Here is a 144,179-nt window from a genome sequence, read left to right as displayed (position 1 = left end):
CTGGGTGGCTCAGTGGTGGAGCGTATGCCTTCGGCTCAGGAGGTGATCCCCGGGGTCCTGGGATCCAGGCCTGCACTGGGCTCACCTCAGGGAGCCTGCTTCTCCCTCTGCCTGTGTCTCTGCCTCTGTGTGTGTGTGTGTCTCTCATGAATAAATAAATAAAATCTTTAAAAAAAAGAGTGATTTACGAGTATGTAAGTGCTCAATAAACATTAGACTTGCTTTAGTTCACTTAGCTGTAGGCATGGGAGGCTTCTTTAGAATATGTTTCAGATCTTATACATCTTTTTGTAGTGTCACAGGTATGATATCCATGTATAATTTTCCTTTCATCATTTGTAGGTATGTAAAATATTTTTGTTATTGTACTTTTAGATCTTATATATGTTTTTATAGTGTACCGGTATGACCTCCATATATAGCTCCTCAACATATACATCCATGAATGAAGCAGAGATCTTATATCTTAAAAGAGGACAAGGACTTTGAAAATATGAAGAATTTCAATACATTCTTCAACAAGAAAATACTTAGATGCTCATTGTAGAATATTTGGGAATCATAGAACAATGCAAGTTAAAAAATGAAAATCTTTCCATATTCCAAAGATGTTGAATATATTGTCTTTTCAGCTTGTTTCTATACATATATTTGTATGTCTTTTTACAAAATTGTGATCATATTGTATTTGCTAAGATTTGATGCACATTTAGTAACATTGGTGGTTCCTCATGACTTAAATATTTTTATAAGCGTAATTTTTAATGACTGCAAAATATTCAATTGAATGATCTTACAATAGTTTATCAAAACATTTGCTATTTTTGAATGCTTAGATTGTTTTTAATTTAAGGGTCTTGTATAAATTTATTTAACATAAATAAGACTTTTTGTTGCTAGTGGATTTGTACTTTTTAAATGTCTGTTAGAATTTGAATTGCCTTCTTTGGTGAATCATCTTTTCTTATGCTTTTATCATTTATCTATTGGTGTGTTTACCTTTTTCTTATTGTCTTAAAAAAACTATTTACATATTAAAATGTAAATACTTTATCATTTTACATTTATTTTTGGCCTTTCAATATGATGTTTTAAAATGTATATAGTTTCACATGTTTACAGTGAAAAATCTTTTATTTATAATATTATACATTTTAATACTTTTATAAATATTGCTTTCAAATGTTCTACTTCAGAGAGGAGAAAAATTATTGCTTAAAATTAATTCTCTTTTTATAGTTTTATTTTTTAATTTTATACAAACCATCTGAAATTAATTTTTTGTATTTTATTGAGATAAGGTGTTAGTTTTATATTTTTCATAGAGGAGGCCACTTTTTTCCATTTCTTGTATTGGATAAGTGTAATGGATTTCTGGTGCTTTCTGACTGGCTTCTCCATTATCAATTAGATCTATTTAACTGCAGGTATTTCCCTGCTAATATTGTATTCTTTTATGCAATACAGATCTTAGTTATTTTACTACTGTTTTGGCAATAATCAAGTGATATTACAATAAGTGATAAAATGAAGAAGACAAGAATTATCAGTTCAGTTAAGTCAATTTGCTAGGTGAACTTGGTTAAGCTACCTACCTCCATTTGGGTTAAGTAAAGTGGGAAGGATTGTAAAACAAGGAGAATATTACCTGGTGAACATTGTGGTTGACTCCTCACTAGGCATTTTAGTCCAGCTCTTTAGTGGTCAATTATGGAGGTCTTATCATGGTTGACAGAGATTGGGTCTAAGCTAATTTGGGCCAATAAGACTTGAGAAAAGTCTTGCTTGGGGCATCTGGAAAGAAGTTTCCTGCATTTTAACAGATGGACAGGATAGTTTCTGTCTGTCTCTCTGACACACACATACATTTCTCTTAACAAGGAATTCCATTTTTTTGTCTACTACTGGCAGTCATCTTGAGATTATGGGGCAAGCCAAGTCTGAGGACTAAAGCTGACCCAAAGAGAAGGGAAAAGCTGAGTAAATAATGTGAAATAGATCTCAAAGCCCTAATATCCCTTAGTCTGAAGCCCACACTAGTTCTGACAGGTCACTGTTAATTGCACCTGCAAGCATCTGATTCATATGTATTACCTCTTCCAACTTTGGTGTGATAAGCAAATAAAAGCATGATCCCATAGTGCTTTAGACTATCACCAGAAGTAATATGTGGCTATCATCACCAAGATGTCATTAGATATGAAAATATTGCTGTCATTATGCACAAGTTAGTTGATTATACATCTCTACCAGCACAAAATGTTTGAGCATGCAGCTTTAATATATTTATTTATTAGATGCATTACTGTACACATATATGTGATAAAGAATGTACATTAGATACATCTAACATTGCATTTATTATATGTATTATAAAAATTCACAAAATAGGAAGGAACTAGAAAGATAAATATAACTAATTTAAAATCATTTATTTTATTTACTTATGTTACAGAAAACTGGTTTTCCTCACAGCATCATTATTAAATTTATTTTATTAAAGTATCTGCTGAAAACACCCCATTGCCAAATATTTACCATTTTAGAAAGGGTCAACAAGTCATGAGCAGTTGTTTTTTAAAAAATGTCACAACTCTCCTTTACATTCACCTCTCTTAAGCACTTTTTGAAGAAACTACCAGCAAATATCTATAATACACCAGGCTTTTCATGCTCACTCCTAATCTACTACAGATATTGTTAAGATTCTATTCTTTAAAGTAACATCTGTATGTTTATTTAGACTCACACAGAAACTGCAATATGCCAAAATATCTTGACAGTTTGTAGATAAATTAGGGCTTTCCTGTTGACCCTCTGCATTGCTAAAATTGCTATTTCCCTCCACCATACTGACAAGGCTTTTTTTTTTAAGATTTTATTTATTTATTCATGACAGACACAGAGTGACAGAGAGGCAGAGACACAGGCAGAGGGAGAAGCAGGCTCCATGCAGGGAGCCCAACGCAGGACTCGTTCCCGGGTCTCCAGGATCACACCCTGGCTGAAGGTGGCGCTAAACCGCTGAGCCACCCGGAGCTGCCCACCTTTTATGTTAGTTTTAGGTGTCAATGTCAAGTATATATTAAATACTATTAGGGTTTATTTTATTCCTTTTCAAGGTAAAGATAAATAAAAACTCATTATTTCTTCCCAAAGGTCAAGAGGTTATCTTATGTCCTCTTGGTCTATGAGCACCCGGCATTGGGATCCATTGGTTAGATATCAAGTATGAGCTGCTATTAAAGAAAAATTAACAAACCCATTATACAGATCTATTTTTTTTCCCAAAAGCATCAATCATGAGATAACATGTCAAAACAGTTGAAAAGCAGATCCGAAGCAATTAGACTATTCTAGTTGACACACTGTTATGGGTGCCATGTGGCTCTTGTTATTCTGGCCATAGTATTGATTACAAACCTTGTAATCACAGTTATAAGCACAAAATAAGAACAGTTGGTGCTAACATGGAAATGAGGAAACGCAATACTAAATCAATGAGATTACTCCTACTAGGTAAGAGACAGAACTAGGGATGTATCATCATGTAACAAAACCACATGGAATATTATCTTAAATGCCTTTCACAGTAATGGGGAGCCAATAATATCATTTACTTGTAAAATTTAGCCAACTTTAAAATAAGGTGAAAACATACTTACATCTGGGTACTCTAAGCTCTTGGCAAGTGAGTTACACTTGCCAAAGTATATTGCCTCCTAAGGGCTAAACACTCAACAGTCAACCCTTTTATTATATTTTAATATTTCTATTATGAGTTCCAATTATTTGTGCACTAACTAAGCGAACAATTCCAAGACTCTTCTCTAGATTGCTATAGAGGGCCCATTTGATGTGTGTGAGACCATTTGCCACATCCTTAAGTAACTCCATATAGCCATCCTTTTTGAATTCTTGCTTTGCTTTTTATGGTGTCTCTCTCTTTTCCTTTTATATTGTCACTTCTTGTTATTATACTAAAGTCTGCTTCTGCAGCCCTTCTCTCTTTCCTGACTTGCTGCTTTAAGTCATTTTTGGCCTTAAGACAAGTTAAAAATGTCCATTGAAGACTAAACTGGTTTTGATTACTGGCATAAAGTTCTCTCCAATGAGCAAACTAAATTTTACTACATGGGTATTATAACATATATTTTGGTTACTTAATATTCCTTTTTGTTTTTTTAGCTTTGGGATTGGTGAGGCTACACACCCATGTTTCACAATGGGTAAACTGTTATTTAAGCACATAGTGTTTTCTGCTTTTGACTGGGTGGTGGTGGATTACTTCAAACTTGATAGATCTGTTGATCATTAAGCTTTAATTATAACCTATTTCCTGTTATCCAACTTCTTAAGAAATTTTTCTCTCAGAATACGGAATTTGGAAAAACATAAACATCCTAAGGAATGTCAGGAAAGAATCCTGCCGTGAATACTAGTGACATTCTATTTAACTTTTGTCACTGCCTTAATCAAAGACCAAATTACAAAGTATTAATTGACCAAAGTTGTTTCTTTTTGACTTTGGGAAATTCAGTTATTGTCTAAATTTTAGGCTGAAATAAAGAAGTTTCAGCCAAAATGATCGAAATGATTGAAATAATAAATGAAATAAAAAATAGTAAATGATTGAAATAGTAAATGAAATAAAATAATATGTATTTATTGTTTGCCTTACAATAACTTTCAAATCATTTGATTACTTACCAAAACTAGCAAGAGTTGACGGTGTTCATTTGATATTTGGAGTGTATTTCATAATACATTTTTTTGCAATTATGAAATTATTTAAGACCTATTCTTTGAGAATTCACAGAAATTTTTTAATCACACAGAATACAGTCCAAAATACTGCTACTTTCTATCTACTCTTTATTTTACAATTTTCAAAGCATTATCTCCATAACTTAATTTTTTTAGTTCTCAGAACAATACCAAGAGGCAATTGGGGCAGGCATTAATTATTTTACAGATGAGAAAACCAAGCCACAGTAAAACTGCAACTGAGGAACTGGGGCACCTATGTGGCTCAGTGGTTGGGTGTCTACCTTTGGCTCAGGGTTGTGATCCTGGGATCCAGGGATTGGGGATTGAGTCCTACATCAGGCACCCTGCAGGGAGCTTGCTATTTCCTCTGCCTGTGTCTCTGCCTCTCTGTGTCTCTCATGAATAAATAAGTAAATCTTTTTAAAAAATTGCAACTAAGGGACTGATCAAGGTCATAGAGTCAACTTACAATTGGTAGAACTGGGATGAGAATGCTGAGAATGCTTTTTACCCTTTAGCATGCTGAGAGGACAGTGCACAGAACTCCTGATATAAAAATGAATGCTTAATAAAAATCCACTGATAAGGGGCACTCCGCTGGCTCAGTTGGTGGAGCATACAGTCTTGACCTTGGGGATGTGGGTTTGAACCCACACGTTGGGTATAGAGATTACTTAAAAATAAAATCTTCCAAAAAAACCCCCTGCTGATTGATCGATACAGAAGCAAATCATCTCTAACTGAGGTGAGAAGGGCCTGGGAAAGATCTCAGAATAGATTTGGAGAGGAACTGGCATGTGCCTGTGCATTTTCCTTCTCAGTGACTGCTAGATCCTGTTCCTATTGTCCATGAAATAAATGGCTGGGGTATTTCTTCCCTGGCAGTGGCTGTAGCTGCTCTACGTGGACCATCTCTCCATTTAACTAGGATTAAGGAGGGGTCATAGAAGAGAGACAGAAGGAGTCCTCTCTTTATAAGTAGGCTGAAAAAATGTTTAGAGTCATAACCATTTAGAGTTAGAACCAGCGATATTTGGCACCCTACCCATGTGGAAAAAGATGACTGGAAGTTCCAGTCCTTCAAAGTTCCAGAACTTCAGAGTTCTGTTACTTCTTTGAATCTTGGGAAAGGACTTTAGGATGATGTAGCACATATCAATACACACAATATTTTACAATAATCAGTCCTTTGTCCCCAGAAGTTAATTTTCCTTTTTATTTAGCATAGGACATATCCTAGGAACTTAGTAAAGGACATGCTACAATATTAAGAATTCTATAATTAATGTTGGCCAGGATTTGAATTTAAATCCTTTACTTTTCAGGGTCTAATTAAACTGAGACATTATTGTAAGTGGAATGAGACGTTTTTCTGACCAACCGTATATTAATGGTTTAATGTGTAAGGATTTTATGTTAAAATTTTAAAACATATTTGAAATAATGCGTTTTTCCTTTGAAGTTGAGAAGAGTGAAAAGTTATCTTGCCTTAACATAAAAGGAAATCACCTTTGATATAAGAGGCCTTATTAGGGCAAATATTATTTTATTTCTTTACAATTCTCAGTAGCTCTAAAATACACTATAAGATTGTAAATATAATTATAGACACTATAGCAAGATAGCCACTGTAGTTTAGTAGCTCTTGGTTCTAAATTACTAATTCATTTTAGCTGTTCAATTGAACTCTTTGGGGAATAATGTTAATATTGGCAGGTACCTTAACTGTAAAACTGTTGATACAACACAATTGTGCATTCAAGTGCTTAATTTCAGGTTTTACTTGGGCTGTAAAAGGTAGTTTAATATATGTTCTAGAAGGTAAACTGTAAGAAAATAATCATCTGTTGATGTTTATAGTGTAGTCTACAAAAGAAATACTGTTCATTTTCTGGCAATCATTTTTTTCTCCCAGAATGACAAAATATATACATTAACAGTATTCACACCTTAGATGTCAATAGCAACTTTTTCTCAAATAATTCAAATGCTTTTTACATCTATTATTTCATTGAATCTTAACATCATTATTCAAACTCACAAATCAATGTTCATTGAAAATGGTATTAGAAAACTTAAACTTGAGAGATACATAATCTGAAGGCTATCAACTATAAAAATTATAAAAAAGATGAATCTCTAAAAATGTTCCGTTCTATAAAAGAATATTCTTCAAATTTCACAAAGACCAAAATATTAGTTAGATTATTTAAAACTCAACTAATATTGAATAAAATCATCAGGCATAAATAAAGCAGCCAGTAATTCTATAAAAATAAGCCTTCAATTTTTGTGTAAAATAAAAGTGTGTTTTCATGCTCATACAAGCTTATAATCTTCTTCTGCCCTACTTCTCTGATCTCAGGAAGAAAGGATCAAATTCTCTTGCTTTTTTTCAGTTTTGTCGAAATAGAAATCATAGATCTTAGGAGAAGGGGACAAGGAGGCGCAACAAAGGTCACAGCTAAGGGCCAAGTGGACTGAAAAGAAAGCTGAATTCATTTTCCCCGAATCCGACTGCTCTCTGGAGTTGGCTTATCAACGTCTTGTGTTGTAGTAGTGGTATAACTGTCACTCAGATCTGTATTCTTCCTGCAATAGAAAAATAGCCTGTTAATTTTAGAAAGAGTATAATTGTCACACATCCCTCAGATTAAGGCCCAGCGCCCTGAAAGAAATGGAGGAACACTCAGAGGTGTTTACTTTAAGATTGAACTGGGATAATTTACTTTTTTTTCACCACCAGCAAATCCCAAAGTTGGATCTCTTGAAACTCACTGTGTTTGGTTTCAGTAGCACAGGGTGAGGTTTCCTTCCAGCTTGCCCTGGGCTCCCCTTCGCAGCTGGGAGAGCACTTTTACCAATTCCCAAGTAAGTTTATTGAAGACAGCATAGGAGAGCTCAAGATTTATCACTACTCAAACCCTTTAGATTTTAGGAAAGCTAAAGAAGGCTGCCAAAATGCTTTTCTGCTGCCCTCCCCCATCAAGAGTGAGATGAAAATGAAAGATTTACAGAGCGAACTGCAATGTGTGAAGTGCACACACACACACACACACACACACACATAAATTTTTAAAAACCCTACCACTTTGTCTTATTTGCATGAACACAAATCACTTTCAACTTAATGCCAGAGAAAAAGGCAACATTCCCTGTGATGACTTGCTGAAAAGCTCACTGTATTTGTTTGATAATGGATTTTAGTTCATTGTCATGTACTTCACTCTTCATCAGCAGGAGCACTTCAGGGTAAAGAAACAGGCTTTTACCACACTGGAACAAAAGATATATAAGAAAAAAAAATCCTGAGCAGATGGAATATTATTTGCATTTGCACAAATAGTGCTTTTTAGCACAATCCATATTTCTCCATTGTGAGCCAAAGTAAGCCAGATGTGTCTACAGCATGCTGCAGACGCAGAATCGGCTTTTTGTTTGTTAGACTCAAAGGTCCCAACCTTATGATATCTTTGTACTTGTATATCCATTAGTTTTATTTCAGTTACTTATCAGGAGGGAAAAGAAGAAAATGGCACTATGTATTTAAGAGGACCATTGCAGAGATGGCCAGATTAACTATTTTTTATTTTCATGAATAAGGATCAAATAGGTTTTAGTTATCTGAATGTCCATCTAGAGGTCTAGATGATGATGTAAAATTAAAAATCAGAATGTAAGTGTAATAAATTCAGTTCTCTATGATTACATTAAATAATCCTTGACATATTTTTTGTTAAGTATTTTGTGGAATGTAGGTCAACAAATTATTTGACATGATAGAATTAAAATAGAATTTTAGGTCTGAAAGGGATCTTTGACATTATTTTGTGCAATGTCCTCATTTTACAAATCAGGAAACTGAGGCTCTGGGACTGAAGTGATGTATAGGGAGTAGTACGAACAGGACTGGCACCTGGTCTCCTGACCTTGAATCCAGTCCTCCATCTCTGTATCAGCATTTAAAGTAATGGTTTATTTGGGCTCTAAGCTCAAACAGATTTGATAATTTAGGCTTTGGAAAGTTAAACTAACAAATTTTTCTCAGCTGTTAGTGTGTGCCATGTGTGTTGGACCTTTCTAAGAGTAGGAAATAATAAAAGCAGCCTTTCCTAAAATTATTTTGGACCCATTTTTTTCATAGTATGTACCAAGGGTCACTTATGTAGAATGTCCTTTTGGGGATTGCAGCAATGGAGAACCACGTCTCCTCTACAATGAAAAGACAATGAACTAATTTAAAGAAATCACAGAAAAAACAACGGATGACTTCAAATTCTGGTAAAGATAAAGATATTCAGTTGAATTAAAAATAATGAGTGATATACATATTTTTAAAAGTAGGCTCTATGTCAAACATGGGGCTTGAACTCAGAACCCCGGGATCAGGAGTCACATGCCCGACTGACTGAGGCAGCTGGGTGCTCAAAACAATGAGTGATATACTTTTTAAAGATTTTATTTATTTGAGAGTGAGAGAGACCAGGAGGGAAGAGAGAATCTGAAGAAGACTCTGAGCTGAGTGAGGAGCCTGACATGGGGCTTGATCCTGAGACCATGAGATCATGACCTGAACCAAAACCAAGAGTCAGAAGCTTAACCAACTGAGCCACCCAGGCTCCCCAATGAGCGATATTTTTAAAGATAGCTAGACACTGGTTTTTAAAAATCAGTTAAGGTTCGCTTATTTCATTTCTTAAACCTCTGATTTCCATGTTATTCACAATGTTTTATGTATAACAGGGTGCTCATCTATTCATGCTGATAGTAGAATCATGGCTGCTCTCCCCCTGTGTTAACCCAGGGTCTAGCGGGTAACCTGAGGGCCAGTTTTATTTGGCTCTGAAATGCTCTCATTCATTTGTCCATTTAATGATTCCATGATATGATGGAGTCCGCATAATATATCAGGCACCATGCTGGGATTTGAGATTATAAAAGTAAATAAGAGCACTTCTACTCAAGGAGCTTATAGTCTGGTTAGAGAAACCAAAAAACCAAGCAAACAAAGAAATCTAAACAAGTAAACAAACATATCTAGAAAATAATAGGTAGTAATGATAAAGTACATTATACTCTATTCCATATCAAATCTTATAGCATAATTTCTGATATACAAGAAGTGCTTATAATAAGATGCTATGGAAGCAAATGAAAGGGTGTATCATACAGACCCAAGAAGTCAGGGAAAGCCTTCTGCAGAAAGGCTGTCTTAGCTAAGACCTGGAGCAAAACCAGAGGTCAGCTATGGCTAGGCACGGTGGGAATGGGAGACTAGAGTGTACAGAAACCAAGAGGTGAGTGAAAACATGGCATGTTTTGTGGGCTCTGGTGCTAGTGTTTCCATGACAAGGAGGTTAAAAGATAAAGGGCTAGAGAAGTGAGTAGACATCAAAAGAGGAAGCTGTCATGAACTGTGTTAAGGAGTTGAGGCTTTATCCACTAAACAGTAAGTGTAAAAAGCCTCTGTTTACTTTGTCAGATTTACATCTTAGGATGATCACTCTGTTGTATAGACTGAAAGGGAGGGGGCGAGGTTGAAAGCACACAGAAGAGTTCTGAAACCATTCAGTAGAAAGATGGTGGAGAACTGAACACAGTAGTGGTGGTGACAAGAAGTGGGCAGTTGGAGAAATATCAGAAGGCAACATATGCACTTCTTAGTGATGGATGACTAGTGTGGACTGAGAAGACAAAGACTCTAGATGACTCATGTGGTTGAGGCAACTACTCATGTGGTTGAGGCTGCTTTATTTATTTGCATTTGGTTTAGGGTTTTTTTCTAACCATCTGACAGCAAAGGATAAAAAACTACTTTCCTGAGATCTGAACTGATACAGAGTCACAGGGATGCAGAAAAATATTTGTTTTTTTTCCTCCCTAAAAGCTAAATATAAAAGTAAAGAATTTTTCTCATTATAAAAATAGAAATATTTATATCTTACTAACTTTTTAACTATAAAGGAAGCACTTTAATTTAGGAAGTGTACATAATCTACAAAAGTAGAAGAAAATAATCTGTTATCTCTCACTCAAATTGTTACTATTTTAACAACCAGTTATTTCTGTCTGAATACTTATTATCTGAATTCAGGAACTGAGTTTTGATAGCATGAAATATTTGTATTTCCTTCTAATCTCTTTATGTATACATTTCACAAAATTGACTCTGTATTGTATTTGTAGTTGTGTCCTGATTTTTTTTTTATAAAGCGATCTGGTATGAAATGAGCTTTTTTGTTATATGATCAGTGGAGAATAAATTGGACAATACATGATCAAATGTTGAACTTACAAACTTCCACCAAGAAAAAAAGAAAGTTCTCTGTCTTTCTTTCCCTTCCCAGAGATGTTTCATCATCATTTAAGGAGATGATCCACTCCTTAAATGATTCCTTTTCCAAAATCTTGTGCAGATGGCTCTTTTCTGCTCTTCCTTCAATAGCACCCTTCCACTGCTAAATTATAATTCTCAAAGTGTTAAAAATATGAGGTTCATGCTCTCCTACAAATGACTCTCAAACAAATATAAAGTGAACACATGGCAAAAATTTTATTCAGCTCAGGGGAGCCTGGTGGCTCTGTTAGTTTGCGTTGCCTTCGGCTCAGGTCACAAACTCAGAGTCCAGGGATCCAGTCTTGCATTGGGCTCCCTGATCAGTGGGGAGTCTGCTTCTCCTTCTTCCTGCTATTTGCTTGTGCTCTCTTCCTCTCTGTCAAATAAGTAAATAAAATCTTTAAAAAATTTTTTTATTCAGCTCATTAATCAGGGAAGGACTGTCATTGAAATAATTATGATTGTATTGAAGTATTTGAAAAGCAGAGATATATACAAGTAGTTAGGAATGCAGAAATGAATATACCAGTAGATGGAAATTGGTTAATATTCTTTAGGGGAAAAATAGGTAAGTTTGAAGTTATCTTTTCTACAGGGCAAAAGTCAATTATATCGCTACTGGACAAAATTTATTTGTATTGCTATTAGCAAGAATAATTTGCATTACTATTCATTTTTTTAAACAAGTTAACTTCCACCACTACAGAGTTTTGAAATAGTTTAGTTAATAGAAAATCAATTGGAGGTACTATACATTGCTACAAAATCAGATAAATCCTGGAAGGTCCTAAGAGGACATTCAGTAATTGCGTATGCCCATTTCCAAGGCTTGGGTATTTTTCTCAACACAATCATGACCTCACTTTTGATTATATACATTTAAAATTTTTTTCCCTATTGTTAAAAAAACCCTATCCTTCTACTTGTCTCACTTTCAAGTTATCTCCATGTTTATTTCCCTTTATCAGTCAACTTCTTGCAAAAGTTGCCTAGATTTCTGCCTTCATATCCCCTCCATCTCATTTACACAACAATCACTGTAATCTCCTTTGAAACTCAACATTTCACTAAAATTGCTATTATAAAGATCATCCAAAGTCTTATCTGCCCAATCTCATGCCATAGTTTTCTAGAGCGTTTGGGACTGTTCACCACTCCATATTTTCTGAAATACTTTTCTCCCTTCTTTCGATGTCCCTGTTCTCTCCTGATTATTCTCTTACTTCTTTGACTTCTTATCTACTGATGCATAAATTCAGCACACATTTCCTGAGTGCCTGTCAGATGTCAGATACTTTGTCAGAAAACAGAGATACAGAGATGAGTAAGACACAGGAGAGGTCCGGTAAGGGAAAATAAATTTACAAAAAATTAATATCTACTGTTAGTCTAGTGTTTCCTATGTGCTAGTCACTGTACCAAAAAGCTTTATACACATACCCTGTATTCTCAAAATAACCTTTTAAGGAAGGGATTTTCCTCCTCTTCGCCCCTTTTTATTTTAATAGGAGAAAATCATGACTCAAAAGAAGTTAGATAATTTGCTGAAGGCCACACAACTATTGGATCATAGAGTGGAAATTCAACTCAGGTCTTTCTAAATCTGTAGTCTGGGTTCTTGCCTTTAGTGCTACAGAATAAAGGTATTATAAGAATTATAGTAAGAATATTATTGTACAAAGTCCCAGGGGCTTGGCACAAAGGTTGAAGCATTCAGTTCTATTAGAGGATGAAGAATGGAAGATCCAACAAAACCTTGAAGCAATATTATGATTGTGTCATGTCATTACAGATGAATATACATTCATAAGGTAGACAAAGGGAAAAGAGCTCTCCAGAGGGAGGGAGCATGAACAAAGGCCCACTCTTTAAATGCTGATGTTTTTACATCTAGCAGGTTCACCTTCTGCCATCTTTTATTTCTCACTTTATGGGCTGTCTATGAACAATTTCATCCACTTCAGAGGCTGTAAACACTGGTATGGATATATTAGTCTCAAGCCTATATATCTATTGTGATCTTCTTATGGATCACCAAAACTATATTGTTAACTTACTGGATGACACTATTTGGATGTTCAATAAGCACTTTAAAAGAAATATGATTTGTTCCCTTCCAGCCAGGTTTTCCTCCTACATATACTTAGATTAACTTGATTTCATAAACTTCTTAGATTTCTTATGTTTCTTCAACATTTAAAATTCTTTGAGAAAAGATCACTAAGAACTATTATTTCTCTTTCTTAAATGTCTCTTGGTTATGTCTTTTCCTCCTATCCTGGCTGCTATAGCCTTAGTTCAGACTTTTATTATTTCATTGAGAATATAGCTTTCTAATGGAACAGAAATAATGTAGCATAGATATAGTAAAGTGCAAAGGATACAGGCTTTGGAGTTGAACAAATCTTTAGAATATAATTTCCAACTGTTAATAAAGGTATGGAATTTACTTAACTTATTTGAGTCATGATTTTCTCCCTCTATAAAATGGGGAATCATAATGTCTACTTTTCAGGGTTATTGTGAAGATTTAATATGATAATGCCTATAAAGTACCCAGTACTGTGCCTGGTATGTAATAGGTGTTTAATAAATGGCAGGTATCTTTTGTATTCTGCTGTTGAATGAAATAAATGCAATTAAAAGACAAAGGAAGAATAGTATTGACACACGTAAATAGGATTTTCAAGACACTGTCATTCCAGGGCTGATGCAAGATCAATACAGTTCTCTTTTGTCTTTTACCTGTATTTTTCCAATGTATTGATATCTAGTTTACACAGACTCATTGTAATGGCTAGATGGCTGCTGAGAACTCTAAGCCTATATTCTTAGACTATATTGACTGAAAGGATCCATGGGTAAACCTCAATAAAGAACCCAGATTGGGGCAGCCCCAAGGGCCCAGCAATTTAGCACCCCTTTCTGCCTGGGGTGTTGTCCTGGAGACCAGGATCGAGTCTCACATTGGGCTCCCTGCATGGAGCCTGCTTCTCCCTCTGTCTGTGTCTCTGCCTCTTTCTCTCTCTGTGTCTGTCATAAATAAATAAAAAATCTTAAAGAAAAAATCTCAAGAACCCAGATTGGCTCTGAGTCACATGCTTACCCACAATCCAATAATATATCTCAAATATAGCATTGACATTGACCCAGTCTTATGGCTCTGTGAGACATGGTGATTAACAGTCCCACAAAGGCAAGTGGAGAGGAAGTTGTCACCAGGAAATGAATGCTTTCAGGCAAAACGTGTCCACCATACCTCTCCTACCCAATCTCCTTGTCTCCAGCATTTCTATCCAGTATATCCTCCATGATATAAGCAAATTATTTTTCATTTTGTATTATGTAGAATGTATTATGTGACTCTCAAAACCTTAAAAACTTGTACCTTACTAGTTGAACATAGCAACAACTTCTTTATAGGGCTTCAAATATGCAGACTATCTGACTCCAACCAACCTTCCATTCTTTCCCACTGTGTACCAACAGTACCATCCATTTCCTTAGCACACACTGAATTTTCCCTCTTCTCTGCCTCTTTCCGTTTTGGACTTTTGCTCAAACTGTTCTGCTTAAAATGACCCTTTTCTTCATGTTAGCTTGGATGTGGCCAGTCTATGTTAAAAGATTGCAATGGAATTCATTCTTTTGGTATACCCAGAACTTCTCTTCCTAAAAGAATCTCCTTCTCTGCCATTGCAATGATGTTTCTGAAAGCCATGCCAAACAGAGTAGCACTCCAATTTTGGCTACATGACCCGGGCCACACAAATCATGCTCATGATTGATCCAATGATGAGTAAGTAACTGAAGTTGGGCCATTTGGATTCCTTTTTAGAATGAAGGTTGGCAAGACAGATACACTTTTCTTGTGAGTCATTAATTTGGAATAATGTTTAGCCCAAAGCTGCCAGTGACTATGTCCCCTAATACAAAAAGAAACCACACATGCAGAAGGTGACCGTGAGGCCAATGTGTAAAGAAAAGCAGGTAAGAGGTGGAGAGACTAAAAGTCCCAGTGTTCCAGTCCTTGCTTTAGTAGTGCCAACCCATAATTGCTATATTCCCCCCTTTAAACTACTTTGAATTGAGTGTCCATTACTTGAAAGAAGTAGTTTTCTAGGTCCAGTTTAAGAATTTCTTCCTCTAGGAAGTCTGTCTAGACCATACCATGTTCTATTATACAATTACTGTCTGATTTTTAGGAGGTATAGTTAAGTATTTACCTATTCCACTATGGTCACTCAGTAACATTGGCCAAGTGCTACCATGTTTCTGACTGTGCTAGATCGAGAGCTTAACTCCTACCCCACTTAGCACAGGGCCTGGTACGTGGCAGAATTAAAAAAATGTTTATTAAATTGAATTGCCAAAGGTCGTTGAGAAAACTTCCCATTGTTCCTGATAACATGTAGTTCTGTCTCCATTCCAAACTCTGCACGGGTAATAGAATCACAATCTAAAATATTTCACTAAAAATGTAATTTTGAAAAAATATGTGAACTGGAGAACATGAGCTACATTAGAAGCAGAAAAAGGTTAAGTCTTCAAATAATGAACTCAAGCCATTTCAATGTCTTACCTCCAAATAGCAGGTACAAATTGGTTTATTTGCATTTTCTTGGTTAATTACACATTTTGGAATGATCTTTCCATGTGGAAGTCATTGATAACAGGATCTAATTCCAGAGACCAAAGTGCCATTAGTTTCATTGAATTGAAACATTTTCAGAGGTTGGAGTCAAAGCCTGGGAATTAGAAATCGTGGGTTTTAATTACATCTTGGTCACAGATTGGTTGTTTTCTTGGAAGCACACAACCTCAAAGAATTCGAGTGCATGTAAAATGAAGATGAGAATCTTTGGCTCCTTCAACATCAGACTTTTATGTGGTATAATGAAATATTACCTAAAAACACCTTTGAATTCCTAGGATGGTGTGCATTACTTGAATAGAATGCCTGGTTAGCATGATGAATGAATAGGAAAATTAAGGCCTTTAGTCCAATGGAAAGCAAAGTCTAGTTGCTGGTAAAGGAGGCACAGAAATAGAGAAGGGAAAAATGTCAGCCTGGATTCAGTGCCTACTGTACAGTACTATATACTAACTGGTATGGGGAAGGCTTTTTACTTATCTTTAATCTTTAGAAAATTTTTAGGAGGTAAGGAGAGAATACATTTTACCCATAATGAAATAGAACCTCAAATACCTTAAGTAATTTTCTTTAGGGTCACACAAACAATAAAACTATAAATAAACTATGAATAAAACAATAAAAACTATACATTTTAGGCATTTTTTCAAAAGTAGTATTATACATTTTTTTCTAATTGTCATCAATAAAGAGAACTTTTAAAAAAAGATTTTATTTGTTTATTCATGAGAGACACACATACAGAGAGAGAGAGAGAGAGGGAGAGGCAGAGACACAGGCAGAGGGAGAAGCAGGCTCCATGCAGGGAACCTGATGCGGGACTTGATCCCAGGACTCCAGGATCACCCCCTAAGTCAATGGCAGGTGCTAAACCGCTGAGCCACCCAGGGATCCCCAGTAAAGAGAACTTTGAACTTTAGAGTGTTTTTCTTCTATCAGAGTGACTCATAAATTTAAAAAGCCCTTGAGTTTGTTTCTAGATGGAGCTATAGGAATGCTGTGGGCAGTTGTTCTCAAACTCTAGATTAGATATTAGATTCACATGTGGAACATGTTGAAAAAACTAACACTGGATCCTTTTCCTGTGGACTCTGAAGAGAGAGAGAGAGAGAGAGAGAGAGAGAGAGACAGTATGTGCGCGCGTGTTTATACTCTCCTCTCTGAAATAGGAATATAGTGATCCAAGAACGACAGGTGTCCTTTGAGAAGACTAAAGCCAGTCCTGTGGAGATGCACGAGAGTGGGAAACACTATGAAATCTAGGTTCTCTTTAATATAACCTGGAGTCCCTAAATTCATTCCTCAGTTTTCAGACATTTCTAACTTGCCTTCAGAATTGACCTGCACTTCATATACCCATTTGGTAGAGACATTACTTTGTTCTGACAGGTTCTCTTCTCTCATCCCAGAGCAGTTTGAGTCAAAACAGCTAATGGAGGTGAAGAGATAGCATTCTGGGTGCATATGTGAAGCAGTTAAAGTGAGAATCCTTTGGCAACAAGCCAAAAACCATACCATTAAGGAGGCTGCACCCCTTTCAACCACCAGATAAGACAGGATAATACCTTCATGTTTCACTTGGCCAGTTCATAATGTGGCACTCGAAAAGAAGCAAGTCTGTCAGGCTTGTGTCTGCATTATCTGATTTTCCCCACACTGCCCCTGCCATCCCCCATTGTGTCAGAAGTGCATTACTTGTTGGAGCAGTGAGGCTCAACCAACGTGGAGAGAGTGGGGCTGGGAGGATTATGGTGAAGAGCAGTGAGGCTCAACTAATGTGGGGAGTGGAGAGAAGCAGGGAGACAGACAACACAAGCTCTGCTTTGACTCACACGACCAAATCCGGTTGAAAAGCCAGTTCAGATTTTGGTGTAACAACTCTATTGGCAAAAGACAGCAAGAATTTTCCCAAAGCTGTTTCTTTTGAATGCAGATAAAACAATGTTAGAAGAATGGAAATGCCACCCCCTTATTTTGTTTTATTGAAAAGAGGTTTAAGTGTGTGTGTATGTGTGTGTGTCTGTGCTATGTATATGCACATGTGTGTGCACTCATTCATTACTCTTTACTTGGATACGTGGAAGAAGTCTTTTTCGGAAATGGCCCCAGTGTGCTATGGGATAAAGGTATTTCACTGATATTTTTCTTTTCCATAAGACACAGAATTTAACCTAATATTCCTTTTCCATGGAAACCGGCAGTAGTCAAACAATACAGAATTGGTGTCAGATGAGGATTAGGGCACATGAGGGTCCACATTTTGATTCAAGCCTGTATCTATACGCAAAAGCAAACAGTCTGTGGCATAGTCCAAACAATCAGTATAGGCTGACTGTGGATTCTGAATAGTTAATAAAAATGGTTTGTTACTAACCAATATAGGTATAGTAATCACATTGATTATTAAAACTGGTCTTAGAAAACCACACAGAGTCATTTAAAATATGACAGTTTAATAAGTTTAAATATGTTTGATCATACATGATGTCCTGCTGTTTCATCTCCCTACTAAAGAAAAATTTAAATTCTTCAGGTGGGAATAACACTTAGAAAGTACTTGATAAATTTTAGTAGAGAACCTTAAATGTACTTTTAAAATGAACATTAAATAATACTAAACAATAATGATAAAAACTGTTACAATTTATTGTATAACTACTATGTACCTGATAGAGTGGTGTTTGACACATATTATCTCAATTAATTTTCCCAAAAGCCCTGTATTCTCAATACTATAGTATACCCATTTTGCTGCTGAGGAAAATAAAGCCTGGAGAGTGCAAAGTCACATAGTTAAAATAAGGGGTGGATTTAGGGGTGGAACCTGTAGAGGCCTGTTCCCTGGAACCTCTTAACCATTAATCAGTCCTAGAATCACAAACGCCTTCAGCATAATTGGGAAATGAAGCAAGAGGAGTTAAATGGCTGTCATGTTGAACAGGCTTTTCCAAATTAATAAATTAGGAGTTGTTCACTAAAACACATAAAAGCTTCATTAAAGCAAATCAAGTAATGCTTCTTGCTTACTAGCCTGATACCAATAAAGGATGGACTAGGGAGACTGGATTTACAGTTAAAATTTGCTCCAAGGATGGTTGTTCACGTAAACTTATACAATGTAAGCACCATCCTGCTGTCAACAAGACTCCAGAAATATTCTTTTAGATTCTTGTTAGGTTGCATTCATTCGTTTGTTTGTTTGTTTGTTTATTGAGAGAATGAGAAACAGCAAGCATGCAAATGAAAGCAGGGTTGGGGGTGGAGGAAGGACAGAGGGAGAAGGAGAGGGAATCTTAAGCAGGCCCCATGTCCAGCGGGGCTTGGAGCTTAGTGCAAGGCTTGATCGCATGACCCTGAGATCATGACCTGAAATCAAGAATTGAATGCTTAATCCACCGAACTACCCAGGTGCCCCCAGGTTGCTTTTAAATTAAGAATTGCTATTTAGAAAAGAAACATACTTTCATTGTAAAAAAAGAAAAAAAGAAAGAAAAATACAAATATTCAAGAGAAAAAAAACACCCATTCATAACAGAGACCACTGCTTTCATTTTTTTGTTATTATATTCTTCTATTTTTGGTGATGTATAAATTTTTATTTTTTAAAATAAAAATAGATCTACCATAATATGATCTTATTTACTGTCTTCTCTTATCAATATATTAATATATGATTCTGCAGCCACAGTCCAGCTTTATATCTTATAAATTGTGAAACTGTGGGAAAATTGCTTAATTTCTAAGTGCTCCAATTTGCTTTTCTGTAAAATAGATATTAGTACTTTATAGTGTTGGGATAGAGGTTCATTTTCAATATATGAAAGATGCTTAGAATAGTGACTGGCACAGAGTAGGTACCACATAAATGTTTGATAAATGAAAAAATAAATACTGGAGCAAAGGATACGCATTTTTCTTCAAGGATTCTGATACATATTACCAAATCACCTCCTAGAAATAGTCTACCAAAGTATAGTCCTTACATCAGGATATAAGTGGTGTTCCCCTTTTCCTGCCACCATGGCAAAGTGGTTAAAAGTATGGTAAGTCAGGCCACCTTATTTCAATTTCTGGTTTATCACCCAGTAGCCATGATATCTTGGGATATCTTGACCGTGCTAAGCTTCATTTTCCTTTTCTGTAAAATAGGAATGACAATAAATATCTACGTCACTGCAGTGTTGTGAGGCTACATGAGATGATATAAATGAAGTGCTTAGTGTAGTGTCTAGCATAGAGAAAGGCATCCATAACTGTGAACTAGTAATCCATGTTTGCAGTTTCTCCATTTTTAAAGATGAGAAAAATTAGGACCAGAAAGTATATCATCCATTCCTGAGGCACTAAGTTAATAGGTCAAAATGACACAGGAAATCCAGTGAGAAAGGAAATACCTGGTTCTAGGTGATACATTTTTTTGTGTGTAAGGCTGACCAATATAGACATCTTCTAAGACATATTTTCAAGATGCCTTCCTGTGGCTAGTGCTCAGCATATATTAATGACATGGACAGTGAGAGCAGAAATAATGCTCATAAAGCCTGCCAGTGTGAGGAAGTGAGTGAGTGAACTTTATCCTGTAAAAGTAAGAACCAAGGAAAACCAAGAAGACACGATTCTATAAGGAAAAGTGATAGATGGCTGTTTGAAAAGCAAAATCAGTTGCCCAAGTACCAAACGAGGAATGAGTGATTATGCTCAAACCAGGCTGCAGAAGTTGTATTAGCCAGTCTGTGCAAAAAGACTTACGATGAATATAATTCTACAGCTTAAATTAACCTGGGAGACTTGAGTAGATAAACTGAGAACAGACTGGTGCCTGCTCTTTTTGGGCACCACTGGTCAGCTTTCTATAAGTAACAAGGTGGACTAGGTTCCCTAAATAGAGATCGACTTAGTATAGAGTGTTATCAGAGGAGACCTATAGTACAAATGGCTGGAAAAATAAAAGCACCTAACATTATTCACCCTGAGGAATTTAAATCAGACAATTTTGTTATTCTTTCAAGCACAGGCAAGACTCTCTTAGCGAGGAAAGTGTAGTTAGTTGTTTATTGCCACTAAGAATAGAACTATAGGAAGTAAATTTCAAACTGCAGCACGAATGATTTAAGTTAGAATGATTGAAATAAATTTATTAGAAGTGTGAATTATAAAACATTGCAAGTGATTACCAACGAAAGCTGTGTAATCTCTTCAGAATTATTCAAAAGAGGACTTTTTTTGTATTGGTTTTAAATTATTTTAGTGGGTATTAACTAAAGGCAGGAGAATAGGCTGGGTAGACAGACTCTCAAGGTTCCTTTCTATGATTTGATGATAAAAAAGACTTGATCCTATAAAGATTGCTCTGGCTTCTTTTCTATTGCAGCTACCCAAGGAACAGCTGTTGCCTTGACAACAAGGGACATTCTTAGGTTCCTCATATGCTAATAGGAAAACGGCCAATTTTCTTGTTCATAAAAGAAAACTGTTGGTTAATGTGTGCATCTCTCTCTCTCTCTCTTACTCCTACCATTACTAGCCACCCTTATATGAACCTCAGTGAGAGGTAGAGTTAAAAGAAAAAGGGTAAAATAGTTTGTGTTTTCAGAAATACTCACTGAAACTTGAGAAACTCACTCAAGGAGTTTGGAGCAAGACAATGACATGGGAATAACAAGAAATCAGCATCCAATATGCAGAGAAGAAAAACAATGGATAGCATAAAATTCTGAACCCACAGTAGACTACAGGTGGACACTCGGAACTTCCAAGAGGAAAGACTCACTGTATCTTCACAGATGTCTCAACACTGATGACATCTGTCAGACAGTTTCAAACAACCACATCCAACATTCTAAGTACATGTATACACAGACATCATCAACTTTGGACTAAACTGAGTAGGTTGCATGTGAATAATAATATAGAACATAGTAGAAGAATAGTAATTACTTTCATGCACAATCCACCAAAGTAATAGGCAACAATTAGTTCTCCCAGGGCAAAAACCATGGAATAATCCCTGCTTTCTCCTTTGCTGCCTGGAACATAGCCAAATGCAGGCTGAGAAACAAATTGACAGCTGATAAAAAGTGCTTTGAGTAAACTTATATATTATGTGGAGAGCTATAGCTCATTGAATAAAAGAAGGCCACCTCTCAGCAGTGTCTCTTAAAGCCTTAACTATAATAAAGCCAAGTTTCTTAGCCTAGTAGGGTAGTACTTTTTCCAAGTAGCAGCATGGAAGGTGCAAGCTGCAGCCCCATACCAGCCTTATTTTTATGCTGTGCTCACACAGATGGTGTGTATGACATCATGACAAACACACATTTCTTTGTATCTTACTCTACATTTTTTATATAGTAGCTATATAGTGGGTATATTTTTTTGTTTACTGTTTCTACTACTCCCCTGTACCTCCAAGGATCTTGCGGCGGTGGGGTACCATTGTTCAAAATTATTTTTCCTGCTCATTGTAAAGATATTAAAAAGTTTAGTAAAGAACGAAGAAGTAAAAGAATCTTTGTATTATTTTGAAGAGCAATATAGAATGCAAAGAAACACATTACCAGTATTTCTTTTACTAACTGCTAGGACAGCATAAGACATGGGGTATATATGTCCTCTCTCTGTCTTTCTGTGTCCATCATGTTTTCGAGAATAAGAACACCCCCAATGATGTACACAAACATGCAAGTACCTGTAGCTGTTACTGTACTCTCTGATGACTTAAAAGAGTGGGATTGTCAAACACTTGGGAGAATATATAAGGCTTGGAAAGCTAGGCGAAAACACATTTACACTTTGACAGGATAATTTTAAGGAGGTTTTGAAAACTTTGCTATTTGTGGCACAGTGCTGCTGGCAGATGTTGGAGCTAGCTTTTCTCATCCCAAGTCCGCTGGTCCCTGATACTTCCCATTGGATGAGAAGAACATTTTCATGCTTAGTCTACCTCCAAATAGTCACAAAGCCTTACTGTCTGCTTCTTTTCTCTTCTCCTATTTCAGATCCTCATTACTGATCTCTTTTCCATTTATCTCTCCCAATCAAAATTATTTGATATATCCCTATTCACAAGAAAATATTTTTGTGGCCTTGCTCCTTTCAACTTTCCCTCCCTCATCTCATGTTACTGTCCTAGGCAAATGCTATGCTACAAAAGTCACTCCATTCCCCATTCAGCAGTGTTGAACTACTTGTAACTCTTCACCTCCTTTCACTTCCCAGGTTCAAGATTTTCCACTTTTTTCCCTCAACTTTTCACCAGGAACCTTTGTATCCCTATGTTTGAAGTTACAGGTAAGACTCTATTCCAGTGGGGTGACTCATCTGTCCCCAATCCCCTCCTGCATGGAGATGGATATGCTTTCCCTGAAGAGTCCTGATAGCTTTGCCAAACTGTGTATACTTGGTCTGCTTTAGTTAATTTAATAAATCTTCTGGAAGGCAGCATCCTACTCTGTTCTGTTCACTGATACATGTTCCTATCACTTACTAAAGGGAGCATGTCACACATTAGGTGCTCAAAGACTATACAATGAGTTAATGAATGAATGAGTGAGTGAGTCAATGGGTGTCTACTGTGTACCTAATGCTTGGAAGCCAGGGTTAAATAAGCTAGACACTCTCTGACTTATTTTGCTTACGGTATAATAGGGGACATGGAGAAACGTTTAAGTGTCATGATAGTGAAAACATGATGCCAGGGAAGCACAGATAGGTCAGGGAAGGTTGACATTAGCTGGATAAATTTGGGAAGAGTGCCTGGGCAGAAGAAATGAATGTGCCAAGGCTTAAAGTGGGAGAGACCTTAAGGAAAAGTAAACATATTCATTTGAGCTGGAATTCCTTGTGTAAGGTAAGGGAGAGGGAGAGATGAGACTGGACAGGAAGCAGGACCAGTTCACGAGGACCTTAGAAACCATGCTAGGGAGACCACTGAGAGTCAAGGAGAGGTTTTTATTGGGAGAGATGATTTACTGAGATTTGATGTTTAGAAAAATCATTTTGGCTGAGGTGTGAAGATGATTTTAGATCAATTATGAAGGCAGTCACCAGTTAGAAGGCAGCTTCTCTACTTAATGGTTGGTTTCTCTACTTTATGGTAAACTCTTTGAGAGGAAGATAACTACTTTTTCAGTTGGTTATTGTGATGTGTCTTTTATGAGTGAAGAACTCTATGTTCGTTATCATATCTCAGAAAGACAAAAGCAAGCCACTTCCTTTAAGAAGTTGTATCCCCTGTGGTTCATATAGTAATTGGTTCAATGTTACTGCCTCCAGGTAAGCTAGTTATGAAGGAGATTTAGTGGCACCCCATTGACCTTGTTCTCAGTAGGTATATAAGTTGACTTATATTACCTTACCTTATCTCTATTATAACTGACCATTTGAATTGTTTTTTCCCCCCATCTTTTTCATTAAGATGTCATTTATGGACAAAGACCATGGCTTTTTCATGTTGTGTAGCCTACCTAGGAATAACCAAATCAATTTTCCCTCCATGAATTTTTTTCAAGAATTGGTCAAAGAGTTAATGAAAACATGAAGAAAAGCATAAATGACAAAATAGTTATCTAAAAGGTTACTTCTGATTTCCCTGCATTTGTGTTAAAATCTAGTCCTTAAAGTGATATAATTCACTGAATAAAACCATTTTATTAAGTCTTTGGTCAGCAGATTATTAATACTTATATTATGTATAGAACTCCTCTAAAATTAGTGACTACAGCTCTCATTTTTCTTTTGATACAATGAAAAGAGTAAAAAAATTTAAAGAATGTAAAAGGACATTATGAAATCACATCACAGTTAACTAAATCACAATTTAATACAATAAACTAATACAGTACTGAAAATGTTCTAATTTTTATATTAGGAGCTGATGTCCCTTATCCTTGATTTATAATACAATGATTTCAAAGCATTTTGAATTTGTGACCTAATGGCATTACAATCTGCGTGATAAAAGGAGACAAAAAATACATATACCTTCTGATTCAGATTATATGTCAAGTTTAGTTCTTGTGTTTATAATACATAGGTCACATAAGTTAACTGTTCGTAGGTTGCTGGGTAATATGGATTATTTGTACTGACACCTAAATAGTCTCTATTTTTAAAAAAGGTTTTATTATTTGAGAGAGAGAGAGTGAGCTAGTGAGTGAGAGAGAGCTGCACAAGCTGGGGGAAGAAGCAGAGGGAGAGGGAGGAGCAGACTCCCCGCTGGGCAAGGACAATCCCTCCATCCCTCCCCCACCCCTTGCTCCCAGGCTGGGCTCCATCTCAGGTCCCTGGGATCATGACCTGAGCTGAAGTCAGACACTTAACGGACTGAGCCACCCAGGTGTCCCTACAGTATACTTTTATAAAGCTTTCAGTTTTTGATGATGCACAAAGAAACAATTTGTATCATTAAGCTTAATTGCTGATTTAACAACAAACTTCATCTTTACAAAAATTTAGATACCTAAGTTTTTTGCCATATGTTATCTTCTTAAATGGTAGATTTACATGTTGATCTACCCATTACAGTCCTAAATTGAAACTTTCATTATTAATTATTATCACTGTTATGGTTGCTTCATAATAATAACAACTAGCAATATTTAGAAGAATAAGAGGGATTCTGATTTTACATCTGGATGTTTTTAATGGACTGACATAGAGTTCTGTGTGATACTGAAGATTTTTGTCATTTTAGAGTGAGAACAAGCTGAGGGAAAAAATCTGTTAATAGATTGTTAGGTTGGTATTTGGTCCACAATTATTTTGGGGGTGGGGGTTCTCCTTTAGTACATCTTTAATGCTACACCCAGAGATTTGGCTCAGATGTCAGGAATAATGAGCTTCATTATAAGAGTAAATCTTGATGAGAGTTCTGGCTGAAAAAGAAAGAAAAGATTAAAAAAGAAAAGAAAAGAAAAAAAGGCATTTGTGGTACTTTACATATACAGACATGTAGCACCATCTACTGGATTAGAGTAAATGAATAAAATCTGTAAAATAATGTATTTCCACTAGCAAAGTATGAACCCATGAATATCAGAGCTTCTTATAATATTGGTTTAGTCAGTTCTTTGGTTTTGAGGTTTATTTTTCTGATGGATGAGAATACTTTGATATAAAGGACCTTCTTTTTCACTTTGTCCTTGCAGTTAAGAAACAGTCAACAGACAATTGTTAGCTGTTATTTAAAGTTACCCATCTATAGCAATTGATTTTACACCTGTACACACACAAACACAGACACACAAACACACAGACACACAGACATCTTCTGTGCCCAACTCAATTATGTAATATTTTTTTGCAAGGCAGTGGTTTCCATGGGCAAAATAAATTTTGTGAACATGTATTTCCTAGAAAAAGATATCAGAAAATCTGTAATTAGAGAGGTTTTTCCTCTACTGTTTCTCTGTAGTAGAAAACGTTTTATTTTGTAGTTATCGCCCCCTGTTACCAGGAGAAATAAGTCCTTAGGAATCATGTATTTGTTAATTAGTAAGTATTAGGTGATTACTATGTTTCAGAAACAATGATAAAAGTATTGGAAAGAGGAACAGTAATTTCAAAAATTTTGCATAACATTGGGCTGTGATGTAAATGTTCCTTCATGAAGACTTACATCCATCTTTTTCACTAACAGGGTCCAAAAGAGCAGCCAAATATCTGATACAACTTTGGGAAATGCACAAGTTTGCCAGATGTTATAGACACTGGTCAGTATATTCACCACCAAAGACATATTTTGTATAGGTAAGGAAATTGAGGAACAGGACACTTATGAGACTCCTCTGACAATTTCCCAGTAAGACTGTTATGTCATTATACAAGTCATTATCTATTTCATAATAAATGCATTTCCTAGGAGGGTGTGAGTACCTAAGCAGTAGTAGCATAAAAGCATCGCATGTTGCTGAAGTGCGTGTAGTAGCCATGGGCAATCATGGAAGTCTGTTCTGGGTTTATATAAGTGCTCTGAATCTGAATCACATGCAATGATTTAAAGATGAATTGCATAGAAGAAAATCTGAGAAAATGGAGACATTTACCATTTTTCTGGGTAGGAAGACAAGGAAGTAAAAGTTGTACCTTTCCTGAAATTATTACATATATTCAAAGAAATTTCAATGAAATTCCTAGGCTTCTGAGTCCTTCTCTTTTTTTGGAGGGAGATGGGGAAGTGTTTGAGTTTAGACAAGAATAGTTGTGATGGTGGTGATAGATGGTCTGTTTGGCCTAACCACATTAAGAAGCTGTGCTACCAAAACTATGGTACTTTTATAGAAGTAGATAAATACATCAGTAAAATACTACATATCCAGAAACATATCTTTGTATATAAGAAAATTTAGTATGTAAGAAGGACATATTTCAAACCCAAAAGCAAGATGGACTATTTAATAAACAGTGCTGGGAAAATTACTGCTTGTTCTGAAAAAGAACTATGACTTTAATTCCTCTCATACACAATCATAAATTTTAATATATAATTCTTTTTTAAAAATATTTTATTTATTTATTTGTTCATTCATTCGGTTAGTTAAAGAGTGTGAGCATTGGGGAAGGGCAGAGGGAGAGAGAGAGAGAAAGAATCCCAGACAAACTCCAAGCTGAGTGTGGAGCCAGATGCAGGGCTCAATCCCAGGACGGTGAGATCATGACCTGAGCTGAAATCAAGAGTCTGACACTCACCTGACTAAGCTATCCACATGCCCCTTAATGTATAATTCTAAAAGTACTAGAGAAACTTTTGGAGGCTCATTTTTATAGTCTTCTGGAAAAGGATTTCCTTAGGGTGGTGTAAAAAAAGTTATCGAGGAAGACTGACAGATTTAATTACATAAAAATTTAAAACTCCTCTTTTAATTCATGCATTTATTCTTTCAGCAGATTTTTATTGAGCACTACCATGTACAGATATAATTTCTGAATATAGGATGAACAAAATGCATATGGTTCCTATTGTCATGCATATTATAGTCTAATGGCAAAGATAAAAATATATAAGTAAACAAGCAAATAAAAACTTGTGGTGAGTTTTCTGAATGAAGTTACTAAATGAGAAAAATTTGCTTTAAGAAAGAATAACAAAGGCAGCTTTTTCTGCCCACAGATCCTGTCCCTGAGCTTTAATAAAATCACCCTTAAAAAAAAAAAAGAAAGAAAGATTAACAGGAAAAAGCTACATTGGATTAAATGGGCAAGAAAGATCTCTATAAAGAGGTTATATATAAGCTGAGAGGTTATATATAAACTGAAGACTATGAAGCCCTGAAGAATACTATAGAACCTAGTCATGGGAGGAAAATGTTCAAAATGTTCAGAAGGATCAACATAAATGAAGACCCTAAGTCTGGAAGACGCTTTAGTTTTTTGAGCTCTAATAAAACAATTTTAAAAGCCAGGGTGAAAAAAAAAAAAAAAAACCAGGGTAGCTGAAACATAGTGAATGAGAGGAAAGATGGTAAGAGATGAGGTTGGAAAAAATAGGGGATCAGATCACATAGAACTTTGTAGACAGGTTAAGGAGTTTGGATTTAATTCTAATTAAACTGAGAAGGTTGGGCATGTTTTTACAAAACTAAACATATACACCTTATTCCATAGTCAGCAATTATATCCCTTGGCATTTTTCTAGGAGACATAAAACATATCTCCTTAAAAAGCCTTGTAATGGGAGCATATGTTAATAATTATGGAACTAGTTTAAATGTTAAACTAGTGGGAGCAAGGTTTCTCCCTGTCAGAAGGGAAGTATCAAATAAAAAGGGCAGGTTAGAATGAACTCTGTGGCACTAGATCGGAGTCAGAGACATCAGTAGGTACTAATGTTTAGCTTATACAAGTAGATAGATACAAAGACAATTATAGATATGTATGAATTTTTGGGCTAATATACCTATGTATATTATCTAATTCTGTCTACTGAGAGGACCAGATGCAATGACAATCCTGTAGCTGTAAACCTACCCAGAGCCTAGCTCTTGTTTCTAAATACCAGTTTCCACTAAAAGGAACCAGGGCTTCTTCATGAACAGACATTTCTCCAAAGAAGACATAAAAATGGCCAAGAGACATATGAAAAAATGTTCAATATCATTTGGCATCAGGGAAATACAAATCAAAACCACAATGATATACACCAGTCAGAATGGCTAAAATTAACAAGTCAGGAAATGACAGATGTTAGGATGCAGAAGAAAGGGAACCCTTTTACACTGTTGGTGGGAGTGCAAGTGGGTGCAGCCACTCTGGAAAACAGTATAGAGGTTTCTCAAAAAGTTGAAAATAGAGCTACCCTATGACCCAGCAATTGCACTACTGGGTATTTACCCCAAAGATTCAAATGTAGTGATTTGAAGGGGAATCTTCACCCCAATATTTATAGCAGCAATGTCCACAATATATATTTTATATATATACATATATAATGGAATATTACTCAGCTATCAAAAGGAATGAAATCTTGCCATTTGCAATGATGTGGATAGAACTAGGGGGTATTATGCTAAGCAAAATAAGTCAATAAGAGAAAGACGATTATCATATGATTTTACTCATATGTGGAATTTAAGAAACAAACAGAGGAGCATAGGGGAAGGGGGAGAATAAAAATAAGACAAAATCAGAGAGGGATTCACAAACCATAAGAGGCTCTTAGTCATAGGAAACAAACTGAGGGTTGCTGGAGGGAAGAGGGTTGGGGGGGACAGGGTAACTGGGTGATGGACATTAAAGAGGGCACATTACATCATGAGCACTGAGTATAAATCAATGACTGATTAGTAGACTGATAAACAATGACCTCTCCTTCTGAAACTGATAATACAACTACATGTTAATTACTTGAATTTAAATAAAAAATAAAAAAGAATGAGGGATCCCTGGAGAAATGGCTAATTCTTAGGCTGTGTAAGGAAAAATACAGGATGGTCCTGGGGCATTTTGCAGTGCCAGAAAGTAAGGAGGTGCTCAAAAGGATGAAGGCATGTCAAAGAGATACAGGTGCCAATGACTAAAGCTTGAACAAAGTGAGCAACAGAATGGTGTAGTTTGGAATCCAAAATCCATAGTGCTATGAATTAATAATTGAATAAATAAGTGGAGAAGAGATAATCTTACCTATGGAAAAATTTCAAATAATTTATGCAGGTTCTCTCCTTTTAGGAGGTAAGGTGTAATCTTCCTCCTTGAGGGCAGGCTGAATATTGAATCAAAGTTTGGAAAGGAAAATAGTAGCTTTAAAATGGGGGTGAAATAGATAAAGGGGATCAAGAGTACACTTACCTTGATGAGCACTGAGTAGTATATAGAATTGTTGAATCATTATATACCTGAAACTAATATAACACTGTATGCTAATTATACTTCAATTAAAAAGAAAAGAAAAGAATGGAGAAACCTGGCAAATGCTCCTTTAACAAAATGATCCAAGATTAAAATCACCAGTGGTGTTGTGAGAAATCCATGTGCTCCCTGATATGATGTGATGAGAAGTGCACTGCACCTCTGTGAGTTTCTTTCCTAAAACACATAACTCTGGCCAAATCATGAGAAAACCATCAAATAAATCAAATCAATATCATTCTGCAAAACACTTGACCAGTACTTCTAGTTCTGTCCAGGTCATGAAAAACAAGAAAAAACTGAGATCTTGTCATGGACGGGGGGAGCCTAAGGAAACATGATAACAAAATGCAATGTGGTATGCTGGACTGGATGCTGGAATGGCGAAAGAACGTTAAAGAAAGGACTGGATATGTTAACTACCTAAAATTTAAATAAAAACTATAAACTATAAAAAAAAGAACTGGAAAACCTGGACTTTAGTTCATAGTAATATATCAATATTGGCTTCTTTGTTTTGTGAAATGTACTATAGTAATGTGTAGTAACATTGGAGAAAACAAACTGGATGAGGAATATACAGGAACTTGGCAACTTTTCTGTAAATCAAAAATTATTCCAAAATAAAAATAGTATTCATAAAAGGTTTGTGCAAGTATATTTATAATAGCTTTACTCATAATTACCCCCAACTGAAAAAAATCTAGGTGTTCATCATTAGGAGAATGGCTAAACAAAGTGTGTTACTTCTTAGCAGTGTAAAGAAATACGCCATTGATACTACAACATGGATCAAAAATATTATGCTGAGTGAATGTTCTACATCTTGAGAGTTTAAGTTAACCAGATGTGTGTGTATATAAAAACACAAGTTTTATTTATTTCCTTGTATATAGATTTTAGCTATGTAGGAAATAATGTAAAGTAAACATATGTGTGGTGAAGTATTTAGGGGGAGAGTGTATTGATTCTTTCAATTTACTTTGAAATGCATTGACATAGATTGATGAATGAATAGAATGAATAGACAAGTGATAACATAAGAACAGTAGAAACTTAATGGTACGGTCTAGGAAACATCTAGATGAAGGGGATATTGGTGCTCACTGTAAAATTATTTTAGCTTTTCTGCATGTGGGAAACATTTCAAGATGAGTTGTTGGAAATAAAAGATTACCTTAACCATTGAGAGACAATGGATTTTGGGAGAACAAGAGTGGAAGTGGGGAGATTGTTGAGGAAACAGCTGTGTTAGTGCAGTGAGAAATGATGATAATTGGAGTGGTGGCAGTGGGGATGGAGAGAAGTAGAATCAATATAGACTTGGGGATAGAAGTGAGAGACCGTAGTGATATACTGGAGGTGGAAGGTAAGGAAGAGGAAGGAATCAATAGAAGTGGAATTTGATTTCGTACAGCTGGATATATGGTTTGGTTCTACTGTGCTAGAGAAGACTGAGAAAGAGGTTTGGAATATGGGTGGGATGAAATTGAGAACTCTGCCCTGTACCTTGTATTAGATTTGAGGCATCTCATTTAAGAGACATCTCAGTGGGACTGCCAGGTAGGCAGTAGGGTATATGTTTGGAGTGTAGAAGAGAGATCTGGGATAGAGAAATACTGATGGGGATCCTTAAAGAGATCCTTGGTATTTAAAGCCATGAAAATGGATATGATCACCTGGGAAGCAAGTGTAAGAAGAGAAGAGAGGCAAGCTTTGGGTCTTGAGGAATACTAGCATTAAGCCAGACAGGACAAGATAAAGCAACAAATGAGATTGAGAAGGTTAATGGGAAAGTGACAGTCATAAAAGCCATGAGAAGAAATAGGGAAGGAAGAGCTTAACTGAATGCAGCCTATAGATCTGGTGAGTTGATGCTAAATGTACCTGTTGGACTATGAAGCATACTAATGACAACAAGAGCAGTTTCTCAGGTATGTATGGCAAAACATACCAAAAACAAAGTTTTAAAACCCCCAAAAAACAGATTGGGAGAAAAATACTGTTCATACATACATGTCACACACAAACATGCACAAAAAACACTGTCCATAAAATAGAAAGCATTGCTATAATTAAAAAAGAAGAGACAACCTAATAGGATGGATGGGCAAAGGATATGATACATTTTATTTATTTATTTTTATTTTAAAAATTCTGGTATAATTAACGTGCAGTGTTATATCAGTTTCAGGTGTACAATATAGTAATTCACCAATTCTGAACATTACTCTGTGTTCGTCATGGTAAGCACATTCTTCATTCTCTTGACCTGATTCATCCATTCTCCCACCCACTTCTCTGGTTACCATCTGTTAGTTCTCTATAGTTAAGAGTCTTTTTTTATTTGTCTCTTTTTTTCTTTGTTCATTTATTTCTTAAATTCCACATATGAATGAAATCATATGGTATTTGTCTTAGGATATGATAAATTGTTAGCAGAAGAAATGTGATGCTCATAATTATAAAATTGTCAATAAAGCAAGATACCATATATTTCTCTTTAGGTTGTAAAATATTACTTTATAATATACAGAGTATGCAAGGATACTTCCATATTCTGTTAGTTTTGAAAGAATTTAGTAGCATCTATCAAAATAAAATTGCTTAAATATGTTTTCCACTAATTTTACTTCTAAGAATAGGTCATGCAGAAACATATGTGGACAGGGTTACATTTTATTCACCAAAATGAAAACACCACTGATTGAAGAAGTACATATCCCGAGTTTAGAGATATTCAGATGTGAAAATAAGTATATCCCAGACTTGATGAAATATTGCATTATAAAGATGTTCATTGTAGCATTATTTAAAAAGTTAAAATTGATGTATAATACTGACTTCTCAGCAGCCATTAAAAGACTAAAGATCTAATGTACTGATATGGAAACATGGCCACTGTTGTTAAGTGATAAAAATAAATCTGCAAAAGAATATTTATAATGTGATTCTATTTCTCTCAGAAAAATTAATCTATCTCTCTAGCTAGCTTTAGTTAAAAAAATGCTGGTAGGGCACATGCCAAGCAGTGACAACCTCTTGGGAATGAGGCTGGTATGGAGGCAAAGGATATCTTTTTCTTTTCCTTTATACATATATGTATTTTTTCTTTTTTTATTTAAATAAAGGTCACATTATTTTTGCAAAACCATAAATCTCTGCATATTTTAGCCTGAACAACCTGATTTGGATGAAGTTATCTACTTGGGAATGAGGTAGTAAAAGGGTAGCATCTACCTTAGCATTTTAGGATTAAATTTAGTGTTTCATGGTCAGCAACAAAGCTTGTAGAACTTTGGGTTCTGTTTCCAAGTATAGATCTGAATAAATCCAAGTACAGTTATAATCTAGAAGTTGTGGAATTATAAAAATGGGAACTGGATGATACAGAAGGCTGTGGTGATGAGGTGGAGAAGCAGGAATATTTATTCAAGGCGGACATGTAGAATTAGGAGAATGCACAGACATTTTGGACAAAATTCAACATTGAATAATTGTCATCCTGAAATTCAGGATATAGAGTCCGTGAGATATGAGGAATGGGACTCTGCACGGATTTGGCTGCCAGACCTCTCATGTGCTTGGGGCCTACAGGAGTACAGAGCAAATACAGCTGCAGTCATACATTTGGTAGCACCTGCTAACACTGACACAGCTGGATCAACAGATTGGCACAGGCTGAGGCAGCTGCCGGATCAACAGATTGGCACAGGCTGAGGCAGCTGCCTCAGTTTTCACATTAGTAATGGGGATGACAAATTAGAAAGGAATGTTTAAAACACATGGACAGAACAACACTCATAATTTTAGGAAGCAGCATTGCCATAACAGATCTCCAGTATAAATAACTACATGCCATCTTAATACATACTGGATACTAACATTTTCATTAGTAGGATGACTAAACTATTATAAAAGATAGTCTTTTATAAGGTTATTTGAATTTCCATTATTCTATATTAGTTGAAATTCTCTCTACAAGCTTTCTTTCTCCTCCACCACCTTGGGAATTTAGGCTCACAGAAGTGAGGAGTAAAATGCTATGCTAATTCTACCAAGATAGAAGATAGTTCTAAGAATGCTGTATATGTGAGTAAGTACAATGTTATTTACAGTGAATGATGTTTCACTGCACTGTGCTGCATTTAATGTATTCCATAAAGGCACACACATAAAAATTCTTTCTAAAAATGGTAGTTATATATATAGTGAAATTCAGTATTTCAGTGAAGGAATGTGTTTATTATACTTTGATGCATGGAATACACTATATATAGTCAAACGTATAAAAGTTATTCCTGAGAATAAAATTTTATTGCCTCTGAGTAATGTCATTCAGCACACTAATATATGCCACATGTTGCCTTTAACACATCTGTAAAATATACCATGTATATGTTTCTATAGTGATAGAAGATAAAAGATAAAATGTTTTTAAGAATACAAAAAAGCTGGGGTTCCCTGGGTGGCTCAGTGTTTGGGAGTCTGACTTCAGCCCAGGGCCTGATCCTGGAGTCGCAGGATCGAGTCCCATGTCGGGCTTCCTGCATGGAGCCTGCTTTTCCCTCTGCCTGTGTCTCTGCCTCTCTCCCTGTGTCTCTCATGAATAAATAAATAAGTTCTTTAAAGAAAAAAAAATGCAAAAAGCTAGTCTTTGAGACTAGAGAAATAGTCCATAAGATTAACTATATGGAAAATCACATAAGCACAAAGAGACAAAGCTTGAAATTGCAAGATTTCAAAAGTAACAAAACAATGATAAAAAGACATTTTCAGGACAATTGAAGAAATATAAATACAAAATGGTTATTAAACGATATTCAAGAATTTTGAGGGATCCCTGGGTGGCGCAGTGGTTTGGCGCCTGCCTTTGGCCCAGGACACGATCCTGGAGACCCAGGATCGAATCCCACGTCGGGCTCCTGGTGCATGGAGCCTGCTTCTCCCTCTGCCTGTGTCTCTGCCTCTCTCTCTCTCTCTCTCTCTCTGTGACTATCATAAATAAATAAAAATTCAAAAAAAAAGAATTTTGATAGATGTGATAATTATATTGTATTTATGTTATAGAATATTGAACGTTAAACATTAGTGATGGATGCTCAGGTTAGTTGAGGTGAAATGTCATGATGTCTGCGATTTACTAATAAAATGCTTAAGCAAAAAATATAGATGAAGTGAAGGTGGCAAAATATAAATGTTAAATCAGGATAATGAGTACGTGGGTGCTCATCATATCCTGTTCTGTATTCTTTTTTCCCACCTCTTGCCCCCTCTATTCTTACAATTTTTTTATAATAAAAAATGTAACAAAATAATGGTAAAGTAAAATTCGAAATGGTAAAGTAAAATTCGAATAATGGTAAAATAAAATTCGAAAGCAAACAAGGCTACAGGCTTATTGGATAAGCAAAATTTATACTCATGTTGCTGTAATAGAGGGTATTTCAGCCAAGAACACCTCTCATTGCAGACAGCAGAGTTTGTAGTGGAGATCTGTATCCTGGTATAGGTCCTGGTGACTTTATTTTTTAATTTATTTTTAGAGATTATTTATTTCAGAGAGACAGAGAGAGAGAGAGCTCAGAGGCAGGGGGAGGGGCAAAGGGAGAGGGTGAAGCCCACTCCTCGCTCCGCAGGGAGCCCAGGAACGTGACCTGAGCTGAAGGCAGGTGCTTAACCCCCTGAACCACCCAGGCTCCCTAGGTCCTGTTGACTTTCATCGCTTCACCCCAGGAAGCCTCAAGTTTTTTTTTAAATCTGGAATATGAAAGTCTTAGATTGTTTTATTTTTTTTAATCTGGACTATTAAAGTATTGGATTGTTTTATTTTTTTTTAACCTGGACTATGAAAGTATTAGATTGTTTTATTTTATTTTTTTAATCTGGAAAATGAAAGTATTAGATTGTTTTATTCTTTCCAGTTCTCAGATGCTACAGAACAGGGGCTGTGAACTCCAGTGCCTATCACCTGCCAAGCGGGTGAGTCGCATTACTGACTCGGTGAAGTGCTTGCCGGACTAAAGGGGGCGCCTCTTCAGCCCAGCTCTGCCTTGGTGATAATGTGGGCTCGGCTTTTCCTTCTTCCGAGATTAGGAAGAAATACAGATTTTAATGTGAGAAAAGATTTGTGAACGCCAACAGATGGGAAGGTACCGAGAGATAAAGGTGCAGGCGCGGCGCGGGCGGGCGCAGCAAGGCGGGCCCCGCGCGGTCCCGGCGGGCGGTCGGGCTGCGCTGCGGCGGGCAGGTGAGCAGTGGGAGGAAGGCCGGGAGGGGAAGACGAAGATCAAAACACACAGGGATTCTAAGGGATGGACTCCGCTTCCAAATGCCGGTCTCCGTCGGCCTCTGAGATTCCATCCACGGATGAAACTCAGCCAACACCACTGGACAACAAAGTCGGGGTCGCCGTGTTGGTTCGCGCCCGCGTCTGCGTGCGAGGCGGCGGCTGCCTCGCCCCGCGGTCCCCGCGCCCCGCGGTCGCGGAGGCGGCAGGCGCCAGCGACTCTACACCCTCCGCAGCGCCCGCGGGGACCCGCCCGGGCCGGAAGTTAAGGGGGATTTCTGCGGGCGCCCGGCGACCCCAGCGCGCCTCTGCAGTCGAGCGCTCCGCTCCCCTGGGAGCTCCGGGTCGCGCCTCGAAGTTCTCAACCGGAAGTTTTGCCTCCCGGCCGGAGCACTTCCTGTTTGGTAACTAAGGGCGCGGGGCGGTTGCTAGGGCTGCGGTGGTCGGTCCTGCGGGGCTTTGCCGGCGCGGAGGGTCCCCTCGCGTGCAGCTCCCGGGCTCCCCGGACGCGCGGATCTTTCCTCCGCAGCCTGTCAGAGGTCCCCGATCCGTTTGCCGACATGAGTAGCGAGTTCCTGGAGGAGCTGCACTGGGACGATGGGTTTGCTATCCCGGTGGCAAATGAGGAGAACAAGATGCTGGAAGATCAGGTAAGGGTCAGGTGAAGAAGGCGAGGCAGAGAGGGGGAAGCTTTCTGCTTGGCGGGAATACCCTGACGCGTTTATCCCTCCCCTCTCCTTCCCCAGCTTCATCCCTTCGCCCTCACCCGCCTGCCCTTTTCGGTACCTGCTAAGCATCACAAAATATAAATTGAACCGATAATTAATATTCAGGACTAGAAAGCCCGAGGCGTTGCTCTCTCCGCCTCTCCGGCTCCGGGTTGCCTATTTCCAGCCTCCTGGGCAGGAGAGGAGGGGCTGCTTCCCGCGTCGGGTTGTTTCCTTCTTCAGAATTCCGCGCGGCTTGCAAAGTACATCTGAAAATGTGCTTTATTTAATCTCAGTTTATTCTTTCTCGTAGCAACAGTTGTTTGCGGTTGTTCATAAACCAACACGTTCTGGTTGACATTTCTTTTTTGAGTTTCTGCCTGGGACATTTAAAGTTGAAAGTGACCCGAAGAAATATATATGTTCAAGAGGAACGTTCTAGTAAGAATGTAAAATGTGCAGCGTGCAGCTTCTCAAAGTGAGAATGTTGTCACAGGGTGATAGAAAATATTTTTCGGAGTAAGGCATACTTCACATCAGCTTGCAACCAGTGCATAATGGTTGTTAAAAATAAAATTGCAACCGGCTTCAAAAACTCTTAAAAACCTTGAAGAGTCAGTGTAAAGTTCCATCACGTGGCAATGCGTTGTGTTAGAAGCGGGTGCAAGGGGGACCGATGTTTACATTACTTTACGGAATGGAAGAGAAGGTTTTTTCTCTGAAAAATGAAAATGAAAATCCTTCACTGTTTTTTGAAGATTTTTTTTCCCCAAAATACTCGGATGTATTTACTCATGTCTAAATTAGAGGGCTGCAGTTTTTTGTTTGTTTTAATGAAGGGCAACATTAGGGAATGTAAGAGATTTAGCACTGAGTACTGAGGAATAATAATATTAAGAAGTACCCAGCTCTGGGTTCAGAGCCTAATTACCAGCAGTGATCATGTTTCTTCTTCTATAAACTGGAAATAAATAAAATAACTATTTCACGGGATTGTTATATAGCTCTAAAGACATTAATGCAGGATAAACTTCCATTAAGATGTTAGTTTTTGGTATTCTTGCCATAACATTTGTATACTTTTCTATGCATATAAATTATATTAGCTATTTAAAAAATTACGGAGCAATAAAAATAAGAGTGAGGGTCATAATTACTTCACTTGAAGAAAAAATGGCGTTAAAAAAGCAATTCTGGTACGTTTAAGCTATTCAAACAGAACAGAAGGATAAAATAAAAAATAGAGTGTTCCCTCTTCAAAATACCTACTCTTGACTATACGAGTGTGACTATCATGGCATTAAATAAATATTCCAGACATCATGGTCAACAGATACAGAGATAGAAAAGACAAACAAGTATTATAAGAATGGAATCCTACTATCCGTGCTGTTTTTAACATAAAAATTTTTAATTAATAAAAATAATTTTACTTAAAAAGAAAGGGATTGTTGAATTTCAGGTACATATTACTCAATTACAACAGATAGTGATTGCTAAAATTATCTTAACATTAGGAAAAACTAAGAAAAAATGAAATGGTTAAATTGTTGTGTAAAAAAATGCCTTGTTTCATTTGTTGACGGTATGGATTGACTCCTTACTCTTTCGTTTTTCATTTTTAAGACAAACAAATTAGTTGTCACACTTCTTTCCACCATCTTTTACCCCATTAAAAATAGTGGTTTTATTATTTTTATATTATCAAGGTTTATTTTGTTTTCATTCTATTCAGTGTCCTTAATTTCCTACAAATGTTTAATCTTAGTTTTATATTTAAATTGATTTAATGGGGATGCCTGGGTGGTGCAGCGGTTGAGCATCTGCCTTTGGCTCAGGGAATGATCTCCGGGTTCAGGGATCAAGTCCCACGTCAGGCTCCCTGCATGGAACCTGCTTCTCCCTCTGCCTGTATCTCTGCCTCTCTCTCTCTGCGTCTCTCTCTTAAATTCGGCCTCTCGAATTAAAAAAAAAAAAGTGATTTATTCTTAAAAAAAATAAATTGATTTAATGGTCCTTAATGCAGCCACTTTTACTCAGTTTGCCTTTTCTTGGAGTTTTCACTTTAATGGGTTCTGTCCTTAAATATTGTTTCAGGAAAGATCTATAGTGCTGTGATTTTAATTCCTTGCATCCTTGGTTGCCAATTGATTTCTTGTATTGCCTGCTTTAAGTTTATATTCTTCAAATCATAGTATCAGATCCTCAAGATCCTTTCTTTCTTCCTCTACTCCTTCCTTTTATAGTCCTGTGTTTATTAATAGGGACTATTTTTTCAACAGGCTCATTTTCCAACTGTTAACTTGAGAATTCCTTTTATTCCTTTACCAAATTGATGCTCTGTTTCCTAGATCACATATCTTCTTTCTTGGGTTATTTCCTTATTTTGATGGAATACTTTTTTGTGTGTCCCTAAGAGGAGTGTGATAGGAAGTAAACTCCAAATCTGAAAATGTACTTTGTTTAATTTCACATTTGATGGTTTTGAATGGGTAGAATATTCTGGGTTAAAAATGTTTTTTCCCTACAGAATTTGGAAAGTACTATCTTCTAGTAGTGATGTTGGTGAGTAATCTGATATTAGAATGTTTTCCATTTCTTTGTAGGTTATAATTTTAATCTCTGGAAGCTTTTAGGATTTTGTGTAATTTTTATATTGTGGTTTTTATTTGGGCAACTCTATCAATCATATTTTAAAATTTTCAGATTATTTGCTTGTTTTTTTGTAGCACATGGTCTTGTTTTAGGAGTACAGTATTGTTTACAGTCTTGCTGAGTGTATATGCCTGCGTGTGTGTGTGTGTGTGTGTGTGTGTATTAGGTCTTCTTTGTGTCTTGAATTATGTTCCCTTTGGGATCTTTTTGTTTATCTTGATATCCTTCACATGATGTAAGTTTTCAATAAATATTCTAGTGGTCCTTGCATGACCTTTTATATTTAAAAGAGGCAAACAGTATTGTCTGGGAATTCTGTAGTGAAGGAATCATCAACTTGTGGAGGGTTAATCATTATGCTTTCATTAAAAAAAGCAGATGCTTTTGTTCTGGGTTCATTATGCAATCATAAAAGTTATAACTGATGAGGAAAATAAAAGTTATAAAACTGTATGCTCCAAACAACACAATAACTAAATACATAAAAGTAAAAACTACTATAAATACAAGTAGACTTTAACAAAAAAATACAGTTGTAATAGGATACTACCATATTGACCTCCTGAGAATTGGACAATCCTAATAGACAAAAGTAAGGATATTGAGCTATGAATAATGCAATAAAAATAAACACAAAGAGCATATATATCCCTTAAATAAACACTTTAAAGAATATGTCCATAAAACATTACAAAAGTGGATCATTTATTATACCAGAACAAAGTATCTTTATATGAAGTGGAAGAGCGATCAGAACTGTCTCTCCACCATTTGAATATGCAGCTAGAAGGCACTATCTGTAAGTCAGGAGGAGAGATTTCACCAGAACCAAATTGGCTAGCACCTCAGTCCTGGACTTCCCAACTCCCAGAACTCTGAGAAATAAATTCCTGGTCTTTAAGTCCCCCAGTCTATGATATTTTGTTATGGCAAACTGAGCTAAGACATCCATTTTAAATACTTAGGCCAATTTCTCAGATATATATTCCTGATAGCTCTTCTATCATGGAGAAATTGAAAGGGAAAAAAGTCAGCTTCTAGAAAACAATAAAAGAAGAGTGCTTCACACCTACATTAATTGGAAATATAAAAAATCTTACTTAGACAAAACTTATAGCCTTAAATGCCTTCATTTTTAGATCAGTGTCTTAGTTGGCTTGGGTTGCTGTAACAAAAGCCATAGACTGAGTGAATTAAAAAACAGACATTTATTTTTCAAGGTTCTAAAGGCTAGAAGTTGAGATCAGGGTGACAGCATGGTTGGGTTCTAGTGAGAGCCTTCTTCCTGGCCTGCCCATGGCTGCCTTCTCACTTTGTTTTCATGTGGCAGAGAGAAAAGAAGCTCTGGTCTCTCTTCTTATAAGGACACTAATTCCATCATGAGGGTCCTACCTTCAGGTCCTAATTTAAACCTACTTACCTCCCAAAGACTTACCTTCCAGATACCCTCACACTGTGAGTAAAGGCCTCAACATATGAATTTGAGGGTGACACAGACATTTAGCCCATAGCAATCAATGTGACAAAAGTAAAGAAATTAAGAACTGCTCTTAATAAATTTTAAAAGAACAGCAAAATAAACAAAAGAATATTAAAAGTAAAACTGAAATTAATGAAATAAAAAGCAAAAATACATATTTAATATTACTTTGTTTAATAAAATATAGGACATAACTTATTTATTTTCTTTCTTCCTTATTTAAAAATTCAAATGTTGTCTTTTGTACTTCATTGGATTTTGTTGTATACCTCCTGGGTTGTAGCCTCAACTTTGAGAACCACAGATCAAGAGCGTAAGAAAAGATATTTTTGTTTTCTTGAGCTTTCATATTACTTTGAGGGGTGACATATCTTAATTGTCCTGAGACTCCATCTTGTAATTTCCTAAAGTTTTTTTTGTTTGTTTGTTTTTTAATTGCATTGTTTTGTTTCTACTCAGGGTTCTAATTCAGTAACACACGAAATACATTAAGAAATAGGGTCTAAGCATGTGAGAGTTAGTTGTACTGTTCAGCTTGCCCTAAATCTGTTGGTTTTGCATAGGAGTTCAGGGAGGAGCTATTATACCTGGTGTGCCACTACTTTTCAGATTTATGGTTTATTTTCTGTGTTTTTGTTATATCTGTTACTATGGTTTTGTTTGCTCTAGAGATCTTGTGGTTTAATCATGCAATAAAATCTCATTTTTTCCCTTTAAGTACTACTGTATGAAAATTGCATTTTAGCAGTGGTCCCTGAGCGATTTCTGAGAAATCTGAGAGATTTCTATTGTCTTAATATAGTGCTAATTTTCCCACAGTAATCTCTAAATTGTCATATATATTAATTACAGTTGTCAAAGCTGCAGGAGGAAAGAGCAAGTTTGCAAGATCAGCTTCGTGACTATGAAGATCGAATTAATGCTATGACTTCTCACTTTAAAAATGTTAAGCAAGAATTTTCATTTACACAGGTACAGTAATATTGATATTCATGTTGATTATGTGTCGTCATGGAACATTTCATACTGCATTTATATCTGTGATTTTATTTTATTTTATTTATTTTTTGTGATTTTATTTTAGAGATACAACAGGAAACTTTAGCATAGCTAAACTATTATTAACATAACCTTGAACCTAAAAGTAGGTAAAAAAAAAAAAAAAGGCTTTGAGGAACTCACTACTGCCACCAAGTTCAGGAAAAACTAATTCATTTGAAAGAAGAAATCATTCAAACAGTCTAGTAATATTAAGCATCAGATTATATGAGAAGGGTTTAGTGATGGCAGTGAGAAATGATTTTAAGCCAAAATAGACCTAATATAACATATGATAGAATTTCTGCCTCTTTTTTACTTTTTCATTGCAACCCACTGGTTGGAGTGGAGGCAAATAGTTTATACACTTCAGAAGCCCTACGGGCTCCATGTTATTTTAGGATCCTGAGATAATGGAAAAGTTAGAGTATACTTAGGATATTATTTAAGATAACCGGGGAAAGGGCAGCCCGGTGGCCCAGTGGTTTAGCGCCGCCTTCAGCCCAGGGTGTGATCCTGGAGACCTGGGATAGAGTTCCACGTTGGGCTCCCTGCGTGGAGCCTGCTTCTCCCTCTGCCTCTCTATCTGTGTCTCTAATAATAAATAAATAAAGTCTTAAAAAAATAAATCAGATAATAGATACAAAAGACAATAAACTTCCTGTAGCACTAAGAGCTCTAATAGTTAGAAATAATACTGATGATAACTTTGAATCACTACAAACTCAACAGTCAACAAATACTATTTTATTAAGCAAAACTTAACACAAAGGCATGATGGTTTATTTTTTTATTTTTATTTTTAAAAATAATTTATTTATTTTTTCATGAGAAACACAGAGAGAGGAAGCAGAGACATAGGCAGAGGGAGAAGCAGGCTCCATACAGGGAGCCTAATGTAGGACTCAATCTCAGGACCCTGGGACCACGCCCCCAGCCAAAGGCAGATGCTCAACCGCTGAGCCACCCAGGCATGATGGTTTATTAATATATTCTGGGAAATATTTATAACCATCACTGTTTACATAATCATTTATAAATTATCTCTTAATTAGAATATGTAATCAGTTTATAGAAACATCCCATTTCCCCAAATATTTTTATTTTAATTAATTAATTTATTTATTAATTTATTAGATTTTTTATTTATTCATGAGAGACACAGAGAGAGAGGCAGAGACACAGAGAAGCAGGCTCCATGCAGGGAGCCCAATGGGGGACTTGATCCCGGTCTCCAGGATCACACCCTGGGCTAAAGGCAGTGCTAAACCGCTGAGCCACCCAGGCTGCCCCTCCCCAAGTATTTTTAAATAAATTTTATTTCTTATTTTTTAGATAGGTAATGAGTTATATCTTTTTAAGTCTTACTATTTTAAACTTTAGTTTTCTGCAGTTTCCCTGGACCAACATGATATCTGAAAACTGCTAACAACAATATTTTCTCCTAGGTCATTCCATAAACTGACTCTTAAAACTATTGAGCAAAACGAACTACACTGAATCACAAAGTCTAACATGGCTTAGGTTTCAGAGAAATGGAATTAATCTAAGTATTTTGTGGGAATTTTGGGGGGCTAATGGATTATTATAAATCTTTTATAATATTAAAAATTAAAAAGTCTATCTTGTAAATTATTCTGTAGTCTCTTTGTAAAGCCAGGGAGCATGAGATTGAAAGTGAAGAGCATTTTAAGATCATTGCTGAGAGAGAACTGGGACGAATAAAGGATGAAATCCAACGACTGGAAAATGAAATGACTTCAATACGGGAAAAGAAAAGTGATAAGGAAGTATGTATTGAAATGTTACTTAAAATTTTGTGCTATCGTTCTTTTTTCCCTCACCCCCAACACCCACTAATTTTTTTTTTCTATATGAGAAAGGCATTCATTAGTTTCCTGACATATACTTACATTGTTTTTTGGACAATGAAGTGCACACAGAATTGTTGTTTGAATGATGTAATAGAATATTACATTTTTTCCCCATTATTCATTTACCAAATAGTAATTGAGCCATACCATGTGCAGAGTACCATACTGGCTGTCTATTATGTGATATGAAGCATAATTTATTCATTAGTATCATAAGATAGTAGGTATAATTTATTCATATCTTTTTAAAAGGCCACATTTAAAAAATTACTTTTAATATTGAGTTTCATTTTTCATTCAAAATTTTTACCTTTCATATTAATATATCAGACTGTGACTCTAATATTAAGCTCCTGTAACCTCTTTTTCTCCTTTCCTTAGTTGCCTGATTTGGGAGCTCTTTCCTTTTTTTTTTTTTATTTTTTATTTTTTATTTTTTTTTTTTTTGGGAGCTCTTTCCAAATTTGATTCATCTCTTTACATATGCATATACATGTAGAAATGCATATATGTATATGTATACACACATACGTATTGTATTAATTTGTATTTGCATATTGATCTGTTTTCTTATAGGACTCTAGATTTGTTAAATGAATATATTTACAGAATTTTTTTATTAGTTTCAGAAGTAGAATTTAATGATTCATCAGTGGCATGTAACACCCAGTGCTCATTACAGCACGCCCTCCTTAATGCCCATCACCCAATTATCCCTCCCCACCACCCACCTCCCTTCCAGCAACTCTGTTTCCTAGAGCTTAGTGTCTCTTGTAGTTTGCCTCCATCTGAATTTTCATCTTATTTTATTTTTCCTTCCCTTCCCCTATGTTCATCTGTTTTATTTTCTTAAATTCCACATATGAGGGAAATCATATGGTATTTGTCTTTCTCCGAGTGGCTTATTCATTTACAGAAATATTTTTATCTCCTTAACAACTATATTTATTTCGATTAGAAATACTTCCAAAATTTCCGTCTAAGAGGTCTGCTAGAGGCAAGAATCGGATTGGAAACGGACCTGAAGGAGACATGGCTTGGGCTTGGGTTAGCATATCAAGCACATTATTTTCACTAAGGTTGTATATCCACTTGGGATGAATTTGGTGGAGTGTATTAAATATTGCTCTGAATGACTTTCCCTAAAACCTTTTTAAGCAACCTTTGACTCAACTACTATTCTCAACTTTATATAATTGTCTCCACTCTATTTTACAATTAAAGAATATAAGAATATTATAATTATAGTATAAATATAAGAATATAAGAATGTTAGTTAAATAATTAAATATGGTATATTATAGATATCTGGAAGTTGGGACAGGGACAGGATTTCTTCTTTCGTTTTTAATATGTCCTATAGTATGTTTATTTTTTATTTTAGTTTGTGTAATAAATAATATTTTATAATCTCTCCCTGCCCCCTTTCTTTGGAAATTAGAATAACATATTTAAAACTACTCAAAAATTGGATGGTTTGAAATGTCAAATAAACTGGGACCAGCAAGCACTGGAAGCCTGGCTAGAAGAATCAGCTCATAAAGATAGTGATGCCCTCACTCTTCAGAAGTATGCACAGCAAGATGATAATAAAATTAGGGTGAGAAATTATAAATTGTAATCTTAGGTTCTCTTTGAATGTGTAGTATGTGAACCTTTTTACTTAAATTATTAGGTTTGTAAATTGAAAGCCATAGTTCTTACAGTCTTTTGGATCAAAGACTCCTTTGACAATCTAATAAAGCTGAGGATTCTTTCTTTAGAAAAATGACTATACTCAAATACAAAATTTTGCTGAAAGTTTTATAGATCCTCTGAAACCCTCTGACCATTTAGGGATTCGCAGACTCCAGGTTAAAAATCCTGAATGAAAAGAGTTTTCAGAAGCATTTCAGAGAAGAAAGTTTTATACAGAATATAAGTATTTTAACTTCTTTTGTCTAAATGATAGTTTGAATGCAACATACAGTGTTTGTTGATTTGAGACTATAGTGCTGTTATTTTAACATATTGTTATAACCATTACTTAAAATCTACTTGAAAATAAATGTGTTAATACTTTAGTATTATGAAACATGCTATTTTCTAATAGATTTAATACCAAATGAATTATTTTAAATAATTATAAATGGTGAAGTATTATATAATTTTTTTGAACTTACTTTAAAATGTAAGTAAGTAAAAATTCTTTTTAGAAGCAATTGAGTTTTCATTGCAGCCCTTTGGGGTTAAAAAATAATGTACATATTATTTGGTAGTTGTTTTAGATAGCAAATAAGTATGTATCTATAATATAATACTTAGTGTGAGATATGCTATTAGTTTTTAAGTTAAATGATAACGATGCATATTTTTACATGCAACTTCATCATAGGCACTGACCCTGCAATTAGAAAGACTGACTTTGGAATGTAATCAGAGAAGAAAGGTACTTGACAATGAACTTACAGAGACTCTAAGTGCACAGGTTAGTTTAGTGAAGATTTTTATTTCTTAATTGTCAAAGGGATGTATGCAAAAGCACTTAAATTCACAAAAACATTATTTGTTCTCTATCTGACAGTTAGAATTGGATAAGGCAGCACAGGATTTTCGTAAGATTCATAATGAAAGACAAGAACTCATTAAACAGTGGGAGAACACAATAGAGCAGATGCGGAAGAGAGATCGAGACATCGATAACGGTGCCTTGGTAAAGTAGTTGTTTGGTCCTTGCAGTGTTCAACTGTGTTATTCTCTTTTGTTTTTAATTCATTCATTTCAAGTGTAACTCACATTGTTATTTGAAAATCATTTTTGTATAGTTTTGATAAATGTTTTTCAAAGCTGACTCTTTCCATTTAGATATGTGATTTTCTGAATATTATTTGCTTGTGGTATTATAATGCTGAAGACTAGATCCTGCCATCTCCAAATGGTAGAATAAGAGAAAGTCAGTAGATAATATCAGTGTGGTAAAACCAATGCTCTGACTTACACCTGGTTGTCCAAGGTGCTTTGGATTTAACAGATGTGCTATTCAATAGTAATTACTGGTGTAGGGAAATGAACCTCATGGATAGCCAAAACACAAAAAGGGAGAGTCAGGAAAGAAACCTAGACTATGATAAAGTTTCACTTTTGTAACCAAGGCACCCATAATAGGGTAGAAGCTTGGAAGGGAAGGATACCACACTGATTAAACATGGACCTTGTGTTATCTTTTGCTACTTTCAGAGGTAATTTAGGAGAAGTTTTTTTGAAAATCATTAAGGGGCAAAATGGTGGCGAGCAAAAATGGGAAGTTTAGGGAAAGTTGAGAAGGAAAAGGAATTGAGAAGGAAAGAAGGCAGGTGAGAAGATGTGTTCACTTCCATTCTGGGACTACTCCCTGGAAAGGCAAGCAGTGTAGGTCATTGGGAGTTTGGAATTCTCATATCTGTATGAGGTTTGCTTGCTATATGTGACTTATATGTAAGTATATTATTCTTTTATTGTAAATTTCTGTAAGCAACCAACATTTTATCAACAAAACTGCTTGTGCCTTCCTTGGAGGGACAAGGGAGAACCAGTCTTAAGTATGAGTTCCTCTTAATTCTTGATGCTGATCTCGGTTTCAGACATCAAGTCCTGGCTGCTTCCTCTGTCAGTCAAATGTGACAGATCCAAGACTGTGGATCCACAAGTGTATTCTCATACAACTCCACAGCTAAATGGACTCAGCCTGCTGACTTAGAAGAAAGTACAACTTGTAGCTCTCTGATCATATTCACGATGGTTCCTTATTGACATCTCCTGGTTGTTTTTATTGCAAGAGAATAGGGAGGGTGCTAAGAACTGGCTCCAGAGGTAGTGGTATGCTTCTACGTGTTTAGCAACTAGCTCCCAATTTGTAGCATTCTGATTTCTGTGATGAAACTACTTCTATACCAACATGACTACTCTCAACACAGAGTTGAGAGACGTTTCAGGCAGTTCTGGTGAGCCAGTGAGATCCAGTTCATGCCACTAGAGGATTTAATCTTTTGTTCCTTTTCCTCTAAAACAGTTCCTGCCTTCTTAATGTCTTCTTGGCAGGAGTCTGAGCATATGAACCTGAAATTGTCTTCCTAAAAGACACTTTTACATTATATAAAAAAGGAAAAAATCTTTTTCTATTATGCTTTTTTTCCAGTGTAGAAATTTTGGGATGTTACTGTACTTATCAGCATCACCTACAAAACCTAACTGTGAATAGATAACACTGTTAAAAAATATGAATCTTGAAGTAGGTATTCAGGTATTTGAGTAAGTGGTAGAAAAATTGATATAAGGCAGAAAATTCTAGAATGATCATTTGCATATATGTTTTGACTTGTCTTTGATTGAATTAACATAGTAGATATATAGAATACTACATTATAAAATGTTAATGTTATAGAGAACATATGGGAATACTAGATTAAGTAAATTTAAAATGCTTTTTTAAATGTAGTGCATTTCAGGGACACCTGGGTGGCTCAGTCAGTTAAGTGTCTGCCTTCAACCTGGATCATGATCCCAGGGTCCTAGGCTTGAGCCCCATGTTGGGCTCCCTGCTCAGTGGGTAGGCTGGTTGGCCTTCTCCCTCTGCCTCTCTACCCTTAGCACCCCCATTCTGCTCATGCTTTTTCTCTTTCAAATAAATAAATAAAATCTTAAAAAAATAAATGTAGTACGTTTCAGATATATATCCATTTAATATGCTAGTATGTATAAAAGTACATGCAGCATTTCCAAAACTTACTCATTTCAGAACACATACCTTCCCCTAACCCTATTTTCTAGGATTAGTTGTTTGGCAGACCCCATTTTGGAAATACATTTTAAGAGTAAATTTTCCTTTTCCCTCGAATTCCTCTAACATGTTGCCATCAACATCACTTGTAAAAACCACATTGACCTTTTATTCCTCATCTCTAAAATCTTCTTTGTTCCCCATTGCTTAAAAATTGAACCTCTTTAACATGGCAGTTGAAAAATTGAATTTCTTTACAATTGGGCCCTAATTTCTACCTTTCCACCCTCATTCCTTTCATTTGTACCCACCCTTTCTTAATATGTCGTCATTCCATCCCTACCCTCCTACCCTATACTTTAACCACACTGGAATATTTATACATCTCCATTTATCTTTTTAGGCCTAATTTTAAAAGCCTCTTAAGTAATGCCTTTTAATAATTCCTTTTGGGTAGACTTCATCATCTCTTTGTTCCCATGGTGCTTTGTCCATATCTCAGTTACTACTTTATATATTCTATTTATTTTTTGTCCCCAAGACTGGAAAAAGGTGTGAGTGAAGGCATTCCTATTGCAACCGATAACTAAAATGTTAATTCTACAAAGATGAAAAAAACCTGGTACTGTGAAATATTTGGAAAAAAATCAATCATTGATTTTCAATCTCTTTAGCATGCGGCTCCCCGTTAAAGTTAATAAGCAACTGTAAACTGAAAGGAATAGATCAAAGACAGACCAGTAATTAAACTGATCCCAAAATATTTGTGCCCCTGGTGAAGCAGGCATTTTCTGCCTCTTAGAGACACTAGATTTGTGGAGTAGTGAAGTCATCTTTATGGCAAGATCTTCTCTGGGTTGCAAAACATCTTTTTTTTTTTTTTTTTACTACTTAAAAGGGTGCCAATTTTGCTTATATCTTTTAATTCACTCCTGCATGTCTGTGACCTACAAAAGATAATATGATCATTAGAACAGTATCTTCAAACCTTTTTAATCATGCAGTCCATTGATAAAAAATTTTGAGCACTTATCCACCGGTGTACACCTTTCTCGGTTAATTACATACATATTTTATTATAACTAATATAGTATGTTCAAAATAAAGCATATATAGCACATTAAAAAACTTTAAGGCTAAAAAAACTAAATAAAAAATAAAAAACTTTAAGGCTGATACATAAATATCAAAAAAATCCAACTTTCTATGTAAAAATATTCAACAATTATATTTTTTAAGATATCACCTTTTATATATAAAAGCTTGACATTTTCCTCATTTCTTTAGCAAAGTACATAAGAAAGAAAATGAAATCTTTAAAAATGTGAGCTTATAGATACTGATGTATAGCATATTAATATTTTGTTTTTATTCATATAAAAGTAGACTTTTTTTTTTAAAGTAGGCTCTATGCCCAGTGTAGAACACAGTGCAGGGCTTTGAACTCATTACCCTGAGATCAAGATCTGAGCTGAGATCAAGAGTCAGAAGCTGAAATGACTGAGCCACCCATGTGCCCCCAAAGTAGACTCTCTTTAAAAAAATTGTAAGAAGTTTTGATAAAATACTGAATATAATAATAGAAAAATAAAAGCTAAATTTCTTTTTGTTTGTTTTGTTCATCGTATTAAACATACTTAACATATTTTTTAATTTCAGGCATTAGCAAGGATAAAGCAGGAATTAAGAGAAAAAGAAAATTTGGTTAAAGAAAAGATCAAGTTTTTGGAGAGTGAGATTGGGAATAACACAGAATATGAGAAAAGAATTTCTGTTGCTGATCGTAAACTTTTAAAATGTAGAACGGAATATCAGCATCATGAAACAAATAGGAATCAGCTGAAGGATGAGGTATGTCAACTCAAAAGACTAGTTTGTGCATTTATGATAAATTACTATAAAAATAAGCATAAGAGCTCTCCTTTGATTAAGGAACTACTTCTAGTTCTTTTTCTTATGCCCCTCCAGTTGTGGAACTTTTAAGGTACTGCACTTGAGCCCTGCTTGGTGAAAGCAACAGGGGTGCCAGTCATATCACAGGTAGTGTAAAGGGCTCCCCCTGGAGTCGTGCAGCACACACCTTGCCTGTCGTGTACAATGTTTTGCAAGTGACTTGAGGCAAAAGCCTCCTGAAAGCGTCTAGACTGAAAATCATGATTATAACTGGCAAATGGGCAGATGTGAAGGTGAATATTGACATTAGTGATAACCTGAAGTGTCTTTCCAGTGCACAGGTATATGGTGGTTTTGACTCAAATTCTAGCTGGAGCTGTTTACTTAGTTCAGTTTTGCACTTCAGGAAGGGATAATCTTTCAGTCTAGTAAAGGGACAGTGTTGTAGTGGTAAAATACCTTGAAACAGAGAATAAAAAGTCTACTGCTTTGCTCTTTTCTTCTTTTGCAGGCACACATGCCCAACTAGATTGTTCAATAGGGAGTGTTAGTGATCCCTTTAGTTAGCAATAAAGGGATCTTTATGTAATTTGTGCCTTGAGGCCGCATCATCTGAAGTTAGCTGTTCATGCAGGAAATTGGAATACTGTAGAGCATTTCATTCTATTAGTTGTTACACTTTTTATTTCTGATAAAGAAGGAAAGTTTTTTTTCTGTCCAAAAAATTACTTATGACCCTAAAAAAGTAAAAATAAGCAGATTTCCTGTCTAAGTTAAATGTCATTGATAATAGTTCATTCTTAAAAATCTTAAAGTTTAGGGCAGCCCAGGAGGCTCAGCGGTTTAGCGCTGCCTTTGGCCCAGGTCCTGATCCTGGAGACCCAGGATCAAGTCCTACGTCAGGTTCTCTGTGTGGAACCTGCTTCTCCCTTTGCCTGTGTCTCTGCCTCTCTCCCTCTCTCTCTCTCTCCTTCCCTTTCTGTGTCTCTCATGAATAAATAAATAAAATCTTAAAAAAAATCTTAAAGTTAAAATCAATTGCAGAAAAGAAGACGGATTCATACATTCATTTATAATTTGTTTATTGAGATATAATTCACATAGTAACTCAGCCTTTTAAAGTATATATCAGTAGTTTTTAAATATATCACAGAATATGCAACCATCACTGCTATCTAATTTTAGATTATCTTTGTCTTTCAAAAAGAAACCCCTTACTCAGTAGCAATCACTCTGCTTCCCTCCTATCTAGCCCTGGCAACTGCTAATCTACTTTCTGTTTCTATCGATTTGCTATTTGGTACATTTCATATCAATGAAATCATATAATATGGAGTACTTTATGTCTGGATTCTTTTACTTACATAATGTTTTCAAGGTTCATCCATGTTGTAGCATGCATCACTCCTTCATTCATTTTCTTCCTCCAAATTTTAAAATTGAGGCAAAGTACACATAACATGGTTTGCCATCTTACTCATTTTTAAGTATACAGTTCAGCGATATTAAACACATTCCTAATGTTATGCAACCATCACCACCATCCATCTCCATAACTCTTTTCTTATAAAACTGAAACCACATGCTAACAAAACAATAACTCCTCATTTGCCCCTCCTCCTAGCTTCTAGCAACTACCACTCTACTTCCTGTCTCTATGAGACCACTAAAAGTACTTCATATGCATGAAAGTATTTAGCTTTTTGTGACTGACTTATTTCATCTGTTTCACTAAGCATAATGTCCTCGCGGTTCATCTGTGTTGTAGCATATGTCAAAATTTCATTACTTTTTAAGGCTGAATACTATTCCATTGTCTGTACATATAACATTTTGCTTATCTATTTATCTGTCCATGGACACTTGGGTTGCTGTCATGGGTTAGCTGTTGTGAATAATGCTGCTGTGAGCATGGGTGTACAGTTACCTCAGAATTGCTGGGTGGTAATTATGTTTTTAATTTTTTGAGGGACCACCATACTGTTTTCTGTAGTGGCTGGACCATTTTATATTCCCACTAATAGGTTCCAGCTTTAGTTTCTCCACATTCTCATCCACACTTGTTCTTTTCTTTTTTCCCCTTTTTTCTTGTTTTAATAGTAGCTATCCTCATGGAATGGTATGAGGTGGTATTTCATTGTCGCTCTGATTTGCATTCCCTAATGATTGATGCTGTGAACATTTTTTTATGAGTTTACTGACCATTAGTATATCTTCTTTGGAGGAATGTCTGTTCAAGTCCTTTGCTCATTTTTGGATCAGCCTGGCTTTTTCTTTGGTGGTGGTGAATTTTGGAAGTTCTCTATGTATTCTGGTTATTAATCCCTTATCAGGTATATGATTTGCAGATATTTTCTCCATCTTGTGGACTGCTCTTTAACTCTGTTGATACTGTCTTTTGATGCACAAGTTTTTAATTTTGATGAAGTCCAGTTTATCTGTTTTTTCTTTTGTTGCCTGTCATATCCAAGAAACCATTGCCACATCCAATACTGTGAAGCTTTTGCTGTATACACCTTTAACGCATATATGTAGAACTCTATAATTTGCCAATATCATGCAATAGGTCATTTAAAATGTAATATCAGATCAAAAAGGAAAACTGGTTGGGATCCCTGGGTGGCGCAGAGGTTTGGCGCCTGCCTTTGGCCCAGGGCGCGATCCTGGAGACCCGGGATCGAGTCCCAAGTCGGGCTCCCGGTGCATGGAGCCTGCTTCTCCCTCTGCCTGTGTCTCTGCCTCTCTCTCTCTCTCTGTGACTATCATGAATAAATAAATAAAATCTTTAAAAAAAAAAAAAAGGAAAACTGGTTAATATGTATTACATGTGCAGAATAGAACTTTTCAAAAGTGAAATTAATTTATAAGATGTAGAGTAAATATATAATTTCTGTCTGTTAACTAATGAATAGCTGGATTCTTTAAAAGCCACTGTGAATAGAAGTTCCAGTGATTTAGAAGCTCTAAGGAAAAATATTTCCAAAATAAAGAAGGACATTCAGGAAGAAACCGCAAGGTAAGAAAAAAGATATTTAAAGATGTTTATTGTTTTTGACCACTTCTATTTTTAAAAAAGATTTTATTATTTATTTATTAGAGAGAGAGAGAACAAGATGTGGGGCTTGATCTCATGACCCTGAGATCATGCTCTGAGCTAAAATCAAGAGTTGGAACTTAACTGACTGATGCACCCAGGCACCCCAGTAATTGACTACTTGTAGAAAAATTATTAGATATTTAAGTTTTTGCTAGATAACTGTAAATGTATAGCTACTAAATTATTACACTTGAAAAAAGTTTTTCCTCAGTTTTTCATTGTAAAGGCTTAAGAACAATATTTTTATGGCTTATTAAATATATATTTAATACGTATATAAGGTTTACAGAAAGGTAACAAAAAGGTAATAAAAAAGTTGATGGCCAAAGAAACTTTCAGGTTATATGAAGAAATCTTAGGATAAACTATTCCTTGTTTGTTTGTATTACTTTTTAGACATGTTTTCTATTTTTTCCTCATAAATTCTCTCTAGGTTACAGAAAATTAAAAATCATAATCAGAGTGTAAAAAAGAAATTAAAGCAGATAACTGAGAAAACGATGTCTGTAGAAGAGAAAGCTACTAATTTGGAAGATATGCTGAGGGAGGAAGAAAAAAGTGTAAAGGTAAAGTTTTGTTTTAGCTTGTAAACAGTCACAGCAAATTTAGCAATAGTGAATTAGACTCTTGCAGTCAGGGAGACTGACTCAACAGACCTCCAAAAGGTCTGTTGAGAGGCTCTGCTTTCTGGTATGATCATATTTGTGATCAGAATTTTGAGTTGTTAGACTCCCTGTTTGTGTGTGGTCTTCTCTCTTAAAACTTCTACTTCCCCCTTTGCTTTGCTTTCAGCATTTGACTTTAATGTCTTCTTTCACAGGTAGCTCTCTACCTAGGATCTCATGCCTTCCCAATGCCTGGCATGTCTCTGCTTGTCATTCATATATATGCTGTTTTATGATAGACACATCTTGAAAAATGCCCATGTTTTATGTTTTACAATTGATTTCCACCCTTATAATTGATTATTTTTTGGGGGGGGGATAGTTTGTGATCAAATCCCCCCCCCCCCTCAGTGGTCTACATTCCTTCCTGTATTTCTTTATCATTTATTATCTCTGACAGTCTGGTACCATTTATAAGTAAATGGACTTTTAGGTGTTCTACTTTACAATTCTATTGGAATGTCTTTGGAATCTTGGTAGCATTTAGGCCAATTTTTGAGGAACTGAAAAAGGTTGATTCACCATCTCCTCTTTGAAAACTTCTAAGTGACTTCTGTGACCTGACACTATTTGCACTACTATTTGCTTTTACTCTTTTTTCTGAGGGGCAGCTGAAGATCATGACAAAATCCCCTATTTGCTAAATATCAAATATGGATGGTTTCACTTATTTTTGGATAGAATCCAGCTTCTTCAGTATGCTGTTGTGTGTTCAAAAATCCTGAATAATGAAGTCATGCAGCAATCTTGACTTGAGTGGTATTTGAGTCTAAATCACACATTATTAAAAAAAAGTTGTGTTTTTTTTTCTCCTAAGAGCATTATTTCCTCTAGCACGTAAAATGGGACAGTATTGGAACTTAGTAGAGATCTATAGAGACTGAAATCCGTATGAAGTAGAACTTTTGATGATGACATCAAAAACTGGTGACATTTTTGAAGAAATTAGCTTAATTAGAAAAAATAGGATTGGCAGCATGTGTGCTACTTGTGCTGTAGCAGTGTTTTATTCATAATCTTGGTTTTTGTAGCTGTTGGTTTTTTGTTTGGAAAAATCCTAACCCTATATGTTTTGGAGCTGTACCGTTATTCACCACCAAGCACTGACTTTAAAACTGCCAGGTAATCTTTGAGAAGGTCTTAGAACTAATAAAAATTGGCTATTATATAACAAAGAATTTTTTTTAAGATTTATTCATTTATTTATGATAGACATAGAGAGAGAGAGAGAGAGAGAGAGAGGCAGAGACAAGCAGGCTCCATGCCGGGAGCCTGATGTGGGACTCGATCCCGGGACTCCAGGATCACGCCCTGGCAGGCGCTAAACCGCTGATCCACCCAGGGATCCTGAATTTTTAAGATTATATTAGATTATATTTCTTAATTTGTCAAAATTTAAATGTGCCAGTCACGGATTTTTTTTTCCATATTGAGCTTCATTGGTTGGCAAAAGGAAATCTGGGTTTAAGAGCACAGAGGGAAATTATTTCAACATTTAAAATGATAACTTTCAACCGATCTTGTTTGGCATGGGAGATCTATTTGAAGCCTAGAACACTTGGTCATAAAGCATTCAGGTCAAGAGAGATCTGCCCCTTAAGAAATGAGCAGTGGGAATGGGGGCCTGGTTTCTCTTTACAAGAAGGCTGCACAGGTAGGAAAGCCATCTGGAGGCAAGGTGTGAATAAAGGGTAGTGCTAGTAGTGTGTTGGGGTCAGCCCTATCAGCCCATTAGAGTTGATAGTTAAATTTTCTGGAATTTTGCAAGTCAGCTGCTAAACATAGATACTATTAAAAATTAAATTATATTGACTTACAGTTAAATACATAATATTAAAAACAAAGTAAATAAGTACTCAGCATTCATCACTTCCAAATTATTTTACTATATTTTACTATTATCTATTTATGCCCTTAAGATTACTTAAGATTACTTACATTTATTATATCTATATAGTGGAAATGCTGTGTAATGGTCTGCTACTCCATATCTCTTCCCAACTCTGCCTTTATTGGAAGCATGATAGTAGCTTGAGATTGGCCATAATGGGAATATTTATACAATTAAAATCAGCTTTTTCCTTCTAACCTCCCATCCACTGGAAAGCTGGTAGTTAAACATTTACCTGCTCACAACTGGATAGTGCCCACAAGAAGGTGGGAGATTGAGCAATGTGACTTCTTCCCTGTAACACCTTCAAGACTTCAGAAAATTCTGCGAACCTATAAGTTGTGTGTCTCTGATATATTTTATTTCCTAGGGAAACCAGGGGAATGGCCAAATTCTAAGGTTAGGGTGACGTGGTGTAGAATTAAGATGACAGATCAAGGTACTGGAATAGAGTAGACTATAAGAAATGTTGGAGATTTGTTGAAATTGTGGGAAGGGCATTCTTATATTCTCAAGGGTTAAAATGTTGGAGGTTTAATTTATAACCCCCAAAATTATAGTGTTCATGTAACAAAATACTGCAAGGTATTAAAATGTCATTGATCACTATTATTCTTATCATCAGGAAGTGGAAGTTCAATTAAACATAGTGAAAGATGTGCTATTTAAGAAAGTTCAGGAATTACAGACTGAGGCAATGAAAGAAAAAGCTGTTGTATCAGAAATTGAAGGAACCCGTTCCTCTCTAAAGCACCTCAACCATCAGTTACATAAACTGGATTTTGAAACCTTGAAGCAGCAAGAAATTATGTACAGTCAGGTAGATATTAATCTTATGAATGTCTTCCGTATTGATTTGTTATAGTTGTGATGGTTAAGATACCACAATCTCCTGAAAAAAACAAAGATTTTTTTAAAGTCCTCTTGGAGGGATAGACAGATGCTGAAATGGGATATCATGTTTGGTCAGTAGTAGGGTAAGAAAAAATGTACCTTCAAAAGTCCATGTCCATGTAAATCCAGTGTGTTTACTGAGGTTCCATCCTAGTAGTATGATAAATACCCTCCTAGCTGACTTCTTATATTTCCAGTAGATTACTTATTTTCATATCACTGTCATGTGCCTTGATTGTTAAAGAATGGTTTGCTGTTTCTCAGAGTTAAGAAGGATTTTATACTATAAATTACTGAAGAATTAAAGTGACTTTAGTAAATGATGACACTTAAGACTAAATTTATAAGAAAGTGTTTATTGTGTTTTTATATTTATAGAAATGGTTTTAACTATTTGTTTCTCCTTACTATCTATTTAAAAAAATGTAACAGGATTTTTACATTCAGCAAGTGGAACGCCGAATGTCACGGTTAAAAGGAGAAATTAATTCAGAAGAAAAACAAGCCCTTGAAACAAAAATTGTTGAACTTAAAAAGATACTGGAGGAGAAAAAATCTACGTTTGACCTTTTGGAATCACAGATCAAGAAGCTTCATGTAACTTAGCCAAAATACTTTTGATGCTTCAAATATCCTAGTCATTAGTCATTCTGTTTTAAGTCAACATGTTCCTAAGACTTTACTTTGGATAGGATGATTGCCAAGCTACCTGCATATATAACAAATGTATGAACTATAATGTTCATGTTTCTATACTGACTATGAGAATATAACATTACTATTGATTATGCACTTACTATATACTAAGTATATTAAATGTCTTTAGTATTTTATTTCATTTAATCTTTATCAGTGTCTTGTGAGGGAGATATTATGACTTGTGTCACAGATCAAGTAACTTGTCCATGGTTACACAGCTAGTACAGAGAGCTAGGTTTTGATCCCTGGTCCATACGACTTCAAAATACTCTTAAATACTACATGATTTAACACATTGATAAATTCCATTTTTTATTATGTTTTTGCCAGAATAACTTGATTGCCCTTTATCTTTGAAATGACCTTTATGGGCCATCTATTACTGTTTTTTTTTTTTTTTTATTACTGTTATTCATATATTTACTTGGTTACAGTGTTTTGAATAGCTTAATTTTGTTAATACGGTGAAAATGTTCTCATCTTTCAGTGTTTTAATGCTTATAGTCATATAAAACCTATGTTAGGGGTACCTATGTAGTATAAAACCTGTGTTAAAGTTTAGCTGGAGAGTAAGAGTGAGGAACTGAGATCTTGGACCTGAAAGGGATGAGAATCCCAAAGGATTTAAGTGTCATTTACAGTTTGAAAGGCTTGTGATGAGTGTCCTCTAGTGGTTATAAGGATAATTGCCCTGAATTCCTTTAGGACTATAAAGGTTAAAGGGAGCTCTTACTTTTTAAAATTAATTTTTTTTAAATTTAAAGATGATAAAATTTGGGTTTGGAGTAGTCTGTAGCCTGATGAAATTTTTAAAAACTATTTCCTTAGCTTTGTGGAAAAGAACACATGTTTTGGAATCAGAAACAACTGGTTTTAAATATCAAGGTTGTATCAGTACTATTACTTTAACTTTTCTGAGCCCAAGTTAACTCGTCTGGTAAAGGAAAGAAAAGATTTGATGTTATTTCAGGATGTTTGAAAGAATTAGAAGCAATGTATATTTTAGTGCAGTGCTTTTAGGAGGTATTCAATAAATAGTATTATTTTAATTACATTGACTATGAGGAGAATATTAATGCTACAGAATGATCCGAGGATGATGTTTGTATCCAAGTGTGTTTCTTGACCCTGGCATGAATTGTGTGTCTGTTTTGCTGTGTGGGAATGGTTCTAGTGTTCTGCCTTCTAACTACTCTGGCGCTCTGTCCATTGTACAGTTGATTAGTACTAATGCCTATCCCAACTCTGGATTTAACAGAGAGATAAATGAATTAAAAGAAATGCATGTGAAGTTTTAAAGATATAAAAGCTACTTAATCTTCTAATGAAGGTTTTCTTTTCTCAATAGTAGCATGAGATTGTGAAGTCATTCTGAATTACTTCTCTCATACCATTTCATCTTCTGTTTTGCATAATAGAAGCTAATTCCTTCTGGTTGAAAATCACCTGAAATTAAAATTTTTTCATTCTAAAAGTTAATTTTGTGAAATCACATCTTCATACAAAAAAAATTCCTCTTCTTACTGTCTTGCTACTATCTTAGGTCTTGATACCTTAGAGAAATACAGGCAATGAGACAGAGATAGGAGGGAGGGAGAGAGAAAAAGAGGGTAAAAGCGAGAAAGGGACAGAACTAGGTCTTGGAACTAGAAAGTTTTTGCTTTTGGTACCCAGAGGGGACTATAAGCATAAACCTTGTCTTGGGTGAGCAGGAGACTGATATCTGGGTATGTGTAACACAAAAGCATTTGATGGAATTAGATCTTTTCTAGCATTTTTCTCTCTAGCAATATGTGATTATACATGTAATTAATAGTAAGAATACATGACACTTCTATGTGTCAAACACTGTTGTACATACTCTTTGACAGTAACATCTTTAATCCTCACAGCAGTCCAGGGAGGTAGGTATGTTATCTCCATTTTAGAAAAGAGGAAACTGAGGAATGGTAGGCTGCCCAGCAGGGTCAGATGACTGATGTGTAATGAAGGCCATCTGATTCTAGAGTTTGCACTGTTAACCAAGTCCCTACACTTTTTTAGAATGTGAGGGTTTTTTCTTTCTGTGGCTTGGGTTGAATCAAATCATGAACTTCAGAAGGTGAGCTGTGCACTGAACCAATGCTTGGCTTCTTCCTCATATTTCTCCCCATAAATGCCAATCACCCAATAATTCAGATCAAGCCATACATAATATTTCCTGGAATTATTGAACCCAAACCAAATCCAAAAAATCAGTAGGTGATAAAAATGAAAATGTTTCTATGTGATTATCCACATGTATTATATTAGAAACATTAGTGCATGAAGAGTGAGATTTAAAAACCAATTATTATAAATATTCAATGGAGCATATAATTTAATGTAAGATTTATTTAATGTTCTTTTAAAATGTGTATTTATGTACCTCTCTTCCCCTTTTATAGAATGATCTTTATTTTATTAAGAAGTCAAATAGTAAAAATTGTGATGAAAAACAGTTCCTCATGACCAAAGTAAATGAACTAAACCTTTTCAATGACAGATCAGAGAAAGAACTTAATAAAACCAAAGCTTTGAAACAGGTACCGTAAAATCATATGTGCATATGATATTAAAAATCACATAATTTAATGCTAATTATAGAAAATTATAAAAACATACTAATTATAAAGAAGAAAATAAAGTTACTAGAATCACCATATAGAAGATAATGTGTTAAAGTTATATTATTGCCTTCTAGTCTTTTGAAGAAAATTGGCTTTATATATATTATTTTCAAAAATTTAAAATCTATATCCATCTCCATGTATATCTCTAAACATTAAATACTCTTTATAAATTATTTTTAAAGGCTTCTTATAATTTATTACATGAAGTTACCATAATTTGTTTAACCATCTCCTGTTTTTTGGATATGTATTTATTTTCAATGTTTGATTATTCTAAATAGTACTATCAGGGACACCTGGCTGGCTCAGTCGGTGGAGCTTGTGACTCTTGTTCTCAAGGTTATGAATTTGAGCCCCACATTGGGTGTGGAGACCACTTAAAAAAAATAGTACCACCATATACCATGCATATGGCCAATTTTCTTATATCATTGTATAGTTATTTAATGAGTTAGGAAAAATTTCTAACTGTATAATTATGGCCCAAAAAGAATGAATATTTTCAGGTCTTGAACTATCCCCCCCCCCCTTTTTTTTTTTAATTTTACTTATTTGAGAGAGAGAGAGGAGCTGCTTGAGGGGAAAGCAGCTCTGTGCTAAGCAGGGAGCCCCATATCGGGCTTGATCTCATGACCCTGAAATCATGACCTGAGCCAAAATCAGGAGTCCAGGGCTAAGTTGACTGACCCACCCAGGTGACCCTATACTATTTTTAAGCCAAATTGTCTGCTGGAGGGTTCATTTGATACTCCCACCAGCAATGTGTGAGCATTCTATTTTACCACCTGGAAGGTTGGATATTATAATTTATAAAATTGTTGTCAATTTGATGGAATAGTTTTTAAGTTGGTGACACGTGAAAACATTTTACAGTTGAACATAAAATGTCAAATATTTATGTTTAAATAAAAATGTTTAGGGGTGCCTGGGTGGCTCTGTGGGTTAAGCGTCCAGCGTTTGGTTTTGGCTTAGGGTTGTGGGATCAAGCCCCACATGAGATTCTCTCTCTCCCTCTCCCTCTGCTCTCCCCTCCCTACTGCCACTCATGCATGCGCTCTCCCTCAAACCAGTGTTTAAAACATTTTTTTCTATTACGTTATATTCTGTAATCTTTCTCTTTTGGATTTCTGGTTTATTATCTTAGCCCATATTTCCATCAGGAGGTTTATGTTTTTTAATTGCAAAAGACCTTCATACATAAATATAACAAGTGTCATAAATATTGTCAATATTTTTCCATTTACATTTAAAATTTTTGTTCATTTTTTTGACATGAAAAAAAAATTTTAACATCAAATATTTTTTCCCTGCGTAATTTTTATGCTTAGAAACTCCTGTGTCATAGTAAAAATCAAACAAATGTTTACTATTTCGGTTACTGCATTGGTTTTATCTTACGTTAAGTTTTTCATTCATCTGGAATTTGTTTTTAGTACATTTGAGATGTAGGGATCTAATCTTTTCTCCAATTGAAAAGCTACATTTTGAAATAATAAAGTCTTATGTTCTGGAGTATTTGTTTCTGGGCTTTCTATTCTGAAAATTGATCTATTTGTGTACTCTTGTATCAGTACTCTATCCATGACTTAGAAAAAAATTATTTATATGTTATTTTGTGAGATTTAGTTTAGAATATAAAAAATATTCATCCATAGAACTTTATACATTTCCTGACTTTTAAGTTTCAATTTGGGGAATAAATTCTTCTTTCTTTCCTTCTTTTTAGTAAACCTTAAATTTCAAATTGAATTATAATAAAACTTGGAATAAAATCTTTTCTTAAAAAAAAAAAAATCTTTTCTTAAAAAGTAAAGGAACCGAAAGTCCTCATTCAGAGCAATCTAAATTTAATCCTACTTATCTTGGTCAGTGGTCAAATTAAGGATAGTTATATTTTCAAGTTTGACTTTTGTGGTAATAAAATGGGTGTAACAGTAATTATTTTAGCATCTGACAATTTTGTTACCTTGATAGGATTTGATGATAGAAGACAATCTTTTAAAACTTGAAGTTAAACGTACTCGAGAAATGCTTCACAGTAAGGCAGAAGAAGTACTTTCTCTGGAAAAAAGAAAACAGCAATTACACACAGCTATGGAAGAACGAATGGAAGAAATTAAGGTTCATAAAACAATGCTTGCATCACAAATAAGATATATTGATCAAGAACGACAGAACTTAAGGTAATAATTCGAGTTTTAATATACTGCTAAAAATTTTTGAAAATATAAGGGTGATGTCAGAAGAATTGACTGGAGGTTCATCTTTTTCTTAGTTGTTTGAAAAGGCTTCTAATATATAATATACATTTTAGTCATGAACCTATGCTTTTCCCTCCCTCTTTCCTTTGGCTAACTCTTAATCCTTTAGATTATCCCTTTAATAATGAGATCAGTAATTCCCTTGGAACTGATTTTTGTGTATGTTTTGTGGTAAGAGTTCAATAACATGGATACTTAATAGCTGCATTTATTAACACAATTTTTCCCTAGAAGTTTTGCATATCTTTTATAAAAAAGATTTATTCCTAGGTACATGCTACTTTTTATTTAATTAAATTAATTAATTATTTGAGAGAGAGAGAAAGTGTGACGGCGGGGAGGGAGAGAGAGGGAGAGGGAGAATCTCAAGCAGGCTCCAAGCTCAGTGCAGAGCCTGATGCTGGGCTTGATCCCAGGACCCTGAGATTGTGACTTGAGCTGAAATCAAGAGTCAGGTGCTCAACTGATTAAGCTACGCAGGCGCCCCTACATGCTACTTTTTAAAATGTTTTTGTCAATGTTATGTCCTTTCTTATTTATTTATTATTTATTTATTTATTTATTTATTTATTTATTTATTTAATTTATTTATGATAGACGTACAGAGAGAGAGGCAGAGACACAGGAGAAGAGAGAAGCAGGATCCATGCCGGGAGCTGATGTGGGACTCGATCCCGGGTCTCCAGGATCACGCCCTGGGCCAAAGGCAGGCGCTAAACCGCTGAGCTACCCAGGGATCCCTGTTATCTCCTTTTAAATCATTCCATCTTGGGGATGCCCAGGTGGCTCAGTGGTTTAGCGCCTGCCTTTGGCCCTGGACGTGATCCTGGAGACCTGGGATTGAGTCCCATGTCGGGCTCCCTGCATGGAGCCTGCTTCTCCCTCTGCTTTTGTCTCTGCCTCTCTCTCTCTCTCTCTCTCTCTCTCTCTCTCTCTCTGGGTGTGTGTGTCTCTCATGAATAAATAAATAACATCTTTAAAAAAACATAAATAATTCCATCTTTGGTTTGTTGCTGGCATTATAGAAATACAGTTGATTTCTATATATTAAGAATCCAACAACTTTGCTTCAACTCTTACTAATTCTGACAGTTATCTATAGATTCTAATTTCTAGGTATTTCATTCACATCATTTACAAATAACAGTTTTGTGCCTCCTTTTTTTTCAGCCTTTATAACTTTTCTTTCTATTGCTTCACTGTCCTTGTTATCTGACCTCCAGGTCAGTGCTGACTAGCAGTGATGATTGCAGGTCCCCTTGTCCTGTGCCTGATATTGAAGGGATTCATTTTATCGTTAAATATGAGTTGCAGATTTCTTTGAAATACCCTTTATAATATCAAAGGAGTGCCCATCTATTTTCATTCTTTCTAAGAGGTCATTTTAATTTGTCTCATCAGGAATGGACTTTTGTTGGATGCTTTTTCTGTGTTCGTTGATATGATGTAGATCCTTCTAGTCTGTTAATATAGTTAAATATATAGATTGATTTTTCAAAGTTAAAATAACATTACATTCCTAGAATAATCAAAACTTGTCTGTCACATATTACATTTTGTATATATCTACATTTTGTTTGATGATATTTGTATACAATTGTCCCATCTATGGTTATAAATTTCCTTTCTGTGTTACCCTTGTCAAATTATAGTTTACTAAGGTTATGTCAGCTTTCATAGAATGATTTTGTGTGTTTTTTAATTTTTCTATAGTCTGGATAAGTTTGCAAAAGAGTAGAACTGGATTTTTTTTTTTAAAAGATTTTTATTTATTTAGTCATGAGAGACACACAGAGAGAGACAGAGAGAGAGGTAGAGACAGGAGAAGCAGGCTCCCTGCAGGAGCCCGATGTGGGACTCGGTCAGGGACTCCAGGATCACACTCTAGCTGAAGGCAGATGCTCAACTGCTGAGCCATCCAGACATCCCTAGAATTACATCTTTCTTGAATTTTCAAAGATTTCACTCATAAAGCCCTTGAAGGCCTGGACTTTTTTTGAAGATTTTCAACTGTTGGTTCAATTTACTTATTAGTGATAGGACAATACAGAAATACAATTGTATTTCTTCTTTAATCAGTTTTAGTAAATTATATTTTTCCTAGGAAAAAATTTCCATTTCTAAATTTTCAAAGTTATTGCCATAAAGTTCTTCACAGTATCATTTGGTTATTTGTTTAATAGCTGTAGTATTTGTAGCTTTTCATTCCTGATATTGGTTATTTGTGACTTCTCTTTTTTTAGGTGGGTTAAATCTCACCAGTAGTTAATGAATTTTATTCCTCTTTGAAAAGAAGCAATGCTTGTTGATTTTTTTCCTATTGTGAATCCACTTTTCTATTTTATTATTTATTATTATTATTATTATTTATTTATTTTTTATTATTTTTAAATATTTTATTTATTTATTTGAGAGAGAACGCATGAGCTAGGGGAGAAGCAGAGGGAGAGGAAGGGGGAAGAATCTCAAGCAGATTCCCTGCCAAGCCCAGAGCCTGATGCGGGGCTTCACTCACAACCCTGAGATCATGACCTGAGTTGAAACCAAGAGTCTGATGCCTAACTGACTGAGCCACTCAGGTGCCTCAATTTTCTACTTTATTAATTCCTGCTCTCACATTTACTATTTTTTCCTTCTATTTTTGTGAGTTTATTTAGATGTTAGCTTCTTCTTTTTTTTTTTTTTTTTTTTTAGATTTTATTTATTTATTCATGAGAGACACAGAGAGAGAGAGAGACACACACACACACAGGTAGAGGGAGAAGCAGGCTCCTAATGGAGCCACCTGAGCCAGCCAGGTGCCCCGAATTTCATAGCATTTTCATTTTTCATGAAATGTAATGTTCCTCTTGACTTTTTAAAAATTGATTTTACATTTAAAAATGTAAATGGTGAAAAAAAATGTAAATGGTGGACACGTGGGTGGCTCAGTTGGTTAAGTGTCTGCCTTCAGCTCAGGTCATGATCCCAGGGTCCTAGGATTGAGTCCCACATCGGGCCCCCTGCTTGGCAGGGAGTCTGGTTCTCTCTACCTCTACCCCCTGCTTTTGCTCTCTCTCTTTCTCATGCTCTCTATCTCTCAAATAAATAATTAAAATCTTTAAAATAAGGTAAGCGGCATTCTTTGCTCATGGGACGTACGAAAACAGGTAGCAGGCAGGATGGTTTGTTGACCCCAGGTTTTCATCACTGAGTAATAATATTCCATTGCATATATCTATCCCAATTTATGCATATATTTACCTGTTGATGAACATTTTAATTGTTTTTGGTTTTTGGCTATGCAGATAAAGCTGTTATGAACATATGTGTTCTTGGTATGAACATATGCTTTCTTTTCTCTTGGATAAATACCTAGAAATGAATCATATTCTTTCTGTCTTTCCTGGCTTTCATTGGTTTTATTGAATTTGCTTTTCCCTTCTTTCCTCTTTTATTATTTGGAATATAAACTTCTAATTTTAATTATTTTTTTGTTGGTTATTCTTAAATTCAAAAGAAATTTTAATTTTCCTATTTTTCTGAGAATACTGAGGATTAATTAGCTCCTATGATTTTTTTCCTTATCTTATTAAAAGATAAGACTTTTAGCATCTTTTACTGCTACATTTTCTTTCTCCATCTTTCAAGTATTATTGAAACCACTAATTATAGTTTCAGGTTGTTATTTACTGTTTTTAATATTAGGTCTCTATTTTTTTTTAAGATTTTTTAAAAATGTATTTATTCATAGAGGCAGAGACACAGGCAGAGGGAGAAGCAGGCCCCATGCAGCGAGCCCGAGGGACTCGGGACTGGATCCCACCTAGCGCAGGTGGTGCTGAACGGCTGCGCCACCAGGGCTGCCCTATTAAGTCTCTGTTTTTAAAGAACTCCTTTCTCATAGCTTACATTAAACTATATAGTCAATTGCCAACAATAATTCAACTTAGCTGTATGTTTCCTTTGTTTTTGGTTTAATATTGTTTCATGTATACGGTGTCATCTTTTTTTCTTGGATTCCCATTTCATTTCTCTGGAGTAGGATCTGAATTTTTTTTTTTTCCAGAATTGATGGTTTCTGAAATTTCTGAGTCCTTGCATGTTTATTATTATTATTTTTAAAATATTTTATTTATTTATTCATAGAGACAGAGAGAGAGAGAGAGAGGCAGAGACACAGGCAGAGGGAGAAGCAGGCTCCATGCAGAGAGCCCGACGTGGGACTCGATCCAGGGTCTCCAGGATCACGCCCTGGGCTGCAGGTGGTGCCAAACCACTGCACCACCGGGGCTGCCCTTATTTTATTATTTTTATTTTTTAAAAAAAGATTTTATTTATTTGAGAGAGTATGTGCATGAGTGGTGGGGAGCGGCACTGGGAGAGGGAGAAGCAGGCTCTCCACTGAACAGGGAACCTAACTCAGGCTCCATCCCAGGAGCTAGGATCACAACCTGAGCCGAAGGCTGATGCTCACTGACTGAGCTAACCAGGTACCCTGAGTTTTTACATGTTTAACACATACTTACTCTGTTCATATTTGAATTAGAGTTGAACTTTGAAAGCATTGTTTCGTGTTGTTTTTTTTTTTTTAAGATTTTATTTATTTATTCATGAGAGACACAGAGAGGCAGAGGGAGCCCCACGCGGGCCTCGATCCTGAGACCTCAGGATCACAACTGGAGAAAAAGGCAGACTCTCAACTGCTGAGCCACCCAGGCGTTGCTCCTTGTTTCATATTCTTATACATGACAGAGTTATTTATGAAAGGTCTGATTCAGACTAATTCATTTTATTTTGTAGGGAACCTGGTTTTTGTTTATTGTTTGAAAAGCTTTGGGACACTCTTTATCCTTAGGGTTTCAGAATTTCTCTTTGTTCTGGGTGGTTTTTTTGGATTTTTGGTTTTTGGTTTTCATTTTTCTTGTTTGAAAGAAACAAGAGCTCTTGGTGAGCTCTGTTAATTATTTCAGTCAAGTTTTTCTTTAGGTTAGGGAAATTTTTTTCCTATTAGTTCTTTAATTTTTTTCTCTCACCGCCCTCTATTTTCTGCATTTGTTGCTCATTTTAGTGGATGTTGGTTTGTCTTCTGGATTTCTTCACTTCACTCTCATTTTAAAGTTTCTGTTCTATTTCACTTTTTAAGATATTCTCATTCTTTCCCTGTTCTCTTCCTTTCTGCCTCCTTTCCATTCTCTGCCCCCCTTTCTCTCTTTCTCTAGATCACTGATTCTTTCTTATTTACTACTATTAAATTAAAAAGGGGGAAACTGTAATGACTCTTGTTCCTTCATTGGTCTTTTCATAGCAGCCCATTCTTGTTTATGGATAGTTTGGGATCAATATCCTCTCATCTTTTAGAGATACTAAAATACTTTGGAAGTTCTCTTCTGTCCCTTGCATTATTTGTCTTAGTATGTCGTGTGGTTGCTCACTTTGTTCTTTTCATTCATGCTGTTAACTTTCCAGTATGTTTGATAGTCCTCGGCTTTCTGTTATTTAATAACAAATGTTTAAATAATAATCATGGTGATTGATATAGCAGCTGGTATGGTTTCTTCTGCAATTAGGTAGATCGTTTTTTCCAGCTGGTCTCTCCTAATTGGGAGGGCTGCCTGTGGGCACTGGGTTAATTTGTCCCTTAATGAGCATAAGGAGTTTATTTTGGATGATAAAGACTTTATTTTCTTCATGGATGGAACTTTTTTATTAACCCCACTTTTGGGGGGGGCCTGGAATCACCATGCTCTTTTTTACTTTTCTCTCTAGCTCCAACATAACAATACTAGGAATTCTGATAATGGGGGGCGGGGGGCGGGTATCACTGAAGCACAAATAATTCCTGCCAACATTTCCCTAAAATTTGAGGGATTGAGGAGAGTGGCCCAGATATTTAGACAGTCCATTCATTACTCACCTCAGATATCACTTTTGGTCTTTTTATTTCTTATTTCTGGATTTGAATTTTCTCTAGACTTTTTTTTTTTGTGAAACATGGCTCTTATTTCTGCATTAATAATCTTTGTCTGTATCTCCCTCCACCCCCCCATCAATCATATCCCATTTGTTTCCCATTTTTTCATGAATTCATGACAAAATTGTGACTGTCTTTTTCCCAGAGCTGTGCTTTTTTTTTCTTTTTATTCTTTTCAATTTTAGGAAGGAGGAGAGATATACTTGTAGTCAATCCACATTAAGCTGGAAGACCAACAGGCCTTGTCTTTTACAGTCATATAAAGGTTGACTAAATATTTTTTGATTATACAACATAATACTTAAAAATAAAGAAAACCATAACTTCTGTTAATATATTTTACCACCAATTTTTTTTAGGAGTGGGAATGCTGGTAGGTTAAAGATTTCTTTTCACCATGGTTGGACAGTATGCTTTCATAAGGTGGTAGTAGGCAAATGAGTCACTCTTCATGTTGCCATACATATATTAGCATAATTAGCATTATTATAAAATAAATTTTAAAGGGTTCATAAAATATGAATTTACCAAAATAAAAGGAAAAAATAATCAGCAGATTCGAAATTGTGGGACACAGTTCTTCATGTATTTCTCATATTTCTGTATGTCTTGCAAGGAAAGGCACTAACTATCCCATCCTGGAGTCCTTTTAAATTTTTTGGTAAAAAAACACATAATATAAAATTTACCATATTAATCATTTTAAGTGTACAGTTCAATAATGTTAAGTGTATTCACATTGTTGTGCAATAGATATCCAAAACTTTTTCATTTTCTGAAATTGAAACTCTATACCCTCTAAACACTAACCTTCCATTTTTTCCTTCCTCCAGCCCTTGGTAACACCATTCTTTCTGTCTGTATGAATTTGACTGCTTTAGATACTTGATGTAGGTGGAATCGTGTAGTATTTGTCTTTTGTGACTGGCTTATTCCACTTAGCACAGTGTCCTCCGGTTCACCTATGTAGCATGTGATTCAATTTCCTTTTAAAGCTGAATAATTTTCCATTGCATGTATATACCACATGTAGTGTATCCATTCATCTGTCCATGGATGTTGGGATTGCTTTATCTCTTGGCTATTATGAATAATGGTGCTATGAACATTGGGGTGCAGAGATTTCTTGAAGTACCTGCTTTCAGTTTTTTTTGGCTAACTGGGATTGCTTGATCATATGGTACTTTTATTTGTAATTTTTTGAGGAACTACCATACTGTTTTCCTTAGCGGTTGCATCATGTTACATTTCCACAAATAGTGCACAAGTGTTCCAGTTTCTCCACATTTTTTATTTTTATTTTTTTCATTTTTAAAAAAGATTTTATTTATTCATGACAGACACACAGAGAGAGAGAGAGAGAGGCAGAGACACAGCAGAGGGAGAAGCAGGATCCATGCAGGGAGCCCAACACGGGACTTGATCCTGGGTCTCCAGGATCACACCTTGGGCCAAAGGCAGCGCTAAACTGCTGGGCCACTGGGGCTGCCCAAGACTTATTTTAGAGAGAAAGAGTGAACTGGTGGGGGGAGGGACAGAGGGAAAAAGAATCTCGAGCAGACTCCCTTGCTGAACATGGAGCAGATCATGACTTGAATCAAGAACCAGCAGCCTTGCATCCCATTGTTTATAGCAGCAAGGTCCACAATAGCCAAACTGTGGAAGTATCCTCAATGTCCATCAACAGATGAATGGATAAAGATGTGATCTATATATACAATGGAATATTACTCAGCCATTAGAAATGACAAATACCCACCATTTGCTTCAACGTGGATGGAACTGGAGGGTATTATGCTGAGTGAAGTAAGTCAATCAGAGAAGGACAATTATTATATGGTTTCAGTCATACTGGGAATATAAAAAATAGTAAAGGGATTATAGGGGAAAGGAGAGAAAATGAGTGGGAAATATCAGAGAGGGAGCCAGAAAATGAGAGACTCCTAACTCTGGGAAACGAACAAGGGGTAGTGGAAGGGGAGGTGGGTGGGGGGTTGGGGTGACTGTGTGATGGGCACTGAGGGGGGCACTTGACGGGATGAGCACTGGGTGTTATACTATATGGTGGCAAATCAAACTCCAATAAAAAAATATACCATAAAAAAAGAAATGTACAATGAAAAAAAAGACCAGCAGCTTAACCGAGCCACCCAGGCACCCTGCCACTGCTTTGTTTTTCTTTTTTAGTAGTTACCCTAAGGCTGTGAGGTAATATATTGTGGTTTTAATTTCCATTAAACTATCTTTTAAAAGATGTTCGGATAGTATATAGCCTCAGAAGCTAGAGGTGGTATCCTCTAAGTATTGAATATATTTGCTTAGTTCCCAAATATTCTAGAAATATTTGAATTACCTAAACTTGAGGCTCCTCAGCTGTGATGTAAACCTAGGGTGTGTGTAACATCCATTTGAGCCCTTCTTCACTTGCATGGGACTTTGAGAGTTCTGCAAGCAGGAGGCTTATGCTACTTGGTGTGCCATGAATGGCAAAGTCCTTTTTCTCTGACGTAGGAATCATGTCTTCTGCCAATATCCATGAAACTATGGCAGCCTAACTTCTTAGTTTTCAAATAGGGAGAAACCTGAGACCCTTCCCACTAATTGTGAAATTTAAAAGTGAACATATTTAACCTGTTTGAATTCAGTAGTCATCAAAATGTCTTATATAAGAAAAGTATAGTTTAAAAAAAGCATGTTGTTTTTCAGTATTTTTTTTTCTCTATATTAGTGCTGAGTTCCATGAGAGGCTAAGTAAAATTGATAAGCTGAAGAATAGATATGAAATTCTTACTGTTGTTATGCTGCCTCCTGAAGGAGAAGAGGAGAAAACACAGGCCTATTATGTGATAAAGGTAATCTTAATTGATTCATAGTTGTGATAAAGTATCTTTTTGGTCTGCTCTTTAACAACCAAATGGCTTTTTTTTTTCCCCATGCAACCTTAAATTTCACAGCACTCTTGTAGCTACCATACTAGATTAGGTCCATAAAATATTAGTTGTCAGGTGGAGGTACTGAAGCTATTATTACTATTTCTAGAAGATTTATTTATTAGAGAGAATGAGTGGGTGCAACAGGACATGAGTGAGGCGAGGGGAAAAGGGTAAGGGAGAAAATCTCAGGGTGACTCCAGGCTGATCATGGAGCTGAATCTGGGCTCAATCTCACAACTCTGAGGTCATGACCTGAGCTGAAATTTAGGCACCTAACCGGTGGAATTACCCACCGGCTGAAGTACCCAGGCGCCCCCTGAAATTATTATTTTTATACATCTCAAGTCTGTGAGGTCAAAGAGAAGTCTGGATTGCTCTTTGATACTTTTTTTTTTTGCTATCATTTGTATCATATCACTTTCCCTCTTTATTCAAGGTTCAGAATAGATTTTACCCTAAGACCTGCTGTCACAATGTGTGCCTTTAGTGTCATGTTGACAGCCCGTTCAACATGTAAAGCTCAAGTCTTTACTTCACTATAGCCATCCTCCCATATGGCTACACCCTAGACCATACTAACCTACAGGAGAAAGGAGTCCCAGCTCTCAGACTGCTCTTGTAACTCATCAGTCTGTACTACCTCAGGCTTCTGCCTATTACTGATGAGACTTTTCTCCTCTCAGGTTTTGAAGGTCCCTGAGAGGTGATAGGCTCTAGGCTGATCAGTGTTGGGAAGGTAGATGTTGCAATTCCAGTTTCTCTTTGTCCATATCTTGGTTCTATCCCTGACCAAGTAGGTGACCATGAATGTTATTTAATCCTTTGGAGGACTTAGTTTTACTTGCAAAATGAAGATATTATTACTTTTGTTGTGAGAAGTGAAGAAATATATGTAAAATCCTCAAACACTGTCTAGAACAAAATGAGCCCTCAGTAAATGTTTGTTGTTACTGTTAATGCTGTGATGAAGATGATGCATCCACTTCTCAGGAGTACAGGCAAATTTTATAAGTAAGAGTATGCCTTCTGTTAATAGCGAAGTTGCTGGATAAATGTCAGCATAAGGGGGATGTAAGAGGAATAGAGGCGATCAGTTACCTTCCCAATTTCCTAATGCTACTCTTCATTTTCTATCCTCTTCAGGGTCCTCAGCTTGCCACGTTATTCCATTTTTCATTATATGGCATATTTAAATGTTTTACTCTCAATACTCCATTCACATGTGCCAGATGTGTAAAAATTAAACTTTGTAACTAGACTTAGTGTGTCTTATGTGGTCTTTATAAGGACACAGTCCAGTTCTGACCACAATTTAATGGAAGTATTAGAAAATGAGATTACTAGAAAATGCTTTAAAATGCTGACAGAAAGGTATAAATGAAAATTTGTTCCTTTCTAATCTAGGAGAGAAGGTATACATTCTATGATATCTGATTTGGAACCAAATAGGATCATAGCATTTTTAGAAGTTTAACATATACATAGAATTAGATCAGGAAATATATAAATGTACAAAGTCAACCCCTTTGTTTAACAATGAAATTGAACCTGGAGAAGGAAAGTGAATTAATGTTACTCACTTGTAGGAAATCCACAACTAAAACACAGCTGTTTTGATTCATTATAGCTCTCTTCCACTACAATATTTTTTTTAAATTTTTCTTTATTTATGATAGTCACACACAAAGAGAGAGAGAGAGAGAGAGAGAGAGGCAGAGACACAGGCAGACGGAGAAGCAGGCTCCATGCACTGGGAGGCCGACGTGGGATTCAATCCCGGGTCCCCAGGATCGCGCCCTGGAGCTTAGATCCAGCTAAACCGCTGCGCCACCCAGGGATCCCTCCACTACAATATTTTTCAAATGAAAATGTTGCCAATTCTAACCTCAACTTACAGGAATTACGTTATAATTTAAGAACTTTTTTTTTGCTATTTTTTATTACATACAATTTATTACAAAAAATGTGTACCATATTTTGAAGCATAATAAATACCAGTGAAAATGTTGAGATTAACAGTTACCAATAAAACATTTCAAATGGCCACATTTCTGGTTTAAATACACATACCTAGGGGTTGAATAAATTACCAAATGAAATTATTAGTTGATTTTGATAAAAAATGGATTTTGACACTTTTAAATATATATCCATACTATCCCTGTCAACATTTAATTGGAGTTCTTTCGAATTTTTTGTACTCCCAGGGATGGAGTTAAACTGTAAAAAATCAAAATATACACACTACTGAGAATTTTTGGGTTTCAGAAGTTTATAGATTGCATTTTTCCAGCCACATTTAACAATTCTAATTAAAAAATATTTTTAGGGATCCCTGGGTGGCGCAGTGGTTTGGCGCCTTTGGCCCAGGGCGCGATCCTGGAGACTCGGGATCGAATCCCACGTCGGGCTCCCGGTGCATGGAGCCTGCTTCTCCCTCTGCCTGTGTCTCTGCCTCTCTCTCTCTCTCTCTCTCTCTGTGACTATCATAAAAAAAAATAAAATAAAAATAAGAAATAAAAAATATTTTTAAATGTGGCACAATATACATAAAATTGGCCATTATAACAATTTTTTTTCATTATAACAATTTTTAATTGTGCAGTTCTGTGATATTAAGTACATTCCCACTGTTGTGCAACCAACACCAACATCCATCTCCACAACTTTTTCATCTTCCCAAACTGAAACTGTCTATGCATAAAACACTGAATCTTCATTTTTCCCTCTCCTCAACCCTGGGCAACCATCATGCTACTTTCCGTCTGAGAATTTCATTGTTATAGGCATCTCCAGCAAGTGAAATCATGTAGTGTTTCTCCTTTTAAAAATATGGAGTGTTTCACAAATTGGCATGTTATTCTTGTGCAGGTGCCACACTAATTTTTTCTATTTGTTCCAATTTTAGTATGTGCTATTGAAGTGAGTACCCTAGTTTTAATATTACTTAACTGTTCAAAGATATTGAAATCCTCGTTCTAATAATATAAGTGGCTCGGAAATAATATGCATTTACTTTCCTAGGTGTACCTTGCTCACCTCTTTTTTCCTTAAAGACTTAAAATGGGAAAGTGTTCCTAAGCTTCTTTCAGGCCAGAAACCTGCATTCTCCGTATTGAACAGATCTAATTTGAAACCACCTCCTAGTTAATCCTAACTTTTCCCATCAAGGTTTAGACCTGCTTAGCTTTCTGGTAATTTTTGTTGGAAAGTTAAAATAAGCTTTGGTTAGTTATTATACTTCCATCAGTTTGTATCCTACATACTAGATTTTGAAGGTCTCGGGGAGTAAGTCTTCTACTCTAAATCAAGTGCGAGAAATAAATGCCTAATGCTGCATGTGGGCCCCAAGGTAAATTGGTATTGTGAATAAACTATTTCCTGCCCTAGAAACAGACATTTTATTTTCTCCCATGATATTTCTGTGCAATCAGTTATATTCTGTTTCATAGGCTGCTCAAGAAAAAGAAGAACTTCAAAGGGAAGGTGACAGTTTGGATGCTAAGATCAACAAAGCTGAAAAAGAAATCTATGCTCTAGAAAATACATTGCAAGTGTTGAGAAGCTGCAACAACAATTACAAACAATCTTTTCAAAAAATCACTCCATCTAGTATGTAGGAGTTAAAATTTTTTAATGAATATATGCAATTAAAGTTGTACTTATTTTTAAGGAGGAACATTGTGAGACATGAAAACAAAAATATACCATGTTTAAGTCAGAAAATCACCTCCCTCCCTTTTTTTATCGTTTTTATTTTTTAAGTATCTCTGTGCCCCACGTGGGGCTCAAACTCACAACCCCAAGATCAAGAGATCAGGGTTCTACTGACTGAGCCAGCCAGGGGCCCCCTAACCTCCCTCCCTTTAAAATAAAGGCTAAGTTGTTTCCATTATTAGTTCTAGCAATATTGCATATCACTTCTCTGGGAATTAATTTCAAATGTAAAGAAAATTGCAGCACATTGGCTGCTCTATGTTGACAAAACAAGAATGGCTACTACATGCTCATACTGTTTCTCAACAAATAGATATAAGGAATTTAACCTTCTTCTATAACACAATATGTTAGAAGTTTAATATTTGTAAGGCTTTAAGCTTGCTTTCTACATAACATGTTAAAAATTTAAACTAAGAATTCTCTAATTCTAGGTGATGAGTATGAACTAAAAATCCAACTAGAAGAACAAAAAAGAGCTATTGATGAAAAATACAGATACAAACAAAGACAAATCAGGGAACTACAGGAAGATATCCAGGTATATTCTACATGCTTTAGTAATAAGCCCTTAGTAAAAGTTAACTGTCGTCATCATCATGTCTACTGTCTTCTTCTCTTGTACAGAGAAGATAATTTTTTAAAGTAGTAAAAGTCTCAATTAAGGGAAAAAATGACCAAAATATTAAATAAATTAAAATCACAGTACTAAGCACAGAATGGACTACTGATAATGACTTATTAATTAGTTGATGAATCATAGCTAATTGTGGTCTATCCAGTAACTTTTAATGAACTTTTATTTAATTCCTTAAAGATTGCTCCTTAAATAAAATTTGAAAGATAAAAATAACTTAGTAGAAAGTAGTTACTAAACCACATCATTGAAAGAGAAAACCATGTACTTGGTTAGGAAGCTCTATGTAAACATTTAGATCTTTTTTTTTTTTTTTTTTGGCTGTTTGAAGGAACCAATGGTATAAAATTTGAATCTTTGAAAATTACATGCTTTTAACAGCTATTGTTTGATTTATATCCCCCTGCCCCATAAAAATACTTTCCAGTGGAATTATATACAAAACTTAATCACTTGGATGGCTCAGTGGTTGAATGCCTGCCTTTGGCCCAGGGCGTGATCCTGGGGTCCCAGGATTGAGTTCCACATGCTCCCTGCAGGGAGCTGCTTCTCCCTCTGCCTATGTCTCTGCCTCTCTCTGTCTCTCATGAATGAATACAATCTTTAAAAAAAATTAAAACCATTGTACTTATTATCTACCAACATATACAAAAATAAATGAATTAAAATTAAATGAACACTTAAAAAAATGGCAAGCTTGTTAAGTTTCTGATTCTAACCAATAAGTATTTTAACACTTTTTCTGCAGAGCATGGAAAATACTTTAGAAGTTATAGAACATTTAACAAATAACGTCAAAGAAAAATTATCAGAGAAGCAGGCTTATTCATCTCAACTAAATAGAGAAACGGAAGAGCAAAGGCCAAAGTTAGAGAGAGTAACTAAACAGGTATTGCTGTCTTTTTAAAAACTGACCTGTCATATTTATATTTATGTATTTTGGAGTTCCAGATGGTAACTCCAAATCCTCCTTCATTCATTAAAAAATACTAAGTTCTGGTAAATAGGTATAAATAATGATTAACTACTGTTGACCAACAACAGTGTGCAAAACTCACCAAGGAGATCCGACTTTTGAAAGACACAAAAGATGAAACACTAGAAGAACAAGACATCAAACTTCGTGAAGTGAAACATTTCCACAAGATCATTGATGAGATGCTAGCTGAGGTCACAGAAGAAAATGCTGAGATCCATATTATCCTTCAAACATACTTTCAACAGGTACCTTCTAGCTAAAATATTTTAAAAACTTAATAAAGTTTATGGCATTTATCATAGAGTGAAGTCTAGTTAAAAATATTCTAAAATGCAGTGGTACTAATAATTGCTATTGAATATTCCTCCAGAATGGCTTAGAACTACCTACAGCTGGTACTAAAGGCAGTCGCCAGAGTTCTAGGTCTCCTTCACAGACTTCACTGTTATCAGCAAGGTTAGTGGAAGGTTAAAAATCATCTCGTTAACTCACTATCCTATGCAAATACCTCCACAGTGCTCTCCTTACCTTTACCCACCTTTCTATGTTAGTGTCATGTATACAGCAAACAGCCAGCAGAGCAAGACTCTTTCTGATTTGTCTGAGGTCAGTTTCTATTAGCGCATGGAGTATTTTGTGACTTCCAGCTATTTCAGTGGGATAAAGTGGGGTGAAGTTTTGGAAGTTACATCCTGCATGATTAACCCTCAGTACGGGGGTAAATTTAAACCATAAAAAGGCAACTTAAGTGTACAGACATATGGAGTATGGTTTTTATGATTAAAACCACATTATGAAGTTTTAAGTAGTCACAATTTTATTTCATTTTTGCTGCTTTATTTTGCTAACAAGACAATCATTTACTCCTGCAGTTTAGTTTTATATGCAGAATTCTATCAGGTAGATGTTTAATCACTCTTGTGCTTTGCTGACAAAAATTATTGATGATGATCCTAATTTTAAAATTCCCAATCTCCTACATCCAGTAGCCATCCATTCCATTCACTCATCCAGAGCATTCAGAAATAAAGGGACATCCTAAAATGTTTAAAACAAAACTGTTTCTACATAAACATGGTAAGCAGTCAGTACTGCTTGCTGTACTTTCATATTTTTAAAACCTTAGTATTTCAGAATTGTATAGCTAGTTATATGCTTTTCAAATAACCTCATCACTTTATCCTGTCAATAGGCCTCATTTTCTTTTCCTGAGCTTAGATTACATAACCTGTTATTGTAGTCATTCTTGCCAGCACCGATTCCCATGGTCCCCTTTTAAAAAATCTTTTATGCTTAATTTTTTGCAAAACCTTTTACATGCTTAAGGATTCCACTTCTAAATTATAGTTGAAAATATTTTTCTCATAAATATATTTGAACTAGTTTGAAACTGTATTACCTTTTTTCTCTGAACTAATTTTTTGACTTAATGGTTATGATTTACAAATTTAGTACTATTAATAGAATATACTTTTTGATCTCTTTAATTCCCTGTGGGTTTTGTTTGTTTTTTGTTTGTTTTTGCCATTAGCGAGGGGGTCTCTACTAATACAAATTTTGAGTTAAATTTAAAATAGTGTTTTTCCTTTTCCTGCAGGTCATCCAGGAGTACCACAAGTGTTGCCTCTCAGACTTCAATTAAAGTATTAGAGCTGAACTTTCCAGCCTCCTCTTCAGTGACTGGTAACATTTCCAGGCCAGCAAGTGCTACCACTATCCCCAGTAATGGTAAAAACAAGAAGGGCAGCAAATAAACATTTTAATCCCTTTTGTAGAAGTTGTAAATACAAGAACAAAAATCTTACTTTTAAAATAGTGAATTCCACCCTATGCTTGTGGGTGCTGTGTAGTGACATCAAAGAGACGCCCCTTGAAATTGTGTCAGAAATACGCAATAACTAGACAAAAGTTTTAACCTAGTGGAAAATGTGAAAACGGAGTTTAAAAAAGTCAAGCAATTTAGGTCCAAATAAGCCAAAGAAATGTTTAATTTTCTTAGCTTTTGCCATACTGTTTTCTTCAGAGAAGAAAAGCAGTAATAGATTCTTCAGATTCTATGTTCTACAAGCATAGAGAAAATGTTTTTCACTGTTATTTTGATGTTTGTTAGATTAGAAAATAGTTTGCTACAGCATCTCATGCTAGCCATGAAACCTCACTCAGTTCTAAGGTAACACAATCTTTCAGGAAATTTCTAAAGATTCATTGTCCTGTGAATAGTTTACAACACTAAAATTCTCATTTACCCTAGAAAATCCTAAAATTAGGTTTGCTTTAGTCAAAGAAACATGTCTCTTGGACTTCTGGGGGAGAAGTCTATTATTCTTTTGGTAGGATTCTAAAACTAACCCAAAAAATATTTAACCAAAAAATAGCATTTATTCTCCCCCACCCAAGAAAATAGGAAAGAGCACTGCAATCAATAAAATTGCAGCTTAAATTTCTAGGAATTACTCAATTCTGATCTTGAAAGAAGTCAAACACACTAAATATTTTGTTTTCAAGATACAACCAAGTATAAAGAATGTATTTTTAAGACTTCCCCCGCCCAAGATTTTCTGATTTAGTAAACAGCTAGGTGTGATTTGATTTGCAATAGGAATTCCATAAATTTATAGTGGAGGAAGACCACCAGATTTAAAAAGTTACTATCTTAAATACGTTATTATAGAACATATGCCCAACATTTTCAACTCTTGGAATACAGTGTGGAATATGATTATGTTATAAAACTTTTAAATAAATGTATCACAATCTATGTACTTAACTGTATATCTCCTTCAAACCTTGAAAGTAATTGTATCAACAGTTGTCATTGTGTAGAAGTGTCATTTACAGTTCCTTCTGAAATGTAGTAGTGGAGTAAACTTGTTTTTCCTGATCATAAATATTTATTGTTTTTTAAAATAGCCAGCAAATGTTATAGCCAAGTTCAGTAAGATACTTTTTTTGTAAAGCATAGCTTTAAATGCATGATAGAAAATCTAAAAAAATGATTAATTTTATGGTCACTTTGTATGTTCACTAAGGTTCTTATTCTCTGCCCTTTATTTGTAAATTACTTGGAACTTGCAATTCAATATTACACACGGTGTTCTATGGAGTCAGGGATTGTCTGACTAGCTCTATGACCTTGGGAAAGTTGCTTCTCTATGCTTTTCTCCTAATTTTATACTGAGACAGTACCTATACCAATAACCAAATATATACAAGGTATACAGAGCCTGACATAGGAGCTGCACAATAACGTCTACCTATTATTGAGTCACTACTCAAAGGCTAGCACAATATTTGTGGAATGGTTAGGTTCTAGGCCAGCATACAAGTCTGTATTTAACTCTATTAAATAAATAAACTGTTCCAATCTCAGATGTATAATAATGCTAAATGGAGACACAGGGCTCAACCCCATTATCTCCAAATGTGGAGAGTTATCTTAACATCCACGTATTATCTTAGAAACTTACGAAAGTCAAGACACAGTCTGGGTGTGTAAAAACTATAGACATAATAAGGAAAAAAGCCTGCTAAAGATAATTACTAACAATTCTTGGTAAGTAAATCCCCAATATTTTTTGGCTGTGATGGGTTTCCTGAATACCTCCTTAGAAACTGGTTTGTATACTCTGCTTAATATATGTCCCAGGCAAGAAACTTAGGGAAGACGGAATTCCTAAATTCAGGCCGAGCTGTATAAGGTACTATCCTAACTTTTTGGTACCTGAATGTAACATTAAGCCACAAAGAGAGGAAAAAAAAAAAAAAAACCCCACAAAGACACCTTGGAAAATGATAGTGCTGGTTGATAATGATGCTCAGAGATATATATATATATATTTTTTTGTGCTCAGAGATTTTAGTACATAAATTGGTATATGTAAAATACTGAAGATATACCAGCAATTCCTAAAGGTCAAAGACTATGTCAAGGGTACTTTTCACTGTTTACAAAAACCATGCTCTAGGACTATGTATGGATGATACAGGAACTACTAATACACAGAAAGAACCAAGGACTCTTTTAAGAGGAGTTTCTTGGTACAAAGATGAACGACTAAGTGACCTTTCTACTGCTATTACCCATGGTTTTTGACCAGTTTCTTTCTGTTCCATTGCAAAACAATCTTTAGTTTTTTCACTAGGCTCCCAACACTGAAGCCTGAAGGCCTTAAGCACAAACAGGACATACCCAGATAGAAGGATTTAGAGGCAGCATTAAAAGCCTGTTGTCATTTACAGTAAATGGAAATGGAAAGATTCTAAACTAAAGACCATTATAAATCAACACCTTCTGTTTTTAAATTTGGGAGGATTTTTATGATCTAAGTCACTGCTTCAGCTCTAGTTGCTGGAATTTATTGAGTAAAACCAGGCTTTGTTGGCCTTGTCATTTATTCAGGCCCTAAGAAAGGAGGCATCAAGGGAAGCATCAGGAGAGAATATTAAGAAAAGAAATGCAGGCCAGCTCTAGGTAGTTAAAAACATGCAAGCACCTCCCAACTGGACATATGTAATACTAGGACAGTTACCCAATTTTTTTCCCTTTAGGGGAAAACCATATTTACAGTGATCCTCCTGCCACTGGTGTTTTTGCTAAGAGGATTCTTTTTTATTCTGATCTTTTCTTGCCTGGAATATATAGTCTCTAAGGGTCTTGCCAATATTTAAAGTTAAGAAATTTCTTAGGGCTATACTGCTAACAATAGGTCTAAAAAAAGGGGAGAGAGAGAAATAAGCAAAATGGGCCCCTATTCAACTTTCATGGCTTTATTCCTAAGGTACTTGTTAAGCTGGAGCACGAACCATTTTTAATTAAATCAGGTTTTAGAGGTCAATTAGGAAAGACCGGTAACTATATAAATCTTATAAGTAACAAAAAAATTTGGTATTTAAATGAATAATCAATATAAAACAGTATGCAAGGAACAATCAACTACTGTATATCCCTTTCAAAAGCTGAGGGGAAAGACAATTTAACAGAAAAGACAATGAAATAATTTTTAAAGAAAACAATCCAAGTGTTCAATGAACAAATTTAATTTTCTCTCAAGCAGCACGATAAAGTGGACCCAAGGGATTCTCATACACTATAATACAGTGAGGAAGCAATACTTTGAGAATTATTTTTAGGTGAAGTTTAGATCATCACAGTAAGAAATACTATACAGAAACATACACATGAAAAGCCTAAAAAAAAAAAAAAAATCAAGCTGTTAGGAGACCCATGATTGAAACAAATATACTTTGAGAATAGCTAAAAAGCATCTGCTTTCTGCAATCTCTACAAATAATATAGCTTTAGGAGCAGAGATTCTGCACTGGACTAGAAGACCCAAACTTTCAGTTAATGGCCTTTTTTGTAATGGTGCGGATTCTCCAACGTATTAATTTTTTGGCTTATTTCCTTTTTCTTTCTCAAATGCAGCTATCTGATTAAATATATTGAGTAAATTTTGAGGTAAATTTTTTTTAACTCCACTTGCTGACTGCTCTTTGCTATTTAGTCCATCTGTTTCTGGAACCTCTGTTTTAATGTCCTCTTCATAATTAACCTCTGTTTCATATTCTCCTTGATTTTTATTTAACTGATATCTTTGCTCATGTCTACTGAAATCACGTGATCCAGAATAAGTGTATTTTTTAGATTTTTCAACTGACTTACAAGAGTAGTCTGAGCTTGCTGGTGAAGTGGAACGCCTCGCAGAACCTGGCTCCCACCTCCTATGGTGCTCTTTTTTTCCCTCTGTATTTTTTTCAAATCTTCTATAACCATAAATTTTTACTTTGTCCTCTGAATTCCTATAAAAGGAATCCGAGGAATCTCTTCTACTGGAGAAATGTTTTTCTGATTTATATGGTTTTTCTGTTTTGCTACTACTTGCCTGAGCGTAAAAATCTCTTGGATCTTCAGACCTACCTCCAAAATCATCCGGAATTTCAACTGAAGATGAAGAGAGAGAGCATCTATCTTTCTCTTTTACCTGTTTTTTTTGATATGGGAACCTGTCCTGCTTTTCCAATAGTTTTTCCACTTCTTGTTTTTGGTTAAGAAAAGATGCTAAAGTATTGGATGGAACTAGGAAGGACTCATCTTTCCTACTCTGATCTATCTGACTTGAGGAGGCCTTAGTTAAATGCCTTTTGGAACTTCGAGAAGACTCTGAACGGTTCTTCTTATGTTTCTTATGCTTTTTGTGACCAGAAGAGGAAGAAGTTGATGAAGAAGAATCAGATTCATCAGCAGAAGAAACACTTGAAGAGGAAGAAGTTGATTTTCTTCTTTTCTTCTTTAGCCTAAAAAATAGTTATTCCATCAAATATGTTAAGTACAAAAACATTTCTTGATTATCTATAAAGTTCTTAGTTCTATTTTGTTCTCTTGAAAGGTTTCATAAAACCTGTTTTTAGATAAGCAATTGCTATAATAATCTTAGTTAGCTACAATATTCAATTCTACCACCAGGCATGACTTTTGGGAAAAAATACTGTGTAGACAGTTGTCATTGAAAGCAAGTCCATCATTTCTGGAGACACAGTCACATTTCCAACACTAAAAAACTTAAGCCCATCTAAACACATAAAGGAGAAAAATGAAGTTTTATATCTGGCTACTTCTAATATATAGTTTCTCCTCATCAGCACTACTGACATTTTCACCTGAATAATTCTTTACAATAGGGGAGTATGACAATAGGGGAGTATCCTACAATATCACTGTAGGATATTCTGCAGCATCTCTGACCTCTACCCACTAGATGTTAGTACTACTCCATCAGTTATGATGACCAAAAATGTCCTTGGGGGAACAAAGCCACCCCCCAGTTGAGAACCACTGCTCCAATTCTAAAACACTTCTCTCTAAAATATAGATAATTAAAACAATTATATATTTTAATTCTAAGATCTTTGTTTTTGAATTCTATCTTTAGATTCCACTTAATTTCTTTTAAAGAAAAATTTGTAGTACACATACTTACAAAGTACCACTGATTATGATTATATAAATATATATATATATATATATATATATATATATATATTTTTTTTTTTTTTACTTACTTTACCTCCACATGGCACTTTGGTTCAACTCAGTAGTTGCTTTAAGTTAAAATATACTGAATATTATAGTTTACCTTTTCTCCTCTTTTAAGAGCTTACGCAACTTTTCTGCACTTGTTTCTATTTTCTTTGTTTTCTGCTTTTCTTCCTTTTCAGCTTGTTTTTCTCTTAATTCCAAAGATTTCTTTTAGAACCCAGATATCGGAAAAAACCACACGTTAAAAACAGCAGAATATATAAAACCCAGTTTTCAAAAGACCACCCCCCCAACCAGAAACCAAACAGGGTATACCCAAATCACCACATATCCAGCATTAAGTATTTTTAACATGTAAAAATTAATCATACAAGTGTTTGGCATTAATCATTGGAATAGCCAGAAGAGCATTGAGGACCATATTGCAGTTGGTATTCCATGAAAAAAGGGGAAGCCATTGCATTGGTACCCATGACCCAGAGTGCAGGAGAGGGGAAAAAATAAAATACATAACAAAATACATGAAAAATTATTTTTTAAAAAATTGAAAAATTTAGACAGGACACAAATTTTATAAATAAAATTCAAATAAATTCCATTAAGGTGAGTTGAGGGAGGAATCACCATGTTCAAATACAAACCATTTAAAAAATAGCACAGCCCAGTTGGATGCATGATTACGTAAGAAATCATTTTCCAGTTTGAGGATGGGGATGAGCAGCACCAGATGTCACAGACACAGCAGCAATGGTCCAATTCAGAAGAAAATGCATGAGAAAACATCATCATCAGTATTACAGGAAAAGGCAGTTTAAAATATTTCTCAGAGGTTTTTATAATTAGCTCAATTATACCAACACTGAATTTGTAACCACCAGGAAAGCTCACTATAAGGACATTTCTCAAAATCACATACCACATGTAGGCAGTAGGAATTTTCTCATAGAACTATTTTTACTTCTGAGTACCAACAAAAAAGAAAAGGCACTATGACGTGATGTCAAACCCAATTAGGAAAAGCTGTATCTAAAAACTGTCTAAAGACAGTTTTCATAATGCCTTGACTAAGTAATCTAGAATAGTATTCCCTATAAGAAAGTTAAGTTTTAGCATCAGTTTCAAACATCACTAAATTTCTAAGAGGAAATAAAGAATCACCTGCATATATTTATGAAGCTTCTGCAAAGCATCCTCTGCCTCTTTAAAAGTCTCATCCAAAGCCAAAGCTTTCTTGTAGTAACTTTCAGCATTTAAAAACTTTTCTTCTTCTTCCAACCTAAATTTGAAACATTTTTTGTTTTCATAAAAACAAAAAAAAAATCCTCAAATATGCATATGGTTCAGATGCTTATGAGAACTTATTAGAGAAAAACCATGTTTGGCAACATTTTCCAAATTGAGCAGTACCTAAATCATGTGCTTATTAATGCTATTTCTCTGGTAAAAAGACAACACAAAACAAAAACTATAAACTCACATGTACAGAGAACAGATTGGTAGTCGTGTGGGGTTGGGAGGGTGCTGGCAAAATGGGTGACAGTGGTCAAAATGTACAATCTTCCAGTTAAAAGGTCTAAGTCCTAAACATGTAATGTACAGCATGGTGATTATAGTAATACTGTACTGCATATCTGAATATGGCTAAGAGAATAGATCTTAAAATTTTGCACAAGAAAAACTGTAACTGATGATGGACGTTAACCAAATGTTGTGGAAATCATTTTGCAATATAAACATACACCAAATCATTATGTTGTACATCTCCATCTGTTTTATGTCAATTATGTCTCAATTAAATACAAAAACAACAAAAAAGTATGAATTCATTTTTGGCAACTATAGCCATATTGTATGTCCAGTATTGGGATTTTAGTATGATACATGAAAACATGGCTAGCCAATATCTTCTCTAAATTTAGTATAATCTTGAGCTTGAGCACAGAATTACAGATTGGCTTCTCCTATATATATGTATTTTTTTTAAGATTTTATTTATTCATGAGAGACACACAGAGAGAGGCAGAGACACAGGCAGAGGGAGAAGCAGGTTCCTTGCAAGGAGCCTGATGCAGGACTTGATCCTAGATCCCGGGATCACGCCCTGAGCAGAAAAGGCAGATGCTCAACTGCTGAGCCATCCAGGCATCCCAAGTTTCTCCTATAGTTTATGAATAATTATCCTTTCTACAGAAAATTTTCCCAGAAAATTTATGGACAAGGTTGGAAATACCAACAGATACGTGTATATCACAACTGGCTGGAATTATTAGATGAAACTCATTAATGTCTATGCTATGAAAAATCAGAATGAGGAAGTCTGGATACAGAGCAGAAAAAGATTTGTAAAATATTTTGTTTTTTGAAAGTAGAAAAAAAAAAAAGGTCAAACATGAAAAAAAGACACAACCCCACAAAAACCCAATGGCTTCAATGGGATCACTTTTCTGTCAGACTGGATATAGGCAGTAAGGGATCCACTGAAGGCTATCAACATTTCTAGCTTGGGGGGGCCTGGGTGGCGGGTTGGTTGACAGTCTGCGTTCTGCTCAGGTTGTGATCCCAGAGTCCTGGGACAGAACCCCACATCCGGCTCCCTGCTCAGTGGGGAGCCTGCTTCTCCCTCTTCCACTTCCCCTGCTTGTGCACACGTGCGCTGTCAAATAAATAAATCTTAAAAACAAACAAAAAAACCAAAAAACATTTCTAGCTTGGATAACATATAGATGATGTTGCCATCCACTCAGCCAGAAGACACCAGTATGTGGGTAGTAAGACAGCCATATCTTAGTAACTATCTACTTAGTGAGAAAGTAAAAAGTTGCACCAGTTACTTGGGTCTAAACAGAAGTTCTTGAGTTAAAAACAAATTTTGCAAAACTCCTTAATTTGGAATTCCGGAATGATCATACAAACTGGAATAATTACGCAGATTTATGAAAAAAAATGATAATTCTATTTAAAGAATTAGTTGCATAAAGATGCTATTGTTATAAATTGGTTTTAATTATTAGAGCAAGCCATTACTAAAAATCATTTATATAGGAATACTGTTTTTTCACAATACTTTATACATTAGACTAGCCTGTTAATCATTAAGTATTTATGATACAACTACTATGACAGGTATTATGCCCGCATCTCAGGATAGTAACATTAAGTTGCAGGGTTTGTTCTTAATGATTTACTCTTCCATTTAATCTGCATTTGTGGATTTTACTGCACAGAGCAGAGTAATAAGCTTAATATGTAACAGCAAAATATTCACAACTATAGAACTCCCAATTCATATTTCTGGCATTAAGCTACTAGAATGAAGAATTAGACATCAAATTCCTCTTTATCAAAACAAAAACTTCTTGTGTACATCCAGGAAAAAAATACTTAATTTCTTGGACCCTTACATTTATATTTCTATGTAACGAGAATAGATGTTCAGAACAATGAACTCAAGACACTAAAATATCTTCAACTTCCAATCATAAAGAACCTCAGTACTAAGGGGGAAAAAAAAAACCCAAAAAACCCTAAAAGCTTAAAGAGGACTATATTTAAAGAACAATTTCAACCAAAATTGAAACTAAGAGTGTTTTGAATTGAGTTAAAGATGCTATTTTCTTAAGTTCAAGATTTTATTTATAGTAGGTGGTTGAATATTAGATCTCTAATTTTAAACAAAATCTGATACTTACTGCCCTCCTCTTTCTACAAGTGTCTGGCAGAGGTATTTTCTTGCATTCCTATGAGTTGGACAGTTTTCCAATGCAAGCTCAAAATCTTCTATTGCTTTGTTCAGACTTCCTTTTGTTGCATATCTAGAGATATGAAATAAATTAGAAGAATTTATCTTGTGAGCAATTCATAAATCTTGTACACATTTACCTTATCAATATTCCTTAAAAGCAAGATTCACTTACAATGCTCCACGAGCTACCAAAGCTTCCACATTTTGTTTGTCTATTTCCAGAGCCTTATTGTATTCATTCATAGCATCTACATGGCGTCCAACCTTAAAATAATCAACTCCAATCTTCACACTAAAAAGACATTTAGAAAGCATCATGCACTTCTCAGAATATCCAGATAGAATGTCAGCATGGACAAATTTTTTGTTATTGTTACAGATTTTATTTATTCATTCATGAGAGACAGAGAGAGAGAGGGGCAGAGACATAGGCAGAGACACAGGCAGTAGAAGCAGGCTCCCTGTGGGGAGTCTGATGCGGAACTCGATCCTAGGAACCCAGGATCATGACCTGAGCCAAAGGCAAATGCTCAACCACTGAACCACCCAGGCTCCCCTAGCATGGATACATTTTTAAAACATATCTAATGTGACTAATATTTAGTCTTCAATAATCTCAATATACCTAGGAAGTAATACTGCCTTTGGATAATTCTGTAACAAATATTTATGAAATCCATATATCAATATACTAATTCCTTTTGAAAAGCATGGAAAATGTTGGTTAAAACAAGTCTGTTAAGTTTACAACATAACATCATTTACTCCTATAAAAATGCTACAAAACGCATCATTTTAATTTCTTTATAAACAATTTGGTCTTAAGAATGACGAAAGACCAAAGAATGACTTAACGCTTGCCTTATCCTAACCTTTAGACTAGATAATGCAATTGTTGAAAGACAAATTTTCATACCATTTTAAAGCCCAAGATGCAGACTGTTTCTTTCTTAATGCAGAAGCAAAATCATCTTCAGAGAAGTTTTTGCTATTCAAAGAAAATAAAAGTCAAACTATATAGTTTTTTGGGGGGGGTAATAATACTTCACTCTGACAGATAAAAATTCAACACTGAAAAAGTAAATCCCAGGTAAGAAATTTATATTCCATCTACAAAAGAATATTTTTTTTCAAGTTTTTATTTAAGATATAGTTAGGTAACATATAGTGGAATATCAGTTTCAGGAGTAGAATTTAGTGATTCATCACTGACGTATAATAGGCAGTACTCAACACAAGTGTCCTAACACAAGTGCCCTCTTTAATACCTATCACCCATTTAGCCCATCCTCCACCAACCTTCCCTCCATCAACCCACAGTTTTTTTCTGTTAATGTTTATATCCCTCTCTTACAAAAAAAAAAATTCTTAAAATGCCAAGAATTATTGTTAAACAGTATTTCTAACATAAAATTCTTAGAAGCTTTCTGTGTCTTTCTCTATACATATAATCACAAGAGACTCCATTACAGAAGGAAATGGGGATCACCTAGTTCATTCACTTTGGCATACTGCTGCCACCAGGCTTAGAACAGTCAAATATGTCCCTCGGTTACATAGCTTTTAAGCTCAGCACCATTTACCTCACCACTTAATAACAGTAAATTTACTATACCTTTGTAGGCCTCTCATTAAAGATGGTGGATTAGATTCATCTATTCCTAGTTTTCCTAGAAGGAGTTCAACTACTCCGGGATTAACAAATCCCAAGGAACTCTGCATGATATTTTCATAGGATTCCAAAGAATTGCTATTTAGTTCAACACTTCTCCTTAAAAAAAAAAAAAAAAAAAAAAAGTATAAAAATGACTTAATGTAATTAGCATATCCCATTTCTATTAAAGAAATACTCATCATTTTTATACATGAAGGTGTGGTAATATTATTTTGGTTTCTTTTACTTAAGGGCTATAAAAATAAAACGAGCATATTTTGAAATAAGAGAAATTAATTTTCTACCTCATCATAATTTGGACACAATTTGCTATTTTTTAAATCAAGAAACTGTTTACAATTAACTTCTTTAAATAATGTAGATGGATTACCTGTAGTATAAAGGAAGCTCTTCAGAACTAATTACACCCAATTTAATACCAGATAGATGTGGTGGAAGAGATGAGCTATATAGAGACACTGCAAGCTTTTCATGGTATCTGTCAATATCTTTGATTCCAGCTTAAAAAAATAAGGAAACTAAGCTGATTAAAAAGAAAATGCAAACTAACATGAAAATACATAAATCCAAACACTATTCTCATTAGCTAATTTCCAAAATTAATATAAACAAAAATCTGACAACTGTTACTTTTTTTTTATCAGTATGATGAAACTGATCACCTCGAATAATGTCACCAGTTTGGTAATATGATAAAGGATCCCCGTGGTTACTGTGAGAAGGTACATCTCTTAACGGACAAAGAGCCTGCAATGAGAAGTATTTTAAGACACCACACATTCCATTCTTTCGTGAGAAGTAACATTTTTTTACCTTACTTGTTCAGTATAATCTGCTAACAGTTGACATGAATGTTAAAAACGAGCCCTTTAAAATCTAAATTTAAACAAGGATTTTAATTATAAGCAACTCAAATACCAAACCTTTTAAATTAACACACTATTTCAAATTCAAGACAATTCATCTTGGGCAAAGTATCTTTTTATATAATGTACATGAAGAAATCATTTACATTTAACTGTTGTAAATATAAAAATAAGGAATTTGTTTCTAAATTATCCACATGCAGGTATCTAACTCCAAACACTAAATAAGAACACGTGCAGCTAGAAGAAATAAGCCTGCAATACCAATCTCACCATATCCACTGGTATCTCTGAGCATTTAAAATATGACTCTATCCCTGCCAACCAAAGGGACCAAGCAAACCTCACAAAACCAGAAATAAAGGAGGAAACTATGTAAGTTTATCACTACTAGTAATTTTTTAAAAAGTTCTTTATTTTTCTGCAGTTAATATTTATTTCTCAAAACTATGTCAGCAGGGTACACCTAAGCCCAAGTGGATGCAAAGACCTAATTCTTGCATTGAGAGGACTCCTACCAAAAACAGAAGCAAACAAACAACTGAAAAGTAACTTACTGTGATTTCTAAGTGGGATATATCTCTTATGATGCCACTGCCTAAACAGATCAACACCATGAAAAACCCAAACTCCCGGATGGAACTAATCCTTCCAATCACTATATCACCACGCTCAATATCTCGGAAAAACAGCTCTCTCCGGTCCATACTAGGTATTTCCATGAACTGCTCTAACGGAGGCATGACTGCATAACCATCTGAAACAAAAACAAAACAAAATTGCGCCTTGCTTCATCTCAGGTGCAGTGAAATAACCCAAAGCGCAATCAAAATATTTTAATAAAACTCACCTTCGTTGTCTTCATTGACTTCAGAAGTTACAGGCGCATCCGATTTCCAGGAAAGTGCAAAAAGCAAATCTGCTTTTTTGGAAATGAATTTCTGTATTTCGATGTTGTCAACTCTCTTCTCTTTTCTTAAAAGGAAACAAAATTTATGAAAACTGGTTTATGGGCAAAACCTTTCCAGGTAGGTCTAAGCTTAAGCTCACGGCTCTCGGGGCCCAATCGCGTCCATCCTAAGCTCCGGGCCGTACATCCTCTGAGAAAAAGTTTTAATCAGGGAATCCGTCATTCGCCATCATGGAGGTGGAGGGCAAGGAAAGTTAAAAAGGACAGTCCCGCAGCTCCCGATGACGAAGCCCAAGGGCTGTTGGCTAACGACTCAGCGCCTCAGGCAGTACCGCAGAAAAGGTTCGGCCCTCATCCTCCCCTGCCCTCGCACCGGGCGAAGACCCTCCGCGGCTCGCGGCCGCGGCCCTGCGCCTTCTCCACTCGCCACCCGGCGGCGCCAGCGGGGCCCCCAACCTGCGTCCCCTCCCCCGTCTCGCAGCGGCGCCGCCGTCCCCCTACCTGCCCTGTAACTGCTGCTGAGGCGGCGGACCCCGGCCCGGCTCGGCCGCCGACCCCAGGAGGCTCCGGAAGTGTGGGTTGTCCTGCTGCTCGCTCCGCAGCAGGGAGAGCAGTGACGGCCCGTGGTAGTTCAGGGACTGCCGCAGAAGGTCCCGGTCCATGGCTAGAGATTGCCGGACCCCGCGACGCGTGGGCTGCCGGGCCCACCGCCCCGCCTCCCCGCGCACCCACTACTTCAGCTCGGCGGTCCCGGGGGCTGAGGAAGCCGCCCGGAAGCCACCGGAAGCACACATCGCAGACCCTTAACACAACCGGCTCCCGGAAGTGCTCCAGGCTCGCCTTAGGCGGCGGAGCGCGGGAGCTGCGCGGGGGAGCTGTGCCGCGATCTCGCGAGATGGGGCGCGACTACGGAAACCGGAAGCACTGGGCTAAAGCATTTCCTGAGCTGGAGGGCTGCCTACCGGCTCTGAGGTAGTGATGTACGAGAAGTGTTTTTTAAAAATTTCTCTGGCGTTATTATTACGTCGAAATGACCCGGGCTCTAATGTAGGCTAAATAATAATAATTCATCCGTCTATTTAGTGAGGAGCTTCTAAGCACCAGAGCCAGGGTGAGAACCAGAAAGAAAGGGGACTGACACTCATTAAACACTGGAGTTGTGTTCTCCATCCATACTCCATTCACTGTAGTGATTTTTAGGGTTAGCTTAAAATCAGGATGGCTTTAATGTCTGGACATATGCCTGTATGCATTGTTTTTTTTAATTTCTTTATTTAAAGTGGCTTCTAAAAACTTAGTGCCCATAAGATTGACTGTGTAGTGTTGTGTACATTAAAGTCTATATAATGTAGTTATGGATAATTCACCTGAATTGCAAAGGTAATTGTGATTTGGGCTTTTCTCCTCCCTTAGTTATTTTTTTAAAAAAGATTTAATTTATTTATTCATGACAGATACAGAGAGAGAGAGAGGCAGAGACACAGGCAGAGGGAGAAGCAGGCTCCCTGCAGGGAGCGCGACCTGGGACTCCATCCCAGGTCCCCGAGGTCACAACCCCAGGCCCAAGGTGGCGCTAAACCGCTGGGCCACCCAGGCTGCCCTTAGTTATTGATTTGAGAACCTAACTGTTTTAACTCGTAAAACTCTTACTTTAGAGATTGAGGAAACAGGCCCAAGGGTCTCAATAAATTGCTCACTGTCACCCACCAGGTAAAAGGTTAAAGTTAGGATTCCAACCTCAGTCTTAATAGATCTTTGCAGACACAATTGCTGGAAAAAGTATATTTAACATACAGCCCTAACTTCCTCTGATTTTAAGATAATATGGCTTAGTTTTATTTCACTATACTTAAATATGTATAGGTTAGTATAGCCCTCTAGAGCAAAAATAAGTGGTAGCAGTTATTCCTCCTCTCCAGCTATGTGTTTTCACTGTCTGGCCACCTGCATAGAAGGCACAGTCCAGGATATAGTGTATCCCTCAGCTCTATTTTGTGAAAAAAGTCCCGTCAAATAGTTTACTGAGACCTGAGAAGATGCAACAAAGAAGAATGCAAGTTTAAAAGATAATACATTTCCAGCTTCTGTGAGCACATCAGGAAAGTGTACTCAGTGTTACAGACTGATTTGTGTCAAGCTAATAACAGCTCTAGAGAATGGCTGTTATTAGGAAAGAGGGTGCTGTCACTGAAAGCCAACCCCCCAAAACAAACTATAGACATTCTGGTAAATTACGTGATTTTTAGGTAGAGTTGATCTGTTATTAAGGGTCTAATTATCTCTGGACGGACTGAGAAGCCTCGTGTCTGAGACCCAGATGCCAGACAGTGGTCTTTAGTCTAAGAAGGCCAACTTGTGAAGCCATTCTTGAGTAGCACAGCCTTCGTCACTATGGGATGTGTCTGTGGTTTTTCCTAATTTTAACACGAGAGTAAACTCCAACCACCCTGTGTCTTCAGTATCCAAAATTGCTATAGTATGGCCATGAAAACAGGAGAAAGTAGCTGCTTTTAGAGGGTAAGCAGTGTTCATCAAGAGAGAAATTTATCAAATGCTTGCTATATACATGGTAGTGGTGGGGAGGACAAAACTCCACAAAACTTTAAGCGGGTGTAATCAAAACTCAGGCTGGGTCCTATCTTTGATTGGTGCTGGGCAGTCATAGTAGTTAAATGCCAAAGGCAACCTTATTCTTCAATTTCCAAGTACTCCCACAGCATGGGATTAGCCTTTTATAGTCACAGATGGTTTTGACTTAGTTTTCTGCTGGGATAGATATCCTTTGACTTTGGAGGGGACTGAGCACAGGATGGTTGACATGGGACTGGAGGGAGTGAGGAGAGGAAGTGAGGGGATTAGTTTTGCATTTCATTTTGGAGAAAATAGTCTCACAGGATTTCTCGAGGTGGTTGTAGACAGAAAACACTTTTCTTTCACTTTTTGTTTTAATTTTTTGTTGACTGGTTTGACCTTTAAAAGAATCTCTTAAAAATCTTTTTTGATAAGTTTTCCCGATTAAGCAGTATGAATAATCAAGTGACTATATGGGAAGGAAGAGAGGATAAAGAATTCAAGACAGATCTTTGGTGTCTGGATTCTGGGCCTATTTTTATTGTGATATCCAATTCCATGATTAAGTAAACACATATGTATGTCTTTTAATAAATACTCTCTAGGCCCTGGAGATACAAAGATGAAAAAAACTTCTGATTCTTCAGCAGTGCATAGTCCAATAGAGGATTAGACGTAAGATGAAATGTGGCACATAGTAAGTACTATTGTTATGGATACCTATTAAGTGTCTGCTTAGGTCCCTTATTTTTCCTGGGGGATGAGGTAGTGGGAGTTGATGGGGATAAGAGAGGAGAGGGGGAGGCAAGTATGTGCCTTCCAGGAGGAGGAAGCAATATAATTAAAGAAGTAGAGATGTGCAAAAGCAAAACATGTTCTGGAGACAGCAAGTGTGAAATTGAAGTAGGTAGAGAAAAAAAAAAAAAAAGAAGTAGGTAGAGATATTTTAGTTATGGACACTTTAATTATGTGTATCATTTCAGGTAGGATATATATTGGTGCCCCTGTATCCTCTGTGTGAAAATACACACACACACGCACATGCACACAGATAAATTCTGATTTATTTAGCAAAGAACATAAACACTTAGCCAGAGCAAAGTAGCCACAAAAAGCAAGGGCAAAGCAGTATATTTCAAGGTCGCTTTTCTTGGATCCCCCCATTTTCTCAAAATAACATGCAGCTGCTAGTGACACAATATGTAAGAGATGAAGTCTATCTGGATCTCAGAATCATATATTGCCGTGTGGGAAGGACTTACACAAAATATGTGTGACTATATACAAAACCTGTAGACAGGTTTTTTTCTAGTTCTTGATTCTGATGTAAATGATTTCAGAAAGCTTTATCCTCATCTGGAGTTAAGGATGAGATGTTTGTATCAGGAAAGAGTGGGTAGAACCAGATAAGATCATAAGAGTATATAAATACTCCTCCCATTAATTTTTCAGCAATTTTTTTCCTAATTTTTTTTCTTAAAAGATCCTTTTTTGTTGTTGCTAAAGCCAACTTGAGTAAATTTATGATTTGGAACGAAAGGAATCTTGACTGTACTGGGAAGCTACCTACCCACAAGTATCTTCTGCTGTTTCTACTCTGCCATTTAAAAAATTAAACAGATACATGGAAAGATTAAGATTTGTTCAAAAACTAACTTTAGAATCCACATTATCTTAACTATATATCTAGTACTCTTTCTACCATGCCACGCATCTAGAAGGTCAGCTGAAACCATGCTCTTTAAGGATATAGTTTGTAAATATACATGTATGGACTTATTTTATTTTAAAAATATCTATGGTTATGTTAACTTTTAAAGATAGCCCTGAACTTTCTTTTCTATAATGGGGACACTTGGTTTCATTCATAGGCATATGGTACAAGAGGCAGCTTTGCTTCCATAGAAGGTAATAGCTTTGTTCTATTCAGAGTTATATTTGGAGTCACCCTGGGTTAACTCAGGGAAGAAGGAGGAATACTAAATGGCAAGTATGGCTAGACAGCCAAAAATTCATTCTTATTATTAGAGAAATAATTCAGACCTACTCTGATAAGGGTTCACTCATCCAGTAGTCTTTGCTATGAATTCACCTTCTCTTTTTATTTTTCATATCACAGATTAACACATCTCTTTAAGAAAAACATTGTCAAGTATTTATCCACATGAGGGTGCTGTAAGATCATTGTGGGTATTGCTTTCAATCCTTTACCAGAAAACCTACTGCCAATTAAACAAGGATTCAGAGGTGGGAAATTGTGACCTACTGCGTAGAGTTATTTTAAGATAGTTGTGTTTCTAACACCCTCTCCATATTTTAGTATTGGTAAATATTTTGATGAGGATATTATTTTAATGTACATTAGTTTATATTTCAATTGTCTAGGATTGATTTAATTCTCTAGGATCAGTTAGCTCAGTAATTTTGCATTTTTCTGAGAGGAAAGATCACTAATTTTAGTTACAATTTAGTTCTGAACAGACCCAGTGGTGTGGTGAAGATTGCACAACTCCAGGTCGGGTTGGGGGTTCTGGGGTTGTTGCATTTACATCATAATCCATGTATGATGTATGTAGTACTCCTGGAGATGTGTAATGCTGGACCATATACAGTGGCCATCTGCAGTGCTATTCTCAGCCAGCCATTTTTTCCCATGTTTGTCTTTGTTTACAAAAAAGACTTGAAATAGGATGAGGATATTTCAGAACAAATCCATCATGATTGTTGGGGGAAAAACAGTTAAAAAGATGAGTGCGGGGCAGCCTGGTGGCGCAGTGGTTTGGCGCCACCTGCAGCCCAGGGCGTGATCCTGGAGACCGTGGATGAGTCCCGCGTTGGGCTCTCTGCATGGAGCCTGCTTCTCCCTCTGCCTGTGTCTCTGCCTCTCTCTCTGTGTCTCTATGAATAAATAAATAAAATCTTTTAAAAGAATAAAATAAAAAAAAATTTAAAAAGATGAGTGCGATATACAGATCAGTGTGCTTATCCTCAGGTACCTTGTCAGGACTGCTTATAAAGATACAAACACACACATTTCTTAGATTCTCATTTTATGGCAGTTTCTCAGAATACTATGCCATCAGGGAACATGTCAGGATTATAACCAAGAAAAATTGATAGTTGATGCTAAATAAACAGTATTCTTTGTCAATACATTTTGAGTTGGTTTGATACTCATTTTTAATGCAATTTGGACATTTCTTTGAAAAAGAGTAATTAAAAAAAAGAGTAATTGATTGCCTTTTAATTATTAAATAGTAACTTCTTTTATTTTATTGATAGCAGCACCAAGGAGAATTTCAGAGAATGGAAGTATATTATTGGTTTAGTATATTGCCCCCTCCTTAATGGAATCCATTGAGAGATCCAGCATGTCTGGGTATGATATTTGATTATTGGTAGATATAAAAGGTCTGATTTCCAAAGGCAAGTTAATTGAATGAATGAATGAATGAATAAGTGAATGAATTCATAGCATGAATGGTTATTGCTGATAATCCTTTTTTTAATTTTAATTTTAATTTTAATTTTAATTTTTTTTATTTATGATAGTCACAGAGAGAGTGAGAGAGAGAGAGAGAGGCAGAGACACAGGCAGAGGGAGAAGCAGGCTCCATGCACCGGGAGCCCGACGTGGGATTCGATCCCGGGTCTCCAGGATCGCACCCTGGGCCAAACCTCTGCGCCACCCAGGGATCCCATTGCTGATAATCCCAATTCTGCATCTGTGGACTTAGAAGTGGAAGAAAAGCAGATTATTTTTATAGCTTTTATCAGTTTTACAGTATAAAAGAACTAATATCTTTGTTATAATGTGAAGATTTAGAGGAGAATAAGATTTACCATAGTATAGTATAATTTCATAGTAACAAATACCATTGCATTGATTATCTCTGTATAATTAAAATATTTCCAAGCCTTTGCCATTGTCTGTTACTTCTGGCCAAATTAAGGATAACTCATTTCCTGAACTATATTACAAAAGAGTCTCTGTAAGACCCTTAGAATTAGTGGCATAAGAACTGAGTTAGTGAAATTTTTTTTACCACTTACTGCAAATTTATTTTATGGAATATTCTGAATTAACATAATTCCCTTTCCCAGTATTCATGGAGAGAGAGTAGAATTGTGCACAAGAATTCTTATGATAGATTGCATTAAAAATGATTTTAAAAATATACTTTATATAAGAAATACTGAATGGATTGATACCATTTTGCTGCTAAAATTCTCTGGGCAGTCTCAGTATTTTTAAACCTATTTACCTATTTGTCTTTTCAAACACTGACACCTTAATTCTTCTCAGACCTCATATGTGAGACTTTTTGGCATGCTTATGTATTTAGGTTGAATACCGTCTCTCAGTTTTCCTAAAGCTACAATAAGTATTCATTTCAGTTTCTCCTAAGATTCATGCTAGATGCATGTTCACCTAGGGCATGTGACATGCTTCTTCTCTAGGGCTAGCCTTACCACATTATGTCTCAAGTCTTAGAAGGAACCATGAAAATCTTCTTAGATCTTCCTCACTTGAGCCTCTATTTGCTGTCTTCAAGTGCATTATATTTTATTTTCCCCAAGTCATGCAGTAAGGAAATGCCAGATCCCTAATCTGTCATTGACCTCAGGCTCCTATGTTATTAAGATCTGAGACTGGGATCCCTGGGTGGCGCAGCAGTTTGGCGCCTGCCTTTGGCCCAGGGCGCGATCCAGGAGACCCGGGATTGAATCACACGTCGGGCTCCCGGTGCATGGAGCCTGCTTCTCCCTCTGCCTGTGTCTCTGCCTCTCTCTCTCTCTCTTTCTCTGTGTGTGACTACCATAAATAAATAAAAATTAAAAAAAAAAAAAGATCTGAGACTTTAGTTCTATTAAAAAGTGGAGAACCTAATCCCTCCTTTGTTCTTCAGGAAGTTGCTTTTCTTTTATTCTCTAGGAAGTCAGTTTTAGTTCTTACCTTCTTTCTCTCTTTCAGTAAGTTGTCTTTTGTTTTGTGAATGAGTCTTCTGGTCCTATTTTCTGCATCACAAATCTGGATTATAGTCATTACAATAGTAATATTTAAATTTATGGAAATTGGATATAAAGCATGACAGTATGATTTATGAATTATTAGTTGATTTTTTTGTAGTCCAAATGATTAAATGGTGATCCTGTCCTCTGCTGAGCACCTACATAGGATAACCATTATTTAGGGATTGTCAATAATATTACAAATGGAGAACATCAAAAGCCTTAATTTTTTACTTTCAGTTATGACTGGTTGGTGCCAGACTAGCCTATTTATTATAAACAACTGAAAAAAACCCTGGACATAATATATGAAATAACTATTTTTAGACTATACAAATGACAATGCAAGACTGCAGTGTCTGAGAGAGGGTGTCAAGCTGGGTAAGTCCTACAATTGCCCAGTTTTCTGGCTGGAGGCATTTACTGAACAGTGGTACAGAGAGTCCACAGTGGAGGAGACAGATATCAGAGTTCATAGAGTCTTTTTTTTTTTTTTTTTAATTTTTATTTATGATAGTCACAGAGAGAGAGAGAGAGAGAGAGAGAGAGAGAGAGGCAGAGACATAGGCAGAGGGAGAAGCAGGCTCCATGCACCGGGAGCCCGACGTGGGATTCAATCCCGGGTCTCCAGGATCACGCCCTGGGTCAAAGGCAGGCGCTAAACCGCTGCGCCACCCAGGGTTCCCGAGTTCATAGAGTCTTAAGCAGTTGGAATTTATGGGGCAGAGGCCCAAAGAGGAGGGAGCTAAGCAAAGAAAGAACTCTGGAGATTTGCTTCAATGTCCCTTTGAGTATTTGAATGCTAAACTGTATGTATATTGGGTGAAACTCCACAGGGCCAGAGAAACAACTACAGGGAAGCTGTAAGTGGGGCAACTATCAGAATTTCTCAGGGTTGAGAGATGTTTGAATTATGACCAACTAGAGTGGACAGGCCTGTTGACACTCAGAATTAAATAGAGATCCTAAAAAGGCTCTACTTTTAGTTCTAGTCCTAAGGGCCTAAAATTAGTAATAAAAGTCTGTTTTAAACTCACCTTAACAAAGTTGAAAAAGATGGTTCAACATGATCATATTAATTTCCAAGTAAATTAATTGCCTGCCAGAGTAAAACTCAACTCCCTCTAATGAAACACATAGAAATCACTCAACAATAAAATTCACAGTGTCCAACATCCATCAAAAATTACTAGACATGCAAAGAAGCATGAAAATGTGACCCATAGCAAGATTAAAAAATCTATCAATAGAAACAGAAATGACAGCAATGATATAATTAACAGACAAGGACTTTTAAAGTCGCTATTCTAAATATGTACAAAGATTTAGAGTGGGAATTGGAGGGAGAGGCAAGGAACAAGCTTCAGCATCTTTTATGTACATTTCTGCCTTGGAATGAATTTTGGAGCAAGCATTGGACGAAGAGAGAGTGGTGGTAAATCTCTTCTTCCTGTCTTTGTCTGTTGGGTTTATTCTCTGTGAATCACTCTTTCTCTCTGGGACTCTGGTAGACTTGCTGAGGTTCAGTATACCATAGCAACTGGAAAGCAATAGTATAGAGAATGCCTGCTGACAATCCTAGGTCTAAAAGGTATATGAAAAGCAGTGAGCAGTTCTCTGTGTCGACAAAAGAGAAAGGTGAGAAAGGACTCAGGAGACTTTCAAGGGTTTGCCAATCTCTCAGCCAGAGTGAAAAGACCCGTGGGGAAGAATAGAGAGAGAGCAAAAGAGGATACTGGGACATCTCAGTAGATTAACAATATATTGGGGAAACATGATATCCAAATTTACCAGCTTCAAAAATGAGACCCGTTAAAATCCAAAGTGGACAGCCCTTCTACCTGGATAGTGGCATTATTTAAGTCCCCTGCCCAATACCAACCAGGGAGGAGAAGGGACAAAAAGAAAGTGATCTTAAATAGTAAGTACATTAGTTCCCTGCCTTATCTATGGTTTCACTTTCTTTAGTTTCAGTTACTCATGGTCAACTGCAGTCAGGAATCAGATGATCCTTCTCCTGATGTATGACCAGAAGGTTAATAGTAGCTTAATGCTAGTTACAATATCTATATCATTCATCTTATCATGTAGGCATTTTAAATCTCCTAACATCTCAAGAAGGACAAGTATAGTACGATAAGATATTTTGAGAGGGACAGATCATATTGACATAGCTTTTATTACAATATATTATTATAATTGTTCTATTTTTATTATTAGTTATTGTTAACCTCTTACTGTGCCTAATTTATACATTAAACTTAATCATAGTTATGTATATATAGGAAGAAACATAGTACATATAGTGTTCAGTATTCTCTACAGTTTTAGGCATCCACTAGGGGTCTTGAACATGTCCCTGCAGATAAGAGGGGACTACTGTATTGAGGTTTTCATTTTGGTCTCAGTTTGTTTCTTGTTAAACAGACTAAAAGAAAATGATTTCCTGCTCCCCAGTTGCTTTCCTAAGCATCTAGCTTTAGATTCATTTGGGGATAATTTTAGAGATGTGCGCATTCTGTAGAGGAATAAACATGAAGCCAGCCTACAAGCCTATGAGAAGCTAATGAACCTTGTGTAGATAAGCAAGTTAAAAACTAATACGTAGGTACATTATTGAGAGGAAAGGTAAAAAACACAGTAGACATCTAAAAATAGTCTTCTGTATCATTTTAGAGATGTGGTGATTAAGTACTTGCTTTCTTCACTTTGTCTTATCAGCAAATACACAGCTGTAATAAAAAACTCTACTTACTGGGATCCCTGGGTGGCGCAGCGGTTTGGCGCCTGCCTTTGGCCCAGGGCGCGATCCTGGAGACCCAGGATCGAATCCCGTGTCGGGCTCCCTGCATGGAGCCTGCTTCTCCCTCTGCCTGTGTCTCTGCCCGTCTCTCTCTCTCTGTGACTATCATAAAAAAAAAAAAAAAAAAAACAACTCTACTTACTCTGTCAGAGTGATTTGAGAGCACTGACTCCTGTATATACCTGGCTCATGCTTTTCTTCCCTAAACAGGATGATGTAAAGCAGATACATATCTAGGCACAGCCTTTTTTTTTTTCCAAAGATTTTATTTATTTATTCATGAGAGAGACAGAGAGAGGTAGAGACACAGGCAGAGGGAGAAGCAGGCTCAATGCAGGGAGCCTGATGTGGGACTCGATCCCAGGACTCCAGGATCACACCCTGGGCTGAAGGCAGGTGCTAAACCGCTGAGCCACCCAGGGAATCCCCTAGGCTTAGCCTTGATAGTCCCTTGTCACTTACATAATAAAATTCACTATGGTCTGCAAGTTTGTTTAGTGTCTCTGGTTAAAATATAACAGCTCTACTCATTACCTTATTTCTCTGGGACATAGACTTTCATTTCTTCAAGACTGATTTTAAAATGTTGTCTAGTTGGTATGCCTGGATGGCTTAGCGGTTGTGCATCTGCCTTTGGCTCAGGGCGTGATCCTGGGTCCGGGGATCGAGTCCCGCATCCTCCCTGAGTGGACCCTGCTTCTCTCTCTGCCTATGTCTCTGCCTCATAAATAAATAAATAAATCTTTAAGAAAGAAAAAAACTGCTGTCTAGATTTAGATCCCTTGAACTTTGTTGATTCTCAGTTCCTAAATAATCTAGGTCTTTGCATCTTAAAATTTCTGTGACAGTGTGATAATTTGGGTTTTAAAACCATTTAAGGGGCAGCCCTGGTGGCTCAGTGGTTTAGTGCCACCTTCAGCCCAGGGTGTGATCCCGGAATCCCACATCAGGCTCCCTGCATGGAGCCTGCTTCTCCCTCTGGCTGTGTCTCTGCCCCCCTCTCTCTCTGTGTCTCTCATTAATAAACAAATAAAATCTTAAAAAAAGAAAAATTTAAGTTGGAAAAAAAACTTGATACTTCTTCAGAGAAAGATACCCCAAAGTGTAATGTTATCATTATTAACATCAAATTGACTTATTAATTCATCCTCTATGCCAGTTGTTTGGGAAGAAAATTGAATTAACAACTGAAACAGGGATCCCTGGGTGGTGCAGCGGTTTAGTGCCTGCCTTTGGCCCAGGGCGCGATCCTGGAGACCTGGGATCGAATCCCACGCTGGGCTCCCGGTGCATGGAGCCTGCTTCTCCCTCTGCCTATGTCTCTGCCTCTCTCTCTTTCTCTCTCTCTGTGTGACTATCATAAATAAATTTAAGAAATTAAAAAAAACCCAACTGAAACAGAAATGGCTCCTCCTTTTCAGGAATTAGCAACCTAAGGAGAATATACTTATAGATATAGAAAGTTAATATAACTGTTCAGTTGCACAACAAATTAAATTATTGCATGATGGGGAGTTTTATATGCATACTTATATAGGTATTAATATATATAAAGCATATGCATATAAATAAATGTGTCATGGCATCATTGGCATAATGTGGAAATTAGAAAAAAGGTGGAAGTTGTTACCACATTTTTCTGATGCTACTTTATCAGCGCAAACTGTTCGTATATTCCTGAACATCATAATTGAGAGCTGAAAAGAAAATTGGGTTACTACATAGGCCTTTGTGTTCATTTGTTATCTTTTAGCTGCCTAGCATCCATTTTTCCTAATTTTGATAACAGTACCCACCTTTCTCCCACTTTCTGTCCTTGAGTTTTGGCTGTTTTATTCTCTTGTGTCTAAGGATAGTCATATGACTTACTATAGGCCAGTCATCATGTTTCATTCTGTAAATGTGATTGTCTTAGGAATGGGCAGTGACTTGGCCCATGAGAGTGAAGCCAAGGAACTCTGATTAAATTGTTGAAAGAACCTCATAGTTTTTACTTTATTATTATTCTTTCACTATTTTTTTCTTGACTTGAATCTTAAAATGCTATCAGATATATTTTCCTACCCCATGGAAACTTTGAATAAGATCTACATGGAAGAGAGCAGAGCTGAGAGATGGGAAGATACTGAGCCCCAGTGGCATCCTTTGAGATGTTGGGCGAAGCTGGGCCTAAAGATAGGGCTACACCTATAGTTTTCAGATACATAAATAAATCAACAAATTACCTTGTTTGCTGACACAGGCTTGAATTAGATTTTCTGTTTCCTGAAGCAAAAGAGTACTACTTAGGGTATTGTCCATTTGCCCTTCAGATTCACTATGTACTCTGCTCTCTGTGCCCCTAGGTACTGACCTAGCTGAACTACATCAAAGAGTTCTTTTGCCCTCTGGCTTCTGGTTATGTTCAGCCAATGGAAATATCCCTGCAGAATAAATCCAGGGCATTTCTTCCCTGGGGGCTCTGTTAGATCATAATTAGTTGGGTAGTCTGGTCCCTCTTACAATGGCTGTAGATCCTTTCTAGTGCTCTTCTCTTTCCAGATTTGAGTAGCCAGTCTCTCCCTTCACACCATCAGATGTAGGATAGTAATACTTCCTCATAATTGCTAGCCTTGTGGTAATGCATTGTTCCTAATTGATTTTCCTACAACACTTCCCATCCTTTTGTAGTCTATTAAAATTTTCTCAATTATCCAGTTTGAGTGAGCCATCTCTTCCTAGTAGGACCTGAGTGATACTATGTACCCTATTTATCTTGATACTTAAAATAATGGAAAATGTAGTAGTTTTAAAAGACATAATTATCTTTGCCATTTTAATATTTATTTCTTCATAGTGACTGCTCAATTGAATATCAAGATAAGAGTTCAAATTTTTTCAGTACATGGAATTCTAGTAAGTCTTTGGTGAAGAGAAGTTATGGTTGTTGGTATTTGTATTAGCTGGGACTTATTTTTAGATTTTGGATTCTTTTCCAGCCTGTTACTTCCAGAAACAACCCTTTAATGCAACCATGGTGGAATCCTTCTTCCTTATATCCATGGTAACTGTATGTAAGCATCACAGTGCTCTCACAAATGTACATGTTCATCTCTCAAGGTCCTAGATGGAGGACCAGTTGCATTTCTGTGAATAAGTGAATAAAGAAATAATCTAGAAATGCACACCAAATTAAATGGCAGCAATTTATATGCAAGTAAAGCATTCATTTACACTCAGTGAGTTTACATCCTGTGATTACTTGGTCAGAAATTTCTCTTGTACCATCTACAGAAAAAATTGACAGTATTAACAAAATTGCAAATATGTTAAAAACTTTCCCTGGGTCTTTATATAATTGGAAGGACACAACTACAATAAGCTAATTTCAAATTTATTCATTGAAGCAGTTTCTGAAGAACTCAACCAGTTATTATGTAAATAGTTTGTATATTTAGTAAGATTACTTTAACGTTACTTATCATTCAAATTTTTTACTGTGGTTACCCTTTCTCTAATTAATCTGAATGATGAACACTGATGAACTTTTTTAGTGATACAATATTTAAATTAACTATATTGAACATATGAGATTAACAATACGTGGTTATTCAATATTAGCCTAAAGGCATAGACTATATTAAGTAGTCAAGATGAAGCACAATGGTTTCAAGTTGAGAATACTTTACTAAATTAATCAAGGTACTTTCTCACCTCCTCTGATTTTCTTGGCTCTTCACTAAAGCATGACTTTCACATTTGGACAATGATTCAAACTAATAATAAGAATATATTTGCCATTTTTCAAACCATATCGTCTATTGATGGTTATCATGCAACAAAATATTTGAAATTGTCCTTGACCTAAGAAAAAAAAAATCTAAGCTATAAGATTGTATGTGTAGCATGTTACGTGTGTAGCACACTTCCTCTCAATCTCTTTCAACAGCAAAATAGCATAAAAAATAATGTGCCAGTCTTCAGAAAAATCTAATAGATTTAAGAAAATATATATTATCACAATAATACTGTTAATGTAAGTGTTCTGTAATAGAAATTAGTTTTTCACTATACTAGGTAACTTTGTTGACTAAAAAGTATAGTAAAGTATGGTTCCTGCTCTTAAGGAGAACACAATGTAATCTAAGAGGAATGGGCTATCAACATGAGGCAGCATTAGAAGCCATGGCATTTCAGAGGACAGGAGTACTGAGGACTGTTAGATGAAGAAAGAGGCAGTATGTGTAGAATGTCAGCCATGGTTATCTATCATCTGGGCTTTAGTCCTGCCTATATCACATGTTAGGTGTGTGACGTTGGCTAAGAGTTCTGAGAGAAGGGTCTCAAAATAAAGATAGATATTTATATGACTGCCCCACAAAATCGTTAGGAAGATCTGTCTCATATCCTCAACTTTTCCCCATTTAAGTCTCTTTTTTCCCTTCAGTTTCCTCTGATATTTTTTCTAGGATTCCATCCTTAGCCATCTTTTCAATTCTATAATGTCTCCCAAAGAAGCTTCCTGGATGTACCAAAGGTCCCCTAAAGCCCCACACGTCCAAAGTCTGAATTGATAATCATACTTATTAGACCGAGTATGTTTAAGATGATACAGAGTTTTCCCAATTGTAATTTTCACACCTATAACTTACTTAGCAGTACATTTTTATTTTCATTTTTAAAAGATTTTATTTATTTATCTATGAGAGACACAGAGAGAGAGAGGCAGAGACAGGGAGAAGCAGTCTTCTTGTGGGGAGCCCAATATGGAATTTGACCCTAGGACTCAGGGATCACACCCTGAACCAAAGGCCGATGCTCAACCACTGAGCCACCCAGGCATCCCTACTTAGCAGTACATTTAGATTGGGAAAGTTAAAAGATAGATGGTCATATTTTCTTTTTCAAAAAAGCAGCACCCCAGCATCAGCTTGTAGAAAAAATTAGAAGAGAGGTCAGGTAAGAGATTATGAGAATCTGAGTTTAGGCTGTGGTAGTGGTAATAGAGCACAGGACCAGGTAAAAAAGAGGCATTTAGGAGAATAAGCGGATCCCCCGCCCCCAACCCTCCGTGTTTTGAAACATAGGAATTTTGGAATAATCTGATCTTTGGAAGTTTGCTAGGATTCCCTTGTGGCACTGTTTTGGCCTTGTACTTTTTGTGGGTTAGTGTATTGATAAACTATCTCTATTTGTTCAATAAAATTAGTTTGACATTTTATATCTACTAGGGCCAATTGTTGGTGTGTATATTTCATCTAGGTGTTACAGTTTATGTGCAGAGTTGTGCCATACAATGTCTTTTGATTTATAAAGATTTTCTTTTTTTTTTAAGATTTTCTTTTTTTAGTTATTTACTTTTTTTTTTTTTTTTTTTACTTTCTATGTTTGTGCTTACATTTTGCTTGATTAATTAGCTAGTGGATGCTGTATTTTGTTCTTTTCAAAAAAGCCAGCATTTTTATGTATTTATTCTACTTTCTTTGTTTATAACCAATTTTTTGCCATTATTTTATATATTTCCTTCTTTCTGTGTTCTGTTTCTTATTAGCTGCTCTAGAGTTAAATTTTATATTACTTTTGAGGAATTGACATTGTTGTGATATTAAATAAATACTATTCAAGAACAAAGAATGTTTATTAATTCAAATAGATATTTACTTTAATTCTTTCATTTTTTGGTGTGTATAATCATATAAGGCTATGGTTCTTTTCTCTGGTCTTTGCTTTAACTTTGATTCTAATGTGTAATGTCTTCATTACCATTATTTCTGAAATTTCAGTTTTCCTTCGGTTCAAGTTGTTTAATAGTTAACTTGAAGTAGAAAGACCTATTTATGTTTTGTTTTTGTTATTACTATTTATACTTTTAATATGAGAGAATTATCTTTCTATCATCTCTACTTTATCCAGCTCTTTGAGATTTTCTTTGGACAATAATATATGGTCTATCTTCATGAAAGCTTATCTACTCTTGAAAAGAAGATATATTTTTTATTTGAGGGGTGCAAAATTTGATATATATTCATATATTTATTTTATTGGGTATATTGTTCAGGGCCTCTGTTTTTTTGTCCACTTGACCTGTCTTGGACTGAGAGTGGTATATTAACTTTGTGTATTATTGTGTTTCTGGTTATTTCTACTTGCAGCCCTTATAGTATTTGCTTTATAAAGTAATTGCTATGGAATGTGGTATATGAATATTCAAAGCTGTTATATATCCATGGCTTTTTGCATAATGACTTACCATTTTTTGTCTTCTTTAATGCTTTAGGTACTGAGCTTTAGCTTGTGAGATATTACAATCACAACTCCTTCCTTTTTTGTTTGTTTGCTTGCATTTTTTTGGCATACCTTTGCCCACTTGTTTATATTTAAAGTTTTGGATTTTTTTTTTTGTTTGTTTGTTTGTTTTGGATTATTTCATTTGAAGATTTTCTCTTACATACAGCATAGAGTTGGATTTTGTTCTATAAGCTGAAGTAACTTTTTCACTTATTTTATTAGTTAAGTAACCATTTGAATTTGTGAATATCATTGGTAATTTTGGATTCTCTCATCCACATTTATCATGTTTCCTTCATCTTTTTTAAATATTGCTCTTGGTATTTAAGAAGGCTTATGTTCTTTGTTCATGTGGTTACCTTTATTAATTATAATTCTTTTTAATATAATGCCCTATTACCACTATTCCTTACTTAGGCTTCTGTTTAGCTCATGAGTTTCAGATGATATTCTTTAACTCTCATCTTTTGCCTGTGTTGATACATAGACATTTTATAATTTTGTCTTAATTTTTGATGTAATTTAGTCTTTCTTTTCTTTTTTTAAAGATTTATTCATATGAGAGAGTGAGCACAAGTGGGAGGAGTAAGGAGAGGAAGAGAGAATCTCAAGCAGATTCCACACTGAGCATAGAGCCTGACATGGAGCTCTTGATCTCACAAGGTCATGAGGTCATGACCTGAGCTGAAATCAAGAGTCAGACACTTAACTGATGGCACCATCCAGGTGCTCCTTTGTCTTTCTTTTAAAAATATTTCTCCCATTCTTTAGTTAACTACTTTGTATCTTTCTGTTGCTCATTCACTTTTAGACTGAGTTAAAAAATTTTTTATATCTATAATTTCTTGTTTAATTACATTTAATTTATGGTAAAGTATTATTAATTTTCTCTGTCTTGTGTTTGACATCTTTTTTCTATCTGTCTCTGCCTTTTGTAATTTCTAAAACTTTGATTTCTTTTAATTTTTGGATGAGTATATTTGAGGTACAGGTAAGTTTTATGATGAGTTTGGGAACATTACTAATTAATGAAAGAATAGAGATTATTATCCAGGTCTTTTGACTTCCAACATACGACCTTCCTGAGCTATACTAAATTCAAAAGGACAGTGTTCTAATGAATAATAGAAGCAAAGCTATTGAGAAAACTGAATATACAAATGGACAATGGCCAAACCATATATATGAATAGAATTCTGATCCATACTCTGTTGCAACCTGGTCAGGAAACTAACCCATTATCTACAATAAGCACCCCAGGAAGCCAGCTTGCTATAAATCAGACTATAGAAAGTCAGGTTGCTGTCTCTGGTAACAATCAAGGAAACTAGAAATAACCCCTCTCACAATCTGCCCCAAATGGCCAGGATTTGATTAATGACTAATAACGAATTTCCTAATTTTTTCCCTATTTCCAATTTAGGACTAACCAGAGAAAGCTAAATATATACTCCTAACCAATCACATAGAATGTCCCACTTGCAATTAGGTAGCATATGGCTTCCCCCTGCCAACAATCTCCATTCAAGGCATATGTGAAACCTTTCCTTGTTTCCACTATAAAACTTTCCCATTCCTCTGCCTGTCTTTGAGTATCTGCCAAAATGCAGTAGTCGCTAACTTCTTTGCTATAGCAAGCTCTAAATAAATAGCCTTTGCTGGTTACATTTAGTTGGTCTTCATTTATTTTCACACTGCTGTTACTCATAATGAAATATTTCCTTCAATATAACTCAGATATGACTCTCTCTGATAGGACTGCCTTCCCCTTAACCCATTTACAGTGGCCTTATCCTCATTTCTCATTCTCTTCCTAGTGCATTGAACTGCCAACAGAGGTCTGCTCATTGATCCCTAATGTCAGTCCTAAGGCCTGTATCTGCCACTGTCATCTCATTTCTCATCCAAAGTTCAGAAATCCATTTAGGCTACTTTATCCCCACCTCTTAACGTTGGTTACTGGCTTCCATGGCCCATTCTTGTCTTCACTATGTTGCATGGGACATGTTTACTTTCTCTTCTCTGTGTTGTCTAATGACAAAGCCACTATTTGTGTGTGGCTCTTAAACACTTGAAATGTAACACCAAACTGAGATGTGCTGCAAATGTAAAATATACATTAAATATTGTAGATGACAAAAGATTTTTAAAAATGTAAAATTCTGGGATCCCTGGGTGGCTCAGCGGTTTAGCACCTGCCTTTGGCCCAGGGTGCGATCCTGGAGTCCCGGGATCGAGTCCCATGTCAGGCTCCCGGCATGGAGCCTGCTTCTCCCTCTGCCTGTGTCTCTGCCTTTCTCTCTCTCTCTCTCTATGTTTATCATAAATAAATAAATAAATCTTTAAAAAAAATAAAAATAAAAATGTAAAATTCTCAATGTTCTCATTCCTTTGCGGAATATAAATAATAGTGAAAGGGAATAGAAGGGAAGGGAGAAGAAATGGGTAGGAAATATCAGAAAGGGAGACAGAACATAAAGACTCCTAACTCTGGGAAATGAACTAGGGGTGGTGGAAGGGGAGGAGGGCAGGAGGTGGGGGTGAATGGGTGACAGGCACTGAGGAGGGCACTTGACAGGATGAGCACTGGGTGTTATTCTGTATGTTGGCAAATTGAACACCAATAAAAAATAAATTTATTATTAAAAAATAAATAAATAAAATTGACATTAAAAAAATTTTTTTTTCTATTAATTGCAAGTTGAAAGTTTGGGTTAAACAAAATATTGTTAAAATTAAGTTCATTTTTTTTTTTAAGATTTTTTTTTATTTATTTATTCATGATAGTCACACAGAGAGAGACAGAGAGGCAGAGACACAGGTAGAGGGAGAAGCAGGCTCCATGCAGGGAGCCTGACGTGGGATTCGATCCCGGGTCTCCAGGATCGCGCCCCGGGCCAAAGGCAGGTGCCAAACCGCTGTGCCACCCAGGGATCCCAAGTTCATTATTTTTAGTTTTTAATGTAGCTACTAGAAAATTTTAAATTACATATGTGGTGCACATAATATTTCTATCGGCTAATGCTGGTATCCCTATTCTTTCTGAGTTCCTCATTATCTTGAAATCTGGCTCTACTGAAGAATATTAAGAGCTTCCAAATTTATAAGCCTAATTTTTTTCTTCATTTCCATTTTCATTGGTCTTTTTTCTTGTGCTTTATGCAATTGAGATTCTATTTTTTTTTTTTATTCTCTTCATCCCGTGACCTCTACTCAGAGATACTACTGTTCTTATCCAGTTTCTCCCATTACTGTTCTCCTGTTCCTTTCTTTGCCTTCTTTTCTTTATACCTTAAAGGTCCAGAGCCATATGTTCTAATTGTCTTTCTTCACTCTTTCCCTTCAGTTGTTTCATCCAATATATTACCATAATCATTGCATAAATGAAAATAATCAAATCTCTAGGGCTGTGGCCTCTTTTTAGCTGCAATATTATATCTGTGGTTGTCTGCTAGACATTTCTGTTTGGGCATCTCATCCTGTCATCAAATTGAAAATTTCATTATCCTTTGAAACACATCATTTTGCTTTCAAAATCAGTTCTCTTTTCTATTTCTGTTGATGGTGTCATGATTCTCTTTATTACCCAGTTTGAAACCTCTGATTTAAGTAGGACTCTTAAAACTCTCCTAAACCTCTCCTAATCCTTGCAATCAGGAAGAACTGAAGGTTCTTCCTTGAAAATCAATTCTTCCTTTGTAATGTCCCTCATATCCGTTTTTTCTCTCTGGTGCCTCACAGATGGATGTTGCTCACACAGCTGTGCTTTCTGAACCCAGAGTACCTGGGTGGGTATAGGGCATGACTGTGACACAAAAGGGATGGGGTGGGGAGTGGTAATGGCCATTTCCTAGATAATTGTTCCAAAGTGATTTTATTCACAGTATTTCTTTTTAGTTACTAACAGATATCATTTTATCTCACAAAGGAAACTAAGATTTAAAAAGGCACTGTTCTTATATAGTCACAGTCAGAGGCAGCATTAAAGACTGACCCCTGATTATTTTCTATTTAAGGTGTTAAAAAATGCTTTCTAGAAGAAATACATATTTTAACATCATTTAAAAACTTTAAAACTATAGATTAAATCACTTTAACCTTCATATACCAGGTAATTTTTTACTTTGCTCCTAAATATTTCCCATACCTTTGATATCTGAAATTCCATGTATAGGGACATCAAAATTCTATTCCACAACAGAAAATAGGAATTAATATGCACACAAAATTTAGGAAAAAGAACATATTTTCTTAAATTCACTGAGCCAGTTTTGCTCACAGTATGATCTTACAAACCTTCTTCATCACAATAACTAGAGATCCTACTAAAATTCTTATGCCAGACCTACTGAATCAGCATCTTTGGGATTGACTTGTTTTTTTTTGTTTGTTTGTTTGTTTGTTTTTGTTTTTTGTTTTTTTTTGTTTTTTTTGTTTTTTTTGGGATTGACTTGTAACCTGCATTTCAAATTAGCTTCTCCAAATTGTATTTATGGACACTGAAGTTTGAGAACCAGTAGATATAAATGATTCCAGTATGAGGAGTATCTCTCAGAAAGATGAGAAAAGATGATCAGATGGGAATATAATCACAGGAAAGAAACAGGAGACTAGATATATGGAAATCTAAATTATAACATGTCTTTACCAAGCCTAGCCCTGTAGTTACTGATCCTTTAAGGCAGACAACATCAGAATTATGTTTAAATAACAAAACTAAACAATTTAAATAACAAAACTAAACAATTTAAATAAGAAAACTAAATAGCAAAAACATTCAGGGGGGTGGGGGGGACATCAAAGGGAACAGCCTGTCTTTATAAGGTGTTTTGTAGGAATTGAAGGGAAAGCATAGTGTGTCATGTGTCAGTGGCAGGAACAGGAACAAGGCATTTTATCTTTGACCAGCCTTCCCAAACTCAAAATGACTTTGTATTACATTCTCCCTCCCCTTCTCTGTCTCTGTGTCTGTATATATTCAAATTCTATTTGAATTGCCTAAGTAGGGATCCCTGGGTGGCGCAGCGGTTTGGCGCCTGCCTTTGGCCCAGGGCGCGATCCTGGAGACCCGGGATCGAATCCCACATCGGGCTCCCGGTGCATGGAGCCTGCTTCTCCCTCTGCCTATGTCTCTGCCTCTCCCTCCTTCTCTCTCTGTGACTATCATAAATAAATAAAAAAAAAAAATTAAAAAAAAAAAATGAATTGCCTAAGTAACGTGTATCTAGAGCCACTCAGAGATCTTTATGCTTTACTTCCCTGCAGTTTTCCATCTTACATCTTTGAGAATTGTGTAATTATCTTTTTGTGGCCAAAAAATATCTTATAGTGTGGAGGCTGAGAAAATTAAGGCCATTCCACTTTAAGTTCAGCATTAACACAAGTACAGCCATCCCAGGCCCCTGTGAATAAGAGCTGAAATTTACATTACTTCAGTTACAGGAAAAAAAAAAAAAAAACAGCTTACAGCTTAACGTCCTAGAAAGCCCCATATTAGAGTGAGAACAGAGCCCAAGCCAGTGGCAGGAAGCCCATATCAGAATGAGAACAGAGCTCAATGCCCTTGAAAGCCCCATATCAAAATGTAAACAGAACTTGAGAAATTCCAACCCCCCTTCTGGAGGTCCCCTAGACCAGCCCTTAAAACTAAGCTGAAACTCACCTTGGGGGTCCAAGTCCCTGCTCGGCTGTGTCGGATATACTTGGACCCAAGCTTGGGCTTGTAAATAAACCCTCGTGTGTTTGCATCGGTGTCGGCAATTGGTGGTTTCTCGGATTCGCAATCTTGGGCAAAACCATAGGAGGTTCCAAACAATTAAAAGAATGCATAAAGTAGTTTTTGTCTCTCTAGGAACTACTTTTCTATACAAAAGAAAAAAAGAGAGGACAAGGACTTAAAATCCAAAGTAACAAATAGTAAAAACACTTTTTAAAAAGAATTATTTATTTATTTATTTATTTTTATTTATTTATTTATGAGATAGAGTATGCACACAAGCAGTGGGGCAAGGGGAAGTGGGAGAGGGAGAAGCAGACTCCCTGCTCAGCAGAGAGAAACTGGGTCTTGATCTCAGAACTCCGAGACCATGGCCTGAGCTGAAGGTAGACACATAACCAACTGAGCCAGGCAGGCGCCCCCAAAGTAACAAAATATTAAATAGTTAAAAATACTTTCACTGATGCAAAAGCCTTAGTGTTCACACAGCCTTTTTCACAGCCCCAGTATGTATCCTATAAAGAGGATTTCAGAACATTCTGACAGCAATATACTTCATAGTCAATGTGGTTTGAGTGATAAGGCTCATGTCTCTTCTTTTCAACTCTTCGTGTCTATACTGTGCTTTCATTCTGTCTTTTCTGCCTGTATGTCTATGTTTAATACTTTACCACCAAATAAAGAATGCTGCGCCTCTGACTGACTATATAAGAACAGCGCCTTTTTAAAATCCGAGTTTCCCTTGGAAGATAAAATTTGTTCATTTCTGAAAGTTCATTTCTGTTCTTTTTTTGATATGTAAAGTCTCTCCATCCTCAGACACCTACTCATAAAGTGGGTATACTATTACACTAGGTTACAAAACACAAAAATCCCTGGGTAGAACTTCTGCTGTATTATTATTTATTTATCATCTGTTCTGACACAAATAACATACTTGCTCAACAGACAGTAAAATATCACTCCAGAACTGGAGTACAGGTTTGCCAACCAGTGACCTGGAACCCAACCACAGCCTACATAATACAGAGGTGTAAGAGAAAAATAAAAATATATCAGAGTACCCTTTAAACCTGTAGTAGACTTGTTTCTAGCTTAACTTTCTGCCCCTACAAAAAGAAAGTCTTATCAGTGAAGAAGAACCAAAAGGATTGAGTATAAAATGGATATACTTCCAAAAAAAAGGTGTAAGGATAGGAGGAAAGAAAATGAAGAGGGCCAGAGCCTTTGCTGAATCACTGGGTTAAGCAGTAGCCTAGGAATGAGAGAATGTTGCTTTGGGGTACCTTCTCTGGGCGGCCTTCCCCCCATTTGTTTTGGTGTTCTCACAGTACCCTATGAGTAGCTCTTCATAGCACCTTTCTCCTGGTTTGAAAGGAAATAAAGCACTCTTCTAGCCCTCTTGATTATGGAGAAGAGAACGGTTCAATAAAAGCGAAAGAACCAAGAAATAAGAGATATAATGAGTATCAGAGACACCGCTGCTTTAGAGGAAAAGGGAATATGTAAGAGCTGATGCATTTGGAAGCTGACTTAGGCAGAAGTGGGCTGGGGGAGGGCTTCAGCTTGAATCAAAGAACAGGTAGGATCTGGATAGATGGTGACTTGATGTTAACTTGTATCAATTAGGTCAAAGATGGAAGGCAAAACAGACTTTTGCCTTTGTCAGTACTATAATATTCTTTCTCAAAAGAAAGAACAAGCGACAGTTTAAATCCAAGCAGCTCTCTTCCTCTACAGACACTTCCACACTTATAAAAACAGCTTCCTTTCCTGAAGTTTTTTTTGAGATAACTAGACATCACAGCTTGACAAGATTATCTCTTTTCAAAGACTTGTTATAGTGTCAGGAACAATTTAGCCACCTCTTTCTGTTTTGCAAATTGGGTCAATCTGTGTAAAACTTGCAGGTTAAATTCTGAATACATATCAGAGTATCAGGGTGGGGTTTGACAGAACTATGTCCTTAGGTTCTTTGAAAACTTTGTGCAGGGGTTGCCAAAGCAGCTAAGGACATAAAGGATTACAAGATTCTCTATATTTGGTGAACTTATTCGTAGTTTTGCAGTTTTCCTCTTATCATCAAATCAGCAATTCTAATGAGCAGCTTGTGAATGTGCACAATAAATACTCACTAAAGAGCAATTAGAACAAATAACCATTGAGCATTCAATGAAGAGGGAGTTTACACATTTCCCTAAAGTAATTAACATTCCTTTTCCTTGCTTTGTTTAAATTTTGTTTTTACCTAAATTACCTTAATGTTGCCCTTAGTGAAATAGTTTAAAATAAGAGTCATTGGAATTGGATCTTTCTTGATTAAGGGCTAGAAATACTGAGGTTAATTAGACCAAAACTGTATCTGAAGCTGTTGAGTACAGATCAGTGGTCCTGACATTTTTAAAGAAGTCTTGCTTATGTCTCACATTAGCCTGCATTTAAGCCATGGAGGTTTGCACAATCATCCCTGGAGCTCAGTTTGTCCCTGCATGTCTGTAAAAACAAAATACGCAGAGAACTAATGGCTTGGAATCATTATTTTGAGTTGGGAGGATTCTTTCTCATATCTTGTCTTAGAAATAGGTAGTACAAGTTAATCACCCCAAGTGGAGCTGAGGTGAGGCTTAGCAGAAATGTTCTTAAAGGCTCATCTTAAAGTAGAGAAGAAGCATGAATTAAATGTCCATGACCCCCAGACCAAAGGGTATCCATTAAAAGATACATGTCTGTAGGCTTCACAAAGCATATCTCTTGCAAATACAATGGCTCTCAAACCTCTTGATCACTTTCCAGTGAAATAAGAATTTGGAGGTAAAAATAAAGCATTAACCTTCCCCCTCTATCCTCCAACTTTCACCCCAGGAGTGAATTTCGTATAATTTTTAATAATAGAATAGAATGACTCATAGTGGAACTACATTTCATGCTAATCTTAAAGGCCTGTCAGTGCAAAATTATTGTCTAAGATATATGAAATCATTATAAATAGTAAACAACCAACCATCAACAAACTGGATTGATAATATTTTTTAAAGTTTTATTTATTTGAGAGAGAGAGGAGAATGCCCACAAGTGGTGGTGAGAAGTAGAGGCAGAGGGAGAAGGAAAGGGAGAAGCAGATTCCCCTCTGAGCAGACACCAGGACTTGATCCCAGAACTCTAGGATCATGACCTGAGCCTGTTGTGCCCAAGATCGCGAATCGGAGAAACCACCAAGGAGCCGACACCGATGCAAACACACGAGGGTTTATTTACAAGCTCGAGCTTGGGTCCAAGTATATCCGACACAGCCGAGCAGGGACTTGGACCCTAAGGTGGGTTTCAGCTTAGTTTTAAAGGGCTGGTCTAGGGGACCTCCAGAAGGGGGGGAGGAATTTCTCAAGTTCTGTTTACATTCTGATATGGGGCTTTCAAAGGCATTGAGCTCTGTTCTCATTCTAATATGGGGCTTCCTGCCACTGGCTTGGGCTCTGTTCTCATTCTAATATGGGGCTTTCTAGGACATTAAGCTGTAAACTGTTTTTTTTTCCCTGTAACTGAAGTAATGTAAATTTCAGCTCTTATTCACAGGGGCCTGGGATGGCTGTACTTGTGCTAATGCTGAACTTAAAGTGGAATGGCCTTAATTTTCTCGGCCTCCACAAGCCAAAGGCAGAGGCTTAATGTACTGAGCCAACCAGGTGTCCCTGATTCAGTTTTGTTTTTTTAATAACTGAATTTAAATAATGCTTAACAAATCCTGTAGTAGGTTACTAGTAAGTAGCCTTACATGTATATAGCAAAATGTTTAGGGCATTTCATGTTGTTTATCCAGTCCGTAACAACTAAGGAAGGAACTCACAATTTTGACTCATTAGATACCATTAGGAGGAAGGAATCTCCCAAGATACCAAAGACCACATTTTAAGAACTATCAGCCTAGACCAAGAGTTAGAAAATTGTAACCTGTTTAGTATTTTTAAAAGGTTGAAAAATAAATATACAGAAAAATAATCTTTTGTGATATGTGACAGTTATATTCAATTTTCAGAGTTCATAATAAAAGTTAGGGGAACACAACCACACTCTTTCATTTATATGTATTATCCATGGCTGCTTTTGTGCTACAAAGGCAAGAGTTTAGTAGTTGAGACCTTATGATGTGCAAAGCCTAAAATGTTACCAATCTGGCCCTTTATAGAAGAAGTTTGCCAGCCCCTGGCCCAGACTGTAACAATTTGAATAACCCCCTCTTAGCAGCATCACCAGTCCTCAATTTTACAACTTTTCTCAAAAGGTCTTAGAAATAAGATCCCCAGAATAATGACCCAAACTTTTCATGATAGTTCATTTTATGTGCCAGCTTAATTGGATCATGAAGTGTCTGGGCATTTGACTAAGCATTATTTCTGGATGTGTCTGTGGGGATGTTTCTGGATGAGATTAGCATTTGAATTGCTCACTGAGTGAATCAGTTTGCCCTCCCCAATGTAGATGGCATCATCCATCTATTATTATTTTTTTAGACAGAGAGAGAGGAAGTGAGCACATGGGCTGGTGGAGGGAGAGAGGCAGAGGGAGATGGAGAGAGAAAATCTTAAGCAGGTTCTGCACCCAGCATGGAGTCTGACAACGGGCTTGATCACATGACCCTGAGATTAGGACCTGAGCCAAAATCAAGAGTCAGATGCTTAACCGACTGAGCCACCCATGTGCCTCAATCTGTTGAGGGTCTGAATCAACAAAAAAGCAGAGAAAGGGAGAATTTGTCCTTTCTGCTGACTACTTGAGTTGAGACACTGATCTTTCATGCCCTTGGACTGAGACTTATCCCATTGGCTCCCTTGCTTCTTAGGCCTTTGGTTTTGGACTGAACTACATCTCTAGCTGTCCCAGATCTCCAGCTTGCAGATGGTAGATAATGGGACTATGGTAGATAATGGGACTTCTCAGCTTCCATAATCACATGAGCATGTCCCTCCTTCCCTTCTTCCCACCACCTCTCTGTCTGCGTGCAGACACACACACACACACACACACACACACACACACACACACACAGTTGATTCTGTTTCTCTGGAAACCTTGACTATATATTCTTGTTTACAAGTTGGTGTACGCAGTAAGGCCAATACTAATCAATTAGTGTTGGGCCAAAGTAAGAGTGACTTAAAAAATTTTAATATGCTGATTTGTGAATGGAACAAATTTGACTGTGTTCATCAGTCAATTGCAGCAAAATGTATGGTTCTGAAGTAAGCAAAGATTTTGGCAGAGGCATCATCTCAGTGATCTGAATTTTACTAGATTTTCTCTGGGACTTTACTCAAGACATCGGGAAGCCTCCTCTCAGATTTTGTTTATTTAGGAGACTTGGGACCTGTTGCTTTATCATAAACATACTCAGGCCTATAATCCCTGGCTAGGTGAGCCTGCATGGTGGGGTGTCTCTGAGTTTCTAGACTTTCTCTGAGAGTTTACCTATAAGGAAACCTCCAAATTTTGTTAATTAGAGAACCCTGCCCTAGATTAACCCTTTAACCCTTTGGTTTTACCACTCAATGAGGCCATTGTTTCAGGCATCCTCTTTCTTTTCTGAGCCTTAATTAAATGCAAATTGATATATGGAACTCTTATACTACAAAAGGAATAATCATTAGATTTATCCTATTACCTGTTTCTGAAATTTGCTTTTCAGCTTCTCTGTTGGCAGCCCCAATCCCCACACTTTTATCCAATTTCTCTGTGCCTTTTCCTGAGTGATTGCCCCAAATGGAGGTTGTCTTTAGGCCGATGGATATTTTAGGCCTGACTTGGTCTTTCTCCTTTAGTTTTAAGACCTGCTTTAAAAAAAAAAAAAAAAAAGACCTGCTTTATCCAAGGGACAATCCTATCTTCCATCTCTCCAGATCTAAAATTTATTTAGATTTAAAATTTATTGTTCTGTTTTATCAGATGATTGAAGAACATTTAGTCAGGATTCTCCAGAGAAATAGAACCAATATGATATGTGTGTATGTTTATATACACATATATGTATAAATGGGAGGGATGGGATGTATATGTAATAGGATATGTGTATACATACATAAATGTGTATGTATATGTGTGTATACATATACAGAGAGAGAGAAAAAGAACAAGGAATTGACTTTTGCAGTTTGGGCTAGCAGGCTGGAAACCCAGGAGAGCCTGTGGTGCAGATGAAATCTGAAGGCAGTCTGCTAGAGAATTCTCTGTTGCTCAGGGCGATTGCTCTTTTTATTCGGTTCAGCCCTTCAACTGATTGTATGAGAGCCACCCTCATGAGTAATCTGTTTACTCAAAACTGACCCATTTAAATGTTAATCTCATCCAAAACCACCTTCTAATTTGGCACATTAAATTAACCATCATATCCACTATGCCAAACTTTGGTTTGGTTGGGATATTTAGCCAGCATTTATTAAGTACCTACTGTTTGTAAGGCACTTTATTTCTATTTGAATCTTATAACAACCAGCAGGTTAGGCAATACTGCATCATTTTACTGAAAAAGAAACTTAAGCTCTGTGAGGTTAAAAACATTGTTCAAGGGACGCCTGGGTGGCTCAGCGGTTTAGTGCCTGCCTTCGGCTCAGGCCTGATCCTGGCGTCCCAGGATCAAGTCCCGCGTCGGGCTCCCTGCATGGAGCCTGCTTCTCCCTCTGCCTCTCTGTCATGCTCTCTCTCTGTCTCTTATAAATAAATAAAAATATTAAAAAAAAAAAAAACATTGTTCAAGATTACACAGAATGTAAATGGCAGGCTCAAGATTATAAACTCAGGCTTTTTTTAATTAAAAAAATTTTAATTGAAATATAGTTGACACATGATGTTACATTAATTTTAGGTGTATAATAGAGTGATTGGACAACTCTCTAAGTTATGCTATGCTCAAAACAAGCATAGCTACTATCTGTCATCCTACAACACTATTCCAGTATCATTGACCATAGTCCTTATGCTGTGCCTTTTATTCCCATACCTTATTTGTAACTGGAAGCCTGGGCCCTTACTTCACTTTACCAGTTTTGCCCATTCCTCCATCCCCTCCCCTCTGGCAACCACCAGTTTGTTCTTTGTGTTTATGGATCTGTTTCTGCTTTTGTTTGTTCATTTATTTTGTTTTGTAGATTCCACATATAAGTTCATTTGTTTTGTTTTGTAGATTCCACATATAATTATATGGTATCTGTCTTTCTCTGTTTGACTTATTTCACTTAGCATAATATCTTCTAGATCCATCCATCTTGCTGCAAATGGCAAGATCTCATTCTTTTTTTATGGTTGAGTAATATTCCATTGTATATCTTACTACCTCTTCTTTATCCATTTATCTGTCAATGGATATTTAGGTTGCTTCCATATCTTGACTATTGTAATTAATGCTCTAATAAACATACGGGTGCATATATCCTTTCAAATCGGTGTTGTAATTTTCTTTGGGTAAATGCCCAATAGTGGGATTGCTAGATCATACAATATTTCTATTTTTAATTTTTTGAGGAACCTCCATACTGTTTTCCACAGTGGCTGCACCAATGTACATTTCCACCAACAGTGCAAGAAGTCCCTTTTTCTCCACATCCTCACCGACACTTGTTATTTCTTATCTTTTTGATTCTAGCCATTCTGACAGGCATATAGTGACATCTTGTTGTGGATTTGATTTGTATTTCCCTGATGATTAGTGATGTTGAGTATCTTTTTCATGTATCTGTTAGCCATCTGTATGTCTCCTTTGGAAAAATATCTATTCAGGTCTTCTGCCCATTTTTAATTGGATTATTTGTTTTTTTTTTTTTTTTTTTTTGGTTGTTTTGTTTGTGTGTTTGTTTATTTGTTTTGGTGTTGAGTTAAAATCAGGCTTGTTTGATTCTAAAGTCTATTTTTTTCTATTGTGTCATGGCATCTGAGAGATAATTTCAGCTTCTGACTTCTTGGTTGGATGATACCTTTGGGACCAATAAATACAATATGCAAATCTATCATCTATGCAACTTTGTCAGCTGTATGTTTTTTGGTACTTAGAGTGCAATATGGCAGATGTCAGGAAGCAACAGGCATCTGCTGTAACCAGAAATCTACACCCACATAAACATCAGTTGCCTAACTGTTTTCTTTCATATATCCTGATATTTCTCAGAAGTACACCATCTGCTCAGAGAATAGATACCAGAATATGTCTGCAGCAGTTTTTTCTTGTTATCTTTCCTCTTATAATGTATTGCTTTGGTTCTTATGCATACTTAATCCAATCCTGTATAGAAGCACAAAATATCTGCCAGCTCATCCACCCTAAAGGAAGGGGGCATATGTGAAATGGATTAAACATGAAGAAGCAGAATGTAGATATTGAATTCAGCTTCTGGTGTTCAACAGGCCTAGCTTCAGACTTTTGTTCTACCACTTACTATCTCTGGAATTTTAGCAACTTATTCTTCTAAGCCTTGGTTTCCTCATCTACAAAATAGGGATAGTGAAGAGTGCTTACCTCATAGGGTTTTGGAAAAATTAAATAAGGTAGTATTTGAAACACTTAGCACACTGAATATTTTGTATTAAGAACTCAGTAAATGTTAGATATTGTTATCATTATCTTTTTCTCTTATATGTATGATTTACTCCATTACTATGAGGAGACAATAATTGCTGTTTCATTTTGCCTTATTTGGTATGTAGCATTTTTAATATTGCCATTAGTCTGTTTCTTTCAAAAAATATTTAATGTGCATCAAGTATTTTTTTCTGGTTGTTAGAAAGAAAATGGTGAGCCAAAATACAAGGCCTAAAACCTTTTGGGACCTAGAGTCTAAAGAAGGAAGAGACATTGAACAAATTCCCATTGAAAAAATCATACGCATAAAATTACACATCAAATTACAGTGAGGGGAGAATAAGAACAGGAAGGAGTGGAACTTGTATTGGGAGTGAGGAATTTGACTTTATAAGTGACATTTGAATTCTGATAGATGAATAGGATCTCATTAAGGGAGGTGAAATAGCAAAGTAAAAAATATTATAGAGTGACAGATATATTCCTTGCTCTTCCCTCCCCTCCCTTTCTCCTTTTCTCAGTCACTTAAAACTCATGACAGTGTGAAGGGTAATGTTCATTTGGAATGCATTGTATGGCTCTTCCAGGTGTTAAAAGTACTGAAATACTTTTTTATTGATTGGTAAAGAGCTTCTACTTCAAACATTTTGAGTGGCCTTACCCTCATCTCCACTGCTTTGGCCCTAGATCCTCCCCCAGAACCCAAGAGACTTCCCCTAAATCAGCCACTAAATGGTTGATGCCTGCCACAAAAAGGTCCTCAAAGATCAAAAGATTCCTACTTCTTTGGCAAGTTCCAGTCTATTTTACTAGGGCCAGTACTGGTATCATATTGGTTGTAAAATATTTTAAGTGTTATATCTGGTTAGGATAGCAACATTTTAGTCTCTATTTTATCATTTAAGAGTTATATCTTTAAGTCTTAAGAGTTAGTTATGTTCTCTTCCTTTGTCTCAATTTGCTTATAGTTCTTAGTTTATTACCTATAACCTTTGAGGTTGACAGCAGGGAGTCTAACTTGTCCTTTATATGAATTTACTAACTTAATATCTTACCTTAATTCCTTAGTTCATTGTGATTACATTTTACTTTGGGTTTGTTGATTTTAATGACAGAGTCACAGAAACTGTAATCTATTGTCCAAATAGAATTTAAAATGTATAGATCTAGTCTCAGTAGAAGGTTTGCAGAGGGCACAACTTCAGATCTCTTTCTAGAGAATTAAATGCACAGTTCTAGTTAGCACATAGAAAAAAACTGTTGCTCTTAATACTATTTTGGGTATTGAAAACTAACTTGTTTCAACTTCTATGGTTGAGCTAAGAAATCAGCCAGTTTAGAAATTTTTAGTTTTATGGTTTCCTGAACATATGGAAGTGAAATCGTAGAATTTTCAGTAGAGTATTTAATGAAAAGAAAATGGGCTATATCTATTTTATGATCTTTTAAATCACTGAATACTTCTATAGATGTTTAAGTGAGGAATTAAAGCTTTTGGAACATGTGAATGGGATCTTCTAGGGCACTTTCTTGAACTGTCCCTGGAAATAAGGGCTTCTTTTTCAGCTTTTGTGTGTTAGCTATCTTTGACCTATTTGATCTCATATGATAAGGAAATCAGTTCCAGGAAGCAGCAGCTTTTCCTTTTAATACATTGTGTATGCATGCTACCTAACACAGGTTTTAAAAATAAGTGATAGTATTAATCCAATGTTTCCATCTGGACTGACAAACATCAGTCTTAGCCAGCAACATATCATTTGTAATGATGAATAGATGATATTTGAAGAATAAAAGACTGTTGAGCAAGTAGCCTTTGTCACATAAAGAAAAAAAAAAAGAATTCTCAGGGCAGTCTAGGAAATTTCCAGAGATTGTCAAGAGCAGGAAAAACAGGAAGTTTTTATTTCTACATCTTCACATGGCATGGAATTTTAATGCAGTAAATATTTTAGCATTTGATGCTAATTAATTAGCTCTCATCCAGCAAATATATAGCAGTTATATTTTGGTAGGAAAAAAATACAGAACATCATAATAGAAGTTCAAAGACTTGAGGAAGTTTTATTGAGATTGCAAAATGTTTAAGTCCTTGAAGGAGTATGCCCATCTCAAAGGAAAAAGAAAGCAGTGAAAACCTTCTCTGACCATCACTGGGAAAAAGAGGATATAGGACAAGGGCAGCACCAATGGAGGACATATAGGAGCATCTACCTGCATATGAAAAGAAAAAATGCCATATGGGCAGCCAGTCCAAGGAATCTGCCCTAAGATAGATGGGTTGGGAAGTTACCAGTCTATTTAGAATCTGACAGTCAGCATGTCAGTCCACTCCACTGATCCTGTGAGTATCGTAGTATCATAAAATGATAGAGCTTGAAGGATAATTAATTTGGTTTAATATTTATTGAGAATTTACTATTTTAGCTGGTGCTGTCTAAGCACTGAAGATACATCAGTTAATAAGACATCCTAGGTCTCTGTCCTTAAAAAGCTTATCATCAGCTAAATTACAAGTGTGATTTTGGGTAATAGCAAATGCTATGAGGAGAAATGAAGAGCAGGATAAAGGGATAGTGAATGAAGGGCTGAGTTGTTTTAGATTGGATGATCAGGAATTGCTCTTTGTGGAAAATAGAGTTAGGGATTTGAATGATGTGAAAGTGCCAACCATATAAATGTCTTTGGGAAGAGCATTCCAGACAAAGGGAAATACCATTGAAGAGTCTGTGGTGGGAATGAGTTGGCATATTTGAGAAACCAGCCAGAAAGTTAATGAAGTTAGTTAGGGAGGGTGGGCAAAGATGAGATGGGAGAGGTAGTTGGGGCCAGATCGTAGGCCTTAGTAAGGAGTTTAGATTTCATTCTAAATATGTTGGGAAGCCATAGGAAGGTTTTGAGTAGGGACTTGATGTGATCTGTTTCATGTTTTAAAAATGATTACTCATATGTTATGTGGAGTTTAGACTGAAGAAGGGCAAATGTAAAAGCAAGGGAGGCCAATGAGGAGATAATTACAGTATTTCAGGTGAGGTTGTAGATGAAGATGCACCAAGTGATAAGCAGTAGAGTGGTGAGAAACATGCTAGGAGGTTTTGGAGTGAAAGGCAAAAAATCAAGAATTACTTGATTTTTTTTTATTTTATTTTATTTTATTATTATTTTTTTTAATTTATTTTTTATTGGTGTTCAATTTACTAACATACAGAATAACCCCCAGTGCCCGTCACCCATTCACTCCCACCCCCCGCCCTCCTCCCCTTCTACCACCCCTAGTTCGTTTCCCAGAGTTAGCAGTCTTTACGTTCTGTCTCCCTTTCGGATATTTCCCACACATTTCTTCTCCCTTCCCTTATATTCCCTTTCACTATTATTTATATTCCCCAAATGAATGAGAACATATAATGTTTGTCCTTCTCCGACTGACTTACTTCACTCAGCATAATACCCTCCAGGAATTACTTGATTTTTAACCTGAGGTGAAGGTGAGTTCACTGAGATCACAGAATTAATTGGTTAACAGAACTGAGATGCTTATTTCGATAATTTTCACTGCATTTTTAGGTCTCTGCCTTTATCTTCATTTGAATTTCTTAGTTTCTCCTATTCTATAAGCTTTAATATCCCATCAATAAAGCCACTTGAAGAGTTCTATAATGTCATTGATTATTACTACATCACGCTAGTGATGTAAGATCTAAGTGATCTTGTAACCATTTTTAATTGTCTTCATTAAGTCTTAGTCAAAGGCGTCATCCATAGAAACATTTGAAAAATATTGGCTGCAGATAGCTCAGGAGTTGAGGGAAAATTTACAAATAAGAGTCAAATAAATAGATTTTTCCCACATAAAGCAATTGTCAGTTTCACAGACTCTGAATACTGATCTAATGAGAGTGAGTAGCAGGGTGATCTTAAGAGCTCTCCCTGGGAAATTTTGTGATTGTCAGACAACATTAGTCCAACCTTGCTGTGTCTTGCCCTGACCTTGTGTGCCATTTGTGGTTACTGCCTCTACAGTCTGGCATTCTTCTCTCAAACCCCACCTGCACACTTTACTTGTTTGCAGACTTACATGAGGTACACTGGTGTCAGACTCTCTCTTCTTCTGGAAGATGCCACCAGGCTCACCTATTTGGCTTTCCAGGATACCTGGTACATCTTGATGATTTTATTTCCTTTTACTGCCCAGAGTCAGTTTTGTCTCCTAGTGTTGACCCATTAGGAGGGCCATCTAGTCCTTGAACTATGCCATTTTTGCTAGAACACCTGACCCCATTCTGACAGCAGGGTCCAAAGTTTGTCATCTTGCCCATGGTTTCTAGGTCTGCAGGGTTTGGACCACTCAAAAGTATTTACCACTGTCACCTCCAAAAGGCTGCTTACTCATCATGTGCTCTCTGATGGAAGGCCTCATCTACATGGCTCATTCTTTCAGAAAGAGCTAAAAGCCATTAGCGCTATACTAAGGAGCATCTGGTATCATTCCTTAACACTCTATCCACCCATTTAGTTCCACTGACTCTCATGGAAGCAGTCTGTTACTGTGGCTTGTTTAAAAAGTCAAATGGTGGGTTCAGCGTATTCTCAGGACTAAATCCAGAGCCTCTGACCCACAGGCTACTATTACTTTTTTTTTTAAAGGAATGCTGCCAAAGAATTTGAAAGGATATAGAGCTCATTTATTTAACAAACTTACTATTTTAACATAAAATAGCCATGCAAGGCATATCCATGGGGCTTAGGATAAAAATGGTGAAAAAGGCACATATTCTTCCTGATAAGATCTGAGGTATTTAGAGGACTGGGAAGTAGTTACAGATTCTTTTCAACATGTCTCCCTTAGAGTATTATGCAAATTTAGTAATAGAAATGGTCCTAAATGTGCTATATTTGCTCAAGGTACATATGCAAATTATTATTTTGTTACATTTTCCTTGGTTATATGGGACTATTCTAAGAGAAATGAATACAAATCTCTGTCATATAGATTGCATTATTAAGTAATGCATCAGTAAGTTTATTATATACTTAAAATAATAATCACATGTTTTTGTGAAATAATCGTGGTCTAGTCCTACCATGTAACTCAAAATAGAAGAACTAAACAGCTGCCACTCCTGGTTATTGTTTGGCAAATATATAGGGAAGAACCCAGTTTTGAGCATTCCACAGCCTCCAGGCTTTTTAGACTTAAAGGGCAACTACACTGCCACAGGGGAACCAGCAGAAAATTTCCACACTGGCTAATACAATGATAATTTTCAGTTATACCTGTAAAATTCATCTCGATGTTGGCTGTTGGCAAGTGCTACAGATGAGATTGGGAAACGTTACTGTCAACAGAAAAAGGACTTCAATATTTATGCTTCTGGCCTCAAATGAAATTTAGATGGCTAACTTCAAAATGATTCCTATTTACTTAAACATAGTATTGATTTGTGCACTGTTAGACACTCTGAATATTTATATTCCTTCAAGTGCTTTCAAGTGTTTCTTTTTAAGATTTTATTTATTTATTCATGAGAGTCACAGAGAGAGAAGCAGAGACATAGGAAGAGGCAGAAGCAGGCTTCCTGTGGGGAGCCCGATGCCCAACTTGATTCCAGGACCCTGGGATTATGACCTGAGCCAAAGGCAGACATTCAACCACTGAGCCACCCAGGTGCCCCCTTTCAAGTAGTTCTAATGATAAAAAGAAAACAGGTATAAATTTAAATCCCAACACTGCCGCTTATGAACTTGAGCAAGCTATTTAACCTTTCTAACTTTTAATTTTTCTTCTGTAAAATTGGGATAATACCTAATTCATAATAATTTTGAAACAATATGCATAAAATATCTAGTGTAGTGTCTGGAACAGTTAAATACTCAATAAATGTTAATTATTTGTATTAATACAGTACCTTACATATAATAGATTCTTGTAAACATTTGTTGAATGACTAAACAAGTGACTAATTACTATCACAGAACTTCAGGAATATTTTGTCATTTATTATAATTTTACTCAGTTCTTTTTATAGATCCAACAAATCACATTTTTTTCTTCTGTGAATACATCACAGAACCTTAACCTCAGCTCTTTGGTGTCATGCCAGGGAAATAGTAAAATATCATGCATGTTTCTGAAGCCAGGGTTTATTGGCCGTTTGTCAAGGGGGTACTCCTTTCTTTATCTGGGAACCAAGTGGATATGGAGCTACTATATACAAGATATGGGTTTTTTCCTTCCTAAGGGGTAAGTTATGAACATTAAACATGAAAAGTAACAAGAACTTGACGTGTTCTTCAGATTTCTTCATCTCTTGCCCTGTATCATGAGGGTTTTGCCATGCTTGGCTATTTTGAAATATTTGTTGGAAGAAAGTGGAATATGCATTTCAGGGCCCCAAATGAGACCAGAAAAGTTGTGCTTGGATATTGACACTAACAATCATGTTTGGTGTGAAACCAGGAAGCAGATCACCTCAGTTCCAATGAAGCAATAACTGGACAAACCTTTATTTGTCCTCTCTCCTATGGTTGGATGTGGGTAGGAATTCATCACTGTTAGGAGATTTGAAACAATAAAAGGAAAGATGCCTCACAAAAAAGGCTGAGCAAACACTGTGGGTAATATTTAATGGCTTTTTAATTTTATTTTGATTGGGAAATAAAAAGAATTTTATTGAAAAACAATTCTGACTCATATCTGTTTCTGGGAGTTTTGAAATTTTTCTGCACTGCTTCATACAAAAAATGATTGACTAATTTCTGACCTAAAGAGGAGGGCTCCCTAATCAGTAGTCAAGAAGTTCCTCAAGACAGTGTCCCACTTTTATTTATTTATTACTTTAAAAATTATTCAAGTATAATTAGCATATAATGGTATATTTTTTCAGATGTATAACATTGATTAGATAATTCTGTGCATTACTCAGTGCTCACCACAATAGGGGCTGTCACAGTCTGTCACCGTACACAAAATATTATTGACTGTATTCTTTATGTTGTACTTTTCATCTCTGTGACTTATTTATTTTATAACTGGAACATTGTACCTCTTAATTGCCTTATCTATTTCACATACCCGACCAGGTATCCTCCCCTCTGGCAACTACCAGTTTGTTCCCTGTATTTAAGAGTTTGTTTAGGGATACCTGAGTGGCTCAGTTGGTTGAATGTCTGACTCTTGGTTTCAGCTCGGGTCATAATCTGGGAGTTACGATCTTGAGGTCATGAGATCAAGCCCTGTACTGGGCTCTGCATTCAGTGGGAAGTCTACTTAAGATTCTTTCTCTCCTTCTCCCTCTGTCCCTCCCCCGGCTTGTGTGTGCTCTCTCTCTTTCAAAATAAATAAATCTTTGGAAAAAAAAGAGTGTTTTTTTTTTGTTTTTTTTTTTTTTTAAATTTACATGTAAATGAAGTCATATGGTGTTTATCTTTTTCATTTGACTTATTTCACTTGGCATAATACTAGGTCAAACCATGTTGTCACAAGTGGCAAGATCGCATTCTTTTTTATGGCTGAATAATATTCTGTTGTGTGTGTATATGTATGCATGTATGTGTGTGTGCATATGTGTTATATATATAAATATATAAATATATGCATATACCACATCATTTATTGATGGACACTTGTGTTGCTTCCATATCTTGGCTATTGAGAATAGTGCTGTAGTAAACATAGGGGTACATACGTCTTTTCAAATTAGTATTTTTGTTTTCTTTGGGTATATACCTAGTAGTGGAGTAGTAGAATTACTTGATCATATGGTATTTCTATTTTTAATTTTTTGAAGAACCTCCATAATGTTTTGAAAGTTTGCTGTTTTGCCAATTTACATTCCTGCCAAAAGTGTACAAGTGTTCCCTTTTCTCCACATCTTTGCCAATCCTTGTTATTTCTTATCTTTTTGATACTAGCCATTCTGACTGGAATGAGGTAGTATCTCATTGTAGTTTTGGCTTTCACTTCCCTAATGATTAGTAATGCTGAGCATCTTTTCATGCATCTGTTTTCCATCTGTATATATTTTTTAGAAAAATGTCTATTCAGGTCCTCTACCCATTTTTTAATCAGGTTATTATTATGTGTGCTGAGTTGTATAAGTTTTTTTTTTTTTTTTTTACATATTTTGGATATTAACCCCTTAATTTGTATATTTCATTTACAAATATCTTCTCCCATTCAGTAGGTTGCTTCTTTGTTTTGCTGATGATTTCCTTCACTGTACAACTTTTTATTTTGGTGTATTCTCAACAGTTTATTTTTGCTTTTGTTTCTCTTGCTATAGGAGACATATCTATAATATGTTGCTAAGGCCAGGGTCAAAGAGATTATTGTCTACATTCTTTCAGGAGTTTTATGGTTTTAGGTCTCCCATTTAGGTCTTTAATCCATTTTCAGTTTATTTTTGCATATGATGTAGAAAAGTGGTCCAGTTTCATTCTTTTGCATGTAGCTGTCCAGTTTTCCCAGCACCGTTTATTGAAGATACTTTTTCCCCATTATATATTCTTGCCTCCTTTGTGATAGATTAGTTGACATGTAAGTGTGGGTTTATTTCTGGGCTTTCTCTTCTGTCCTGTTGATCTATATGTCTGTTTTCTGTGCCAGTACCATACTGTTTTGATTAGTATAGCTTTGTAGTTCATCTTAAAATCTAGGATTGTGATACCTCCAGCTTTGTTGTTCCTTCTCAGGATTGCTTTGGCTCTTCAGGGTCTTTTGTTCCAAACAAATTTTAGGATTGCTTGTTCTAGTTCTGTGAAAAATGCTGTTGGTATTTTGATATGTATTTCATTGAATCTTGCTTTAGGTAGTATGGACATTTTAATGATACTTGTTCTTCCAATCCATGAGCATGGTAGTCTTTTCATTTGTTTTTATTGTCTTCAGTTTCTTTCATCAATGTCTTGTAGTTTTCAGAGAGAGTATAGGTCTTTCACTTCCTTGATAAAATTTATTCCTAGATATTTTATTCTTTTTGGTGCAATTGTAAGTAGGTTTGTTTTCTTAATTTTTCTTTCTACTACTTAATTATTAGTGTATAGAAATGCTACAGATTTCTGCATATTAATTTTGTATCCTGCAACTTTATGGAATTCATTTAACAGTTTTAAAGTTTTTTGGTTGTTTCTTTTGGGTTTTCTGTATACAGTATCATGTCATCTGCAAATAGAATTTTATTTCTTTCTTAACAGTTTGGATGCTTGTATTTTTTTCTCTTCTATGATCATTGAAGCTAGGACTTCCAGTACTATATTGAATAAGAGTGGTGAGAGTGGACATCCTTTTCTTTTTCCTGATCTTTGATGAAAAAACTCAGTTTTTCACCATTGGGTGGCACTGGTTCTGGTGGGGCTGCCTGCTTGGTGTGGCAGTGCAGGAGCCACTTTGGAAAGATGCCTGCCAAAGCAGGTAAGTTTGACAGGGTGAGTTTTCAGAGGAATGCCAGGATGGGGCATGAAGTGCTAGCAAGGAAGACGAAGAGTGTTAGCACTATTCCCCCAAGTTTCCAGCCATTTAGATTGGGAAGTGAGGTGGAAAGGAGAAGAGAAATGGTGCCTCTGAGCACTTTTGTTCCCAGAGAAATCTCCTGCAGATCCCTTCCCCTTCTGCATATGTTCTATGATTATTCAGAAATCTTCTTCACATATACCCCAAGTGCTTTTCAAACTACTGCTTCTGTGCTATCTCTGGGCCAAGTTATTAGTATGCTGGCTCTTTAAGGATGGAGACTCAGTTTTCTATTGCCATCTGGCTGTCCATGAGTTTAAGTCCCACTGGTTTTCAAACCAGGTGTTATGGGGATTGTCTTCCCGGTAGGGGTCCCCAGTGTCAGGAGTACCTGATCTTCTCACTTCTCCATGCTTGTGATGTCCCTTCCATTTGTGGTAGGTCGCATGATGGTGGTGGGGATTTTGTTCCCAACTGTGTTTCTGCCCCTCCTACTGTGGTTAACTGTGGAAAGTCTGTTCTGCCAGTCATCAGGTTGTTTTCAGTTAGTTGCATAGACTTAGCTGTTATCTTGGTGTGTCTGTAGGTTGAGGTGAGCTCAGGATCCTCCTATTCCACCATCTTCTCAAAACTCCAATGTCCCACTTTTATTGTCTAATTATATATTTCATGATTTCTATCTTTTTCATATTGAATTTATTTTTTGAATTTAAATGTATTACATAGTTGCTTTTTCCATTATATTGTTTTTAGATATAAAAAAGCCCTTTTTTGGTAATTTTATGGTTCTGTTAACACAAATACAATGTGTACATAAGCCATCTGTTTATTCATTTTCTTCACTGTGCAGCTTGGCATTGGGATTGGTGACTCCGATGGCCAGCTGAGCTGCTCTTTCCACACTGGTTTTTGGTTTTTGGAGAAGACACTGTGAGCCATCTCTGCACAGTAAGATTTGTTGCATATTAGCAGCACTTCAAGCTCCTTGATGTTGTAGACAACAACTTCCGGAAGCCACTGAGCAGTATGTGCTTTGTTTTCTTGGTGCTCCTGTAACCAATGCTGGGCATCAAGATCTGGCCCTTGAATCTTCTGTGCACCCTATTGTCAATGTCTCTGCGTTTCCAACAGTTGCACTTAATTTTGACATATCAGTCTGATTGATGCCGGATGAACTTCTTGGTCCTCTTTCTAATGATCTTGGGCTTCACAAGAGGTCTAAGGGTGGCCATGATGATGAATAGAAGATGGCTGCCACCTCTCAGGCAGCACTAGGAAGAGACAAAAAAGGCCTTTATTTTTTAATGCTACTTTGAATGAATGGCATTCGTGAATATCAAGATGGTATCAGAGGTTAGTTGCCTGTTAAGAGGTCTGTATTTTTTAAGAGGTCTCATACTGTTTTAGGTCAGGCTCTCCTTGAAGAAAAAGAGGCTTGAGTATGTATTATGTTGCATGATAAGAAAATGGTAATAATTTAACTCATTTTAAGACTTACCAAACTGGCAGTTTCACATAGTTCAACCTAATCACCTGAATTGGATTCCTGCCCCGAACTATTTCAACCAGGTTCATAGAGATTGATTGATATATAGGGTAAAGTACTACTTTCACAACTTGTAAAACTGCCACAGGAAACAGCTACTGGCACACTCTGGCCAGAGTAACAGTTCTACCCTATAGGTGGATTTGTGCGGGGAGTCAAATGATAAGTCAGTTCTTAGCCAAGTTATACCTTATATTCCACCAAAGAATGTGTATATCTCTTTTGAAGGAAAAAAAGATTGTTAAAAAATAACCTTAAAATACGTACAAACATGAAACTAAGGCTTATATAACAATGAAAAAAACATTGCAAATCAAATACCAACAAGTACAAAGCCAATTTAAATGAACCACACTGATTTAATGACCGTGTTTTTCACCCCCTAAATCATGATTTGCATTATTGCAATGGTGCAGATTTCAACAGTGAAGAGTCTTATGCATCTGCATGAGTAACTACCCATACGCATGTGATCACTCAGTTTTCTCAGTATTTATTTCTACTGCAAAACCTTCATTTGTACAACAAAGTGTGATCCATTTGGTTCTCTTGCTGTAGATATGACCAACTCTGCTCTTTTGGGTAGAAGTTTGGCATTTCACAATTAAAAGTACATTTCACAATTAAAAGGTACTCTTTGGTGCTAGAGCTCTTTGTTTCTATTCACCCTTATTGAGGCTCTTTGGTGACATGTGGAGCTCTTCTTTTTTTTAAAGATTTAATTAATTAATTAATTAAGTAATTTATTTATTTATTATGGAGAGAGAGTTGGGGAGGAGCAGAGGGAGAAAATCCCAAGCAGATGCCATGCTGAACATGGAGCCCAGTGTAGGGTTTGATCTCATAATCCTGAGATCATGACCTGAGTTCAAATCAAGAGTCAGATACTTATCTGACTGAGCCACCCAGGCACCCATATGTAGGGATCTTCTGTTAGATTTCACACCTGTGGGGAACGCTATCTTATCTATAACATTTTGCTAGTCTTAATATAGAGTAGTTAGTATTTAAAATGATAAGAAAAGAGTTTTCAGTTGCTATTATTTTAATAATAAATATCTCATTGAATTTAAGTTCCTATCTATGAATTAAATCTTGTCCTGGGTGAGATTATATCCCTCTGCTTTTCCTTTCAGTAGACATTTTTTCTGTCATCTATCATTAGATTAGAAAAACATTACCAAGTTTCCATCCAAGGCTTCCATCTCCTAATTGCTGACAAAAGAAGATGGACTTAAGTCTTTATAGATGTGAAAATAAATAATGACTCAGGAATTAAGTATTAATGTTCAGGGATTTTAATATCAACATTGCAATCAACATTGCCAAGATATCACTTTGTTATTTTAGGAAGAATAAACAACAGCAAACAAATCTTTTTTAAAAGAAGCCTAAATTGTATCAGAGATCCCCTTGTAGTAGGTCTATTTTTTAAAAAAAATAAAAGTGCCCAAACTCAATTGCATTCTTTCTTTTGATTTATAGTCGGTAGGTAGACAAAGGGCTCTTGGTCTAAATGTCAGCTGTTCCTTAAGATATAAGGTAAAGAGTTAAAACCCTCAAATAATTTCTCAGGGGGTCTTCCTCTTACATTAACTATTCAATAAATTACTCATCAACTGCTGATGAAATAAAGAAATTGCAAGATGATTTTAAGGAGCAACATTCTAAGATATAACTGATATAAGATTAATTTAGATATTTGTAATATATCCTTATGTTATAATCGTAAGCTTTTAGTGGCTGAAACAGGAGACAAGGAAGAGTCAGAGAGAATGAAATTATGTTTCTTTACAACTCATTCATTAGTGTATTCAACAAACATTGAGTATTTGGCCCTTAACCTAGATACCAGGGATACACAACTCGCTGGCTTTGCATACATTATTTCTTCCTCCAAGAATGCCTTTCTACTAGTTCTCCATCTGGAAAACAACTCATTCTTCCAGATTCAGTTCAAAGGATATTCCTTGTACACAGATAATAATTAGTTGGTCAAACCTCTGTGCTTTGATATACTATTTGTATATTGCTAAATAGGTATAAGGAACACATCTATCAACTCAATGTAACAACCAACTCAAGTGTAAACTCTTCAGGGACATATTCCACTGTTAAACTTTTAGTATTTTTCCTTTTTGCATTTTAAGGTACATTGTTTTCCTGTATAAAATTTTGGTAATCTTTATGTCTCATTCTTTAAAATGTTATTTGAGTAGCACTTATTTATGTGACAAATATTCTTTGATTTTTATTGGCAGCATAATATCATATGTGTAAGCCATAATTGATTTAGCCATTCCTTTACTTTTGGATAATTAGGTTATTTCCATTTTTCTAGCTTTATAAATAATGCTGAAATCCTTGAAGTAAAATACTTGTCGATATCTTTGACTATTTATTTAGAGTTAATACATTTCTTGGAGTGATATTATTGAGTCAAATGATATGAGCAGTGTTAATTAAGGCTCTCACCATAAACAGCCAAATTGCTTTCTTTTTTTTAAAAAAAGATTTTTTTTATTTATTCATGAGAGAGAGAGAGAGAGAGAGAGGCAGAGACACAGGCAGATGGATAAGCCGGCTTCATGCAGGGAGCCCGACGTGGGACTCAATCCCAGGTCTCCAGGATCACGCCCTGGACTGAAGGTGGCGCTAAACCGCTGAGCTACCGAGGCTGCCTGCCAAATTGCTTTCTAAAAAGTCTGTTCCATGAGTAACATATGAGAATGTGTATTTTACGTTACCCACCCTTTTCAACCCTAGAGATATCATTTCAAAAACCTTTACCAATTTGGTATGTGATAAATAGTTCTTTGATTTCTTGAGTGACTTTATGATTTTGTAATTTGGGCACTTGTGTTTTCAATAATTTGATTATTTTCTGTATTCTTTCTAGGAAAAGAAGTTAAAAAGGCTAGAATAAACTAAACTTAAAAATATACTTAAAGAAAAAAATATACTTAAAGATAATATACATTATACTTAGATAATATACATCTTAAGGCATTTTTAAATTATTGATAAGTACAGATATTAAGATATTTGCCATTGTGGAAAAAATAACTTAAGAAAAAAATATACCCTATCCTTTTGTTACATATCACATAATTATATGTGTCATTTTTTCCCCCTCAATTGGTAGAATAGTATAAGCTATGTCAAGGAAATCCAAGGAATGAAAATAATATAATAACAACTGGGATTGCATATCCTTAGAGCAGTTACAATTAAAAACAATAACAAAAAAAAATCTCTGACCATATCAAATGTTGGCAAATTTATGGAGCAATTGAAACTCTGGTGCTGATGTGGGCTAGCGAGATCAGTACTGAGTATGTGGAGGTATGAGAAACACTTTCCTCTCAGCCCTACCCTTATTTCTAACTTCATCTCTTGATTTGCCTGAGATCCAAGCATTTATGACATTTTTGAAGGATAGACAGTGGGTCCATAAGAGTCCTTGAGGTCAGAATGAAGTAAGTGATTAAAGGGCTCCTGAGAGAAAGGAATCATCACAACAAATGAAGGTGTCTATCACAATGGGAAGGGAGAATTAGTATAGGATACAGATGTGAGGCTAAAATTTCTTCCTGCTTAGAATCTTGTGGGTGCTTATGACTCTGGAAAAGAGATGGTCAGGTGGTAAAGTTGAAAGCACTTTATCACTACGAGCCCAAGCATTTCTGCTGTTGATTCCTTCTACTTTTTTGTATGTGGAGTTGAAAACGTGAAAACCTTTTGTTCCAGGTGAGGACTGAATGTCAGGACTGGGTTAACATCATATTGGTGACCAAAATTGGGCTGTAGATGGTGTTTATGCCAGGAACGTGGAGGCAGGCAGGACGGTGTTCCAGGCCCCAGAAGTTGAGAGAATAGGCACCGTGGAGGATGTCAAAGGTTATAACCACCATGCAGCTTCTTGCCAAGCATAACAGGAGAAATTGTATTAGCCAAGAGGAATGTTAGGAGCCAGAGTATGTGGGCAGTAGATAGGAAGCTGTGTAAATTCAATGTGAGATATTCCCTAGCTTTGGGATATCCGAGAGACACCAGGGATGATGGAAAGGCTGCTGTTTGGCAAGTGGGGACTATTATTCTAGTAGCACTGGGAAAAACATTAAAGTGCTCATGTGTAAGCTCCATAAGCAAATGGTAACTAGAGAGTTATATGACTTAAAATGGATTTTATAAAATAAAAATTTAAAATCTAAGTTAAGATAATAATTTATATAGAAAACCCATTATTAACCAAAATTGGAAGAGCAATTTCTTTTGTATTACAAATACGGTAGAGTATCTTATAGTTTATAGGTTTGGCCCATAGTTCAAAAGCTGGGGTCCCAAGTTAGTCAAAGGATTCTTATAAGGTGCTGCCTGGGATTGTTCATCCCCCACATCCAATATGTTATCCATGTAACTCAGAGGTATCTGTTATGGTGTCTTTGTTATATTTAGTCCCGTTGTCTGTTTTGATTTTCCTCATTTAGTTTAGCAAACCTTTGTTATTGTTATCTTGCTGCCTTCTCTCTGAACAGACCAAGGCTTTTAAACAAACATTGCATCTGTGCTGTGGATAAGTTTGCTTTGTGTTGCTATCTTATCTTTTATCTATTTAACAGCATGATTCTTTGGGGCTGGATATGGGGCTTTGAAGGAGTTTAATTTAGATTTATTTGGGCGTCCTGAAAAATCACTGCAGTGCTCAATCAGTTTTTTCTCTTTAGGCATCTCCCTTCATTTGTATTTGGAGGAAGGATGAGTTGGGAGAGAAGCAAGAGAGAAGAGGAAGGAAACCAGTTCTCTTTTAATCTCCATTTAAAGCTTTAAGAAAAAACATCAAAGAAAATAATTCTATATTTTAATCAAAATGAACAGATTCAGCTCCTGGTAAAAAATTTGATTTGTAAAAATACATTTGAGTTTTAGCTTCAAAGTAGAGTCAAATTTTTATAGGGGTTACAATATGATTCTAACTTTTTTTTTGGTAGCTAGATTTGGCAAGTGTTTACTCTAGACATATTCTGTGTCATGGTCATCAGATGTAATAGGTAGATATAATCAGGGAGAATCGATTGAGGTAGTTGATACAGTAGTCTTATTTTACAGGTGAAGAAACTGTAGAAATTAAGTGTGGCTAATAAGAGGAAGTATCAGGATTAGAACTCAGCCTATCCATTCTAACAAGAGTACTCTTCCTTTGTGTCCAGACCAGTACTTTCCAAACTAATCTGCACATCAGTCATCTGAGGATCTGGCTAACCTGTGGGTTCTAATGCAGCAGGTCTGGGGCGGAGCCTGAGATTGTGCTTCTCTTACAGGCTCCCTGTAAGAGATGCTGCTGCTTATTTACCAACTACACCTTGAGTGGCAAGGTCTTAAACTCTTCTCACTTGGTGACATAAAAATAATCTTTTGTAATGACAAGTTATCAGTCTATCAGTTTGCTTATTATTTTATTTCCTAGAAAATCTGACATTGATTTTTTGATGATCCCAGAAGATAATGGTTTTGTATACACTTGGTGTAGTCTGATCCAGCAAATGCACTTTTGAGAATGTGATCTAAAGTGGCAGATACTAGCAAGAAAATTACTCAGTGCTTTTTAAGTGACTTAATTTTTTGAAATAATAGATTGAAAACAAATCCAAATTAGATAATGTAGAGTAATTATGGCAAAGAAATTTTGGGTAAATCCTGGGTAAAATCACTTTTGAAATCAGTTGTGTAGATGATTTAATTGTAGAGAATGACTATATCCCTTTCTCTTTTGTTTGTTAGGCTTTAACTAGACAATGAACAATACCAGCTGTAATCTAATTGAAGTCAGCAGTCCCAGGTGTTCAGAGAGGCTGCTCATTCAGTCACAGTTTTCCAAATCAAGCCCTTCTTGGGATAAGCCCTTTGAAGGGCTTTACTGTTGAAGTGTATTTCTTTTCAGTGCTCTTAACAGTGAACTGTTTTCTTGTGATTAAATGCACTAATAAAACAGACTATGTTAAAATTAGTTTAATGATAGTCAAGACATTATTTCACTGATAGAAGTTATAGCAGGAAGCCCATTTCTGTCAGTTATAGAAGAGTTATAATTACTCTTAGAGATGAAGATATCATGTGCCCTGAGCTCCCCTTCCCAGGGTTAAGTGCACACACTGAATGAAGATATCATGTGCCCTGAGCTCCCCTTCCCAGGGTTAAGTGCACACACTGAATCCCAAAAAGACTCAATAACTTGCTGAAGGTCAATCAGCTTCTTGGCAGCATCATTTTTATTAGCAGTTTGGTTGGCGATCACAACGTCAACTGCTGCCAGGGCCAGGTAAGAAACAATTTAAGGTTATAAATTATAACATAAGAGGGGGTGTTAGGGAATGTGGCAAATAGCTTATGTGAAAGAGTCACTGACACACAGATCTAGTGGATTATTCACATATAGAAACAGGGACTCAGTATAGCCAGATCATCTTTTTTTTTTGTTTTTTTAAGAGAGCACTTTAAAGCAGGAGTGGGGATGGGTAGGGGCAGAGAGAGAGGGAGAGAGAATCCTAAGCAGGCTCCATGCTCTGTGTAGAGCCAAACTTGGGATTCAGTCTCATGAGCTGAAATCAAGTTTATGCTTAACTGACTGAGCCACTCACATGCCCCCAGATCATCTGATTTTTAAATAAAAGCTGGGAATCCAGAAAGTTTATATAAAAGATTTCAATTTTAAAATACTGACAACAAAGAAAAACGAAAACAAAAACAATGTGATCAGACAAAACACATTTACAAGGCAGATTTGGCCCGTGGGGTTGCACTTTTATAATCCCTGATCCAGGCTTTTGTTCTCCCAATTTAGTGTACCTCCATCAGTGATTTCTAATAGCTCCCTGAAGTATCCTTAGAGGGGAGGCCAGGTGATTGGGTTCTGGTCCTTCTAATTCCATATCAATAAGGTCTCAACATGCAGATTGTTTGGAAAGAAGGGTTCCAAATAATGATGCATAAAAATTTAAGATCCTTCCTGCTGTCCTTGAGGTAAAAGCATTTTAATTTATGAGGTCAGTGAAGAAAAATGAAATCGTAAAGTAAAAGAGGAATTCCTGCCTCAAGAGGGAGCTTTCCTGGACAGACATTGGTTAAGTTTCCCCAATAATAGAGCATATTAATCAGATGACTTTGACAATGGTTATCTGAAATATATGTATAAATATACATATATATATGTATGTGTATAACAGAGAGAGGACATTCTAATTAGAGGTAGAATTGTCACTCTTTTCTTTCCTTTCCTCATGGCATTGAAGGAGAACTAAGGCCAGTCATGAAGAAATGATGAGCTATTGGAATACTGGTGTCATTTGAGACAGAAGTGGGGGTATAAGATAAGAGGGGTTATCAGTACAATCAACTTTGGTATTCACTCATGGTCTCAATTATTTGTGAACCTCCTGAGAGGTCATTGTCATAATGTATAGTTGTTTTTCCAAAACACAAATTTTAATTGCGTAGTTCAATGGTTGCTATGGAGAAGAAGGACACTGATCTGGTATGTGAGCTTAGACTACCATTCAGTATTTGAAAGGATTAAATCAGTTAATACAGATAAAGTATATCTAGCCTAGAGAAAATGTTTAATCAATGGTAGCTGGTATTATTATTTCTTTATGTGGCTTTTACATTTTCTACTTATTGCTGTTTTATAAGAGGTCTTATAAAGTTATACATTAGGGAAAGTTATAGGGAGAATTATTTTCTGGCATGATATTCCAAATTGGGTATATATGAACACCAGACCTGATTTTTTTCTTTTAAGGATACAATTTAAAAATTGGAAAAATTCTTCGAGAAAATTTGTTGAGAATTTATCCTTTTCTTTTTTTTTTTTTTTTTAATTTTTTATTTATTTATGATAGTCACAGAGAGAGAGAGAGAGGCAGAGACATAGGCAGAGGGAGAAGCAGGCTCCATGCACCGGGAGCCTGACGTGGGATTCGATCCCGGGTCTCCAGGATCGCGCCCTGGGCCAAAGGCAGGCGCTAAACCGCTGCGCCACCCAGGGATCCCGAATTTATCCTTTTCTATCTAGCTATTTACCTTTTGCATTTTTCAGGAATAGAATTTACTTAATGAAGTATTTTTTTTCTTTAATAAAACTGTAATATCCTATGCTGATTACAAAATGGTGTAGTAGCAAGGGATTTGGAGCCAAACCTTGGGGGATTTGAATCTGTTTTGAAAAATCACCTTTACTGAGTTATAATTAACATAATATACAATTCACCAATTTAAAGTGCATAACGCAGTGGGTTTTTTAAAAAGTTATTTACAGGGTAATTCCATCATAACAATAATCTACTTTTAGAATATTTTGTGACTAAAAGAAACGATGCTAAAAGAAACCCTGTACCAGGGGTACCTGGGTGGCACAGTGGGTTGAGCTTCTGACTCTTGGTTTTAGCTCAGGTCATGATCTCAGGATGGTGGGATCCAGCCCAGTGTTGGGGTCTACACTCAGTGTGGAGTCTGCTGGAGTTTCTCTCTCCTTCTTCCTCTACCCCTTCTGCCTTCCTCCCCACCCTCAACCCACTCCCCATGCACTCATTTGGGAGCACATGTGTGCTCTCTCCCTAAAATAAATAACTAAATCTTAAAAAAAAAGAAACCTTGTACCCATCAGCAGTCATTTCCACTTTTCCCAACCCCTCAACACTAGACAACCATTAATATGTTTTTCCATTGATTTGCCTATTCTGGTCATTTCATATAAATGGCTTCTTGCACTTAGCATAATATTTCAAGATTCATTCTTGTAGCATATATCAGAGTTTCCTTTTATTTACCTGTTGAATAATATTCCATTGTATGGATATGTCACATTTTATTTATTTACCACTCAATGGGCATTTGGGTTGTTTTACTTTTTTGGCTATTATGATTAATGTTGCTATGAACATATGTGTACAAGTTTTGGCGTGAACATAGGTTTTCAGTGCTCTTAGGTCTAGGAGTGGAGTTGTTGGCTCAAATGGTAATATTTAAGTTTTAAAGGAAATACCAAATGTTTTCTATAGTGGCAGCACAAACAATGTATGAGAGTCCTAATTTTACCTTCACATCAGCAATGTATGAGAGTTCTAATTTCTCTGGTACTTGTCAAAACTTGTTATTTTCCATTTAATATTTTAACTGGCATAGCTACTGAGTATAAAATTATATCTCATTGTGGCCTTAATTTGTATTTCTCTAATAACTAATGATGTTCAGGATATTTTCATATGTTTATTGGCTATTTGTATATTTGCTATGAAGAAAAGTCTATTTAAATCCTTTATTCAAAAAAAAATAAATCCTTTATTCATTAAAAAAATTGAGTTGTCTTATTGTTGAGTTATAGGGGTTCCTTATGTCTTATGAACATATGCTAAAAAATAATGCCTGAAAATTACTTAGTACATAGAAGTGATTGGATAGTAGATCTCTTTTCTCATTGCTCTTTTGGTCTTAATATGCCTTCTTCCAAAGTTCATTGATGATTATATATTTAATATTTTGTTAACTTCAGTTTATTTTATCAAGAGCCTTTAGCTTAAGTTTATGCCATATACCTGTATCTATATCCATGGAGAGTTCAGAGTACTTAGTAATTCTAAGACAAATAAGGTGCTTAATCAATTAATTAAATATTGCATGTTTATTTCATCTTAATTCAACAACTAATTATTGAATACCTATATTTTTCATCATTGTGCTACAGATAGTCTTGCTAACAGACTGTCTCCCTTGCTGGCTGTGATGAAACAAGTTGCCATAATGGGAGCTGCCTTGTGGAGAGGCCCATATGGCAAGGAACTGAGTGCAACCTCTGCCTTACAGCCAGCCAGAAACTAAGGAGTTCAGTCTGAGAATCTGCAAGAAACTGAATTCTTCAATAATCATATGAGCTCAGAATCGAATCCTTTCCAGTCAAGATTTCAGATGAGACCTCAACCCTGGCCAACACTTTGATTGCAGCCTCCTGAGAGACCTGAAGCAAAGGACTCAGATAATCTGTCCCCAAATTTCTGACCCACAGAAATCCACAGAGATAATAAATATGTATTGTTTTAAGCTGCTAAATTTGTAGATAATAGGTAATTATAATTTATGCACTATTTTTTAAACACATTAATTCCTTTCTTTTACTCATTTCCCTAGCTCAAGGTTTGCCAACCTTGACACTATTGACATTTTGGCCCAGGTAATTCCATGTGGGACATCCTGTGCATTATAGAATGTTTAGCTGTCCACTGTCCTCTACCCACTATGTGCCAGTAGCACCCTCCAATTTGAGAAGCAAAAATGTTTTCAGGGATCCCTGGGTGGTGCAGTGGTTTGGTGCCTGCCTTTGGCCCATGGCGCGATCCTGGAGACCCGGGATCGAATCCCACGTCGGGCTCCCAGTGCATGGAGCCTGCTTCTCCCTCTGCCTGTGTCTCTGCCTCTCTCTCTCTCTCTGTGACTATCATAAATAAATAAAAATTAAAAAAAAATGTTTCCAGATATTGTCTAATGTCCTCTCAGGGAATACCCCCTCTCCATATTGAGAACCATTGTGTTCCCTCAATTATATTTTACTTCATTTTAGATTTTATTTATTTATTCATGAGAGGTGCAGAATGAGAGAGAGAAGCAGAGACATAGGCAGAGGGAGAAGCAGGCTCCCTGCAGGAAGCCTGCTGTGGGACTTGATCCCAAGACCCCAGAATCACGACCTGAGCCAAAGGCAGGTGCTTATCCACTGAGGCACTTAGGTGCCCTTCCCTCTGTTTAGAATACATTTTTCTACCATTGTTGTCAGATGGTATGTTATAACACAATTCAAATGCTATTTCCTGACACCTTGACTAAGGAAGATT

At 36.1% G+C, this 144,179-nt stretch overlaps 2 protein-coding genes, 2 long non-coding RNA genes and 1 other non-coding gene across 8 annotated transcripts; 3 read left to right on the top strand and 2 right to left on the bottom strand.

Moving 5' to 3' along the window:
* The first annotated feature begins 36,813 nt into the window (after positions 1-36,813).
* On the top strand, positions 36,814-85,933 carry CCDC39 (coiled-coil domain 39 molecular ruler complex subunit). Its single transcript, XM_072807520.1, has 20 exons — positions 36,814-37,040; positions 42,085-42,204; positions 43,914-44,060; positions 45,586-45,744; positions 46,519-46,611; positions 46,708-46,836; positions 50,539-50,730; positions 53,685-53,788; positions 54,303-54,435; positions 57,051-57,245; positions 57,752-57,916; positions 60,445-60,582; positions 62,644-62,852; positions 71,612-71,735; positions 75,269-75,428; positions 75,968-76,074; positions 76,919-77,059; positions 77,215-77,394; positions 77,520-77,605; positions 78,747-85,933. The coding sequence occupies exons 1-20, from the start codon at positions 36,951-36,953 to the stop codon at positions 78,901-78,903; spliced, it is 2,829 nt and encodes a 942-aa protein (XP_072663621.1). The 5' UTR covers positions 36,814-36,950; the 3' UTR covers positions 78,904-85,933.
* LOC140622503 (U6 spliceosomal RNA) lies at positions 74,643-74,744 on the bottom strand. The gene has a single exon (XR_012022261.1). It is a non-coding gene; the product is annotated as a U6 spliceosomal RNA (small nuclear RNA).
* Positions 82,171-92,281, bottom strand: TTC14 (tetratricopeptide repeat domain 14). Of its 2 annotated transcripts, XM_072807521.1 has the most exons (12): positions 91,880-92,281; positions 91,319-91,443; positions 91,026-91,225; positions 90,265-90,349; positions 89,973-90,102; positions 89,543-89,698; positions 88,844-88,915; positions 88,100-88,219; positions 87,875-87,997; positions 85,344-85,461; positions 84,283-84,392; positions 82,171-83,443 (listed from the first exon to the last, which is right to left on the bottom strand). In XM_072807521.1, exons 1-12 carry the CDS (start codon positions 92,038-92,040, stop codon positions 82,534-82,536), a joined length of 2,310 nt encoding a protein of 769 aa, XP_072663622.1. In that variant the 5' UTR covers positions 92,041-92,281; the 3' UTR covers positions 82,171-82,533. The 2 variants fall into 2 exon arrangements, 1 of the variants encoding a protein (XP_072663622.1); XR_012021761.1 differs by lacking the exon at positions 82,171-83,443 and having other exon boundaries at positions 84,284-84,392; positions 84,827-85,461.
* Positions 90,064-91,583, top strand: LOC140622054 (uncharacterized). Its single transcript, XR_012021766.1, has 3 exons — positions 90,064-90,393; positions 90,672-90,843; positions 90,928-91,583. It is a non-coding gene; the product is annotated as an uncharacterized lncRNA (long non-coding RNA).
* On the top strand, positions 91,901-139,306 carry LOC140622052 (uncharacterized). 3 transcript variants are annotated; one of them, XR_012021763.1, is made up of 5 exons: positions 92,352-92,489; positions 94,555-94,646; positions 96,069-96,196; positions 138,027-138,189; positions 139,081-139,306. It is a non-coding gene; the product is annotated as an uncharacterized lncRNA (long non-coding RNA). The 3 variants fall into 3 exon arrangements; XR_012021764.1 differs by lacking the exons at positions 92,352-92,489; positions 138,027-138,189; positions 139,081-139,306 and adding exons at positions 91,901-92,350; positions 97,502-98,572; XR_012021762.1 differs by lacking the exon at positions 96,069-96,196.
* The last annotated feature ends 4,873 nt before the right edge of the window (positions 139,307-144,179 follow it).

The sequence above is a fragment of the Canis lupus genome, chromosome 31, assembly GCF_048164855.1.
Source record: "Canis lupus baileyi chromosome 31, mCanLup2.hap1, whole genome shotgun sequence".
Taxonomy (NCBI): Eukaryota; Metazoa; Chordata; class Mammalia; order Carnivora; family Canidae; genus Canis; species Canis lupus.
The sequence above is the reverse complement of the archived record's forward strand: the minus strand, read 5'-3'. Positions and strand labels throughout refer to the sequence as shown.

Coding starts and splice junctions, on each gene's coding strand:
- TTC14 (XM_072807521.1), bottom strand. CDS start 92,040: ATGGACCGGGACCTTCTGCGGCAGTCCCTGAACTACCACGGGCCGTCA. Junction 91,226..91,318: donor AGTCAATGAAGACAACGAAG/GTGAGTTTTATT, acceptor TTTTTGTTTCAG/ATGGTTATGCAGTCATGCCT. Junction 88,916..89,542: donor TTAATGAGAGGCCTACAAAG/GTATAGTAAATT, acceptor TTCTTTGAATAG/CAAAAACTTCTCTGAAGATG.
- CCDC39 (XM_072807520.1), top strand. CDS start 36,951: ATGAGTAGCGAGTTCCTGGAGGAGCTGCACTGGGACGATGGGTTTGCT. Junction 46,612..46,707: donor CAGAGACTCTAAGTGCACAG/GTTAGTTTAGTG, acceptor TCTATCTGACAG/TTAGAATTGGATAAGGCAGC. Junction 71,736..75,268: donor AGGCCTATTATGTGATAAAG/GTAATCTTAATT, acceptor TCTGTTTCATAG/GCTGCTCAAGAAAAAGAAGA.